Genomic DNA, 144179 nt, shown 5'->3' with positions numbered 1-144179 from the left:
TGCTAAAGTCAGATCAGTGAGTGCTAAGTGCTAAAGTCATATCAGTGAGTGCTAAGTGCTAAAGTCAGATCAGTGAGTGCTAAGTGCTAAAGTCAGATTAGTGAGTGCTAAGTGCTAAAGTAAGATTTCCCAAAGACAAGACAGTCCATTTTTACCCTTTTTTCATGAGCATGTACTATGTATATCAGAGAATACCTCAGCACATTAATCGGGTAGTTACGTTCTTTGAGTGGATGTATTGGAATATTATGTCTGGAGCAGCGATTTTTCTGTTGCTTTTTTGTCGGAAAGGATCTGCCAAGTGTTGTAAAAAATAAACTCAGCTTTTCAATAAGTATTTTAGTTTTAAACACAAAAATGTTTTGACGAAAATTATTCTTTACTTTTTTTTTTTCAAAATACTGTCTTTCGCTTTGTGCTTGGGAAAAACCCGCTTAATACATCGCATTTATTTTTACACAAAAAAAACTATATTTAAAAAAAATATTGTTAGTTATGGTAATGATGCAATGACGATTAGTCATAAGAACTTATTAAAACATAATTATGTTGTCTGATATATTAACAATATAAGCATATATCGGGATAGTCTACGAAATGGAATTTATATAGAAAACATACTTTTACTAGTGTACCCCCCTCCTCCCGGAAAAAGTCCGCCTCGGAGAAAAAAGTCAGGAAGAAACACGGTAGTCTACTCTCTCATAACACACTGTGAATAACACACATAACGTCAAGAATTTAACGAACACATTTTTAAAGTGAGAAATTTTTGTTTCTTGTGTATTTTGTCTGCAAATTACCCACACAAAAAAACGACATGAAATATCTTAACTGGCGTGATGGACAACATTGTCTCGCTGTTATTTGACAACACAGCCGTGTAAATAATAAAACTCAGCCGTCCACCGCTTATGACAGTTCCCTCCCTGTACAGAACCCCTACACAAATAAATAACACTCCGCGATAGCGTGAAGGGTAGAGAAGAATCACACATTTTTTTACCTCACTTGTAGAAGATTCACTGACCCAGGTATCACCCGAGCTGGAACCCCCGACCCCCCTAATCTCTGTGATCAGTGTCCCCTGTCAGAAGCGGGGGTCCTTATCACCCCCACGTGATGCCGCCCGCGGGGAGCGTGCTGGAAATTCCCGGAAAGGACAGATAGCATACATAATATTGTAAACAGAGAGGACTGAGAGGGGTGGGAGGGGAGGGGGTGGGGGAAGCTGGGTGTGTACGATGGTCATGTTACGTCATCAAACTTTCGTTTTGGGACCGGTCCGGTTCAAGTAGTGGTCATATTACGTCATTGTTCAAACTTGTAGTGATGGGACGGTGTGGTTGAATAGTAGAGCATACGGTTGCTAACCCAAAAGTTTCCATTTCGAATCCGGTTCAAGTTCGTACAACGTGCTAGAGTCCACCCAGTTCTGATGGGTACCTTATGAAAAGAAAAGGCGGATGGGTATAGTGATGACATTCAAGTGCTGAGGTCACGGAAAGAGGTGAACTCTACTTCACTTGTTCCATAGACCTTGACGTTCGAGAACTTTACAAATGTACAGCAAGACCTCACATTTTGGGACCGGCTTGAAGAGGATTCGAACACGCACTTTTGTTTCTAAACTGATCAGATCCTTACCATACAACAGCCTTATGTCCAAAGTTAGTTGCAGCTTCACGTAAGTTCAACACCACCTACCCCCACCCAACCTCCCACCCCCTCTCCCTTAGCAACGTTAGGAAACAAACACGGCTGGGCATAGTGCTGACCACACTATCCCTTCTTATGCCGAGGTCTATGAATCTACTCTACTTCATCTACCCCATGTGTCTTGGGCACTAACGGGATTAAGAATGAGAACTTTAAAAAAATGTTGTCATGCACAAAACTATACTTATTAACCTTCTATAAATCGCAGCAGAAGATCAACTAACCAGAGCCATGCAGACTATCTTTGGAAACTGGTGAGAAAGTTGCCAGAGACTGGCAAAAGTGGAAAATGATTTCTGTGGCGGTCTCGCATGTCTTGGGTATTAGTAGGAAAAGATGAAATTATCGATTAGTTGGTTCACGAGTTTTCTCTGAAATTCACAGACAACGACTTTGAACTTAAAAAAAATAGAAATAAATGAGTATCTTGTCAACAATATTTACGATGTATGTGACCAAGTTATAACTTATGAGAAGGAAAATTCACAGACACCGACTTTGGATAAAAAAAAATAGAAAGAAAGTGTATACTTTCAAGTATATTCACGATGTATGTGACCAAGATATAACTTATGAGAAGGAATATTGGTAGTGGAACGCCCGCATTGGTTGATAGAGGTATTGAAAGGTGAAGCCCTCCCACAGTAATCTTTGCGTGATAGAAAACTTTGCGTGTTACATTGTTGGGTCATCTAGTAAACCCCCACATTGTGAAGGTTAAGTTAAAACACCCCCAGAAAATTGTGTACAGGGGTGGGAGTGCCACGTTAACACCCCCAGAATAGAGATGGCACGTAAACACCCCCAGAAATGAGGTGTAAGGGGTGGAGGCGCTACACATACATCCCAGAAATTGCGAACTAATTAGCAAAAACGCCATCCACTTATGTACACCAAGTTGTGCCGGCCGAAATTTGCCGGTCGAAATTGTGCCGGCAGGAGCCAACTGAAAGTGCCGGTTGCTCTCAAGAGCCGTGAGAAAAAGAAATGTGCTCAGTTGGTCGCAGAACAGGTGGGTGGAACAGGTCGCAGGATTTTTTTTTACCTGGAGAGGTCACGACCCCGTGACCTAAACTGTGTCAACGTCTATGAGACCACGTGACCTAATCTATGTCAACGTCCACGACCGATAGGTCAGTTTGTTGAGAGAGATGTCCATCCGTTCGAAATTATTAACTTTTTTTTTACGATGTGAAAATAAATTGAATAAAAGAATCGCGGTTAGTAGGGGGCCTTCTGAATATTTTAGCGCAGGTTAAAGTTGAAAGTTATGTTAGGGTCAAGGCTGGTTTTAGTTTATTTATGTTGAACTATTTGACTAGGGTTTGGTCATGCGGAAATGTAAGGGAGGTGGGAATGAGGTGGAAGTAACGGCATCAAATTACAGGTAGATTAATATAAATAAAATAAATAAGAAGATGCATGTATAGGACCTTGGTTTGGTTTAGATTTAGAGTTCATTTTTGGTTCGGTATTACGCTGAGGGTTTCCATTAGGGTTAGTTCAAACTTTTAACTTGGCGGTATTGCTGTGATTTTTTTTCAGCTCTCTAACCTCCACCCCCCCCCATGTAACACTTAAATCCGCCCCTCTTTCACAAAATACTTTAACCCCCCCCCCCCCCCTCCCATCCACCCGTCACTACCAAAGCCACATCTAAACACACATCTAGAAACTTCTAGGTTAGGTTTTGCTAAAAACACATGTAGAAACTTCAACATCAAAAATAGTCTCTAGGGTAGGTTTTACGTTAGGCCTATATTGTGGATCAGAACGCATTTTCGTTCAAGATTTTTATAGGAGAAAGAGAGAGATAGAGTGATTTTATTTTTCGTTTTTAGTATTTTGCAACTACACTCGCTCCCACCCAAACTACCAGCCCCCCTCCCCCCCCCCACTTGCTAACAGAGAAGTGAGTAGCCAACAATACTTTGCATCAATTAATTAATTGCGTAATTAAAATTGTTTAGTCCCCTCTTTAATCCTACCGATAACATCACCGCTGCATGACAGCTTTCAACGAACTCAAGTCACGTGACAGCTTTCAGGGGACTTCCGGTCATCCTGTTCCAACAGATGACCTTGAGATGGAACCAGAGCAGTCCTAAGCTGTACCCACTTTACGCCCTGATGGTGCACGATTTGACAACAGACTCACACAACGCTCACTGTACCCACTTTACGCCCTGATGGTGCACGATTTGACAACAGACTCACACAACGCTCACTGTACCCACTTTACGCCCTGATGGTGCACGATTTGACAACAGACTCACACAACGCTCACTGTACCCACTTTACGCCCTGATGGTGCACGACTTGACAACAGACTCACACAACGCTCACTGTACCCACTTTACGCCCTGATGGTGCACGATTTGACAACAGACTCACACAACGCTCACTGTACCCACTTTACGCCCTGATAGTGCACGATTTGACAACAGACTCACACAACGCTCACTGTACCCACTTTACGCCCTGATGGAGCACGATTTGACAACAGACTCACACAACGCTCACTGTACCCACTTTACGCCCTGATGGAGCACGATTTGACAACAGACTCACACAACGCTCACTGTACCCACTTTACGCCCTGATGGAGCACGATTTGACAACAGACTCACACAACGCTCACTGTACCCACTTTACGCCCTGATGGAGCACGATTTGACAACAGACTCACACAACGCTCACTGTACCCACTTTACGCCCTGATGGAGCACGATTTGACAACAGACTCACACAACGCTCACTGTACCCACTTTACGCCCTGATGGAGCACGATTTGACAACAGACTCACACAACGCTCACTGTACCCACTTTACGCCCTGATGGTGCACGATTTGACAACAGACTCACACAACGCTCACTGTACCCACTTTACGCCCTGATGGTGCACGATTTGACAACAGACTCACACAACGCTCACTGTACCCACTTTACGCCCTGATGGAGCACGACTTGACAACAGACTCACACAACGCTCACTGTACCCACTTTACGCCCTGATGGAGCACGATTTGACAACAGACTCACACAACGCTCACTGTACCCACTTTACGCCCTGATGGTGCACGATTTGACAACAGACTCACACAACGCTCACTGTACCCACTTTACGCCCTGATGGTGCACGATTTGACAACAGACTCACACAACGCTCACTGTACCCACTTTACGCCCTGATGGAGCACGACTTGACAACAGACTCACACAACGCTCACTGTACCCACTTTACGCCCTGATGGAGCACGACTTGACAACAGACTCACACAACGCTCACTGTACCCACTTTACGCCCTGATGGAGCACGATTTGACAACAGACTCACACAACGCTCACTGTACCCACTTTACGCCCTGATGGTGCACGATTTGACAACAGACTCACACAACGCTCACTGTACCCACTTTACGCCCTGATGGAGCACGATTTGACAACAGACTCACACAACGCTCACTGTACCCACTTTACGCCCTGATGGAGCACGACTTGACAACAGACTCACACAACGCTCACTGTACCCACTTTACGCCCTGATGGAGCACGATTTGACAACAGACTCACACAACGCTCACTGTACCCACTTTACGCCCTGATGGAGCACGATTTGACAACAGACTCACACAACGCTCACTGTACCCACTTTACGCCCTGATGGAGCACGATTTGACAACAGACTCGCACAACGCTCACTGTACCCACTTTACGCCCTGATGGAGCACGATTTGACAACAGACTCACACAACGCTCACTGTACCCACTTTACGCCCTGATGGAGCACGACTTGACAACAGACTCACACAACGCTCACTGTACCCACTTTACGCCCTGATGGAGCACGATTTGACAACAGACTCACACAACGCTCACTGTACCCACTTTACGCCCTGATGGAGCACGATTTGACAACAGACTCACACAACGCTCACTGTACCCACTTTACGCCCTGATGGAGCACGACTTGACAACAGACTCACACAACGCTCACTGTACCCACTTTACGCCCTGATGGAGCACGATTTGACAACAGACTCACACAACGCTCACTGTACCCACTTTACGCCCTGATGGAGCACGATTTGACAACAGACTCACACAACGCTCACTGTACCCACTTTACGCCCTGATGGAGCACGATTTGACAACAGACTCGCACAACGCTCACTGTACCCACTTTACGCCCTGATGGAGCACGATTTGACAACAGACTCACACAACGCTCACTGTACCCACTTTACGCCCTGATGGAGCACGACTTGACAACAGACTCACACAACGCTCACTGTACCCACTTTACGCCCTGATGGAGCACGATTTGACAACAGACTCACACAACGCTCACTGTACCCACTTTACGCCCTGATGGAGCACGATTTGACAACAGACTCACACAACGCTCACTGTACCCACTTTACGCCCTGATGGAGCACGATTTGACAACAGACTCACACAACGCTCACTGTACCCACTTTACGCCCTGATGGAGCACGATTTGACAACAGACTCACACAACGCTCACTGTACCCACTTTACGCCCTGATGGAGCACGATTTGACAACAGACTCACACAACGCTCACTGTACCCACTTTACGCCCTGATGGAGCACGATTTGACAACAGACTCACACAACGCTCACTGTACCCACTTTACGCCCTGATGGAGCACGATTTGACAACAGACTCACACAACGCTCACTGTACCCACTTTACGCCCTGATGGAGCACGATTTGACAACAGACTCACACAACGCTCACTGTACCCACTTTACGCCCTGATAGTGCACGATTTGACAACAGACTCACACAACGCTCACTGTACCCACTTTACGCCCTGATGGAGCACGATTTGACAACAGACTCACACAACGCTCACTGTACCCACTTTACGCCCTGATAGTGCACGATTTGACAACAGACTCACACAACGCTCACTGTACCCACTTTACGCCCTGATGGAGCACGATTTGACAACAGACTCACACAACGCTCACTGTACCCACTTTACGCCCTGATGGTGCACGATTTGACAACAGACTCACACAACGCTCACTGTACCCACTTTACGCCCTGATGGTGCACGATTTGACAACAGACTCACACAACGCTCACTGTACCCACTTTACGCCCTGATGGAGCACGACTTGACAACAGACTCACACAACGCTCACTGTACCCACTTTACGCCCTGATGGAGCACGACTTGACAACAGACTCACACAACGCTCACTGTACCCACTTTACGCCCTGATGGAGCACGATTTGACAACAGACTCACACAACGCTCACTGTACCCACTTTACGCCCTGATGGTGCACGATTTGACAACAGACTCACACAACGCTCACTGTACCCACTTTACGCCCTGATGGAGCACGATTTGACAACAGACTCACACAACGCTCACTGTACCCACTTTACGCCCTGATGGAGCACGACTTGACAACAGACTCACACAACGCTCACTGTACCCACTTTACGCCCTGATGGAGCACGATTTGACAACAGACTCACACAACGCTCACTGTACCCACTTTACGCCCTGATGGAGCACGATTTGACAACAGACTCACACAACGCTCACTGTACCCACTTTACGCCCTGATGGAGCACGATTTGACAACAGACTCGCACAACGCTCACTGTACCCACTTTACGCCCTGATGGAGCACGATTTGACAACAGACTCACACAACGCTCACTGTACCCACTTTACGCCCTGATGGAGCACGACTTGACAACAGACTCACACAACGCTCACTGTACCCACTTTACGCCCTGATGGAGCACGATTTGACAACAGACTCACACAACGCTCACTGTACCCACTTTACGCCCTGATGGAGCACGATTTGACAACAGACTCACACAACGCTCACTGTACCCACTTTACGCCCTGATGGAGCACGACTTGACAACAGACTCACACAACGCTCACTGTACCCACTTTACGCCCTGATGGAGCACGATTTGACAACAGACTCACACAACGCTCACTGTACCCACTTTACGCCCTGATGGAGCACGATTTGACAACAGACTCACACAACGCTCACTGTACCCACTTTACGCCCTGATGGAGCACGATTTGACAACAGACTCGCACAACGCTCACTGTACCCACTTTACGCCCTGATGGAGCACGATTTGACAACAGACTCACACAACGCTCACTGTACCCACTTTACGCCCTGATGGAGCACGACTTGACAACAGACTCACACAACGCTCACTGTACCCACTTTACGCCCTGATGGAGCACGATTTGACAACAGACTCACACAACGCTCACTGTACCCACTTTACGCCCTGATGGAGCACGATTTGACAACAGACTCACACAACGCTCACTGTACCCACTTTACGCCCTGATGGAGCACGATTTGACAACAGACTCACACAACGCTCACTGTACCCACTTTACGCCCTGATGGAGCACGATTTGACAACAGACTCACACAACGCTCACTGTACCCACTTTACGCCCTGATGGAGCACGATTTGACAACAGACTCACACAACGCTCACTGTACCCACTTTACGCCCTGATGGAGCACGATTTGACAACAGACTCACACAACGCTCACTGTACCCACTTTACGCCCTGATGGAGCACGATTTGACAACAGACTCACACAACGCTCACTGTACCCACTTTACGCCCTGATAGTGCACGATTTGACAACAGACTCACACAACGCTCACTGTACCCACTTTACGCCCTGATGGAGCACGATTTGACAACAGACTCACACAACGCTCACTGTACCCACTTTACGCCCTGATAGTGCACGATTTGACAACAGACTCACACAACGCTCACTGTACCCACTTTACGCCCTGATGGAGCACGATTTGACAACAGACTCACACAACGCTCACTGTACCCACTTTACGCCCTGATGGAGCACGATTTGACAACAGACTCACACAACGCTCACTGTACCCACTTTACGCCCTGATGGAGCACGATTTGACAACAGACTCACACAACGCTCACTGTACCCACTTTACGCCCTGATGGTGCACGATTTGACAACAGACTCACACAACGCTCACTGTACCCACTTTGCGCCCTGATGGTGCACGATTTGACAACAGACTCACACAACGCTCACTGTGCCCACTTTACGCCCTGATGGTGCACGATTTGACAACAGACTCACACAACGCTCACTGTACCCACTTTACGCCCTGATGGAGCACGATTTGACAACAGACTCACACAACGCTCACGCTGATGCTGATTGTTAAAGTCTAAACACTGGAATTTTTCTAAGTACGTGCTTGTGAACTTGGCACTTGGACCAACATAAAACAGGAAGATGTGGGATATGTGTGGGTGTGTGTGAGTATGTGTGGGTGTGGGTGGAGGAGGGGAGGGGCATATAATAAGTCACAAATTGTGACATTACAAAATATTTTATTTTTATCCTTATCTTCATATTTTTCCCTTTTATGCCGGACATTTTGGGACACATAACTAATGAGGAAAAGTAACCGTGATGATAGTGCTATTTGGGTTCAATCGTTGAGCGTTAATAGACATGAAGCCCACATGTTGCTCAAGATTCTGTTGCTCTTAAGCAGTAGAAAAACTTAGGATGGATGCGAGGTTAGGATATTGGTTAGGGCAGTGTTTCTTCCAGACTTTTTTTTCTCCGGGAAGGCACTTTATATTTTCGTGGGGTGGCGGACTAAAATTTCCGGGGGGCGGACACTGATAAAAGTATATATTTTCTATATAAATTCCATTTCGTTCAGGGGGCGGGGCGGTAGACTTCCTTCTTGGAAGAAACGCTGGGGTTAGGGTCGTACCAACGCGGGTGTGATGATCGAAATAGATTGATCAGGTTAGGACTACAACTGACAAGACCCGAGCGCAGATTTTCTACCAGGCATCTCTTTGGAAAGTCTACCCCCCCCGAACGAAATCGATTTTATATAATAAACATACACCTTTACTCGTGTCCGCCCCCCCCCCACCCCAGAAAATGTTGACCGCCCTCCCCCCCCCCCCCTCCGAAAATTTCAAGTGCGCCCCCCCCCCCCCCCCCAGAGAAAAAAGTCTGGAAGAAACACTGCCCGAGCTATCGTGCGGAACTGTTAGGAAAGTTGGCAGAGACAGGCAAAAGTTGATGGTGATTTCTGTGGCAGGGCATAGTGTGGCGTGGTAAGCCTTGACAGGGCATAGAAAAGGACATTGTAGGGCATGCCAGGGCATAGCGAAGTTGGATACAATATTTCCCCATCTGACTGCATAAAAATATCTCAACAACCCAGACACAGAATCCGACTCCACGCTATAGATCAGCTGGTGTGCTTCTGTTCCTAGTGATATTTTTATTTAAATTTCAGCTCATCCTTTCACACTTCATTTCCTGCGAGTTTCTTTCGTACATGTTGATTAGCCGTACACTGCTAGCATCGGTGATTCTTCATCTCTTAAAGTTACCCGCTGAGCTAGGCTGTACAAGCATGCGGGTACGGCTAATCGATTTAAACACACCGTAGTTTTTCAATGTGTTTTGGATTCCCAGTTGTGATAATTTGTTACCCAGGTCGGCGGCGTAAACAGGGTTTTGTTCGGAGGTTAGCGAGGGTGAACGGGTTAATTAAACCTTAATGAAGCTCCTTCATTATTTTCATGAAATTATTTCTTAAACGCGTTATTTTGCTACAAATATTCTCATTATCTAGTCAGGGGTGGGCTGGCCCGCCTGTCAACCTGGAAAAATTCCGGTGGGCCCGAGGTAATACATTTATGTGGGCCTCAGGTAAATAATCCCTTAAAACTGTGATGTACTAGGCCTTTTAGAGCTTCGATTTTTAAAAAGTTGGTCGCGTGAATTTTCATCAAGCTGAGAATGATTATCAGACTTTAATGAAAAATAATTAATTTAATTCGAAGTTGGGGACCAATTTTAAAATTTCCCGCACCTCATATGCACACAGCCTGTACCTAGTCCTAACCCTAGTCCTAACTCTATAGCTCTAGTCCTAACCCTAGTCCTAACCCTAGTCCTAACTCAAGTCCTAACTTTAGTCCCAGAGGCGTAGTGACCCTTCCCGGCGCCCTGGTACAAACTTTCAATTTGGCGCCCCCCCCCCCCCCGGGAACAAACTGTCTATTTAACACCCCCCACCCCCCGGGAACAAACCCATATATTTTTTTATATTTGTAATGCAAAAATGCAGCTAAAATGTGCTTTTAATCTTTTTTTCAACACCCCCCCCCCCCGCTACGCCTGTGTCTAGTCCTAACTAGTCTTAACACTACGCATAGTTCTCAGAGAAAACAAGTCACCTATAACAGTAACAGCTTTATAATAGTTTCGTGAAAATAGCACATATTGTTTTCGTGACCATCAAGTTTTTCATAATAAAACTACCTTTAAAATAGCACTTTTAAGACACAGAAATAGCCACAGGACACCTAAGAGCACAAGACATTGTGTAAAATAAGTCAGTCTTAAGATTTACCAAACACGAATATAAAATTTTCCTGTTACGAATATTAAAAAAAAAAAGTTAAAAAGTTAACCCTAACATTGACCAACCAAAAAATATTTACAGATAAAGTACTCACGGTGGCGTGGTTAGCCGTACCTATAATTAGCCGGCTACTTATTGGGGGAGGGCAAGGTTCAAGTGAGATGCACACCATGGCTATAGGCTTCAAGTGCGGCTATTTGGGGTGCGTTATGTTAAACACGTAAACTCTACTCCTTGTGTGAGCATGTGTGGGGTGGGTTTGTGTGTGCGTGTGTGTGTGTGTGTGTTAGAGTGAAAACTTGATTACTCGACAATGTACTTTTCCGTTATGAGGGACCTAACTCTGCACATTTGGATCGACGTGGACTAGGCCAAATTGATCAAATATAGGCAGTGTTATTTTAGGAATTTGTTTTTTCCGGGCAGGGAGGGGGGGGGGGGGGGGGGGAAGGGGGGAGGGGCGTACTTAAATTTCCGGTGAAGGGGGTGGGGGCGGACCATGGTTGAAGTATATATTTTGTATCTAAACTCAATTTCGTTGCGGAAAGATACCAGAAAGAAACAGAAACTCTGGAAATAGGTAGGAATCGTTTGGTTTTGGGTGACGTCAAAATTTTGGTTTAACGATAGTGGTGGCATATCAAAGACTTGAACTGAATATATGAGATTCAGGTAGTTTTGTGGCATATCACTTACTTGAACTTATTATATAATATATGAGATTCAGGTAGTTTGGTGGCACATCACTTACTTGAACTGAATATATGAGATTCGGGTAGTTTGACTCGTGAAAACTACAAATTAACAATCACGTAATTAGCCGTATTGTATAATAGAAACCACTTCAATCGCCTGAGAATAAATTGTTACCACTTGATTTATACCTAATTGACATTAATTTTAAAATTGAGGGAGAAAGATGGACGAGGATTTGTCGGGGGGGGGGGGGTAAAATTCTGATTATTTTTTAGTTAAAGTATCGCTTTCGCCGACATTATGGAATCGATTATAAAGTCTATATATGGGTACGGCTATTGGGTGAAATAGCCAGCATGAAATTTGATGATCAAGTCACCCCCACTATAAAAAAAAACAACTTGATCTAAGATTCTATTTTTAATCTCATCACGCACGCCTCGCCAATTTGTTGAAAACATTTGAGTCACCAACACAAGTGAGTGATAGTTATTGTTATTTTATTTTTTAAATACATGGTTTGACCAAAGGAAATAATTGCTCACCAGGAATAACCCTAGTTTCATATGACCCCCTCCAGTGGCGTAGGCAGGGGGGGGTTAGGGGGGGTCATAACCCCCCCATAGACCCCTCGGTATATATAAAAAGTATGAGGGGGGTGCAAATCGAAAGTTTGAGGGGGGGGGTGCAAATCGAAAGTTTGTCCCCGGGTAAAAATTGGAACCCCCCCCTTGAGACGATCCTGGCTACGCCACTGACCCCCTCAGTCCTACCCGAACCCCGCCCGAACCTTCCTTCGATTTTAAAACCACGTCTCAATCCACTACGTCAATGTCCATCCCACAATCCGCCACCCATCGTCAGCTCGCGCGCCATCAAACGCTATCGACAAGCTCATCTTCCGTCTGACCAATCCCGTGCGCGCGTAAGCCGAAGTAGGCGTGGCCTATCACGCCACCGCCAGTAGCGTAAATCTATTATCACAACCCCCCACTTTTTTTTTTAAACTCCCGCCTGCCGTTATATTTGACATTGCAACTCAGAGTTCGATCCCCCCTCCCTACTTTTATTTTGTTTTTCCTTCTCCAGCGAATGAAAGTACTCTACACAAGCTGTTGAAGGAGGCTGTTCGAATCAGGGGAGGGCATCCGTCGCGTCTTATTTAAGCCACGGCCTGAGCGAGTCCACTGTTTTGATTACCCCGATACAACACGGAAAAAGACCGGTTTTGTGAACGAAGACAGCGACTTGTATGAAGTGTGGTGTTGTGGTGGTTTTTTTGTTCGCTGTTTCTACACATAGATTTAACTTGTTGCTGTTGAGACAAGAAGCCATTGACGCCATCATCGAAGGTAGAAAGTTCTTCCATTGTTTGAATTCCTAATGGATTATTGTTGAGGTGAGTGGGGTTTTTTTTTTTTTTGGTGATCAATGGTCAGGTGCCTGTTGAATCATGGGAATACGGGTGTTACTTCACAGTAAGATATTTTATAATAAGAATAAGATTGACTCTGGGAATACGATTGTTACTTTATACTTTGCAGTAAGAGATTTTATTAGATTGACTTCACGAATACGGTTGTTAATTTATACTTAGCAGTAAGAAATTGTTTGTGATTGATTTTGAGTGACTTAATTTTTACCCAATATTTACCAAGTATTATTAGACTTAATTCTACTCAATAGCATTACAGCATGTAGGTTTAGTCTATAGTCTATAATATAGACCGATAATGCTATTGCGTGATGGTAGTTCTTATAGTGAGTTAAAATATAACATCCCTACTTGTGAGTGTTATGACACTGCTTAATTAGAGCTAGAGTTGACTGAAGCTAGTTATACTGCTCTATTAGAGCTAGACAGAGGCGTAGCGAAGGGGGAGGCAGGGGGTACATACGTCCCCGGGCGCCGACCTTAGGGGGCGCCAAAATGGGTTGAAAAAACAAATTAAAATCTCATTTTAGGTGCAGTTTGTCATTATAAATATAAAAAAAAATATATTGGGGGGGGGGGTGCAAATGGAAAGTTTGGGGGAGGGGTGCAAATGGAAAGTTTGAGGGGGGTGCAAATGGAAAGTTTGAGCTTGACTTGGATTATGTAAAGTCATGTAAAGTGTGAAGTCAAGTTAGATGATGTTTTGACTTTAGATTTTTGTCTTCTCTAAGAATTTGGTCAGTCAAAAGACTTGTTAATTGTTGAATGAAGTGTAAAAACTATTCATAATGGGACTAAGACTTATAAAATATGACTTTAAGATGACTTAAAGACTACTATAAGAAGGTGACTGGTATGAAATAAGATGACACAATGGCTCTTAACTTTGTGAAATATTAGTATTCTTAGACAACTATTTAATAACTTGTAGATTTTGTCTTTTGAATCTAGACACATAATATTTCAAATTATTAAATGTATTCCAATAAGTAATGTAGAAAATGTATTAGTTGACCCATGACAAATAATTTTAAACACTGACGTTATTATTCAAAAGTCTTCGGCTTGATAATCTCTATCGTGGTTCCTTTATGTTTACAATGTGTATCAAGGTTGATGCTTGGGTAAGGATTAAGTTCATAATTAATTAAAGTTAATTAAGGCTAAAGGTTAGGGTTACGATCACTTGGGTTAAGGCTAGTGTTAAACCAGTGCTACTAACCACCCTTTAACCTCAAGTATGACATGCCGACGTTTCATCTACTAAGCCTACAACATATTAAAGTCCTTGAACCTAGCTTGAACCCCGGCTCATTAGGTCAGCGTTTCTTTGAAATCGCCTCACTTAAATTAACGCCGGTAGCATTACGTCACAACGACTCACGAGAGCCATCAGAGAACGTGCAGTTTGACGTCATCAAGGAGTGTGGGTCTGGGAACTGCATCACCCATTCAAGTCTGGGCTTATGTGCAGGGTAGGGTAGGGTGGGGTGGGGTGGGGGGGGGGGTGTACGTGAGCACATCTTCAGCACGTTGTTGACGCCACTTGATGTGCGTCCCGTCCCCTTCAGTCCGCGTTAAAATGGAAACACTTCACTCGAACAACGCGCTACTTGACGTCGTCGCATCCATCCTACACGTTCTGTCGCCCGGTGGAGTTATCCATCCCTAGTTGCCGCCGATCCACCGGCCTGTGTACCGTACATATTTAATCCACCGACCTCCATCCCATAGTATCAGTCAATCCACGGGCCTTCATCCGATAGTATCCATCAATCCACTGACCTCCATCCAATCCAGCGGCCTTTATCCCATAGTATCCGCCAATCCACCGGCCACATTAGGCCTACCTATTTAACAAATCCATCGGCCTCCGTCCCTTACCTCCATCAATCTTCCGGTGACGTCAACAGTCCCTTAGAGGTTACCTGTGTCAGTCAAGCATGGCCGAACTGTACTTCTCCCCAAACCCCACCCATACATCAACCAACTAATTAAATAGACGCTCGGGTAGACGGTAAAATAATCAAACAAGTTAATCAAATACTAAAAAAATCGACCAAATAGTCAGTCATCTAGTCGACCAGTAAACAGTCAATCAACAAGTTAATTGAATAATCAAATAGTCGACCAATTAGCCAGCAAAAAGACAATCAATGAGTCAGTCAATTAATTAATAAAGTACTCCATCAACTAGTCCATCAATTATACTTAGGTACAAGACAAGTAAAAATCCCCTAAAGTCATCTAAAAAACGACACTTCTTTGTGGCCAATCGCTTCCACTTTTAGTTAATTTATACATAAATCTTCCACAGCCAAATGACATGCAAGGAATGGGGATGGTGGTGGGAGGGGGAGGGGGGGAGTAAAAAAGAAGCTGCGCGCTGAAAGTTTAAAGTTCAATACATATTACTAAAACAATTTTAGGGAGAATAAACTCATAAAATTTGTCTCGGTGTAGTTTCTACAGTTTAAAACAAACCAGACCGACGTGTCCATTTCGGCGCGACTCCGTGAGTTATATTTAGCACACATCTTAACCAGAGTTTCTTCCAGGCATCTCTTCGGGGGGGCGAAGCCCCCCCGAAAATTTTTTACCGCCCCCCCCGAACGAAATGAAATTTATATAATTTATATAGAAAATATAAACTTTTAACAGTGTCCGCCCCCCCCGAAGAAAGTTTACCGCCCCCCCGAAGATTTCAAGTGCCCCCCCCCCCCCCGGAGAAAAAAGTCTGGAAGAAACACTGATCTTAACATCTGCATTACCCTACCAAAGTGCTTGTTTCGTTTATGACAAACGATATGGATCGCGCACGCTTTATTCCACTCACTCTCCTAGACCCCGCCTCCCTCCTCGTGTTCTGTCCCCCCCCCCCGTCCCCACCCTCCCGTCAAAGGACACCACCCTTCAATGTAGAAACATAATAAAACACAAAGTTAAATGCTTTATCGTTGGAATAACACCAACGTGCGCGACCCTCTCCCCCCCCCCCCCCCCACCACCACCACTTGCACTTGGGCCGCTAACATCTATCTTATCGTGGCTCCATGGGAGCAGACGTAGCAGGGGGGAGAGGAAAAGGTCGGGGTGGGGGGGGGTGTGGTAAGAGGGGGGGGGTATGGGTTGATGGAATGGCAGCCATGGAGATAGCTAATCAGCCAAAACCTAGGGTAGTATTTAGTCCGGTATTAGATCCAAATAGTAGGTCAGTTTGGTGGAGTATTTAGACCCCAATAGTAGGTAGATGGTCAGTTTGATGGAGTAGGTTGGTCAGTTTGATGGAGTAGGTTGGTCAGTTTGATGGAGTAGGTTGGTCAGTTTGATGGAGTAGGTTGGTCTAGGTTGGTCAGTTTGATGGAGTAGGTTGGTCAGTTTGATGGAGTAGGTTGGTCAGTTTGATGGAGTAGGTTGGTCAGTTTGATGGAGTAGGTTGGTCAGTTTGATGGAGTAGGTTGGTCAGTTTAATGGCGTATTAGAAGCCCCAATAGTAGGTACATGGTAAATGATAGAATATTAGAACCCCCCCCCCCCCCCCTCTCCCCCAATAGTAGGTAGCTGGTCAGCATTAGAACCCCCAATAATGGGAAGATGCACAGCCGCCTTTATTTCCCTATCGCGCGTTAGGTACACATCAGAGCTGATTTGAAACCGGATTCGAACTCGAGACCGCTATACCACGCTGTTTCCTATCATAGGTTTATAGAATTTTTTTTTTTTTCTGTTGGTCATCACCTTACCCCTGGAGAAATAATCGAACCAGGTTTGAATATCGTTCAGAAACATGCCATTGCATAGCTCTGTACATCCCTATTCGCCTGGTCCTATGCAAGCCTATATGTTAGAGGCTGAAAAAAATAGCTGTAAAAATTACAATAGAATCCCATGTTAAAATTGTTTAAAAATAAAATTATAAGTGGGAAATAAGTTTCCCCAGGTAAAATAAAAACGCAATAAAATTTAGTTAAGAAAAAACACGTGTATGCTGAGTACGTAAACAGGCGTGTACAGAAAATTACATCGCCCCGCCCAGCTAATGTAAGTGTAGTGGGATGTAATGTAAGTGTAGTGGCATGTAATGTAAGTGTAGTGAGATGTAATTACGCGTGTCGTCATGCCCGTGAGTGCCGATCAAAGCAAGCCCGCGGGGACCTTTTAGTGTCGAGAACCCGGTCCTTTTTAACCAGGCCCTTCATAAAGATAACCAAAATTCTTGCCAGCCTCCACCCGATTGGCTCAACATCCGGGAAGTCCCTGCAACACCGGAAGACGCCTGGAAATAAAATTTAATAAAAAAGCACAATGCTGCAAGGTGCTTACACGCAATAAACGAAACAAAATTTCATTAATCGCAATTTTTTAACATTCCGAAAAGCTGGTATTTTTAATTTTATAAATTGGTTAATCTAGTGTTGATAGAGATGAGAAGAGAGGGGAGGGTAAAATTCTTCATTCCTTCTTACGCCCCCCCCCCCCCCCATTCTCCCCCTGACCCCCAGATAATGCCGCTGAGAAAGTTCAGTAGCGTTGAAAAAAAAATTCCCCACCCCTCAAAATTTTTTTTTGGGTTTCTCTCTCTTCCCCCCCCCCCCCCCCCCCCACGTGGCAGCGAATTGTTATCAGACTACCAACCGGTTCTCACAAGACTTGGCATAATTATCAAGTACGTGCAGATTAATTTGCATAAATCGTGAAAAAAAAAAAAAAAACCCGTCCAGATTTTAATTAATTAAACCTGCCGCTTTGGAGCATTGGGAGTTAAAATGTTGAGTTTAATTTACGACTTTAACATTCGGGTAGGAACTATAAAAGTTTAAAAAAAAAATTTAGCAGACGTAACGGCTGAAACATTGAGCTTCGCAGGAAGCAGAATTTAAAAAAAAAGTGCGGTATAGTTTCAGCTAATCTGGAGTTAATTGTTTATTTAAAAAGATAACGGAAACTTTTTAAACGCTGTTCCGGTGCGGGTTGGGGCGGAACCCCGGACCCTGAGCCTGTGAACCAGTCGCCGGGTTGACAAATGGACTTATCTCACCAGGTGCTGAGATAGTGAGGTTTATCTCTCTCTTGTATCTGACGAGTTATCACCGTTCGCGTCATCACCAAATTATGTCTGTAAAAAAATCTACCTGATGTTTCGACATGTGGCCGTCGTCTGTAACCTCGCTAGTTGGCCAGATTTTGATGGCCAACATCTGTAACCTCGCTAGTTGGCCAAGTTCAGACATTGGAGACGTTGATGGCCAACATTTGTAACCTCGCCAGTTGGCCAAGTTCAGACATTGGAGACGTTAATTGCCAACATCTGTAACCACACCAGTTGGCCAAGTTTTCATGGCCAACATCTGTAACCTCACCAGTTGGCCAAGTTCAGACATTGGAGACGTTGATGGCCAACATTTGTAACCTCGCCAGTTGGCCAAGTTCAGACATTGGAGACGTTGATGGCCAACATATGTAACCTCGCTAGTTGGCCAAGTTCAGACATTGGAGACGTTGATGGCCAACATATGTAACCTCGCCAGTTGGCCAAGTTCAGACATTGGAGACGTTGATGGCCAACATATGTAACCTCGCTAGTTGGCCAAGTTCAGACATTGGAGACGTTGATGGCCCTTGCCAGCTGAAGCATACGTCAACTCGTGGCTTTGTTCTGATACCTCAGACACATACCCAAACAAAAGGCGGCTCACTGATAAGATGTTTCTAGAGTGTTGGGTCTCACGCCGGCTGCTGGCCGTATTGTGTACATGTTTTTATACCAGTGACTAGACTAGTCAGCAACGAGTCGTACACTGGGTACACGCCATTTCTGTACACACCATGACTCCAGTTTTAACACCAGCAACTTGACGCCTTGATTGTGTACCTAGAGTCGTACACTAGTGGTACACACTATTTGTGTACACGCCATGACTCCAGATTTTACACCAACAACTTGACGCCTTGACGGTGTGTCTAGAGTCGTACACTGGGTACACACCATTTGTGTACACACCATGACTCCAGTTTTTACACCAGCAGCTAGACGCCTTGATTGTGTACCTAGAGTCGTACACTTGGTGCACGCCATTTGTGTACACAGCAACTCGACTCCACACATCAGCACCATCTTGTTTATCTGAATTGATTAAACAAAAACTACAACTGCCATTTTTTTTTCATTTAACTCTAGAACTTATTTCCGTCACTGATTACATTTTTGAAAAGCTTTTCAAAACGTACGTTGTAGACAATTGTAAGCATTATTTAGAAGAAGTCTGGGTAAGACAGTAAAATAAATTTTATTCATCGCCAAGATATGGGAAGACGTGGTCGGAGGGGGACGTTTAAGATCACTATCAAAAGTTTATGAACTACAATACAAAAACATATTTACTGAGCTCAGAGAGTGAGCTAAAGTCGCTGGATACCGAGGTGGGATGCGAGATTCTATTAGAAGCAACGTTTAACCTTCCAGTAAAGTAATCATTCATAAGGTCACCATGATTAGGTCATCTTTGGGTCACTGTGTTCCAAATGTCCAGGTATTTAAATCACCGTGGTTGGAGAGAGAGAGAGAGAGAGAGAGAGAGAGAGAGAGGGGGGAGAGTTGGATAACCCCCCCGATACATAACGACAACCTTGACTAGCTCAAGCTGACCGGCCCAATGACCTAATCCCCCGTGTCCACTTCACTGACCAACGCCTCATTGATTTACACGACAAGTTTGGGGGGGGGGGGGGGGGGGGGGAGGGAGCAGTAAAAAATACATCAAGATCAGAATACAGAGTTGAAAGTGACGGTTGGGGGAGGGGAAGAGGAGGGGGTGAATGGGATGTTTATCATACTGATATAACAGAAAGAATTATTAGCATGCTTAAGATTATTGTTTAATTCAAGTTACAAGTAGGTAATCCGATTTTTCTTCAAAGTCTCATGTTTGCACAGACCAAGTCGAAGTATTACCCATCATCCAATCTGGTATTAATTTACTCTCCCCTTCCCATATACGTATACCACGTGCGACCTTCACCTTTGAACCTTTTGAAAAACTCAGTATGGCGAGCCGGGCAACGGTGTTGTGTATACAAATAAAATAACACGACGGCATTGTGTAGACAACAACGGTAAACATGGGACAACAGGCTACATCACGCGGCAAAAAGTTTTTATACAAGCCTCTACTGAGGTCACTAGGTCTGTATGTGGGTGGGTTTTTGTGTGGTCAGAGGCGTAGCGACCCTTCCCGGCGCCCGGGGACAAACTTTCGATTTGCACCCCCTCAAACTTTTCATTTGCACCCCTCTCAAACTTTTGATTTGCACCCCCCTCGAACTTTTCATTTACACCCCCCCCTTCAAACTTTCAATTTTGCTCCCCCCCCCCCTAAGGTCAGCGCCCAGGGACATATGTCCCCCGCCCCCCCCCCCCCCTCGCTACGCCTCTGTGTGTGGTCAAATCTCGTAACTCAAATTTGACCAATTTCTTGTAAAAACTAAATAAATAAATAAATTTCCGATGACAACTCAAGAATATATAATTTTCATTTCTAATTAGATATTGAATTAGTCAATAAATTAATTTTAAATATTACTGTATTCAAGAACAAAAGTGGAGACAATATAATTAAGTGACAGTAATTACCCAATCGGCTGGGTGACGAGGTGAGCTGTTCTTCACGCATGAGTTCATACAAGAGAGACAACCACGGGCGTCAATATTGCGCAGATAATTGACGTTTAGAGTAAATATAGCAAGGCGCGGATAACGTTTTTAAGTAAATATATTCAGTCGTCTGCACTGTTGATTTCATTTAGAACAAACATATACAAGTATTATATACAGTACTGGAGTCTATATTAAAAAAAATAATTATATATCGACATAATATTTGAAAAAAAAATTCTTAGATATAAACAAGTAGAAAGTAAAATATGTATAAATATATTTATAACAAAAAGCTAAAAAACTATTTAAAACTAAGAAATTACAATAAATTCTTTATTATATCTTTAGGTACGATAATCAAGATATTGATGGCAAAATATGATCATTAGATTCTTTATGATTTATCAACAACCTTTAATTGTTATTTCGTTTTTTTTTGGGTGCATTTATAACATGTTATAAATAAAGATGTTATACTGATGTAAAATCAAAATCTCAGTGTAAACTCCCATCGCCATAATCAACACGTCACTAACGATGTCAGTGTATCAGAGGCAGAGAACTACATACCTACTAAAATGTGTGTACCTGCATTCGTTTTTTTATGCTTCACTTCACTTCAACTGGCATTTACTGTAGGGAAACCTATTCGGTCTGTTTATACTGACGGCTAATAGGTCTTTGACAGCCAATATGTCCCCGATAGCCAATAGTCTATTACAGAGAGTAGGTCCCCGACGGCGAATAGGTCTTCAACAGTCAATGTCACCGACAGTTAATAGGTCTTCAAACCGAAAGTCAATATGCACCCGATAGCCAATAGGTCCCCGATAGCCAATAGGTCCCCGATAGCCAATAGGTCCCCGATAGCCAATAGGTCCCCGATAGCCAATAGGTCCCCGATAGCCAATAGGTCCCCGATAGCCAATAGGTCCCCGATAGCCAATAGGTCCCCGATAGCCAATAGGTCCCCGATAGCCAATAGGTCCCCGATAGCCAATAGGTCCCTTACGAAGAGTGGGTCCCTGACGGCGAATAGACCCCTATGATGGTGGTCTTTATGGTCGTTCACTAGCCGGGTTGTTGGTGTTTACAAGACTAACGAGCCGGGTTGTTGGTGTTTACAAGACTAACGAGCCGGGTTGTTGGTGTTTACAAGACTAACGAGCCGGGGTTGTTAGTGTTTACAAGACTAACGAGCCGGGTTGTTGGTGTTTACAAGACTGGCGAGCCGGGTTGTTGGTGTTTACAAGACTGGCGAGGTGGGGTTGTTGGTGTTTACAAGACTAACGAGCCGGGTTGTTGGTGTTTACAAGACTGGCGAGGTGGGTTGTTGGTGTTTACAAGACTAACGAGCCATGGTTGTTGGTGTTTACAAGACTAACGAGCCGGGGTTGTTGGTGTTTACAAGACTAACGAGCCATGGTTGCTGGTGTTTACAAGACTAACGAGCCGGGTTGTTGGTGTTTACAAGACTGGCGAGGTGGGTTGTTGGTGTTTACAAGACTAACGAGCCATGGTTGTTGGTGTTTACAAGACTAACGAGCCGGGGTTGTTGGTGTTTACAAGACTAACGAGCCATGGTTGCTGGTGTTTACAAGACTAACGAGCCGGGTTGTTGGTGTTTACAAGACTGGCGAGGTGGGTTGTTGGTGTTTACAAGACTAACGAGCCATGGTTGTTGGTGTTTACAAGACTAACGAGCCGGGTTGTTGGTGTTTACAAGACTAACGAGCCGGGTTGTTGGTGTTTACAAGACTGGCGAGGTGGGTTGTTGGTGTTTACAAGACTAACGAGCCATGGTTGTTGGTGTTTACAAGACTAACGAGCCATGGTTGCTGGTGTTTACAAGACTAACTTTATCCTGGGTCTCCATACTGTGTTACTGGTTTAGTGAAGTAAAATCCCACCCCCGAGTGTTCACGTTAAGGTTAGTTAGCGTAGGTTACGGTTAGTGTTGTTAGACTAAGGGTATTGAGTTAGATTAGTATTAGCTTAGGTTACGGTTAGTGTGGTTAGATTGAGGGTATTGAGTTAGATTAGTATTAGCTTAGGTTACGGTTAGTGTTGTTAGACTAAGGGTATTGAGTTAGATTAGTATTAGCTTAGGTCACAGCTAGTATTGTTAGATTGGGGCTAGTTTTTTAAGATTAGTATGTTTATGACAGGTTTAATTTTATTTGGTTGCGTCAGTGTCCTTAGACGATGCTTTTCATTTCTATAGTGCTACGGTTAGTGTGATGAAGTTAAGTTTTCCTAGGTTAAGGTTAGTGTGATGGTTAAGTTTGCCTAGGTTAAGGTTAGTGTGATGGTTAAGTTTGCCTAGGTTAAGGTTAGCCTGTCTAAGCCAGTATGTTGATAAGTTAAGTTTGCCTAGGTTAAGGTTAGTGTGATGGTTAAGTTTGCCTAGGTTAAGGTTAGCCTGTCTAAGCCAGTATGTTGATAAGTTAAGTTTGCCTAGGTTAAGGTTAGTGTGATGGTTAAGTTTGCCTAGGTTAAGGTTAGTGTGATGGTTAAGTTTGCCTAGGTTAAGGTTAGCCTGTCTAGGCTAGTATGTTGACTCATCAGCCCTTGACTCATATACGTTTTGATATGCAATTAAAATTGACAGGACACGTCACTTTTAATAATGCACAAAAATCCACTCCCACCCCACCCCCACCCCACTCTCGCATGGTCTAATGACAACAACCAAAAGATTACCACTCATCCGAGGATGAAGAATTATCCCACCTTTATCTCTCCCACCCTTAAACCACAATAGCTGAATATTTTATACGTCCCCAACCATTTTTCAAAAACCACTTCAGTTGTTTTTGTATTGATAAAACTTATAATGCTTGTAAAAAAAAAACCTTCGTAAAAACCCGCAAGTCTTCTTGTAGAGGGTAAAGAAATTCAACAAGTCAGGAGATACAATATGGCGGGTAAAAATCCCACAAAAATAAATTAAATTATAAACGTTAATAACGCTCGATAATAGATATAATCGTGTTCTAACTGCTATTGTATCTCGTGCCGGGGGTATCTAAAGCCGGGTCCACCGGCCGCAGGGGTATCAAAAGCCAGGGCCACGTCCCATGCTGGTTGGCCCCCGCTGCGAGATGAAGACCCGCTAAAGTAGATAATGACAGAGTGGGACCGTTGGACAATGGCGCTAAAATCCTTCAGCGAGTAACTGGTGATTTATTTATCTCGCGAAAATTAAAAAACTCATTAGGGAGCTGCGAGTGTTTAGGGAAATTCGCCGTGACGATTTTTCGTATTTTTATACAACTCTTTGCTAAAATTTTGATTCATATTTTTTATTTAACTTTAAAAAAAATCATAAATATATTGACGAAGGAACTGTAACTCCAATTAAAAGAAAATGTCCTTTATCTTCTGTGCGACGGGAGATATTAATTATCAAATGTAAAATGTAATGATGTAAGAACTACATTGCCACATCGGTCGTCCTGTTGTGTCTTCTGTCTTTCTGGAAGTCTGGGGCCCGAGGGGGGGGGGGGGCGTCTGAGAGAACTGTTGTCTGAAGACAACTGTTGGGATGTGGGGCGCCTCATTCTGGAGTATAACCCAACTGTTGGGATGTGGGGGACGCCTCGTTAAGGGGTATAATACAACTGTTGGTATGTGGGGACGCCTCGTTCTGGGGTATAACACAACTGTTGGTATGTGGGGACGCCTCGTTCTGGGGTATGACACAACTGTTGGGATGTGGGGACGCCTCGTTCTGGGGTATAACACAACTGGATACGGGGAGTGTTGGGGAGCCGCCTTCAATGGGTCTGTTAGACAAATATATGGGGTGGGGACGCCTCGTTCTGGAGTACTCGCAGAGTACTGTGGTTGGGTTGGTCTAAAAAGTACTTTTAAAAAATAGGGTGGAGGCGTGAGGGTGTGGGGGGTAAGGGTGGGGGTGGGGGTGGGAAGGGGGGGGGGGTGGGGTTGTAAGACTTTAATACAACCTGTGTGATGATGTAATGACGTGTGCGATTGTGTGTGTGTGTGTGTGTGATGTCATGTGAAGTATGATATTCTTTGTGTAATGGCGTGATTATGTGTGTGATGGTGTGTGTGTGTGAGTGATGTGTATGATGATGTATGAGGTTGTGTTGTGTGATGGTGTGTGAATTTGTGTGTGTGTGTGTGATGGCGTGTGAATGGTATAATGGTAGGGCTGAGTTAAATTAAAAAAACGCAAACAGCTGGTGCAAACGGTTAGAAAAAAAAAAATACTTTGGTCGTTAAAGAAACAAACATTCTGAAATTTTCCTTGTACTACTCGTGTAAAGACTGAATTAAAAAATCGACCATCCTACCAGTACTAAACAGATATAAACTAAAACCACATTATGACATCTACTTCAAGATTCCAACAATAAAAGAAATACTCGCATGATATTTCTGTATCCGCATGACGTCATCTTCCGCCATTTTACATAAACCACATGATTGATTTTTCTTTCCCCAGACCACGTGACCTGACCAGGCTATCGATATCCCAACCACCCAGACGACACTCGTCCTCTGAAACAAAGGCTTACAAAAATCGAACTCGATTGATTGTTTTCTTTAAGATACAACATAAACCTGCCTCGCGCTCAAACCTGTATGGTGCACCACAATGATAAGATCGGAAATCGCCGGCTGACGTTTCTTTGAACTGTTTGGAAGAGTTCCAGCGCTTGAGAATATTCTAGAGACTTTTGAGTTTGGATCGACGAGAATGAATGACCGAGACAGAAGCCGCTCCCCCCGCCCTGGGAGTTCAACCTCCCCCCGAGCAACATCCTCCCACCTCTCCCCTCCCTACATCAGGGAACCCACAGAAGGGAAGCTGACTATCGAGATACCTTGCACTATGCCGCCTCAGGGCGCGGCTCAAAACGGCGCCCTGGGAAAGACGAATCTCTTCAACCCCGCCATCGGGGCGGACGACCCCCGGTTCTCTCAGCAGATTCAGGAGGCGGTGTCTCACGTGCTGGAGGGGTACGACTGGTCCCTGGTGACCACCCCGGCCAGGAATCAGAATGGGGAGAAGAGAAAGCCGCACATCAAGCGCCCCATGAACGCCTTTATGGTGTGGGCGCAGGCGGCCAGGAGGAAGCTGGCGGACCAGTACCCACATCTGCACAACGCTGAGCTGAGCAAGACATTGGGGAAACTGTGGAGGTGAGTGTCTTGATTCATGTTGGGATGGGTTTCTTGCATCATGTTGGTGTTAGGGTTAGGATTGGGCAAGTTGTGGAGGTGAGTGTCTTGATTCGTGTTGGGGTTAGGTCTGGGCAAGTTGTGGGGGGTGGGTTTCTTCATTCATGTTGGGGTTGGGGGTTAGGGTTTCGGGTTAGGGTAAAGGTTAGGTTTTGGTCTGGGCAAGTTGTGGGGGGTGGGTTTCTTGCATCATGTTGGGGTTAGGGTTAGGTCTGCGCAAGCTATGTATATGATTTCTTGTTGGGTTGAGGGTTAGGTTTTGGTTTGGGTAAGCTTTGAAGGTGGGTTTCTTCCCTTCACATTGGGGTTAGGGTTAGGATTAGGTCTGTGTAATTGGGTTAGAGAAAGGATCAGGTTTTTGATTTAGCAAGAACTAATGGAAATCAGTTTTATTGCCAGATTGTAAGTTTTATTTATAGACACGTTTCAATCTAATTAATTTTGGGGGTTAAATTTAGGTGTTGGATCATAAAAAATATGTTTAAGATGATTGGTACATCTCACCAATTGGAGTTTTAAATTTTTTCTATTTATTCACGATATCAGTTTTTCGCCCATGTTTTACAATATAATGCTGTTAAAAAAATAGTTTGTTAACAATTCTGGCTTCTATTTTAATATTACTAACTAAATAAAGATAAATAGAATTATAATTATTTGATAATTGTAAAGTTAATATATACATTTACATCTGCTTATCCAATTTATTTTTATTTTTAATTCTAATTAATTATTTTCCAACTGAAAATCCCCCAGTGATATCTACCATTTGTAAAAAAAATCGTTTTTCCATCAACTTTTTATTTCTCAACTAGTTCTTAACAACCGTTTTGTTTGATTACCCATCAAGAAACACCCTGGTACCATCCCTCCCCCACCATACCAGTGCAAAATTCTTACCCTTGGGCATGTTTGAGATAACATTTTCTAAATACCACGTGATTAATTTACCGCTGCTCTTCATTTTCGTCAACTTTTGTTGTCTTTGATTTAAACTACACGACGCTTTAAGCTAATTACAACCCCACTAATTATTATTTTAGCAACCTTTCTGTACTAGTTCGCACTACCGTTTGATTTTTAGCGAGACACCAGCGGAATAAACCACTGAACAATTTTCTAATTAAAATAAAATGCTTTAAGTTGTGGGCGCCCCGTGATTTTATTAGAGGAAAGTGTGGGTCGGGGTGGTACATTTTATACAGGCCAACAGAGAGGTTGGTTTAGGGTGGCAGTAGGTCGAGCTACGGGATCTAATTGTATTAAGGTCGGGGTGGGGGGGGGGGGGGTGGGGGGGAGATGGGGTGTTGTTGGTAATAGTTTAGCATAGCGGTCAATAGTTTAGTGGTCTATAGTTTAGCCAGTGGTGAATAGTTTAGCATAACGATGAGTAGTTATGCGTAGTGTTAAATAATTTAGTTTGGCAAGATTTTAGGGGTCAACAGTTTAGCTTAGTAGTCAACTGTTTTAAATGGGCATATGCCATTTAGTATATTTTTAACAGTGCGCAGCGTTAACTATAAAATAGGCTGGAGGTCTACTCCCGATGGTTAAAAATGTGGGTTAATTAATGAATGACAAATGAACGGCCAACCCACCCCAGGCGACATGTCCTCTGTGATCTACTTAAGTGGTCAAACCTTCCTCTCGGCCATAAACTGACCATTGACGGATGTATCTCCCCCCCCCCCCCCACCCTCGCTGTATGACAATTGGTCAGTCCAGTGTCGTACGTCAGGGTTTAAGCCGTGTGTGTGTGTGAGGGGGGGGATCGGGTTCAACACATCCAGGTCCGTGTTGAGGGAAAACCCGATACAACCTGACCTGTCACAGATGGTGCTTGTCACAGGTCAATAGTTGACCGGATGTTGACCGTCAGGTTTGCAGTGACTGTTGCTCGGTGTTGGGGGGGGGGGGGAGGCATAGGACCGCGGTTAATTAAGATTCAGAATTTATTACAGATAGATCTAACACCCAGACTCCATATAAAATTATTAAATAAAAATATTTTTCGATTTAAATTTATTAAACATCGTTACTAGCGCCTACATTATGTAATTAAGCACTTTATTAAAACAAGAACACACTTTTACAACAGTTTTACATACAGTTATAAAATATTCCTGGTGATACAGGTGAACTTATTCCAGGTGAACATTCAATATCATCGTAATTAATGTATCTTTTGATTATTTAGATTGTTCAAAATATATAAACAACATGTGATGAATGTCTCTGTTAAGACGACACAAAAACGACACAACAATCCAATACAACCCGACACAACAACCCGACACAACAACCCGCCACAACAACCCGACACAACAACCCGCCACACCACAACATGTCGGCACACTGACATCGATTACGATGTTGAACCCAGCGGGAAGCAGGCTGCAGAAATCAATCAATCTCTCGTCTGCTGGTGGCCAGCTGGTCCAGTCCTCGAGACGTCTGCTGCCATTGGTTCATCTTAGCTGGTGGCATTGACAGGTGCCATGGCGCAGGTTGGAATGTCATGGCATTGACAGATGTCATGGCGCAGGTTGGAATGTCATGACATTCAAAATGTCTGCTACGCATTGACTTAGAATATTTTAATACACTGACGCGCTAACACAACTACACACTACCACAATGACACAGAACAGCAACAACACATCTCACGTAGCAACACAATAACACACCACCACAATTACACAGAACATCAACACACTGACGTACACACCACCAGATTGACACGACGTTGTCGCAAGGAATCGTACTAAACCTATAAAGAGAATTTTTCAATTTTGGCGTTTAAACATTTATATTGATCCACAAAAACAAAACGGATCATATTTTAAATGAACTTGGCTACTGCGTACAAACACTTTATTAGCTGCCACCCGTAACCACACACACAGACACCACACAACCACGTGATTCCATATATCCCACACACCACATCCCATCCAGTCGCAAAAAAAAAAAACAACTTGTCGGGATAAAAAAAAACAACACGAAAGAAAGAAAAACAAGCACCGCGTTACGAGTGTAAGTTTATTAATAGTTTATTGGATAACCTTTGACCCAGCATCATCACAGACCACCCAGATAAAGAGAAGTGAAATTAATGACAAACCACCGGCACAGCCAACATTTTACCCCCCCCCCTCCTAATGACAAACCACCGGCACAGCCAACATTTTACCCCCCCCCCCCCCACCTAATGTTTTGTGTTTCAAGCCCCTGTATGTTGTTATTAAAATTTAGTTAATTAGACGTGTTTGTCATGTAGAGCACGAGTGGGGGGGGGGGGGGGGGGGGAAGCGTGGGAGGTCGTGGTCTCTACTGTCTGGTTTGGTCTCATATTTGGGGAAACTATGAAGAGACAGATTGTGAATGAGTGTAGGAATTGGGGGGGGGGGGGGGTGAAACTAGGGTTAGGGTTAGGGTTTGGACAGATTTAAAGAGATAAAACAACTGGAATAGGACGGCTATTGTTAGTGTTGGAATTAGGATCAGGGTTATACTAATTGCTGAGTCCTTAGAATGCTAAGAAATATGATTAGGTATAGGGTGTGTGTGTTTGTGGGGGGGGGGGGGGGTGAATTAAGAAATAGTGTTAAGCTGGAAGTTTGGATTAGGATTAATGCTGTAACTAGGTTTATGGTTAGTGCTAGACTATATGGATTTATACATGGTAAGTGCGAGTGTTAGGGCTAATTTTTTTTAAGACAGGGAGTTCCGTTTTAATTATAGAAGCATAACATAACAAGTATATACCAAAACCTGGAGACATACCACAACACACTACAAATACAACGACACACTCAACATACTACAACACTCTACAAAAAGCATAACACACTACAAATACCACAACACACTAGAAATAAAGTTTAGAGCCTTATTCATACTGTTCTGAGGCATTTACGCTTTTCATAATTCAACACACCTTACAAAACTTTGAGACATACGACAATCATAAAGCTTCACATACACACCTAAACCTTTAATACACACCACCAGCGTTATTTCTCATATAAAAAAACATAAACGAACACCTCTCAAACATACAAGACATACACCACAAATCACACCTAACCAACCTTCCTAGACATACACCAAAACACCACCCAATCCCACACAAACCCTAACCCACATCCACCGTCACTCTATCTAACCTATTGTCAAGCAACAGTACCTAACCCCATACATCTCAAATCTAGCCACTAGCCACAATAGACCCGAGTTTTCCCCATTCACCCACTGAATAAAAAAAAACAACTTGCGTTCCTCTAACTTACAATAGCCTCAAACCCCCTTCAACATGTTGGGCGCCTTGTAATGAATAGACTCCATTTCTCTCTCCCCGCTTACGACACGGACTGATACATAGCCTCCAAACAAAACCCTCACCCCGCGGGGGTAACCCCCGACCTGTTCATTAAAACCTTAACTCGAATATATTTGTTAGCCGGGGTCCCGGTGAATGGGGGGCGCTCTTAAGGCGTCTTCGTACGTCCTGGAAGGCATTACGATCTGCGGAAAAACCTCTTGAGAAACTTTTACCTTGGAGCTTTACTATCGTTACATCCGTCTTCACGGCAACTTCATTAATAGCAAATTTAGTCATAAAGTAGACAGACTTCATATATATATATATATATATATATATATATATATATATATATATATATATATATATATATATATATATATATATATATATATATAGTGGTCCGCCTCGGCCAATGGTACGACGAATAACATGCCTCATGACACCGTGACTCAGTCCAATTAAAGATAATAATAAATAAACCTTTGCGGATCTTTACAAATAAACACAAACAAGAATCATGTGCTATGTTGTGGTCTGATGTTTGTATAGGAAGACTTCGGCCTCTGTCTACCACTAGTTACCGCCACTGATTCCAAAGAAAACAGTATCAGCTTATTACAGATAGATTGCAAGGGGCGATCACTGTCTCATTACTTCCCTTTGTTCTGCATCTAGCAGGTCAATATCCTACCGTTGTAGAGATGCTGGTTGTGGGGTGGTGTTGGCCCATTACATCGATACCAGTTGTGTGTGTCTTGTTTCAGTTGGAACTAAGATAATATACGAGAGCGAGGGGGCGAGGTTTCAAATCCCAAGTAGGAGATAGAGCAGTAGAGTTTAGTTGAGCATTGTAATGAATTCTCTTTAGATGTAGCCATCCATTGGACAGATGAAGTAGAGTTCATATGTTTTTTGACCTCGGTATATGAACGGATAGGTGGGTCAGAACTGGTGGACTCAGGGACCTACTGACTTTGACCAGGATTCGAACTCTAGACTTAGGCCACGTCGTCCCATGTTGAGCACTGCGCTGGCCAGATATTACTTTTGATATGCCAAATTGGCTGGTGCAAGGTGAATCCAGTTTGATGTTCAACATGTGATGTTCACATTTAGGTGCGTCAGTAAGCTTTTGTATCGTTACCTCAGAATGAACTTTCCTTTATACCATTCTTTTTATACCTTAATAACTGTATGGATAAAAAAAAACTAAGTTCACTATCTAAATTAAAAAAAAAACCGACGTTCTTAAAATTTTCCCGCAATAACGACGTCATTAGTATTTTAGCGCCGACGCTGAGTCCGCTCTATAATCGCACACCGCGCTTACGTCTTCGTTTGATGAAATTACCGTCGCACCCATTACCACAGCACAAATTACGCCGGCAATCAACGTTTTCAACGAACTTAACATCAGCCACCTATTTGGGCAGACGACCGAGAAACTGTCCCTCCCCACACAATGTGTGGATTGTGAGGGAGCGGGACCAGGTCTGTTTGAATCTCTGTGTACTCACCAATACATTGCTCGCTAATGCACGTAATCGCTCGAACATCGTTTTTCCAATTGCTTTTTTTTTTCTAATTTACTATTTTAATTTTCGATCAAGTTCTCCAAATGTCATAACAATTACGACTTTTTAGATAAAAGAAATAAAAAAAAATTGAGATCAACATTACCTGCAAAAGTCACAGCAATTTAGCTCCCCTCCCCCTTAAAGCAGCTTTCCCCCCCCCACTCCTTTTTCCCGCTAAAACAGCTTTTAAAACATAAAAATAAAAAAACTATTTTAAATTACCCCTTTAAAATTTATCTGGCAAGAAATGCCATCTACAATGGTAGCCAGATAAAAATCAAACAGGCCGCTGAATGAAGCTGAGTATCAAGCGCACAACGTCGCGTTATTTACCTGTAATTAACTGTCAACTGTTTACCTGTAATTAAAGCCACGATAACCAAGCCACGCTCCCCCATGAACGCCACGGTTCATTGATCTTCCCCAATAGACCGAACCCACCCTAACGACTCCCCTCAAATGGGGCGCGCGCACGTGTCAAAACGTCACTGGTCCCTCATAATCTTCATGGTTTCCCATAATCCTTTTCCTTTCTCAACTCCTGAGCAGAAGATTATTGTTGTAGATTATTCCCCTTTCAATAAATTAACCTAGTTTTCTCCCCATAACATCCCCCCGGCAACCCTTAGGGTACATTATCTTTTAATTTCGCTGCCTCCACGCTATCTTGTAGATTCTAATTCAGCTTTAACGAGGCTGCCGGGAACCACGTGATCTGATCTATTTCTGACAAGACTCGACGCTAGAGACTCCAGCTGTATAACAATGGGGTGGGTAAGACGATAGCTGCCCCAAGGCACCGACAGTAGATCTATCTTTCTAATCTTAATCCGCCGGTCCCCCCCCTCAAAGTGTGCCTTAATCCAGTCGTGACAAGTTCTTCTTATCCATTTTCTCTCGACCATACTTGCACCAATTTTCGCCATACGTTTCCAACTTATATTTCCAGCGTTCATTTCAGCATCTATTTTCACAATTTATATTCTTTGTCTAATTTTTTCATCCAATATTTTTTTTAATCTTCTAATTATTTAAAAAAAAATACTTGTATACATTTATATGTAAATTTTTACATTCATTATTCGCATCCATTTCTTTATTCCTTTCATATTCTTTTCCTTACCTCTTTCAACGCAAGTTTCGACTTTAATTTCCTTTACATTTCTATATTCATCTTTTATCAATTTCATCGATATTTTCTGCATGGATTCAAATAGATAATTTTAAAATAATAATTCTGATGTATTCATCTAACGAATTTTCATTTTCAGTATTCGATTTTAAGCCAATTTTATTCCAGTGTCACTGAAATAAAATAAATTGACTTATTTTTTTCTGTTTATTGTAGGTTGTAAACCAAAATGCACCCAAATCTATGTATAAGAAAATAAAACCTCTAAAACCGATCACACCAAACTTCTACAAAGCTAGCAATAAATTGTCGACACATTTCAACCGTCGAAAGAAACCCTCATGTTCTGAATAACGTTGATGAAGACCGAACAATGGGTCGTTTGTTGGTTTGATGGTCTGTCGTGACTCTAGTTTCACTGATGATAATTAATTTAACCTTTCCCCTCATTTAATGAACCCAGAAACATGATATAAAAATGGTTACGTTTTATTTATAATTCAAAAGTGCACGCGTGGACACTTAAACCTAATTGGTTTAATCTGTTAATTAATTAATTACATGTTATTTTTATATTACGGGCCAATATATATATATATATATATATATATATATATATATATATATATATATATATATATATATATATATATATATATATATATATATATATATATCGATGTAATATCGAAACAAAAAGTTACTTAATTATTTAAGTGTAATTAAGCTTATTAAATTGTATTTAAATTTCCGAAAAAAAAAACAAAACCAAAGTAGAAAACTTGTTGCACATTGGCCGAACATTTTAGTAAACAGCAACTCGCATCGACGCCTCCCTCCCCCCTACCCACACACCACCACCACCCACACTAAGCCGCCATCTTAACTAATGACTAGTCTCCCCGCGAGAAGAGCGAAGAGCCCGTTTCGTTGTTTTATAATTACTCATATCATAATTGTTTTCAAATGTACAACCAAGAACCGCCAATTGAACTGCGCCGCCGAATATAATTAATTGACTGGATCTTACCATAACCACGCCGACACCACCAACTATGAAAACAAAAATTCTTTACGACAACAATAAACACAATAATTAAATAATTTTTTTTCCGCTTCTGATTTTCCCCCGCCGGTGGTGCTAATTCTAGACTTGACGCGTGTCGTCTGTTCTTTAGCTAGGCTTGGGCTCTGGGGTAAATTACTGGCATTGCTCGTCTGCTACTTTACAATTAACGGACACCGATAGCCCAACCTGGTAATGACAGCGTCCTGTTTGTTAGCGCGGGGAGATCGACTCGACGCTAGGCTTGGTGTTGTTTTTTTTTTTTTGTGGCTTTGTTTCCGGTCGCTTTGGTTTGTCATCTCGATAAACACGGACACACACACACACACGCGGTTACACACACACACACACGCACACACACACACGCGCACACACACATACACACACACGCACACACACATACACAAATACACACACATACACACACGGGGACACACACACGCACACATACGCACACACGGACACACACACACACAGACACACGGTCACACGGCCACACACGCACGCACACACATTTACGCACGCACACACACTCGTGCACACAGCCACTTAATACATACACACCCAAAAGAAACACACGCATACGTACTCACCCACATGCACGTACACACCCATCTCTAGCGTGTAGAAACACACCCACCCACACCTACACGCGCACACAGTATGGGTACGTTGAAGATTTATCATAAATACAATTAAATTTTTAATAAAAACTGCTTATTAATTTAAAAATATTAAATTAGGTTACTCACACAAGTAGGGAAACAACAAAACTCAAAAAAAACAACAACAAACAAACAACAAATTAAGTATATTAAAAAATAAAATTCAGAACCATTTGTTAATTTTAAATACAAATTAAAAAGCGAAACAAAAAAAATTCCAAGATTGTTACCTAATTACTTTAATTTGACACTCATCAAAAGTTAATTAGACAATTTAAAAAAGCAGCAAATGAACATCAATTAGACAATAACAGAACAGTGTATCACATGACCAATAGGAAACACGACAGGAAACTCGGCAATGTTTTGGAGGGCCTCCATCAGTCGATTACTCGAGACCCCCCTCCCCTCCCCCTCCCCCAGGCAAGTGTCCCTAAGTAGCCTATCAAGTGGGTACATGGGTCATCTACTTTGGAAATTCCACTTTATTTTAAAAACAGAAACTGGGTAAGACTTAATTAGGGCAGCGATTGTTTAATTGGACGGCGGAGTCTGGAAAATATGCCTAGTAAAAATAATAATAATAATAATAAAAATTCAACACCAGTTTAAATGTAATCACGTGATACCTAGACTGGTTTTGTGTTATAAAATAACAATAATGTATCATCAATGTATCCCCAATTCCTTAGGCTCATAAACTGTTTGTTAATACAACAACCTGGATTTAATAAGTGACTAGACAAAAAAATCAATGTTGTTAAGTTAACAACCTTGTCTCATCCTTATCCTTAATCCTTAATCCCTAAACTCACAAACTGTAAATAAAACAACCACCAGGATCAATGTTCTCTCGTAGGTGCGCGGTCCCCTGGCCGATCAGTTGTTTTCAAGCTACCGCGCAGTGATTTGGGAAAAAAAAACAACATATATCCTTTTATTAGACTTTTAGAGCACCGCGCACATAAAATACGAGTTACATTCTAGTTTTTTTCCCCGTTAGAGGCAACGGTAACCAGGATTTCACTTGATTTAACCGAAACTGATTGTCGAAACTCTTGGAGTTTTTAAGTACTGTCTAAGAAACTTGGCAGCTGTCTCGGGACCTCAATCTTTCAGGGGCGTCAAATTAAACTTTTTTTTTCGCAAAAAGTTCTGGTGTTTGAAAATAAATTAATATATAGAATCTGACTCGGTTATTGACTAGCCATTGTTTTATGTTCTCTATAAAGGTTAAGAACCACTGAGCTATACCCTCCTAAAAATGTGTATGACTACACTAGATTTTTGGTTGTTGTGACAAACTTGGTTAAGTCGATGTGACTTTTTAAAAATGTTCATTCTAATCATCTGATTCGATTGAATATTGAACCCAATTTTTTAATTATGATATTCGGAAAAAAATTGTATAAGAATTGAAAGGAATATTTTCAAACTTCCTGGATTTAAAGTTGTATGTACGCAAGGTGATGTCTTTCAGTAGTTGGGTCGGTCAAGAGAGTTAAGTCCCTTAGATGTTGCCGGAAATTGTGATCCTTGTTTTGAGTCGACCCAAATTATAAATCAAGTGAGAAAAATATTTGGGACTAATGCTGGGGTGCGGGGTGTGTGGGGGTGGGGGTAAGAATTTCGCGGCGGTGGGTCACACGTGCCGGACACGGGGCCGGGCGCTAATCGGAGAAACAACAACGGCACGATAAAAGCGCCGGTCCCTTAAGTCCTCGGCACACGACCCCCGGGCCTAGCTACACCGACCCACAGTCCTAGGTACCACGCTCGGTCAGCATTCGACGTGCGGACGACAGGTGATGTTTGAAAACACGGCGTACACCAGACGACATTTGACCAACGTTTATCGTCTGCTTGATGAGAAGGAAGTGACGGAAGGGACTAAATTGGAAGGGGGGGGGGATTAAAACATAAGGTCGCAACGGAAACGAAACGAAACCACAACAAACGAAAACAACGGGAGGGGGGGATTGTTTGTGACTAATTGATGTCACAAATGTGAGTTGTGTTTGCGCGTTAATTCATTAAGAGTTATAATTTCATTTTGCGTTTCCTCTCGCACGTGTAAACAAGGGAAGCTACTCCAGAACACTTCCGTTCGATCCAGCGATTGTGTCGCCTTGTGGCAGGTGCATGTCATAAAACTTCACACTCCGTTTGTATGGGGGGGGGGGGGGGGGAGATGTGTTCGAGTAGATGTGGCGTGTGCTTGTTGATGTGCTGTGTTAGATATGTGTGTGAGTGTTGATGTGCGTGTATGTTGATGTGTGTGTGTGTGTGTGTGTGTGATGTGTTCGAGTAGATGTGGTGTGTGCATGTTGATGTGCTGTGTTGGAGTATATGTGTGTGAGTGTTGATGTGCGTGTATGTTGATGTGTGTGTGTGTGTGCGATGTGTTCGAGTAGATGTGGTGTGCGCTTGTTGATGTGCTGTGTTAGATATGTGTGTGAGTGTTGATGTGTGTGTGTGTGATGTGTTCGAGTAGATGTGCTGTGTGCCTGTTGATGTGCTGTGTTGGAGGATATGTGTGTGAGTGTTGATGTGTGTGGGTGTTGAAGAGATGGAATTATTAAAGGGTTGGGGTGGGGTCGTTGTTTCTTGAATATTATTATTTCGTCGCCTACATACTGAGGTGGTATTTTTGAGTCGCAGAAGAAAACATAAACATTGATGTAGTAACTTATAGATAACAACAACTGATTGTTTTTACAAGCTTTTTTTTTACTTAGAACACAATGTCCGTTTGTTTGTTTGTGGGTTTATGGGAACAATCTTGTAACTCAATTTTGATCCACTTAAAATGCACCAATTTCGTTGAAACTTTCCAGATACTTTCTTTTTCGATGATAATCCACGAATACCAATTTTTAAATTTTTATTATTGATATGACTACTGACGATTTTTAGAAAAAGTCTGAGTTAATATAATGAGATAGCGACACCACAATGTCATGCCCTAAAAGCTTAAGCTATTTCCAAGATTATATTTGATTCAGTTGACTGAAGCTATTGGATATTTTTAGTTTAATATTACTAGTGTCTAGGTCTTCCACTAAAATTTTCTGTCAAATTAGGAGGACAACTGTCCTGTATATTCAAGGAAAAATTTCCAAATGAGAACCGTCGGATTAAAAAGAATAAGAAAATCTACTTAAAAGTCTCAAGTATTGCACATCTCATTACAAGCATTTTAAAGTGGGACAATTTCCTTTTAAAGTTGTCTAGATGGTATCTTGGTTTAACGAGAAATGCTCCCCTTCCCCCGTCAGTCATCCCCCCACCTCCCACACATATACACACACATACATACACACACACACACATCAGCAGCCCACGTCTGACTCCCGGATATGACGTGAGGTCTCGTCTGAAGTGAAATGTACCAGACGATTAGCATGACCTGGTGGTAGGTCTGACCTGATGATAAGTCTGACCTAATGAAGACTGAACTAATGATAAGTCTGACCTGATGATATGTCTGACCTAATGATAAGTCTGACCTGATGATAAGTCTGAACAAATGAAGACTTAACTAATGATAAGTCTGAAGTGTGACCTGATATATCTACAGGATAAGTCTCTTATGATAAGTCTAACATAGTGATATCTTTGATCATGTCATAGTCCTGACCTCATCATTCTCAAAATATAATACCTTGATCGTAGCATTTTAAATGGTGTTAAAATAGCATTTCGCTACAATAAATCACACGTTGTAATTATAACTTTAAATAACGCTTGGTCGGAGCGCGAGGTATGGGAAGGGCACATTGTCATAAGTTAACCTCTTCAAAGACCTTTCTTAGAAATTTAATATTAATAATCATAATTAAATTGTAAATTGTATTCGGAAGTGTGTTGTAAAAAAAGATCTGGATTTTTATAAGGAACCTCAGATCTGTAAAATAAAAAATGGCCAAAAAAAAAAAATCAATTCTATAACATACAACGACCACCCCACATAAAATGCCGATAGACGCCCCACACAAACCACGCCCCACACCAAAACCACCCCACATCAAAACCACCCCACACACATACCACCACCCACACACAAACCACCCGACATAAAATGCCGGTAGATACCCCACACAAACCACGCCCCACACCAAAACCACCCCACACCAAAACCACCCCACACACATACCACCACCCACACACAAACCACCCGACATAAAATTCCGATAGACATCCCACAGCGGAAGCAGGATATGAGTCGGTTGACCATGCGCATTAGAATCCTGGGATATGAAGGCGTCTCGAACATTCCAACAGACAGCGCCATGTTTGACGTCCAGTTTGAGGGGACAGCGGGAAAAATCAACACCCCCAGCCAAGGGCAAACAACTCGTGATTTCTGTAGCGCTGTCAGTGTGTCATCGCTATTTGATACACACAAGATGTAGGCTACATACATTACATGTAATTAGGTTTATCTGTAGGTTTATCATTAGGTTTTAAATTTATGTTCATATCTAGGTTAATAATTAACTTTGTAATTAGTAGGATTATGATTTTGTTCATGATTTAGTTTACGTTTATGTTTAGGTTTAAGTTTAGGTTTATGTATAGGTTTATAATTAGGTTTATGATCAGGTTTATGTTCAGGTTTATATCTGGGTTAATAATTACGTTTATGATTAGTAGGTTTATGATTAGGTTTATGATTAGGTTTATATTCAAATTCCAGATAAACTTCATTGATAAAATTTTTCCGGACAACTATAAATACAAGTATGTCTATGAAAAAAAATCAGTGGTTGACGATTCAGTCTATTGATCTCCTCGCTAGGACTTATCAAAGTACATTTATAATAATGTATCTAACCCCAGCCTGACCCCCCCCCCACACACACACCAACACTTTACTCTAGCACTGGTCCTAACAGTGATATCCACAAATCTTGTGACGATTCTAGACCGCATTGTCCTGCCTGTAAACACAAATTTTAGATCTAACATAAGCCTAACCCCAACCGTCACGAAAAATATCAGCTTAGTTTTTAACTCGAAACATTTCTGTCTAGGCATGAAAGTAACAAATATTTATTGATAGGTATGATAGATAATGCGTTATTATTTTTCCTTCTATTTAATACTCTCTAAAAACATGTCGAACGTATAGTTTTTAGCGATATTTCAGTCGCCCTCCCCCACCTCCCCCCTCCCCCAAGTTATCTTGTCATAATCCAACAGCCAGACTGTCTAAACAAACCTTGACTTGACTTGACATTCGCCTACGCTTCTCGGACGTCGGCGCCCCTCAAGTCAAGTTTTTTTTGTACCTCACTGCGCTTGGCCAATTTGTGTGGTTGTATGCCTCCCCCTCACACACACTCCCCCACACATACCACTCACCGCTGTGATGTGTTGACCCTCCTGTGACCAAATTATCACCCGGACTTATAGAACACAACGTCCACATTCCTATGTTATTGTTTTGTTGGTTTATCAGGCGGTGATGAGGTCACTGCATCCTTCCGCTCGACAAAAAAAAAAAATTTTGAAAACTTCGACGCCGCATTGGCGAATCGATACACCGTTACTATTTTTAGACCATTGGCCTACTTATGTTGATACTAGAATAGATAGACGATTAGTACCTTAACTGGAATGTTTCAGTTGTAGGCAAGGGTGAGCCAGCATTGTATTTGTTATGAGAAGTCTCTCTTAGTGTTTCTTTCAGACATATTTCTCCTTGAAAGGGGGGGGGGCACTTGAACTTTTCAAGGAGGGGTAATGGAGGTCGACACTGGTTACAGATTATATTTTCTACATACATTATATTTTGTTCGTAGGGGGGGGGGGGGGGGCAGATGCTTGAAAGAAACTCTGGTCTCGTTCGTATTTGGGTAAGAGCTAGGGCGTTAGTTAAATGTTTAGATAGTGACACTAGCAACATTGATGCGGATATACTTTTTCTTTAAGTCGTGTTGATTTTTACTTTCTCGTAAAGGAAGTATTGTAATCGTGCACAAAAATCACATGAAATTTTGACAGTTTTCATTGTTTTACAGTACTTTAAAATATACGGAGTATAGGGGACTTAAATTAATTCGGGCTAAAATTCTAAATCTAGATTTATAAAAATTTCGGCGTTTTACGCGTAATAGAGTCGGAAAAAGGGGCTTATTTTTTATTTTATTTTGTACCACCTAATCAAATGGGTGCAGGGGGATAGGAAGACAGAACTTTCGATACTGCTACAAAGAAATAAATAAGAAATATCTTAAATACAAAGTGTTTCCGAGTTGTGTCCCTTTCGTTGTTGAGTAGATCTGAAGAATTTTAGTCTTGTGATGTTGGTGTGTTTAGCCTAGGTCAGGTTTAGAGTTATAGTAACTGAGAGCGTTGGGGGTTAGGGTTAGGTTGGTCTTTTAACCAGATCTAAAGTAAGATGATAGTGTTTTGTAGGAGTTTGTTTAGAGATTCGATGATAGGATACACGGATAACGGTACAGTCGGGTTGCAAACGATACATAAGTAAACAAACAATACACGTGTTTTATCTACGTATCACACAGGTATAAAATGGATTTTATTTTCTCTTTCTTGTTGTCAGACCAATGCTACACCAATATAACATTTAAAAAAATTCTTGTAGTCAGACCAATGCTACACCAATATAACATTTGAAGAAATTCTTGTTATCACAATTTTTAATATTGCAATAATATAACATTTAAAAAAAATTCCTTTGTACCAAACTTAGCGGGCCATATAAATATAACAAAATTTTTGTGTATTGGTGCCAGAATTGACGTGAAAGAGTTCTCTTTGCTCCTTCTTCAACATAGCGCCTCAACCATAATCCATAATGTTCGACTTTGTCTGGTTCCATGTTTCTAGAATGAGCGTGCCATATAAATATATTTGTTTTTTTTTGCTTCCTGTTGCTAGATTTTTGCGTGCCACATATACATTTTTTTTTGTTTTAGTTACTGTAATTTAATTATTATTTTTTTTTTTTTTTTTTTTTTTTTTTGTTTTTTTTTTGTTTGCAAAACTTCTGCGACGTAAATCTCTTAACATGTTTTTGTTTTTCTTGTCTCAGACTTCTGAACGAAGGTGAGAAAAAACCTTTTATCGAGGAGGCCGAGCGCCTGAGGCTCCAGCACAAGAAGGACCACCCCGACTACAAGTACCAGCCCCGCCGCAGGAAGGCTCCCAAGGGCGGCAACTCCGCGTCATCAGGGGGACACAACTCCAAGTCCTCGGTCGGCGGACGCGACACGTCGTCGCCTAGCGACGATTGTTCCAGCGAGTGTTCCAGCCAGCAGGGCAATTCCAACGGTCCGCCCACCCCGCCCGTCACACCCAACCAGCACGAGGCGGTCAAGTGCATGTACGACAGACGTGGGCACCGGGGCTACATTATGGGTGAGTACATCACGTGGGCTGGGTACTCACACGCAGGTCTTAGGGGTAGTGTCAGACACACATACAGGTCTTAGGGGTAGTCACACACACACAGGTCTTAGGGGTAGTCTCACACACACACACACATACACACACACACAGAGGTCTAAGGGGTAGTCTCACACACACACACACACAGGTCTTAGGGGTGGTCTAACACACATACATGTCTAAGGGGTAGTCTCACACACATACAAGTCTAAGGGGTGGTCTCACACACACATACAGGTCTAAGGGGTAGTCTCACACACATACAAGTCTAAGGGGTGGTCTCACACACACAGGTCTAAGGGGTAGTCACACACACATACAGGTCTAAGGGGTAGTCACACACACATACAGGTCTAAGGGGTAGTCTCACACACACATGTCTAAGGGGTGGTCTCACACACATACAAGTCTAAGGGGTAGTCTCACACATACAGGTCTAAGGGGTGGTCTCACACACACATACAGGTCTAAGATGTAGTCACACACATACACAGGTCTAAGGGGTAGTCACACACATACACAGGTCTAAGGGGTAGTCTCACACACATACACAGGTCTAAGGGGTAGTCTCACACACACATACAGGTCTAATGGGTAGTCACACACATACAAGTCTAAGGGGTGGTCTCACACACACATACAGGTGTAATGGGTAGTCTCACACACACATACAGGTCTAATGGGTAGTCTCACACACACATGTATAAGGGGTAGTCACACACATGCCTTTCTAAGGGGTAGTCTACCAATAACGGCCATTTTTTTTCCTGATATAATTTCCGCCCCTATATCTAATTCCTTTTTAATACTTAACACATTAGTAAAACAGAGTTACAATAAATCGAATTTATTACTGTTTACAAAATAGTCTTTAAAAACACCGAAATAACTGGTAAAATTGAGGTTTAAAAAAAGTTTTTTTTTTACAGTGTAAGAGGGATCAAACGTTCCCAGCCACCCTACCCCTTCCATCTTTTTATCGTCTCACATCGCCACAGAAATCCCCACCCCCAAGAGTGTAGTCATTCATATACAAATGGGTATCGCCCCGAGATTAAATCAATATTGCAGTGTAATTGTACCAATCACGTCAAGTTAATTTTATCGACTGGCGCAGTGTCTAGGCATAGATGTGTTACTTGTATTAATATTTCAGAAATATATATTTGAAGTCCTTACATATTAGCCAATATCATTTGTAAGTTTGAAAAAAAAAATGTAAACATCAGAATTTGCTAGAAAATACTTTTGATTTTAGACGTTAGGATTTTGCTATCTGTATTGATCGACATTATAATAATTTATTAATCGGATAGTTAAAATATTAATAAGTTAACTTAAAATAAAAAAAAAAAACCTCAGTAAACTTTGACATCGTCCTTGACTTTGTTTTCTGTCTTCTCCTTGCAGGACCTTCCGGTCACCCGATTGACTTTAGCCGCATGGACCTCAGCCCGGAAGTGATCGAACAGTTCGATGACCAGGACCTTGACCAGTACCTCCCGCCGCCGGGCATGGGGCACCACCTCCCCCAGCACAACCCACACCACAGCGACAACAGCTACCCACCCTGCTACATGGGCGCGAGCATGCAGCCCGCCCCCACCGGCTCGCCCGGGTGGTCGTCTCCCTACCGGATGTCCTCCTCGGCCGCCCCCTCCTGCCTCCCTCCCTACCTCCCCCACAGCTCCAGCCACACCACACTCCACACCATGCAGGCACCGTACGACCTCTCCGAGCAAGGTCAATCCTCCACAAGGTCACCTCCGCTCACCTCCTCCAGCGGGACGCTGGGGACCACATCCCAACCCTCGCCCCAGAACCTCGCCACCACAGACAACTTCCTGCACTCCAGCAACCCGGCCGAGTGCAAGTACCGCGGCGACGACAGCTGCTCCGTCAAACTGGAACAGCACCAACAGCAGCAACAGCAATCCCAGGCTCAAGGACTACGATCCCTCTCCATGCAGCCGCAGTTCCGGTGCGACCCCAAATACGACCCCTCCGGCTACCCCAGCAGCCAGCCGACCCCCTCGCGGTACGCCGTCGACTCGACGCAAGCCAGCTACAACCACATGCCCGGGCCGTACGTACCCCAAAACACCAACGGCGTCCTGAGCTCCCCCAGCTACCAGTACAGCATGGGGCTCCACAGGCAGGGGATGTTCAACGCCATCCCCGCCGCGGTACCTTCTGAGCAGACGTGGGAGAGATTTGGATGAGCAGCCGACATTTTGGATGCGTAATCCATAATCCATTCTTAGGCAAATCATTAAAAAAAAACTAATCTCGCCCCGGCTCAAGAAAAACTCAGCAAAAATATTTTCCCAGCCATAAACTCGTTATTAATAACCAGCTTCAAATGTTGTGTCGCCAAACTTTGTAGATAATTATCTACCTGTATGTATAAAAAAAATGCTCCTGTTTTTTTTAAAAAATGAAAGACGTAACAAAAACGTAAATAACACGTTTATGTTTGTGTCGGTCAGTGCAAGATAAACGATGTGTGTCGCACAAGCCAAGAGATGAACTATCAGTGACCATTTGTTGTTCAACCACAGAATATGGTGGTTTTTTTTCTTGGTGGTTTTTAGGTGGTTTTTCTAACAGCTTTCTAATGCTCAATCCTGCAGTTCAATTCACGGTCAGTGCCAAAAACACGAAGTGTGCTGTCTAGTACAACAGCAGACATCGACAGGGCTGTTCAGTACAGCAGACATAAGGCTGTTCACATCGGCAGCGCAAACAAACAATGCTGTCCTATATGACAGCACAAACAATGATGTCCCATAAAACAGCCCAAAACAATGCTGTCCTATAAAATAGCACACAACATTGCTGTTCTATAAAAAAAATAGCACAAAACATTGCTGTTCTGTAAACAGCACAATGCTGACAATCTACAATAATTTACAAGAACCTTAAAAAAATTTAAAATAATAATATTTAGAGTTATAAGCGAATATTAATGTTACATAATACTTTATTTTAAAATCCAGAATGAATACTATTTATATTGTTTGAAACATCGTAGAAAGTAGAGTTTTTAAAATATGTTTTCGCTGTATACATGTTTTATTTTTTTTTTTAAATATATTTTATAATGCTACTGTCGTTGTCATAGTGAGCACTATAGAGAGTGATGTGTGATGTTATGTAATAGATGTACACATTACACGTGTACACGTGTGTTTTTCAAACTTTTTACTACGTGTACTCAAGAGATTAACATAATGTTTAGACGTGTTTCATAGGAATCAGTGTAGAACCTAAGAACGTTCCTTTTGTCAGTTTAAATCAGCTCTGTAGCTGTAGTCAGCTAGAACAGTCTGAAACAGCTGGTTGTTGGCAGTCTAAAATAAGACGTAGAGCTGTTTCTGACGGGCGACTAACATGCCGGTTGTGGGCGTGTTTGTTCTAACACGTCACTTCCTGATGTTGGGTGAGGTCATACACTGACCCGGCGAGTGTATGCGGGTGAGCAGGTCATTGTTTGCTACCTAGTTTTGTGGAGAAGGTGGGGGTTTGTGGGGTTTAAGGGCAGTATGTGTGAGAAAAAATTTCATAGTGTCCGTACATTGTTGTGTGCCATTGTCCCTGGTCACATGACCACAGTTGTATGCCAAAATGAACATCACACAGTACATCCACTCAACAAGATTGTGCTAGCCACATCTTCAAGACATTTTGTAGCCGTGTCTTCAAGACATTTTGTAACCGTGTCTTCAAGACATTTTGTAACCGTGTCTTCAAGATATTTTGTTTTAATGGTATAAATTGCTCTCACAATTTTCTATGTGCTATCTATTGGCCTTCATATTAGCCACCCTATTTCTAAAACATTACTTACAAGACATCGAAATCATCGAAATCATAAATAGTAATTACCAAACATAGCTTCAAACAACCTTTTAAACTCAATCTTTTGGCGAAAGTCTATTTATTTATTAAAGTCTATTTCAAATATTACAATAGAAGAATCGACCAAAGCACAACCAATATACATCTACATTTCTCCACATTGTTTTTTTTTGGTATCATGATACAAACATTAAAATCTTATTCATATCGTTTATCAGTCTCATTAAATAAAACCACCGAGACAAATGTATAAATAAATATAACAGAGAAAAACCCAAGACCCTTTTCTTTTTTTCGTATTCTTGTTGGTAAAACAAATCAAAGTTTGTACTAATCTAGGTATATTACATTTTTAACGTTATATTTTAACCAGTTTTTGATGTTTATATTTCTGAGTGAAACGTTTTTATTAAATCGTAAGACACGCGTCTCCCAAACATTAGACTATAACACACGTGAACCATTTTTGATATGGGATAGCTGCATGTACACAATGTTTGCATAAATTATGTTGGTGTACGAGGTATGTGTACAGCAATACAACACACAATGATCGCCAGACACGATCTTACATATACCCACACATACACCCACATATACACCCACATATATACCCACACATACCCACACATACACATACACCCACACATACATCCACACATACACCCAAACATAAACTTACACATACACCCACACATACACCCACACATACAACCACACATACACATACACCTACACATACGTCAACACAAGCACCCGCACATACACCCACACCCACACCCACACATATACCCACACATACACCAACACATACACATACACCCACACCCACACATACACCCACACATACACCCACACACTCATGCACGCTGCAGAAATTAGATTAAGCACTACTGGGCATTAACGGATATGCACACAAATCAATCCATACATGCTAACTACAAATACCCCCTCGCCTATATCCACATCTACATTCAGACCCACCCACATACACAACACCTCCACACACATATACACAACACTTACACATATAACCACATATACCCTTGTATACACCACCCACACATACACACAAACAACAGCAGCGCCTACACATACAAACACAAACTCACAAACTACACACACACACACCCACACACACATACGTAGACAACACATAAACCCACATACACTTCACATATTACACACATAACCTACACAACCAACACACCTACACTCACACCTACATACACATCACATACACCCACATACACCCACACCACCTGTACGTGTGGACTTATATCAATTGTTTTTAACGGTGCTCCGTAAACAAATATGGTCTAATTAATTGCTGAGACAATCAAAAGATAATGTACTTAATTTGTTCATACACTTTTTTTATGTTCTTACCTGTATTTCTACCTGGATTTTTTTTCTTGTAAATAAATCAAAATACGGAATAAATTATGTTTTATTTTAAAAATTATAATGACATATTTGTGTTAATGTGAATACATATTACGTGAATGAAAATACAGAACACAGACACGTATTTATGTAAAATACTGAATGGATTTATCACACAAGAGACTTAGTGTGTTGGAGTTTATATACGGGAGACATATCTTTACAGAAACTTTAAATATTGATGGTTACATTGTTTACCTGGAAAATTTATTGGTTACCTTATGTAGCAGAAAGTTTACCTTAATCTGGTTAATATTTGGTTTTTTTTTTTGTACTGGTAAACAAAATGTATACAAAATGATACTTGTGTTTTTTTTAAAAATCTGATATTTATGTGAATAATTTGATAATAAAATATTTTATGCATGAAAGCAAATTTAAAGTGTTTTGTTTTTATTAACAAAGTAGAGCCTTTGATATTCTTATACATCAAACAACGATGGTCAGAGCTTTGAAATTATTGGCAGTAGATTCAAACGTTCAAATGCGACGTTATTTTCTAATGCTTGTTAGACGTTTATGTGATGCTGAATGGAACAGTTTCACATACTGTTGTGACAACCTTGCTTTACACACAGACACACACACACATAGAAATAAAACTTTGTAACGGTTCCACCTGGTATACAACTTGATGTTCTCATTGAAAAAAATTATCATCATACAACCCGGTATTCAACTTGAAGTCCTTCTTCATCATAAAATAATCAATTTAATACCGGCGTTTTACTTGATGCCTTCATTGGAAAAATTATCAAATTAATACCGGGTATTGGATTTATCTTAATTCTGATAGTAAAAGAACACAAATTAATCAAAACAATAGCCTATATGTAATTATAGATTTTGTTGTGTTTAGCGTTTAGTCGTTTTGATGTAGGCCTACGTGTTGTAAGGTGTTGTGTGGTTGTGTGGGTTTAACATGTGTTTAGAGAATTTAGGCTGATAGTTAACTTCGTGTTTCGGTACCACGCATACAATCATACGATAAGTACCACGCATACAATTACTGCACACTCAAAACCACGCATACAATAAAACATGCAAAAGCACACATACAATCACACACACAAAACCGCACATACAACCATACTCACAAAACCGCGCACACAATTATACACACAATTAAATACAATTTAAAACAAGTTCCGCAACAAACACAAAAATAATTAATGTGTAAAAAATCCATTTTAAAAATATTCCACCAACTATATCTCCAGCATGGCATGCCTGTCTATTATGAACACGTGTATCTGGCATAAATAAAAGCATGGACAACATCTAAAAATAAACATATTTCTACTTTAAAAAATCACCCCGGCATATTTGGCCTCTATCGACTAAAGAGCTTACCATAATTAGAGTGTAAAAAATTCGACAATTTTAAACCCCAGACACATGTGTTCCATATGCTAATTAGGTCAGTGTAGACGGGTCTAAGCGGGAATATAAACTAGGATTAGCGCTACCCGCTAAGCTGTTCCCTGTCAATCACTAGCAGACGATTACACCCCGACACCCCAGACCAGGTATCCAGTCAGATATGACATTTTTGGGGACATATTTTAGGGGGTGAGAAAAAATACAGTGACGGGGACAATTGAGTGAGAGATATGTGACGTTCACACGGACAAATTTGTGAGAGAAATACGACTTTCACATCAACAAATTTGCGAGAGAAATACGACTTTCACATCAACAAATTTGCGAGAGAAATACGACTTTCACATCAACAAATTTGCGAGAGAAATACGACTTTCACATCAACAAATTTGCGAGAGAAATACAACTTTCACATCAACAAATTTGCGAGAGAAATACGACTTTCACATCAACAAATTTGTGAGAGAAATACGACTTTCACATCAACAAATTTGTGAGAGAAATACGACTTTCACATCAACAAATTTGTGAGAGAAATACGAATTTCACATCAACAAATTTGTGAGAGAAATACGACTTTCACATCAACAAATTTGTGAGAGAAATACGACTTTCACATCAACTAATTTGTGAGAGAAATACGACTTTCACATCAACAAATTTGTGAGAGAAATACGACTTTCACATCAACAAATTTGCGAGAGAAATACGACTTTCACATCAACAAATTTGCGAGAGAAATACGACTTTCACATCAACAAATTTGTGAGAGAAATACGACTTTCACATCGACAAATTTGTGAGAGAAATACGACTTTCACATCGACAAATTTGTGAGAGAAATACGACATTCACAGGGACAAATTTGTGAGAGAAATACGACTTTCACATCAACAAATTTGTGAGAGAAATACGACTTTCACATCGACAAATTTGTGAGAGTAATACGACTTTCACATCGACAAATTTGTGAGAGAAATACGACTTTCACATAGACAAGTACGAGAAAACAAATACAACATTCACAATTCACATCGGCAAATTTGTGAGAGAAAAACGACATTGACTTGACAAATTTAATGAGACAAATATGACAGTCGCTTTAACATTTTATTTGAAGTCGGTAGGTAGTTTAATCATGCGGTAGACTCTCCATCCATGTCGTGACTCCGCTGACCTTCTAACCCATGTCGTGACGCCGCTGACCCATGTCGTGACTCCGCTGACCCATGTCGTGACGCCGCTGACCCTCCACCCATGTCGTGACGCCGCTGACCCATGTCCTGACGCCGCTGACCCATGTCGTGACGCCGCTGACCCATGTCGTGACGCCGCTGACCCATGTCGTGACGCCGCTGACCCATGTCGTGACGCCGCTGACCCATGTCGTGACGCCGCTGACCCATGTCGTGACTCCGCTGACCCATGTCGTGACGCCGCTGACCCATGTCGTGACGCCGCTGACCCTCCACCCATGTCTGTCGTGACGCCGCTGACATTCCACCCATGTAGTGACGCCGCTGACTTTCCACCCATATCGTGACGCCGCTGACCTCACGTGACGCAAGCTGCCTTGGTCTACTCAAGTGTTGACCGCCACGAGAAGAGCAAGCAGACGTGTAGCAGACGACAGCTTGGATAAATCTGGTCGTATTGATTCGGTCACTCGGTCATTTGTCCAGCGCAAGCAACACGGGGAGGTTGGTCATTTTTAGTGACTGGACATTGGCGTTTTAACTAGGTCATTTTTAGTTTTGGCGTTTTAACTGGTCATTTTTAGTGACTGGACAGTAGCATTTTAACTGGTCATTTTTAGTGACCGGACATTGGCGTTTTAACTGGTCATTTTTAGTTTTGGCGTTTTAACTGGTCATTTTTAGTGACTGGACAGTAGCATTTTAACTGGTCATTTTTAGTGACCGGACATTGGCGTTTTAACTGGTCATTTTTAGTTTTGGCGTTTTAACTGGTCATTTTTAGTGACTGGACATTGGTGTTTTAACTGGTCATTTTTAGTGACTGTACATTGGCGTTTTAACTGGTCATTTTTAGTTTTGGCGTTTTAACTGGTCATTTTTAGTGACTGGACAGTAGCATTTTAACTGGTCATTTTTAGTGACCGGACATTGGCGTTTTAACTGGTCATTTTTAGTTTTGGCGTTTTAACTGGTCATTTTTAGTGACTGGACATTGGTGTTTTAACTGGTCATTTTTAGTGACTGTACATTGGCGTTTTAACTGGTCATTTTTAGTGACTGGACATTGGCGTTTTAACTGGTCATTTTTAGTGGCTGGACATTGGCGTTTTAACTGGTCATTTTTAGTGGCTGGACATTGGTGTTTTAACTGGTCATTTTTAGTGGCTGGACATTGGTGTTTTAACTGGTCATTTTTAGTGGCTGGACATTGGCGTTTTAACTGGTCATTTTTAGTGGCTGGACATTGGCGTTTTAACTGGTCAATTTTAATGGCTGCACTTTGACGTTTTAACGATTCGCTAGTGCTACAAACAACAATTGCAAGCCTCACACTATTTCACACACATTTAGACCTCACACGATATTCACATGCTTGCAAATTTCACACTTACACATTTTTGACTGGTAAATTCAAATGGTAACCAAGACAACACAGAAACGCCGTAATTCCTACGAGATTGTTTATTCAGAAATTTCAATCATTGAGCAACACGGAGGACGGGATTGTTGTTTAATATCTGAAGTACATCCCAACAATCATCTTTGTTATATTCAACTTTGACTTTTTAAAATCTCTGAGCTCACTCAGCGTTAATGGGTACCCATCAGAGAGGTCAATTCAGGTAGTTGTTGTACTGTCTAGCCTTGGGGAGCTATGATGTCCAGACATTTAATGTTAACATGCTGAAATAAACTTTAAGAATAATTTAAGATCAACTACATAATTTTAAAAAATTAAAGTTATTTAAAGAAATATATTAAGGGACTGTATAATTAAACATATATTCACTAAATTGCTAAACATATTATCTCTGTATAATCAATGAATAACTATAGATATAGTTATCGAATAACTAAACATCAATGTTCCCTCTAAGGACCAAGACTGTGTGTGCAAAAAATATTTTTTGTGCGCGGTGCTAAAAATGACTTGGGCAAGTTAATATGTATGTTTAGGCTTGCAATTAAGCAGCGTAATGAAGGCATGCATTTTGATAAATTAATAGTATAATGTGTAGGACTAATGAAACGTATGCAATTAAAAGAAAATACGAATCCCATCTAAATAAAATAAAATTCACAACAGAAACTTTTAGAGTTATACTTAGACAACAGGTTATATGGTCGACTTACTATGTTAATGTAATGCAATTATAATGTTAATACTGTTAATACCATAACGGTAATACAAATACAACAGTTTAACATGTAAACCATTTTAAAGAGCTGACTTGAAAACAAAATTAGCTAACCTTTCAGGGGCATTTATTGCAATTTCTCGCGTCTAACCTTGCCTTGCTTGCATACCTTATATGCTTTGTTTAAATCCACATCCTCTCCAGCATTTAGATATAATTTAATTCGCATTCGATTCTCCAAATGTGTGGCTTCAAGTCTATTTCGTGCTTGTATTTTAATGCTTTTCATAAGAATAAAACCTCGCTCGCAATCAGCGCTGGATGCTTGAAATGTAAAGCATTATGTCAATTAACTTTGCCAATGAGCTAAATTGTTCATCATTTAAAGCAACTCCTGCGATTTCAGTTAGTGAATTTACTGAACCTGATTTGAGTTTTTCACTGATCTGAAATTTGAAGTTATTGTATTGCGTGATAATTGACTCTTCATTTGTTGTTTGTAACACGTCTTTGTACTTTATGCACAGTTCTTTGATCTCTTTGACGTCAAACTCAAATGCACAATTTTTTTAAACCAGTATGATCAAAAGCTGACGAAAACTGCAGTTCATCTCCTGGAAACCTTACATTTAAATGTGTGATTTGTCTTGTGTCGATTCCTACGTTTTCATTCAAAATTTTCTTGGCTTTATCATTCCAATAAACATCTTCACTCAGGAATTGTGCTTCTAATTTGCGTATTTTAGAAATGCAAAATTGATGTGCTTCGATAGATGATAATTTATTTCGCTGCAACAACATTGATAGTTTAGCTAATTCAGTTAATACATCATTAACGGCATAAAGCGCAATTTGATACAGGTGATCTTTTAATGATTTCAACACATAACAACAAACAGGATCATTGCAGTCTTGGACTAGTTCTTCACAGTAAGCAGCTATGGCATCAAGATTTCTAACAAAAGCACTGACAGCAAAGTGACGTGACAACCAACGAACTTCATAAATTGGTCGAAAAGAAATTATATCCATATCATGCACCTTGGCCAATTCTTCAAGTGCGCCCTTTTTAACTAAAGATCGAACTCAGTGCTGTTCAACAAGATGGGGGACCTTAGCCTTCAGTAAAGCAGCTAATCCCTTTCTACGGCCTAACATAACCGATGCCCCGTCTGATGTTATCATTACCATGCGGTTCATTTCAAGTTGATGTTCAGTGTAGTACTATGTTATGGCTGCCTCCAGAGCTGAGGCATCACATGCGGTAAGCTGAATTATTCCACCAAAAACGGTTTTGTAGAATAAAGAATTGACTGGACGAAATTTAAAATAAAGGATTAGCATTTTATATATTGTTATGTCAGTACTTTCATCAACTATAAGCTTGTGGAACGATGCTACTCGAAGTTCTGTCAGTGTGTTCTTTACAACCACCTCGTTGATTGCTTCAACAAACTCAAAGGCGTAAATCTTACTTCGCCAACTGTCCGGTATAGAAACATACTTCACCATGTGGTTATGAATCAGTTGTACCGACAGCATCGAGGCGTGTATCCTCAGAGCCGGCGTTAGGGGGTGGCAAACGGGGCGGCCGCCCTAGGCCCCGCGCCTGAAGGGGCCCCGCGCTTCAGCACTGTCATTGTTATCTGAATTAGTTCGTAAACTTAAAAAAATTGTTGCTAAATTCAATTGGGAAAAACTAAATGGTCGAATGCCGACGTTGTTGATTGTTATGACTGAGGCCACAGTTGATGTTGGTGAGTTATCACCCACCTGAACTGGGAAAGGCCGTAATTCGATACAAAACAGTGTCACACCTCCCCTTTGTGTAGGGTACGGTCGCCTGGCATTTGACCTGAGCTGACTGGAGATTGTTGGATGCGAATCAGCCCCCGACCTGACATGGGATGTAAATATGGGAAACAGGTAAAAAGATACTCTATTGTATGCGGACCGAAGAAGACGTCCTTTTAGTGAGCGGACGGGATGCCTATAGTAGACGACAGTTAGTGACCTGATGAACGCTAGTCCTGACTTTCATGTTGTAGATGTCGTATATGTATGCCTACTTGTCTTGGTATAACAAAATTAACATTCAGTTGCGTGCAGAGGGGTGGGAAGAGGGTGATGAGGGAGGTATATATGTTTGTATATGCTTTGCTATTTTTTGCCTTGGTGTCACCCCCCCCCCCCCTAAATGGTGTCACCCGGTGCGGTCCGCACCCCCCCCCCCTCGCTACGCCCATGCTTTTATATTAACAATTAGTCATCAACAAACAATTTAAACAACTTTATTTTCCTAATTATTTGGCACGTGATTGAATTTTCTTAAGTGATTTGGTATGAATAACGTATCTGTCAAAAGTTATTAAATATCTTAGCAAGAAAAAAAAACACTAAGAACATTGGGTTAAAACGTGGGAGAGGTAAACATCTGTTATTAAAGTCTTATAGACCCCAAAACATTTATGTGTTATTATGTGTGTAGTGTGTATGCATATTATATAGGACTATACACACACACACACACATAATATATATAAATATATATATATATATATATATATATATATATATATATATATATATATATATATAATGGAAAAAAGCAGGCCCCGCGCGGATGGTTGGCCCTAGGCCCCGCGTATTCCTAACGCCGGCTCTGTGTATCCTAATGGCGAGAAGAACATTATCCATTAGGATTAGTGTAGAACTTGATCCTTGTTTGACCGCTGGCGCTCATTTTGTTCAACTCGTTCTTCTCGCTCAGTGTTAGTTTCAAGTACTAGCAGCACAGAACTTACACTTCAGGTGCTTTCTAATTCAACTGAAACATTCTTAGAATATGGCGTTTCGGTTCTCACTTTAACTTTGAGCCATTCCAGTTTAAACGAATCTCTCGGTCTTTTTTTTTTTTTGCTGCATTGTTTTACCGCTTGGTACACACATTTTTCTTTTCAACATGTTCAAATAGCACAGAGTAGTAAACTTTTATTCCTTATTTATTAAACCAGTCTGTGAATACTGAAACAGTTTGATCCAGGTGCATGTAATAATCCCAAGAATTGGATATACAGTCAGTAGCGTACGCAGGGGGGGAGCAGGGGGAGCGGCCGCTCCCCCTCTGGCCATTTTCAGCAATGTGGCGCCTTTTTGGAAACTTTTTAAACACAAAGTTTTAAACAATGATATTTGTTAAAAAAATAATTTTGGTCGGCACATCTATGTAAATCACAAGATTTGTTTTCATGCAGCAATTAAGCATTATTGTACTAGTCTAGTAGTGTCTTCGCTTACAACACGTATTAACAGCTGCATCAGTTTGCCATTCTAAAAATAACCATTACTATGCATTGCAATATATAAAAAAACCTCAACGGGTAGTTCCACTTGGAAAAAGGGGTGTTAAGTTTAAGGCAACTGTATAATGTATTTGCTTACGAATAATTGAATTAGAAAATGTTATACATAAAACTTCACACATAATTACTTTATGCATACAGTTTGAATCGTGTGATTAATTAAAAAAAAAATTACAATACAGAAACAAATACAACTGATGTCGCACCTCTATTTAAATTTATTTATGAAGTAGTCGTATTCTTACAGTTTGGGCGATAGTGATTACGATTGCAAATTATATGAAACAGTTACAACCCCCTTCCCCAAGGACCCCTCTGTAAAAAAAATATTGTCATAATAACACTACTACTTATTTAAATCTATTTCTGTAATATATATTTGTGAAATATATATTTGTGTAATATATATGTACGTTTAGAACAGTCATCTAAAAATTGAAGCTATGTTCACTCTGAGTTGGTTATCTCCCCCCCCACACACACACTTCACCACCGCAATTGTGCAGAGCGACATTAATGTCACACCTAGGTATACACTGGGTTGGATAATTGACCTAAAGTGACCGGACAGTGGTGAATGAAGTAGAACCCCCGCTCCCCCAACCCACCCCGAACTGATCTGTTAAGTACATGTAGAAAAACGCGTAATGATGTACCAAAGTACCATGCCGCCAGAAAATTAGCTTTTTAAACGTAAAACTCTGTGAATATTGTTTTTGCAATTATCAGTAAAAATGTGTGTGATCAATACAGTGATCTAACCCATACCTATCATTATGTTAAAAAATGATCTTTGAAGAACACAAAGAAGCAGTAGTTAATTAAAAATATATGATCTGAACTAATAGACAAATATTTAGTTAAATGTAAGCTGTTATACTGTTATACCGTTATACCGATTGTTTTTAAATAAATTGAAAAGCTTGGTTTTAAACCAACTCTGATTTTAAAAACTTTCATTATGCTGTAAGACTTTAGCATTTATGATGACGATATATTAAATTCTGACTATAGACAAAAACATTTTGTAAACACGAATAGTGTTTAACAATTTTATTATATACTAAAGTAATTATTTATTTGTTTTGACATTTATAATTAAATGTGTAGATATTTTACATATTTATATTAAGAGAGTGTTTATTTCCCCTATTTCACTTGTCTTAAATGATTTCTCAGGAATTATTATGTAAGAAATTGTTTTTACAAAAATTACAAAACAGATTGTGTTACGTTCATTGTTTTTGGTTTTAGTGTGTATATATATATATATATATTTTGTTTTTGTTTAGATTGATACAATTTTTGTTTTGTCGGCCTACATTGTGTTTTTTCTTATTTCTTCAGAGTGCTATTTTCAATTTATTTTACATCATAGCGAAGTAATGACATACAGAAAGTAATTATATATATATATATATATATATATATATATATATATATATATATATATATATATATATATATATATATATATATATATATATATATATATATATATATATATATATATATATATATATATATATATATACAATACACGTATATAGAACGTGTTAACAATTCGGCGCCTTTTTTTGCTCTTTCGCTCCCCCTACAACGAAAACCTGGATACGCCTCTGTATACAGTATATAAATCCTTAAACCAAACAGAGCGAAAAAAAAACACATCCACCGTTAGAATAGTAGAATTTGCATCTGACTTGGGTAAATCGTGAAAGTATCAAGGAGGTGGGTGGAGTTGGGAGATGGGGGAGGGCGGTGGCAATAGAAAATAAAACCTTCCATGGTCAGCTACAAGCCGTAATCCCTTTCAGGTATTAGGTGTCAGTGCTGCGGTCAGTTTTGGGGTAAACCATTAAATCAAGCAGAGCGAGTGTCACCCAGACATTAGATCGGAACCCGTCCCGCTCAGTTTAGAGTTGTCATTAACTGGACCTGTGGTATGACAACCGAGGTCACCCCATCCCCCCAGTCAATGATACCTGTGGTTTATGTCCCAAAACACAAAGACTGTTCGTTTAAAAAACAGGTACTAAAATGTCGCTTCATTCAAGCCACTGGCTACAATTGTTTTTTAGTGCATTAGGCTTGCCCGACGTTCTGATAATCTGTGCGCGGCATCAGAAAATGTCTGCGCGGCACATTTGAAAGTACTGCGCGGCCGCGCAGCCGCGCAGCTTAGAGGGAACACTGCTAAACATACTGTCGCCGAATAGCTTTATATTTAGCCACGGAGTAACTGAACATATATTCACCTAATAAAATACTTAAAAAAAACTTTTTAAAAAACCACGTTTTTCTTGTGGACTAAAAAGTAGATAATAAATTTTCATACATTTGATGACAAAAAACGTGGGTACGTTCACCATCAAATTTCCCGACCCATCTGTCCGACCCACGTTTTTTGTCATCAAATGTATGAAAATTTATTTTCTACTTTTTAGTCCACAAGAAAAACGTGGTTTTTTAAAAAGTTTTTTTTAAGTATTTTATTTTCTCCATTTTAGTCCGTTGCTACTCATGAAAAACGTGGTTTTTAAAAAGTTTTTTATATAGTTTATTTTCTACTTTATCTAATCACTTGATTAAGTATGACTTGACTAAGTGTTTTTAAATACACGAACTAAAACAATCTTGAGCGACCGATACGCTTTAAACAGAGAAAGGGTGTAATTTACGTTGCTGGCGTGGAGATCTACTCACGAATCACGTGATCAAATCTCCCATAAACAAACAAATAAACGCGAAGCTGAGTTAAGGAAAAACGTGTTTATGTGTATTTTAGCATGCCCAGCGTACCAACCGTGTCACCGTTAACAATGTGTTATCGTGTCCGTTCTCCTTTTTAGTCCGTTGCTACACATAAAAAACGTGGTTTTTTAAAAAGTTTTTTTTAAGTATTTTATTTTCTCCTTTTTAGTCCGTTGCTACACATGAAAAACGTGGTTTTTAAAAAAGTGTTTATAAATACACGGACTAAAAATCTTGAGCGACCAGGATTCGAACCTGGGTTGTCGCGGCCACAACGCGAAGTACTAACCACTATAGAGTCCTTGCAAACACGTGACCTAAATCACGTGATACCTACGCCCGCCGCCACAGTGGTGTACATCAGACGTAAACACAATCAGCTGTTCGCCAGCGCTGGACGTGTTCACCAGCGCTGGACGTGTTCACCGTATGTAAAGAATCGCGCCCGCGGAAAAGGAAAAATATGTTAAAAAACTTGAACTCTTAGGAATTGAAGATCCTTATACAGTTATTGACAGTTTCGTGGATAATATAAATATGTGGCCGAAATTTCTAAATAAAAATACTGTTAGTATTACCGTTTGCGTTTAGAGTTTAATTAGACGAAGCTGATCAAATGCAGTAATATATTAGAGGTTATCTACTGTAGCAAACGTGAGACCACTTAACTCCTACAAAACCCACACTACAACGGCTAATATAATCCATGGGTAATAACCAATCTGGGTAGCATGTTATACAATTTAAGACCCTTATAATCCAGCAGGGAAGTAATCAGACACATTAATACTGACGTTCAACCCTCATGATGGCTGCCCCCACCTGTATCTAGCCCACAATAAAACCAAAGAGGAGTCTGCCCTGCCCTCCCCTGAAAATGTCTCACCTCCGTGATACCCAGCCCAACAGAGATAGTATTTCTGATATAATTTTGACCCTCAGGGCCCAGCAGGGAGAACAAAGGGGAAAGTCCCACTGCTCTCCCCTCAACACTTCTCACCTCGGTGTCATGTTATGTCATTTATAGCACACACGGCTTATCAGGGGAAAGCATTAAGGCATTAAGAATCTTAACTCTGGACAGCTACACACTAGTATACTAGCTACACACTAGGTGCCTACTGTAAACTACTAGACTGTAGGCCCTATGTAGACCTGCAATTGTATCAATTGTAGACTGGGTCCATTGTTATTATTCTAAACCAACTCACTTATAATGTTTCTAGCTTGATTTGTTTCTTTTATAAACAGTGGATTTAAAAAAAAATTTAGCCAAATCATTAACCAAATAATAATAATGTGGTTATTTGTTGTTGGCTGGTATGATCTAGATTGTACTACTAGGCTACAAAAACTTAGTAGACCAATTACTAGATATGAATTTGAATTTAATTAAACTCAGTCCAGTATCAGATACATATTGCTGTAAAAAGACAACAAAGTAGGTAGGCCTTAGTAATTTATTAAAGCCTTCTACTTCAATAATATCAACTACATGCTTGTATAAAGTTTTTACAATTTAATTTAAGTAGCAGATTCTAGATCTAAGTCTAGTCATATAATCTATTTCAATTTCAGAAAATTTCGTTTGCTAAAAAAATGATTAGATAATAGAGCGAGATTTTAGATCTTAGAGACAATTAAATGCTTTATTAGGCCTATTATGACTACTTTTGATTTATTATGGGTGTATTTTGAATCGAATGTAGATCTAAAGTAATTAAATTTAAGTAAAGAAGTAGATTCTAGATTCTATGTCTACCCAGCGGAGCCAGGTATTAGGCCTACTATTAGATCTTATTATTCTTATTAGCCTATTACTTTTGACTTTGTCTTTTACTATTAGTATTTGTGAAGGTCGAGCATATTTGTTTTATTAATAGTTATCTTTTATAATTAAAATGAAGTTTATTATTTTACATGAAACAAAGTATCGAGAACTGCATTTGATCAGATTCGGCTACTTTAACTCTAAACGCAAACAGTATTACTAACAGTATTTTTATTTAGAAATTTTGTCCACATATTTATTTATACGAAACTGTCAATAACAGTATAAGGATCTTCAATTCCTAAGAGTTCAAGTTTTTTAACGTATTTTTCCTTTTCCGCGGGTGCGGTTCTTTACATACAGTGAACGCGTCCAGCGCTGGTGAACACGTCCAGCGCTGGCGAACAGCTGATTGTGTTTACGTCTTGTGTACACCACTGTGGCGGCGGGCGTAGGTATCACGAACGGACGTGACGTCATATGAAAGGACTCTATACGATCACGGCCAGCGCGCTCACATCGATTGGGGCCGAAGTAACTGTGTCAATAGGCCTCAAGTCTTGTCGGTATCTTTAGAAATCATGTCCTCAATTTTATGGTCCTTGGGGCGTAATTAAATTAAGCTAATTACGGTCACTAATTGCTAGTTTTTATGATTGCATCTGAAATTGTTAGGCGAAAGTAGCATGCATGCCAAATTTCAGGTCTCTAGAGCAATCAGAAGTGGGCTAATTTTCGATGTCAATTTTAACAACAAACATCCAAACAACCAAACAACCAAACAAACAAACGCGAAGCTGAGTTAAGAAAAACGTGTTAATAACTAAACATAATTATAATAACATAATAACGAGATATAGGCACTATATAGCTAAACATATAGTCACTGAATAACTAAACATAAATGTATATAAATAACTAAACATATAGTCACTGAAAAACTAAACACATAGTCACTAACTAAAGATTTAGCCAATGACTAATTAAAGATTTAGTCATTGACTAACTAAAGGTTTAGTCAATGAAAAACTAAACACATAGTCACTGACTAACTAAAGATTTAGTCACTGACTAACTAAAGATTTAGTCACTGACTAACTAAAGATTTAGTCACTGACTAACTACATATTTAGTCACTGACTAACTACATATTTAGTCACTGACTAACTAAAGATTTAGTCACTGACTAACTAAAGATTTAGTCACTGACTAACTAAAGATTTAGTCACTGACTAACTAAAGATTTAGTCACACAAACCAAACAGGTCCTGACGTAGACACTGACCTCAACTTCCGGTTGACGTGAGCCGGCTATGAGCCACACGGGCCAGGGTTCGGCGCCGAGCTGAGCCAAGGTGTCAAGAGTGCAGCTTAAAGGTACAAAATCAGTTTTCACAATGATCTCAGAAGTTCAAATATATCTGCCAAACCAATGTGAAAACCAGTTTCGTGAGGCAGGTCAGCCATCTTGGATGTTCTCTCTCTCTCTCTCTCTGATGTTCAGTGTCATCCCATGTCAACATTGTTGTCACGTTGGTGTCTAATGTTTTACTGTGTCATGTGTTGATGATGTCCAATGGTGTATGATGTTTATGATGTGCTTTGTTGATGATGTCCAATGGTGTGTGATGTTTATGATGTGCTTTGTTGATGATGTCCAATGGTGTGTGATGTTTATGATGTGCTTTGTTGATGATGTCCAATGGTGTGTGATGTTTATGATGTGCTTTGTTGATGATGTCCAATGGTGTGTGATGTTTATGATGTGCTTTGTTGATGATGTCCAATGGTGTGTGATGTTTATGATGTGTTTTGTTGATGATGTCCAATGGTGTGTGAAGTTTATGATGTGTTTTGTTGATAATGTGCCGTGTATATGATATGGGAGGTTACTGATGTATTTTTGTGATGTATGTTAGTTTGAAACACAACATTTACATAAGACAGCTTCAAATACAAAATGTACGTTAGACTACTTGCTTTAAACATGTACAGAAAACAAACTTAAAATACAAAATTAACTTAATACAACACGGAATAAAACATTTACATAATACAACATAAAATTCGACATTTGCGACGACTTAAAATAACATGCTTATATCAGACAACTTGAAATTACGACATTGACAATTTAAAACAAGACTTCCTGATATAAGATATTTAAGACAACTTTTACACAATACAACCAATTAAACATCGATGACAATTGACAAACAGATATACACAAATATCGTGGCGCGACAATTCAGTAAATGTCGCCAGCGAGCCATAACTCTGTTCCGGTATTCTTTCCTTGCAGGCGTTCCCTCCCTTTCATACGTACAGTCCCTCTATATCAGCATGTGGTATCATCGGTTCTCAGCGGTCGACCTGTGTATAACAGCAAGATCAGCCATGTGTGACCCCCCCCCCAGACCCCCCTCACATGAGTCACACGTCACTGAGTCTTAATTATAACCTTGATTCCAATCTTACCTAATCAGGTGTTATTAAAATCTTCTTAAAAAACCACATCGAGTCTTAGACAGCGTCTTTTTAAAACCACGAAATTATTTCTTGACATCACACATTTATTCGGTATTAATAATTATCAAATGATATAATTGTTTTTTTTATTAAACATCTTTGCAGATATATAAAAAAAATCTACTTGACCTGTCTCGCCCCCCCCCCCCACCCCCCCCGCCCCCCATCCCCTGTCATAGTCAATGGTGGAGATACCGGCTCCATCCGTTTTGATGCTCAATTATCTGCCCCTGTTGAGTTACTGCTCCCTGACTTAAAGACCGTTGTATCACAATGGAGGCATTGATTATGTCCCCTATCTACTAGAGACGATTCACTTTTCGAGGTGTTTTTATAACAGTCTAGCCTCCCCTTCCGTGTCTGATTCAGGGCAATGTTTTGTTTGTGGTTTGTCTCCCCTTATCTGGGGTTATCTCCCGTCTCATGGACCTGTCCAATTCTGTCCATTCTCTATCAGGGTTAGAAAGAAATCCATGAGCATATATATATATATATATATATATATATATATATATATATATATATATATATATATATATATATATATATATATATATATATATATATATATATATATACAATATACACAGTAAAGAAAGTGTTACTTTTTTTGAAACAAACATGTAAAAAGGAAATATCAGAACTACACCTAATAGAAATAGAATAATAAACTATATAAAAAACTTTTTAAAAAACCACGTTTTTCTTGTGGACTAAAAAGTAGAAAATAAATTTTTCTTTTGTGCTTCCTCGAGCTGTGCAGGTTCTTGTGATTACTGACAAAAAACGTGGGTCGGGCAGATGGGTCGGGAAATTTGATGGTGAACGTACCCACGTTTTTTGTCAGTCATCACAAGAACCTGCACAGCTCGAGGAAGCACAAAAGAAAAATTTATTTTCTACTTTTTAGTCCACAAGAAAAACGTGGTTTTTTAAAAAGTTTTTTTTAAGTATTTTATTAGATGGTGTCCATGTTTTCATTCATGCCAGATACACGTGCTTATAAATAATAGACAGGCATGCCATGCTGGAATATTTTTATGATGGATTTTTAACACATTAATTATGGTTGACACGTTAGGTTTAGGAAATTATGATTGACACATTACCTTTGAAACATTATGCTTACCCCATTATTTTTAACACATTAGGTTTAGAACATTATGTTTAGCACATTATGTTCCGCACATTATGTTTAGCACATTTTGTTTAGCACATTATGTTCCGCACATTATGTTTAGCACATTATGTTTAGCACATTATGTTTAGCACATTAGGTTTAGCACATTAGGTTTAGCACATTATGTTCCGCACATTATGTTCAGCACATTAGGTTTAGCATATGGGGTTTAGCACATTAGGTTTAGCACATTAGGTTTAGCACATTAGGAAAATTCTAGACACGCCCATGGTGTATCATGATACGATACTTTTGTTTGGGATGAGATACGAGCTTCTAGATACATCAATTCATTAGACACAAACGTACAGCTACAAGTTTACTAATTGTTTGTGGTGAGACGCGAGACTATAGATATACACTAATTCATTAGACACAAACCTACAGCTACAAGTTTACTAATTATACTCAAGATACAACAAAAACTTTTTTTAAAAGCGATAGCATTTAATTTAGTCAAATAATTTTAATTTTATCTAATGAATTTCTCTACGTCAGTTCAGTTCAATGCTTTATACATCTGCCAATACAGTGAGAACAGATTGATACATTCTCCAATTGCTTGAGTATTAACTAATCTTTAGAGTAAAACAGGCAGTGTATATTTATGTACGGGTACATCTGCAAATGTGCGTGGTGTTGTGTGTGCTTGTTATTGTGTATGTGGTATTATGTGTGTATTATTATGCGTGGTGTTTTGTTTGTGTGATTATATGCGTGGTTTTATGCGTATGATTATATGCGTAGTTTGGTGTGTGTGAACGTATGTATGACTGTATGCGTGGTACCAAAACACGAAATTAACTACAGCATAAAACCGCTAAACACATACTACACACACACACACACACACAACACCTAACAACAGGTACATCAAAATATTAAACACATAAACAAATACAATTACATAGACTAATATTTTGTTTTATTTTTATTTTATTTATTTACTTGTGTTATTTTTATTTTATTTATTTATTTATTTATTTTTTTAGTTATTTAGATTAGTATTAAGATAAGTCGAATACCAGTATTAAGTTGATTTTTTTTTCCAATGACAACATCAAATTGCAGAGGCGTAGCGAGGGGGGGGGGCGGGGGGGGGACATATGTCCCCGGGCGCCGACCTTAGGGGGGCGCCAAATTGAAAGTTTGAGGGGGGGGGGGGGGTGCAAATGAAAAGTTCGAGGGGGGTGCAAATCGAAAGTTTGAGGGGGGGTGCAAATGAAAAGTTCGAGGGGGGGGGGGGTTGCAAATCGAAAATTTGCTCCCGAGGGGGGCGCCAAATTGAAAGTATGTCCCCGGGCGCCGGGAAGGGTCTCTACGCCTCTGTCAAGTTGAATACCGAGTGGTATGTTGATATTTTTTTCCAATGACAACATCAAGTTGAATACCGAGTGGTATGTTGATATTTTTTTCCAATGACAACATCAAGTTGAATACCGAGTGGTATGTTGATATTTTTTTCCAATGACAACATCAAGTTGAATACCGAGTGGTATGTTGATATTTTTTTCCAATGACAACATCAAGTTGAATACCTAATGGTACGTTGATATTTTTTTCCAATGACAACATCGAGTTGAATACCGAGTGGTATGTTGATATTTTTTTCCAATGAGAACATCAAGTTGAATACCGAGTGGTATGTTGATATTTTGTTCCAATGAGAACATCAAGTTGAATACCGAGTGGTATGTTGATATTTTTTTCCAATGAGAACATTAAGTTGAATACCGGGTTGTATGTTGATATTTTTTTCCAATGAGAACATTAAGTTGAATACCGAGTGGTACCGTTACAAAGTTTTATTTCTATGTGTGTGCCTGTGTGTATGCGTATGTGTGTAAGCATGGTTCTCACACCAGTATGTGATATTGTTCCATCCAAAATCACATAAACGGCTAACAAGGATTTTAAAATAAAGCCGCATTTGAACGTTTGAATCTACTCCCAATAACTTCAAACCTCTGACCATCGTTGATTGATGTATAAGAATATATAAAATACTTAAAAAAAACTTTTTAAAAAAAAACACGTTTTTCTTGTAGACTAAAAAGTAGAAAATAAATTTTTCTTTTCTACTTCCTCGAGCTGTGCAGATTCTTGTGATGACTGACAAAAAACGTGGGTACGTTCACCATCAAATTTCCCGACCCATCTGCCCGACCCACGTTTTTTGTCAGTCATCACAAGAATCTGCACAGCTCGAGGAAGTAGAAAAGAAAAATTTATTTTCTACTTTTTAGTCTACAAGAAAAACGTGTTTTTTTTTTTAAAGTTTTTTTTAAGTATTTTATTTTCTCCTTTTTAGTCCGTTGCTACACATGAAAAACGTGTTTTTTAAAAAAGTTTTTTATATAGTTTATTTTCTACTTTATCTAATGACTTGATTAAGTATGAATTGACTAAGTGTTTATAAATACACGGACTAAAAAAATCTTGAGCGACCAGGATTCGAACCTGGGTTGTCGCGGCCACAACGCGAAGTACTAACCACTATACGATCACGGCCAGCGCGCTCACATCGATTGTGGCCGAAGTAACTGTGTCAACAAGCCTCCAGTCTTGTCGGTATCTTTAGAAATCATGTCCTCAATTTTATGGTCCTTTGGGCGTAATTAAATTAAGCTAATGACGGTCTCTAATTGCTAGTTTTTATGATTGCATCTGAAATTGTTAGGCGAAAGTAACCTGCATGCCAAATTTCAGATCTATAGAGCAATCAGAAGTGGGCTAATTTTCGATGTCAATTTTAACAACAAACACATCCACGCGAAGCTGAGTTAATAAAAACGTGTTAAAATAAGTTTAAAGAATAACATACAAGAAATAAATAAAATTACGATCAAATAGTAAATCAGACATATAAAACCCATGATCAAGAGATCAATAAGCAAAACGTAGAATTTATCGAATGTAGTGATCTTTATTGGATTATATTATATGTATATATATAAATAAATAAATAAATAAATATATATATATATATATATATATATATATATAATATATATATATATATATATATATATATATATATATATATATATATATATATATATATATATATATATATATATATATGTATATGTATATATATATTTACACACACACACACCAATGACAGCCCACATAGGCTGACCGCTATGTCCCACACAAGTCAAGGACCGTGAGAAACGACCCCTATGACACCACGTGATGCCAGTGTAAACAGCCGGGGGTCGAGGGAAGGCGTGAACTTCCTGTTGAATCTTCCTACCTACGCGCCAGTCACCATGTAGTTATGTCCCCTGACTGGTTAAACATCTAAAAGAGTAGTTTCCCCTATTTTTAAAAGTTTCAGTTATGTAGACATTATGATTCAGCATGAAGTGGTGGCGCACTTAGTCTCATCAGTGTAAATTGTCCCGACAAAGACAAGGATTGATTAGAATGTGTGACGTGATGACTCCAAGAGTGCAAGTAAGAAAGGACAAGAGAAAGGACCAGTCTAAAACACGTCCGGTTTTTTTTGTCTCGCGACTAGCTTCACGTGCATTGTGAGTAAGTCAAGGTCAAACCTAACCGGATGTCGCGGCGACAGACGTACAGGACTCTAAACTAAAATAAACTGTTTATTAATTTTTTAAATTGTAGTTCAAGAGCATTTTGTGAAGGACAAATGTAAATTTAGAAATATAATTGCAAAAAAAAAAAAAAACAACAAAAAGAAATAAATTTAAACTTTTTTTTTATTTACGAGATATATCCCAGTATTCTCATAGGGAGGGTAGGAGGGGGGCGCAGAGACAATGTCTTACGTTAAGGCATGTTTTGTGAGAGATCAAGATTTACAAGTCAAATTGTGCATCGAACATTCTTACACATTCTTACACATTCAGTTACACACTAGACGACGCAGCCCTAACAAATAATTCGCTAATCTCCCCGCGAGATTTGTGTAATAAAAAAAAATAATTTGCTAATCTCTCCGCGAGATTTGTGTAATAAAATAAATAATTTGCTAATCTCTCCGGTAGATTTGTGTAATAATTACAGGATGTCGTCGGTCTATTCAGTGCCGTATTAAAAAGTTTTCTACCCTATTTTCTTTCATCAATTCGTGCCGCGTCTAGTAATTGCTGATTTCTCAAACTTTAGTTTTTTCTTAAACTCCCCGCAATGTACATGGAAAAAGGGGGGGGGGGCGTAAAGCAGGGTGTCGTAGAACGGAGAAGCGTAGAGCGAAGAGGCGTAGAACGGTGAGGCGGAGAGCGGAGAGGCGTACCCGCGATCTTTTAACTTCTCCTAAAATTACCTGCAGTAAGGGACAGGTGACAATGCCCGGCCCCCTAACCTATCATTTCACCACCCTCCCGGGAAGCGCCGGCCTGAACAGCTTACCCTAATATCTATCGGACTGTAGGACTTTGTCTAATGTCTATCATTTTCCAGCGTTCGTTGGCGGGGTACATACAAGGGGAAAATAATCAAATCAGTATGGGGTTACGCGATTATTGGATTGATGTGTTGGCCGGTCAATGGGTTGGAGATTTTAATTTTATTTAATTTAGGAAGTTACAGTTATAGTTGAAGTACTTGTTTTGAAAAGTCTGGATTGGTATTAAATAATTAACTAAACAAGCTGTAAACGAATTGAATTTTTATTAATTTAATACATTTTTATAAAGTTATAAAGTTATATATTTTTTATTAATCTGATACATTTTTATAAAGTTATACATTTTTATTAATCTAATACATTTTCTTAAAGGTATAAAATAATTTTTATTAATGAACATCTACGCTGTTAAAGTGTTGCCATTAAGTAATCAAAAACTAAACATTTTTTAATTAGTCAGTCAAAACACCATACATAATTCAACTGTTGCAAGTGGTTAAAGCATACTTAGCCGTTTAGGCTAACCTTTTAGCCAAGTGTACATGCCTGAGCAGGAAGATCAATTATTAAAATTAATTATTGATTTTGTTTTAATTGATTATCGATTAAAAAAAAAATGTGTACAATCAAGAAACATTTTAAAAGATTGCCAAACTTTGTAAACTGCAACAGACAGCAGGGTTTCTTTCAATAATTTTTTTTATATTTCGGGAGGCGGTGGACGTGCTTCAGGGGTACAGAACCACCTACCACTTAAAGAGATAGATACAAGAGACACTACCTGCAATAGCCAGATAATGGGACCGGTACATTCAACAACTATATTGACATACATTTATGACGTCCACGCGAATAGGGCGCTGGGGGTAGGGGGTAGCATTGTACTGTATTGGCTGACAAGTGGGGGGGGGGGGGGGCACACACTGATTTGCTTACATGCATTAAAGTTTAAAGACTTGTGTCCCACATGCACAATGTATACATCAAGGCAGCAGTTTATACAGTAGATAAAACAACCCCAAGGGTAACTAACTCAGTATATTTTATAAAGTTAACGGTTTGTAGAATCTTATAATATATGTATTAAATATAAAAATAAATAGAAAACTCTTTTTAGATACTCAGTGACACTTAATTTCATTGCGCTACCTTAAATACATGCGATATATAACAAAGTTATATTTTTGGGTCGTCATCAACGTATAGCCTCAAAGCTAGAATCAATGTAAAAAGCCAAAACAATCTTGTTGTAAGTCCATAGGTTCTTATGTGTCCAAAACCAGGCCAGTTCATCAGTAGCGGTAACAGAGCTGACCTTAGCTGTAGTGTGGGTGCCTCGTATATCCGTGTCTTACTTACAAGAATGTCATTGGCTAGAGTCGTTGAATAGACAGTTATTGACTAGACAGGCAGTAAGTAGACAGTCAGTGAGTAGACAAGCCAGTTTTTGTTCTGGGAATTTCGCCCAAGGACAATGGTGGGGTCGTTTATGGCACGTGCTAAGTGCGTAGGTACATCCGTGAGTAAAATAGTGAGGTCATCTGTCTTTAGTTCATTGGTTGTTGTACGGTCACGTGGTTAGATTTTATGGGTCGTAGTGGATATTTTTAACCGTTTGGCTGTTTGGGTTAAGGTTAAAGTTACCGAGAGTGCTATAAATTGGGTTAGTTGGTCGTAACTTAAGAAAACGCAGCCTATATGCGATACTGGTTGCGAAAAAATTTGATGCGTTATAGAAGGAAATCCAAAAGTTGAACTCTAAAACCAGTGGTTGTTAGCCTGGGTTCGATCAAACCCCAGGGGTTCGGTGAGTCAGTCTCAGGGGTTGGGCGGAGGTCAGACACACACCCGACTCATATGATTCACAATTGGGGTTTGTCAGTGCGGACAATATAAGGGTTCGGCGGTTGGGCATATAAAACTGATGGGGTTTGATAACCCCAAAAAGGTTACAAACCACGGCTCTAAAAATAACATAAACGCTTTTTGTTTGAGAAATGCTGTTTTTAGAAATGCTGAATGACCTATCAGATATAATAAATGTTGTGTTTAGCAATCCTGAATGACCTAATAAATGCTGTGTTTAGAAATGCCGAATGACCTTATCAGAAATAAATGCTGCGTTTAGAAATGCTGAATGACCTAATAAATGTTGTGTTTAGAAATGTTGAATGACCTAATAAATGCTGTGTTTAGAAATGTTGAATGACCTAAATAATGCTGTGTTTAGAAATGTTGAATGGCCTATCAGAAATAAATGCTTTGTTTAGAAATGCCTATCAGATGTAACTGTTTCCATTGTTTTGGTTTAAAAGATAAGGTGTGTGTTGATGTGGCGGGCGGGGGTTGAGAGGGTGGGGGCTATCAAAACCTGACGAACAACCTGTTGCATCGTAACTTCTGGAAGCTGGTACCCCGCATCAAGCAGACACGTCAGGAACCTGTCGTCTGGATCGAATTACCCGCCCAAATAGCGCAGTCCAGTGGTGTAGTTTCACATAGCAGTGGCATCATTAGCCGTCTGCTAGGGTGGTTAAGGGAGGGAAGAATAATGTAAGGGAGAGAATAATATAAGGGAAAGAAGAATAATGTAAGGGAAGAATAATGTAAGGGAGGGAAGAATAGTGTAAGGGGGAGAATAATGTAAGGGATAGAAGAATAATGTAAGGGAGATAAGAATAATATAAGGGAGATAAGAATAATGTAAGGGAGATAAGAATAATGTAAGGGAGAGAATACTAATGTAAGGGAGAGAAGAATAGTGTAAGGGAGAGAATAATAATGTAAGAGAGTGCAGAATAAAATACAAGTAGCTGGATAACGTAAGAGAAGAAGAATCTACGCGAGTTGTCACCCTTCATGTCTCGAATAACGACTCTGGGAGAAAACGACCATTTGGTGAATTCGCCCGCTTCACCCGATATCCGGTCTTTAAATTGTCACCCGCGGAAGTGGCGCAGTGGTAAGAATTATCACCCCCTTTTATTGTGTTTAACATTCTACAAACTCATTTAAATCAAGGGGGACAAGCCTGGGATTTTTTTTTTTTTTTTTTTTTTGTGTAATACATTCCTCTCCTCGAGCAATAGTCTCAATTTCCACCCGATTCCGACATCTCGACAAATCTCACCATTTCACGACTTCAGCGAGACTTGGACGAGAAGCGGGTCGGTAGAGCGATTTGCTGAAACCTTAAGCCATAAGTACGAATGGCTTACACCACAACAATTGTATGAAAATGCAAACGGGTTCACCATAAACTTAACCCCGGGGGTAGTGAAAGCGGCCCCCGGGTGCTATTGTAGAAGTCCCTGGCTTTTCTTAACCGCTGCCTGTTTTTTTTTTTTTTCGTTTTGTTTTGTTTTGTTTAGCATAAGACGTACGGCATGGATTCAGCTTATCACAGCAAGGGGAACAACTGCGTTAGAAAGTAGCGGATAATCACACATTCCCTGTGAACGATTTCCCATTCCAAGGGGAGTCATAAAAGCCCAAGAGAAAGTGCATTACAAAATAAGCTGAATATAATAAAGGAAAATACATTACAAAATAAGCTGAATATAATTTAAATAATGCGTAACAGAATAAGCTGAATATAACAAAACGGTGACGAGGAATTTTTTTTAACAATGAATTTGGCTGGGGTAGATGTAGTAGAACTTACAGATCAATACAGATTTTTTTAAAATACGGAAAAAAAAAATATTCCAGCATGGAAAGTTGGAATTCAATTGCAGGGCAATAATTTAAAGTCGTTTTTTTTTAAATAGATTAAAACATATTGTTACTGCCAAAGGCCTACGTCAGCAAAATAGTAAAAGATTTAAAAAAAAATATTTCAAGTAATACATTGAGTAATAGAACACGTAATAGATCAAGTTGGAATGATTATGCTTAATAAGTCGGCGTTGAGTTGGGTGGTGTGATCTAAAGTATAGATGGATTAGGATGACGTTAGGTGAAGTAGACAAAAGTTTATCCAGTACAGGGGTCAGCTAACGTGACACAAAGGGGTCGGCTAACGTGACACAAAGGGGTCGGCTAACGTGACACACAGGGGTCGGCTAACGTGACACACAGGGGTCGTTATCTTTTTACACGTGACTCTTGGGTCGATACAATACATTTTTTGTCAACAATTATAAATTATTGTTGTGAGGTGTTGTGAGTTATTGATAGCTGAAAGCTACTGCAGCAAGTTATTCCCGTAAGTTAATAATGTAAATTTTTGCTATACATTTTTGCTGTAAATTTTTGCTGTACATTTTTGCTGTAAATTATTGCTGTAAATTAGTGATGTAAATTAGTGATGTCAAAACGTTCAACGGACAGGATGGAGATTTTATTAATTCACCATTCTCTTCAAAAATTGGCCTGGGCATTGAACATACAGACTAGATAAGTAACCCATACATGTGTCGCTATACTTGTTTAAGTAGCTCATACAAATTGCTATAGTGGACCATTTAAACGGTTAGAGAATGCCGTACATGTAACTATAAAAAAGTCCTCTATTGGGCAATGAAAGTAGTTAGTTTGTTTCTTGACCTCGGCATATTAAGCGAGGGTGTGGTCAGCACTTTGCCCCGCTGCCATGAGTTATATATCCCGGATTCGAACTCGATGCTTTCTGGTTAGCAGCCTAGCGCTCTACCGGTTAGGCCAGGACGTCCCATATATGCAACTGTAGTGGGTTATAAATAGTATTATATTGAACCAAACAGGTTATTTTTTTGGGGGCCATACAAACAATTACATTGGGCCATACAAACAATGACATTGGGCCAACACTTCTATCGTGAGAAATCAGCGACCGAGCTTGCTTAGAATTTCAAAATTCGACACCTTATCTTTAAATATTAAACTCGCCCAATAGATTTGTTTTCTCTCGCCCGTTCTGTTTTCTCTCTCGTGCTCCTTGGGCGCACACAATATTGTCGAAATGTGTTCCTAATCATACACGGGGATCGAATCCCACCGGCGCATCAATGTCCCCAATTGTACTCTCCATCCTCCGTGTTGATCTCCGCATGCCAGATATGATTTGTCTAGTTCGTGTTACAATATTAGATATCGATAAAACCCTCGTAGAAATTATTCCACACCGGAGTATGTTTTTATTTGTAAATTTTTATTCGGGGCGAACATTTTTCCCCGTAAATAAATAACCCCCCTCCCTCCCCCCGTGCCCTTCCCGGCATGTTGGTGTCACCGAAGAGGAGACCGGACAATGCCGGCCATTATCCCGGGAGGAACCGGCTACAAACAAAGTTGATATTTTTGTGTGCGGAGAGTTGTCTCGCTTGGAGGGATCAGTGGAAAAACAAACGCAGGACCGTAACTGAGGATTCTCGTGTTTGCTTCCCCTATCAGCCTGCCCTTGACAGAACGCAACAAGGGCCGCAACCCGCAGCGGCAAGTTTTGCTTGCTAACGCTCTATTTGAGGGGGCAATGATGGAGTAAATATGGCGGGATGCCGGTTTTGGTCGCGAGGCGCGGGATTTGGCTTGGAATTTTTGATCCAACTCGGCAACTTTTTGGGGTAGTGGATTCTTTTAGTAGTGCGACGTTTTTTGTTTTTAGTGCTATTGTTTTGTGAGTGTGTGTGTGTGTGTGTATGCAGTGTTTGGTTTCTTGTGGTAAGCCAACTTAATGCAATGTTAAAATACTTGTGTTAGTGCTACATTTAATGCTTGTATTAGTGCTACATTTATTTTTTTGTATTAGTGCTACATTTATATTTTTGTAATAGTGCTACACTTATATTATTACATTTGTGATACAATTTGGTTTATTATTTGAAAAACAACATCTCAGTTTGGTAATAATTTTACGTCTTATTACTTACACACAAACACACGTACAAACACGTACACACATAAACACATTTAAAATTTATCCCTATATATGTATCTCTGTCTCTTTATCTATAAATGTACAAAAATATGTATATATATATATATATATATATATATATATATATATATATATATATATATATATATATATATATATATATATATATATATATATATATATATATATATATATATATATATATATATACATATATATATATATATATATATATATATATATATATATATATATATATATATATATATATATATATATATATATATATTATACACTTATAAATTTTTTAAAGTAAAATACTAACAGACGCGTATTTCATAACGCAACAAGTTACACGTCATCATTGCAAACAGCAACAAGTTACACGTCATCATTGCAAACAGCAACAAGTTACACGTCATCATTGCAAACAGCAACAAGTTACACGTCATCATTGCAAACAGCAACAAGTTACACGTCATCATTGCAAACAGCAACAAGTTACACGTCATCATTGCAAACAGCAACAAGTTACACGTCATCATTGCAAACAGCAACAAGTTACACGTCATCATTGCAAACAGCAACAAGTTACACGTCATCATTGCAAACAGCAACAAGTTACACGTCATCATTGCAAACAGCAACAAGTTACACGTCATCATTGCAAACAGCAACAAGTTACACGTCATCATTGCAAACAGCAACAAGTTACACGTCATCATTGCAAACAGCAACAAGTTACACGTCATCATTGCAAACAGCAACAAGTTACACGTCATCATTGCAAACAGCAACAAGTTACACGTCATCATTGCAAACAGCAACAAGTTACACGTCATCATTGCAAACAGCAACAAGTTACACGTCATCATTGCAAACAGCAACAAGTTACACGTCATCATTGCAAACAGCAACAAGTTACACGTCATCATTGCAAACAGCAACAAGTTACACGTCATCATTGCAAACAGCAACAAGTTACACGTCATCATTGCAAACAGCAACAAGTTGCCTGTCATTGTTGCAGCTTGCAACAAGTGACACCCCAATGTCACCCCCCCCCCCTCCCCCACGGTGCCACCAATGATCAGCCACTGCCCTGATACTGGACAACGTTTGCTGACCAAACACACGCCACCAACACGAGAGAAAACAGCGGCTTTAGGTGGAAGAAGAAAAAAAAAAACTACCTCCCACCCTCGGCGGGTTGAAAGAATGGATCGCCCCCGTGTATTGGGCTATGGATTAACGGCCTGACGACAACAAAGGACGCGAGAAGCCACGGGCCGCGAGATCATTATTTCACGTGTGGTTGGCCGACCGGCATTGATCCGGCACTAGCCGGCATTATCCTATACTGTGATACGTGATCGAAATCTCCACCACGACGGCCATCCTAACCCTAACCCGACCCAATCAATACCAAACTTAAAGAATTGCAAAAGATAATTCCATATTTCACAAACCAGCGAATAGGAAATTATTAACATTGTTTTCCCACTTAATGAATTCGTCTGAAGATAATGCTTTTGTATATGCAGTTACGCATTCAAGTGCAGTTTCTTTTCAACGGTTAGATTCTAATCTCTGGCGCACAAAAACCTTACAGGATTAACTTAATCCCATGCACTCGCTTAGATAATCCGCTGCTAATCAAGATAAACAAAAAACATCATGAGAATGTGTCAAAGTAGAGTAGATTCCACCTATACACTATCATATATCACACGGGCAAGTTTTAAGTATTTAAAAAAAAAAATCAAAATATCTTTAGTCCTGGTTTGAAGTTAAAAAAATAATCTGTACCCCCTGCTAGTAAAGTCACAACGTGAGGTATTGGGAAAAATAAGTTCAACCTGTGATTTACCATACCCCGGGGATCTTGCCGTCTCTAGCTCCGTGAGATAATTAACGCAGGTCTGTAATTAGTACCTGCCGACTGGGTCATTAAAAACAAAAACAAATGACCGGGCTTAAAATGAAACCGCTATTTGTATGATCACAGGTGATGATGTGGTCGAGGGCGAGTTGCTTCAATTGGAAGCTGTGGGGTGTCGGATCGCAGCTGGTGCCAACAATGGGTCTGGGACTGGGGGGGGGGGGATAGAGGACGGTGGGGTCGGGATGAGTCGTGAGGGTGGGGACAGGATGAGTTGTGGGGGGAGGGTCGAGTGGTGAGGGGAGGGTTAACATGAAGTCGCTGAAGTATCATTGATCAACAATATCAGATGTAATTACACAAACAAAATTGCGGTTCAAAGTATTCTCAAAACATGAGAACTTTTTTGACATGTTCTCTTGAGTGCCTCGATAATGCTATTTATAGAAACTCTTTTAAATGATTAAGGACGCAATAAAAAATAGTAGCTTTTATAGTAGTCCATACTCGTTTATAACATTTTTTAGGGGGTTTGAAATTTTTTTTATTCGGTCCCTGGCAACTTGGTGTAACACACCCGTACACAATTTTGAATGGAAAGGATAGTTATACCTTATAATGGCTTATAAACATTTGTTTGTTGCTATTTGGTTGTTAGGCTATTGTAATTGCCATTCTTTTGAAAATATTGCCGCCGTCCGTTAAAAATGTTGCCGCCGTACGTTTAAAAATATTGCCGCCGTCCGTTAAAAATGTTGCCGCCGTGCGTTTAAAATGTTGTTGCCTTTCTTTTCAAAATATTGCCGCCGTCCGTTAAAAATGTTGCCGCCGTCCGTTAAAAATGTTGTTGCCTTTCTTTTCAAAATATTGCCGCCGTCCGTTAAAAATGTTGCCGCCGTACGTTTAAAATGTTGTTGCCTTTCTTTTCAAAATATTTCCGCCGTCCGTTAAAAATGTTGCCGCCGTCCGTTAAAAATGTTGCCGCCGTACGTTTAAAAATGTTGCCGCACAGCTTTACCATGTAGACGAAAGGACGACCCACGACATATTAAAAACACTACCGTATACTGGCCACCATTTTCTCCAATGTCCCCGCGTGTCCCGTGGGGGTAGGGTCCTACATGCGGCACCCCGTGAGAAAATTCCCCACATGCTAGACAAGTCTCCCCCCCCCATACCGACAGGCCTACAGTTTATACAAGTCCCCCACACCCCCTAACATAATCCAACCCTTATTGCTGTTGAATCACCTGATTGTATTGTATTGATCGCATCGCGTTTTGTGTCGTTAAAATTGTTATGATTTCGACCTGCCGTTCAGCATAATGAATTTTAATACCAAAATATAGACCTAAAATAAATGTTCTCACAAATCAATTAGGCTAAATTAAGTATTAATTTGTTGAGAAAATTTGAAGATTATTAAAAGCCGTTAATTATATTTAGGCCTATAGTGTTCTTTTAAACTCAACAAAACTCATAGTTTTGTGATTAAACACAAAAAAAACCTGTTACCAGATACGATTCAGATGGCGTTTTATCTAAATTATGTAAACTAGTTACAACAATAATCATTAAACATTTCACCAATCACTCGTTGAATAAATGAAATAAAAACAATCGATATAAAAATACAAGTATTAGAAAATAAAATTAATTACCAAGTTTAAATCTGCTAAATATAGATTACTTTTATTTCCCTCGAGTAAATCATCTTATAAAATCTTAGCCTTATAAACTAAAACTTGTCTTTTAGGACTGTTAACTTATAATCTTGACTTGCTTTATGTAATAATCCTAGACTAACTTCTCTTATAATCCGCGAGTTAAAATACGACAGAAAAAAACAACTCACCGCCATCTTTTAACCAATCACATGAGTTACCTCGCCTTATTTCTTCTTCTTCTTTGTCTCTCGTGGCTCTAGCCATTTTTTTCTACGATAACAGTGACAGCCCCTGGCTGCAGAGAGAGACGGATTGTTATTCTGATCAGTCCAGATAGCTTTAACTGCGTGGAGCGTCCCATTCTTACACGCGACAGTCTAGTTTCATCCCCGAACCCCCCACCCCACCCCACCCCACCCATCAACTCACTCACACACAACCTCATCCTATTTCTTATCTCAACTTTCTAAACTTTCTTAAAGAAACACCGAATCGGGAAAACCCGACTGCTTTAAAGACTGAAGCAAACGTTTTTTTTTGCTCACCACCCCCACCCCCACTCCTCACCCATACCTCCACGTGTCTCAATTGTGTGTGTACTCACGTCGATACGACCACCTGTCTGTGTTTACACCTGGTCGATGTGTTGGTACTCATTGTCTTACACAACTGCACACACGCATTTACGGCGTGGAGTGGTTGGTGTGGTTGGTGTGGTTAGTGTGGTTAGTGTGGTTGGTGTGGTTGGGTTGGGTTGGTGTGGTTGGGTTGGTGTGGTTGGGTTGGTGTGGTTGGGTTGGTGTGGTTGGTGTGTGATTGGTGTGGTTAAGTTGGTGTGGTTGGGTTGGTGTGGTTGGGTTGGTGTGGTTGGTGTGGTTGATGTGTCTTGATACTTTTTTGACAGACCAGAAATAGTCCCGATAGACCAAACACTGAATAAAATCTGACCAGACTACACTTAGCTAAACTCCGGCTAGCAAATACGACCAGTCCGGCAAAAAAACTCTCGTTAGCAACATTTCAAATGATGAGACCAGCCACGTCTTGATGAGACCAGCCACGGCTTGATGAGACCAGTTGATGAGACCAGCTGACGAGACCAGCCACGTCTTGATGAGACCAGCTGATGAGACCAGCTGATGAGACCAGCTGATGAGACCAGCTGATGAGACCAGCTGATGAGACCAGCACGTCTTGATGAGACCAGCTGATGAGACCAGCTGATGAGACCAGCACGTCTTGATGAGACCAGCTGACGAGACCAGCCACGTCTTGATGAGACCAGCCACGTCTTTATGAGACCAGCTGATGAGACCAGCTGATGAGACCAGCCACGTCTTGATGAGACCAGCTGATGAGACCAGCCACGTCTTGATGAGACCAGCCACGTCTTGATGAGACCAGCTACGTATTGATGAGACCAGCACGTCTTGATGAGACCAGCTGATGAGACCAGCTGATGAGACCAGCACGTCTTGATGAGACCAGCTGACGAGACCAGCCACGTCTTGATGAGACCAGCTGACGAGACCAGCCACGTCTTGATGAGACCAGCCACGTCTTAATGAGACCAGCCACGTCTTGATGAGACCAGCTGATGAGACCAGCTGATGAGACCAGCCACGTCTTGATGAGACCAGCCACGTCTTGATGAGACCAGCTACGTCTTGATGAGACCAGCTGATGAGACCAGCACGTCTTGATGAGACCAGCACGTCTTAATGAGACCAGCCACGTCTTGATGAGACCAGCTGATGAGACCAGCACGTCTTGATGAGACCAGCGGATGAGACCAGCACGTCTTGATGAGACCAGCTGATGAGACCAGCCACGTCTTGATGAGACCAGCTGATGAGACCAGCACGTCTTGATGAGACCAGCCACGTCTTGATGAGACCAGCTGATGAGACCAGCACGTCTTGATGAGACCAGCCACGTCTTGATGAGACCAGCTGATGAGACCAGCACGTCTTGATGAGACCAGCCACGTCTTGATGAGACCAGCTGATGAGACCAGCACGTCTTGATGAGACCAGCGGATGAGACCAGCACGTCTTGATGAGACCAGCCACGTCTTGATGAGACCAGCTGATGAGACCAGCCACGTCTTGATGAGACCAGCCACGTCTTAATGAGACCAGCCACGTCTTGATGAGACCAGCTGATGAGACCAGCACGTCTTGATGAGACCAGCGGATGAGACCAGCACGTCTTGATGAGACCAGCTGATGAGACCAGCACGTCTTGATGAGACCAGCCACGTCTTGATGAGACCAGCTGATGAGACCAGCACGTCTTGATGAGACCAGCGGATGAGACCAGCACGTCTTGATGAGACCAGCTGATGAGACCAGCACGTCTTGATGAGACCAGTCACGTCTTGATGAGACCTGCTACGTCTCTATCAGCCTGTTTACCCGACCGATACGGAAATCTCAATGGCACCTTATCGCAGTGACGCCAGCACACTCGAGAGGGTGGGGCGGGGGGGGGGGGGGCGATTTACTCACGCATCAAGAGGTGTGAGTGAGGTGGGGGGGTGAGGTGGCTCAAGGTAAACAAATTTAAAATAATATAAATCAGGATTTTCCAGCCATGGAATATATTTGATGTATTTTTTTTTTAACCCGTGAAGAACACGGCCATTAAAACCACCCAAAATGTTTTTAGGAACACAGATCTAATACAGTTGTTGGAAATTTAGTAATGTAACTTTACTGTATTAGACTACTCTCTAAATGTAATACGAAAACCATTTGATTAGTTTTAAAACTAAAATTTAAGAATTTAAACCCGAACATTAATGGTAATGATTGCACCGAAATAATACCTCGAGGACACAATTCGAGACCTTATCTAAAAAAAAATTCTATCAAGACTAGGCTTTTTCTTGTCAGTGTGTGCCTGCGTGTGTGTGTGTGTGTGTGCGTGTGAGTGCGTGTGTGCGCGAGTGTGTTTGTTTGTGAAGGTACTAGAGATGTCACAGCTTTCTACCAAGAGTAGACATGTTGGGGGTAAAAATAAAGCAAAGTATTCTTAAGATCTGCAGGGCAGGTGAAGTAGAGTGCAACTGGTTCGGTAACCTCTGCAACTGAAGGGGTAGTGTGGGAATCCGAACTCGAGAATTTCGGGTTAGCAGTTGAACGCTCTACCGTTCGACCACACCGTACATCTTTGACATGCGCTGATATTTTCTAGTTCATTACTCTGAGCTACGCATTCTAAATTATTAAGTTCCGCTCAGGGTAGGCCTACGTCATAAAGTTCAAGTGAGTTATGTTATCTCTATTTACGTAAACCCCACATAAATAATGCGGACTTATTGCGTCATTAGTTTAGCCACACTGCCACGCCTATGTAGGTTAAAATAATTGTCATACCACCGTATTTACACAATAAATAACGCGGCGGTGTGAAACTTAAAACAATTGAAGAAATTATCACCCGTGTTAAAATAAAACTGTCTGAAGTTGCCAGGGAATTCCCAAGCATCAGGTCAAACAATCCCCCAAATCACAATCCTCCCCTGAAGATGTTCCCACGACCCAGGAGCCCGACCACCCCCCACCCCTCCCCATCTTTGGCTTACATCTGTAACTTTTCCCTGGCCAAGTAACCGTCAACACGGCCGGTTTCAAATGGCGGACAGGAAATCAACAGATATATTCATAATTTCTGTTTTCGTTCAAGGTAAACTGACCTAATTTCAACACATTAAAATAACATCGACCCCAGTCGTGATATTTGAAGATAATTTTTACACCCAGATTACACATAAAAAAAAATATTTATTATTTAAAAAAAATTAATATTAAAAATTTTAAACTTCGTTTCACATTCCATAATTTTCTCATCTAATTTGTTTTTAAATTACAATTTTCCCTCGACTTTGAAACACTTTAAGTAACGATAACTCATGAAATCAAGAACATTAACTCTGGATAACTTTGTGTACCTGAAAGTCACGTACACCAGCCTAGCATATTTTTTGTATATTTGACAGTGATGTCCCCTTTTGCCCCGCGCACGTCCCGGGGGTGGCTGAGACCTCTCTATAACACGACTCCCATTACCGCTGACGCCAGAGATCTCGCTGTCTCGACTCTCAATACTGACGCCAGGCGAGACCGAGTCAACGACAACAAAAACACGAACAGTTTCAACACGACTCCGGTCACTGATCTGTTTACCCGGTAAAATTTATTGAACGGTTGACGTGAAAACTGACCCTTCCGTTATAAAAAAGTATATTTTTTTATATTTTAAAAGCAAAGCGCTGTATAGTAAAATAAAAACGTTAGCAGTATTTGATAAAAATAAAACAAATAACTGTTTTTATAATAAATAAAATATATACATTGTAAAAATGATTATACTTTGTAAGGGGGGGGGGGGGGGTCGTAATTTTGCGATGATGTGTGATGAGGGAAGAGGGGGGTCAGATAGTGTGACGTCAACCTTTTACATTTAAAAAAAGTAATGTTAGAAATTGAATATTTGCCGTTATTTCGCATTTAAGAAGACTGTTTTAGTAATAGTAATGTAGTAGAACTTGATTAAATTACTTCAGTCAATATCTAAGAAATTAAAAAAAATAATAATTCCAAATGCAATCGGGGGGGGGGGGGGGGTGTAGGCTCAATGTGACGTAAATTTAGTGGGTGTCTGGCTTTTTGTGACGATGTGAGGGGACGGACGGACGGACGGGGGATTGTAGAAGGCCATCAAGCCTTCATATTGTTTTGGTTATTTATCTATCTAGTCTAATTACTTTGTTGTATTATACTGCTGAATAAAATAAAAAAAAACAGTTAAAAAAATAAATATCCAATTATCAAATTAGCAGGGCTACAAAAAAGACCACTCCCATCCTATGTTTAAAGCCCCCAATCCCATGGTAGTTATTACACAACAACCTGACAAATATCTGCTCAAAGTCAAGACTTTAGGGGCCGTCTACAGATCTTTTTACCGAGGGTGGTGGTGGTGTGGGGGGGGGGGGGTGGGGTGGGGGGGTGGATGGTTTGGTTGAGCAAATTATCCTCATAGAAAAAATATTGTTAAAACTTATTTTAAAAATTATTTTCGGAACATTATAAAATAAATTCATTATCGATGAATCTAGTAAAATGGATTTAATCAGTTAAATTTTTTATTGACACACGTTTGTATATATTTTCAATATAAAATAGTGATCATAGATATTTTTGACTAAGTGTACAAAAAAAGTAAAAAAAAAATTATTTCTTGCAAAGGGAACAAACTCAATTAATACGGTTGATACCGAAAGCAAAGCATGGTTATTTCCCCTTGTTAAAAAAAGGTAAGGTGTTTCTCAGTGTTAATTTAAAAATTTCGATTAAGAAATAGTAAAATGATGGTTCAAATAATGCCCTATAAATTTTTACAGATTTAAACGATAGGCTTGTATAGATTAATACGTCCCCTATATAAATTTTAATAGTAATAGATCTAAGTATTAATTTATTTACTTTAAAAATAAAATACAAATAATTTCAAAATAAATAATTTATAATTATAATTATTTTGACGCATTGAATGACTATAAACAAGTAAAAAAAAATTTTGTAAGAAAAAACAGATTGATCATGAAGTTACCAAACACTTTTGTAAAGTAAATAAAATTCTATAGAGTAAGGGCAGTAACCAGTAATATAGAAACAATTTAGAAGGATTTTACGATTACTTCCCCTGATGAAACACCATCCCGTGTTTTGGTCTTAAAACATGTATGTTCACTATTAGACAGTTTTGAGCTTAAGTTAACTCCGTAATATTTACCTTCATGACTCTTCCAACTTCTGCAAAATACCACTGCTTGGGCACCAGTAGTTTGTATTCCACGTGGAAAATCGTCTTTAAAAACTGGATTTTCATCTGGAAAGAAAATATTTTCACAAATATAATCTAGATATGTGTGAAATAATTTCTTTGTTAAATATTCTGCAGATTGTCTATCGTGGTTACGCACATTGTTGTTTTATTGTACTTCCAAATTATATAACAAATATTTGTTCTTAAGCTCTTATTTGAGTGCGGCATCATATAATTGTATATATTGTATATATATATAATATATATAATATATATATATATATATATATATATATATATATATATATATATATATATATATATATATATATATATATATATATATGTCTGTGTTATCTATTCTTCTTTAGAATAAACAAACACCATCTGAACACAAACAAAAGTAACAATATTGTGACAAAAGGGGAATCAACTGTGCAAAAAAAATGTAGGGTTGTTTAACTGGATTATTTCCCTTCGCTCGGTTTTTCTTTTCCTTCTTAATTTTGTTATTTTTTTTAAACAGAACGGTTCATAAAATTTAGTTTTTAATTGTCAAACTTGACTTTAAAATATTTAGTGGATTGGTTGGAATCAATTATATTTATTTTTCAAGTTACTGACTTGAGTCTGTTAAGACTCTTTTTAGGGTATTTGAACAAAAATTAGTATTTGAACAAAAACTACGTTGTTTATTCTAAATTAACAGTCAATTGTCCCCCACAAAGTAATTGAAACCAATTTACCACTTATAACATTATTTACGCCATGCAACGCCAATTTACACCATGTAACGACAATTTACACCAAGTAACGCCAATTTAAACCATGTAGCGACAATTTACACCATGTAACGACAATTTACACCAATGTGTGTGTGTCAGCAGTTCGTGCTAGTGTATGTATGCACCGGTTATAAGCCTGGAGGTCATTGAACCCGTCAAGGATTAGACTTCTGGCATTATGCCCTGAGTGTAGCTGGCATCCGCTGTGGGATTCCGCAGACAATTTAAAGCTCACACAAAACGGCTGGGAGAGTTATCGTCGCGTCTAGTCATTTCCTAGTACACGGGGTCGTCCCTGATCTAGTCAGACTTCTAGGGCGTGTGGGTTTGGATGTTGTCTATGTGAGGGCTGAATTCGTGTAGACTTGGACATAGGCGTATAAGCGGAGTAGGGGTCAGGCTTGGACATAGGCGTATAAGGGGAGTAGGGGTCAGGCTTGGACATAGGCGTATAAGGGGAGTAGGGGTGAGGCTTAGACATAGGCGTATAAGGGGGGTAGGGGTGAGGCTTAGACATAGGCATATAAGGGGAGTAGGGGTGAGGCTTGGACATAGGCGTATAAGGGGAGTAGGGGTGAGGCTTAGACATAGGCGTATAAGGGGAGTAGGGGTGAGGCTTGGACATAGGCGTATAAGGGGAGTAGGGCTGAGGCTTGGACAGGCGTATAAGGGGAGTAGGGCTGAGGCTTAGATATAGGCGTATAAGGGGAGTAGGGGTGAGGCTTAGACATAGGCGTATAAGGGGAGTAGGGGTGAGGCTTGGACATAGGCGTATAAGGGGAGTAGGGGTGAGGCTTGGACATAGGCGTATAAGGGGAGTAGGGGTGAGGCTTGGACATAGGCGTATAAGGGGAGTAGGGGTGAGGCTTAGACATAGGCGTATAAGGGGAGTAGGGGTGAGGCTTGGACATAGGCGTATAAGGGGAGTAGGGGTGAGGCTTGGACATAGGCGTATAAGGGGAGTAGGGGTGAGGCTTGGAGATAGGCGTATAAGGGGAGTAGGGGTGAGGCTTGGACATAGGTGTATAAGGGGAGTAGGGGTGAGGCTTGGACATAGGCGTATAAGGGGAGTAGGGGTGAGGCTTGGAGATAGGCGTATAAGGGGAGTAGGGGTGAGGCTTGGACATAGGCGTATAAGGGGAGTAGGGGTGAGGCTTGGACATAGGCGTATAAGGGGAGTAGGGGTGAGGCTTAGACATAGGCGTATAAGGGGAGTAGGGGTGAGGCTTGGACATAGGCGTATAAGGGGAGTAGGGGTGAGGCTTGGACATAGGCGTATAAGGGGAGTAGGGGTGAGGCTTGGAGATAGGCGTATAAGGGGAGTAGGGGTGAGGCTTGGACATAGGTGTATAAGGGGAGTAGGGGTGAGGCTTGGACATAGGCGTATAAGGGGAGTAGGGGTGAGGCTTGGAGATAGGCGTATAAGGGGAGTAGGGGTGAGGCTTGGACATAGGCGTATAAGGGGAGTAGGGGTGAGGCTTGGACATAGGCGTATAAGCGGAGTAGGGGTGAGGCTTAGACATAGGCGTATAAGGGGAGTAGGGGTGAGGCTTGGACATAGGCGTATACGGGGAGTAGGGGTGAGGCTTGGACATAGGCGTATAAAGGGAGTAGGGTTGAGGTGTAGAGGAGGGAGACTGGGGCGCTTTTCATACCAGGGTAGGTGGATCTAGGTGGTGTTTTGTCGCGAGACGTACAGGTGGGGTTTAACGATTAGTTGTTACAGAGGTGGGGTTTAACAGGTAAAAGTTACAGAGGTGGGGTTTAACATTTAAAAGTTACAGAGGTGGGGTTTAACATTTAAAAGTTACAGAGGTGGGGTTTAACATTTAAAAGTTACAGAGGTGGGGTTTAACAGGTAAAAGTTACAGAGGTGGGGTTTAACAGGTAAAAGTTACAGAGGTTGGGTTTAACAGTTAAAAGTTACAGAGGTGGGGTTTAACATTGAAGAGTTACAGAGGTAGAGTTTAACAATATTTACAGAGTTAAAGAACCAGCGCTACAAGCTCACACTGCCTACACTGAATCAACGTTTAGACAATGGCGTGCTTGACATAGTTTCGGATTAGCGGACACCTCATGTTTCATGGGATTAGCTGTGGGGACAGATAATCTCCCTAGTGTTCTAATGGGTCGGGATGTACCCGTGTCATAGCCACAGTAGGGGTCAAAAGCTACCTGGGTCATTTAGGGTCACTATTAAACCGTGTCATATTGAGTACTACCTGGGTTATGGGTCTTACGTGCAACAATGGTAAAGACCCTTGTTACTCGGGTCCTGCTATATATTAGGTCACATCTACCGGGGTCGTAATACGGGTCATTGCTACCTGGGTCAGGCAATGTGTGACGTCGAGCCCGGGGGTCCTTATGTCGCCCCCCCCCCCCCCGGACACCTGCCCAGGACGAGATCCTGAGAATATTTTTATTGTCCCAGAAGACACCCCATAAAAGCCAGCTGTGTGACGTATATCCGGTCCCAGATTGGCTTACAGCCGTGTCAAGAGAAACTTTATGACTTTAATCTGCAACCCCCCCCCCCCCCACCCCCACTCTAAGACTCACCCCCCCTACACTACACAAACCACCTCTCCCTCCCCCACCACTCAACACGACTATGCCATTATCTGAGATAAGGGAAACAGATTCAACATTTGAAAATGTGTTCGTGTTAGTGTGTGTGTGTGTATCGTGTTCGGGTTGTGTGTGTATCGTGTTCGGGTTGTGTGTGTATCGTGTTGGGGTTGTGTGTGTATCGTGTCAGGTTAGTGTGTGTATCGTGTCAGGTTAGTGTGTGTATCGCACCACTTTCAACTACACAGTCAAGGCAGAGGCAGTTAATGCAAGTAGTAGGCAAGTAGAGTTGGGCTGTAGAGTCGTAAAGTAGAGTCGTAAAGTAGTGTTGGGAAGATTGACAAGTAGAATTAAAAGGTTGATAAAAAATATTGTCAAGCTTGCCACATAAACCTACACAAATCTGGCCAGTTTTGTAAGTAAAATCTGGAACTACACGTAAGTCTAACCCCTAATTTTTGTGAGTATAAAATTAGCGAAACATGACCGTTACACCTAATTACATCAACCTTCGCAGTCCTGTTCCCCCCATCCAGCTCCCCCCCCCCCCCTATCCCCCCCACCATCCAACCAAAAATGTTTTTACCCCACCGTTCCCCGACCAGTACTGACCCTGCAGGCTTTGAAAAATTACGCTGGGATGAGGAGGGGGTGGGGTGGGGGAGAATATTAATGAAGGGAGGGGGTGCGGAAATGTTGCATAGAGAAGTGGTGAGTCAGACCGTGACCTTAAGGGGGGGAGGGGGGGGGGGGTCTTTCAACGTGGCAGAGTATCCCCCCCCCCTCTCCCCGCGGTCACGTCATTAGCCCGTCTGTTACATACTACCTTTCACTTCTAATTAAGAAATTAAAATGTTCTGGCTCGCAACATTTGCTGCACAAAAATGGCGTCGCAAGTTTCCATCACGCGTTCATCACCATTACATCAGGACTTTACAAATAACATAGAGCTGAGGTTGTATTTCTTATTATGTACAAGGGTAAACATTTGGGTTTTTGTAAGGATTTGGATTATGGTTTAAGCTTTTTTTATAACATAATCCATTTTAGTCCAGCTATCTAATTCAGACATTTTTCTTTTGATAAAATTTTATCATAAAAACTTCAAAATTCTTACAAAGTTGATTCCCTTGGTTATTTAAAACAAAAAAAAAAAATGATTGCCTCCCTTCCTGGTTAATATATACAATATTATCTCCCTTACCGATATTAGCAAATTTATTTATTGCCCGATTGTTGTCTCCCTTGCTAAACTGGAAAATATTCTTACAACCCTTGCTGATTCTCACAGTAAAATATTCTTACAACCCTTGCTGATTCTCACAGTAAAATATTACCCCCCTTTCTGACTACGAAAAGAATGTGACAGATAAAAATGTGTGGGATCTAAAAATAGCCGTGACCTACTGGCACCTGACAACTGGGACAGCTAAACCTGGGGTGAAAGTTAGAAGCCGTGGACATCGGTCACTCAGCAGGGGAGGTGGGGAGGGGGGGATGTCTGGGGAGGTGGGGAATGATGTGGAGGGTTTGTCGACATCAGGGTGAGGGTCTGCGTCAACACTGGGTGCAGGTGAAACAGAGTGGGGCCACAGTCATTTAACTTAAAAACATTCACACCACATAAATAGATCAACTTCTGTCAAATTATGGACTGCTGTGTTGGATAAGTGTAGATCAAATGGTGGCGTGGTTCGTATCCCCCTGTCCTGCATACGCCAGAAGTGGACAGTACCTTCGCTCACCCAGTACTGGACCTTACCTCCGACCCCTACCCTACCTTGTGCTGGACAGTACCTACATCAATAAAGTTTCTGACAATGGACCGTCAACCAATTACAACAACCCCCACCCACCCCACACCACTCACATAAATCATGACAGCGATCAGTTAGCTTACATCATTACTTATCGGCAGTATGAGAGGAGGCGGAGTGTGGTTGGGTGGGGGAGGTTGAGGGGGGGGGGGGGCAATGACGTTAACGTCATATTGTGAAGAGAGGGGTAGCAGTAATTGTAGGTCTTTGACTTTCTAGAGATTATCACAAGCTCAAGTTTAATTGCCAGAATTAGCTAATAATAGCTCGAAAATCTGGTCAGTGGTAAACTGGGTCAGGTCGTTTACGCCAGAGAAGTGGGTCAAATCCGGACTAGGATTAGTGGGTCAAATATGGCGAGAAGGTGATCAAACCGCTATCACAGCAGAAGTGGGCCAAACCGTTACCAGCACAGAAGTGGGCCAAACCGTTACCAGCACAAAAGTGGGTCGAACCGTTACCACCCTAGAACTGGGTCAAATTCCGGTTAAATGTGGATTTTTACCACGTAAGTATGTAGGTTAAAGACGGCAAGAGAAATCTGGTCAGCGTTGAAACCATTGTATTCAACTTTAAAAATTTGCCAGTTAGGGTGAGGCAGTTATTCTACCCGTGTGATGGGTCACCCACACCTCCACACAAGCGTCAACCCACACATCCACACTACCTTCCACCCACACATCCACACTACCTTCCACCCACACATCCACACAAGGGTCAGCCCACACATCCACACAACTGTCCACCCACACCCCCACAACACCTTCCATCCCCGCTCCCATTACTCTCCGACATCAGCAGTTTTCGAACCTCGACCTTCTTGTATGTCTCTGTCCGTTACACCCTTTGAGCCACAGACGTCACATACGTATTCTAGGGACCTCCCCGCCACAATCACGTCTCAAACCTTCGACACCCGGCATCGAATCCAAATCAGACAGAAATGTGGAAAATAAAAATAAAATAAATTCCAACCTAATGGACCGAACCAGCACTTGTACACGTCCCACCATCTACCACAAGGCCACACCATCTACCACAGTGCCACACCATCTACCACAAGGCCACACCATCTACCACACCATCTACCACACCATCTACCATAAGGCCACACCATCTACCATAAGGCCACACCATCTACCACAGTGCCACACCATCTACCACAAGGCCACACCATCTACCACAGTGCCACACCATCTACCACAAGGCCACACCATCTACCACACCATCTACCACACCATCTACCATAAGGCCACACCATCTACCATAAGGCCACACCATCTACCACAGTGCCACACCATCTACCACAAGGCCACACCATCTACCACACCATCTACCACACCATCTACCATAAGGCCACACCATCTACCATAAGGCCACACCATCTACCACAGTACCACAACATCTACCACAGTGCCACACCATCTACCACAAGGCCACACCATCTACCACACCATCTACCACACCATCTACCATAAGGCCACACCATCTACCATAAGGCCACACCATCTACCACAGTGCCACACCATCTACCATAAGGCCACACCATCTACCATAAGGCCACACCATCTACCACAGTGCCACACCATCTACCACAGTGCCACACCATCTACCACAGTGCCACACCATCTACCACAGTGCCACACTATCTACCACAGTGCCACACCATCTACCACAGTACCACACCATCTACCACACCATCTACCACACCATCTACCATAAGGCCACAACATCTACCACAGTACCACAACATCTACCACAGTACCACAACATCTACCACAGTGCCACACCATCTACCACAGTGCCACACCATCTACCACAGTACCACACCATCTACCACACCATCTACCACACCATCTACCATAAGGCCACAACATCTACCACAGTACCACAACATCTACCACAGTACCACAACATCTACCACAGTGCCACACCATCTACCACAGTGCCACACCATCTACCACACCATCTACCACAGTACCACACCATCTACCACAGTACCACACCATCTACCACAAGGCCACACCATCTACCACACCATCTACCACACCATCTACCACACCATCTACCACACCATCTACCACACCATCTACCACACCATCTACCACACCATCTACCACACCATCTACCACACCATCTACCACACCATCTACCACACCATCTACCACACCATCTACCACACCATCTACCACAGTGCCACACCATCTACCACACCATCTACCACACCATCTACCACACCATCTACCACAGTGCCACACCATCTACCACAGTACCACACCATCTACCACACCATCTACCACACCATCTACCATAAGGCCACAACATCTACCACAGTGCCACACCATCTACCACAGTGCCACACCATCTACCACACCATCTACCACACCATCTACCATAAGGCCACACCATCTACCACAGTACCACACCATCTACCACAGTACCACACCATCTACCACACCATCTACCACACCATCTACCACACCATCTACCACAGTGCCACACCATCTACCACACCATCTACCACACCATCTACCACACCATCTACCACACCATCTACCACAAGGCCACACCATCTACCACACCATCTACCACACCATCTACCACACCATCTACCACACCATCTACCACAAGGCCACACCATCTACCACACCATCTACCACACCATCTACCACACCATCTACCACACCATCTACCACACCATCTACCACACCATCTACCACACCATCTACCACACCATCTACCACACCATCTACCACACCATCTACCACAGTACCAAACAAACAAAACTGGGAGAGGTTACAAAAATACCCCAAACATTTAAACCAAAAATGCTGTAGATATAAAAAAAACAATTTGACATGAATGTCGGCCATTGTGGACCCGCGCACACTGTCGCTTATTGTATACCAAGGTTTATCCCGGGGGAGAGGGGGGGGGAGGAAGGAATTAGATGCTTCACTTCCTGTCACATGATACCCCACTTCCGCCGACTCCAGATTTTTTTCTGCTTACAATCCGTTTTCATTTTCAATTTTTAAGAAAACATTCTTAAAATATATGACCGTCTTTATTCATTTTTGTTCGCTGTCTGTACTAAATCTAGAGATAAGGGGGAAATTCAGATTTTTTTTTCGTTTCTTAAAATACATTCTGATTTTTTATTACGTTAATAGAGAATTAAATTAAACCATAAAGCAATAGCTTCGTGATCATAAGATTTATAAAGATCAGATTATGACTAGAAACAAATCTATAGAATAGAATTCTTTCCAAAAATTGTAATAAAAAAAATAAAAAATAAATAAAAAACTTCGCCCAAAGAAAATACTGCAAGACTCGATACCGCCCAATCGCAGTAATGCGGGTGTTCACACCAGCAAAAAAGTTTGCGTAGGAGTCGATATACGATTTACAGCAAAAAGAATAATACAATATTCCAAGCATTTAAACTACTTCATGGAGTCGATACCAGTCATTTATAATAGCACGAGAGTCGATACCAGTTAACACAAATAACAAAAGAATCGATACCAGCTATTCACCCAACTTCAAATAGTTAATACCAGCCAAGAATAATGTCGGAGAGTCGATACCAACCGACAATAATGGCACAAAGTTCGATATCAGCCAAGAATAATGGCACAAAAGTCGATACCAGCCAAGGACAATGGCAAAGATTCGATAGCAGCCAAGAATAATGGCACTAAAGTCGATACCAGCCAAATATAATGGCAAAGATTCGATAATAGCCAAGAATAATGGCACAAAATTCGATACCAGCCAAGGATAATGGCAAAGAGTCGATACCAGCCAAGGATAATGGCAAAGAGTCGATACCAGCCACGGATAATGGCAAAGAGTCGATACCAGCCACCCAGACTGCCACAAGCTGTGCCCTTGTGGAACAGCAGGCCCGGCCAATTTTATGGCCGTCCCGAGGAACTTGATACCGCAGCCGGCAGCTCGCGATAGCGTTGTGTAAATCAGGGGCGTCACCCGCCCCACCTTGCGGGCCCCACACCCCAAGTCACTTTTTTTAGTCGTTTCACAACCTAAGGCGACACCTCTAACATGCTGTACAGTACTGCACAAGTTATACAGAGTTTATGTACTGTATCGAACTTCTCTTGTGTAGGATACGAGGCGGTATTAGACGAATCCATCTTGTACCTCTGGCCGGCAGGTTAGTTTATGAGGAGACGCCTTTGGGAATGTTGAAGCAGGAAGAGACAGAAAAAAAAACAGGACTGGGGTGGACTTGTTAATTCAGTTGATTGTGGAATAATCGCACGTGCGCCCGCGTGCGTGTATGTGTGTGTGTGTGCATGTGTGTGTGTGTGGTTGATAAGAGTAGAAGAAACACACGGAGGAGGATACGTTGAATAAATGGAGGCGATGACCTCGCCAGTAATTAGCATCGGGTCACCTTACTCAGCACTGCTAGGAACGCCTTACATTTAGGCGGAGCTTGAACCTTGGGAATAATTAGCGGACATACTAACCGTCGGAACTAGTACATACAAACAGTCGGAACTAGTAGATACAAACAGTCGGAACTAGTACATAGAATCAGCCGGAACTAGTACATACAAACATCCGGAACTAGTACATACAAACAGCCGGAACTAGTACATACAAACAGCCGGAACTAGTACATAGAATCAGCCGGAACTAGTACATACAAATAGTCGGAACTAGTACATACAAACAGCCACAAACAATACATACAAACAGCCGCAAACAGTACAGAGCCGACAACCCCAGATTTAAGTTTTTATTGTGCATTTCTTGCTCCATCAAAGCCTGAATTGCACACCTTGGATTTGAAGGAATAGAAATTGTAATTGTAAAAAATACTTACTAAATATTTTTAAAAAAATCAAAACACTAATAGGACTTTTACAGTATCACTCATGGGGGGGGGGGGGGGAGGGAGACACCGACATATGTTCTTGGGGCACATCGGGAATTTCCCGGTAAACCAGCGAGCCCGTCAAACCCTGACTACAACATGAAAACAGATACAGCTAGTACCTTCAAAATGACCTTACATGACCTCAGCGAACACAGCCTTAAACAGTACCTGGAACACGTCACTCTTAGTCCCGTGTGTCCTCTAGGTCTCCTCCCCCCCACCCCCCTCCTTCTCCCCTCTTAACTATGATAAGACCGTGTCCGGTGAAGACGGTAAATGTATGCCGTGAAAAAAATATCCTTCGTGATTGTTGTCCGCTTGCACATAAAGCATGCTGGAATTTACAGGCGGCTGAGGTAGCTCACGGTGATATGCGTCAGTCACAAGTCACATCTATATAAGTGACAAGTTACATTTACATAAGTCACTAGACTCGCCTCAACAGTCGCAAGTCCCATCAATATCAAAGCGATATCTTCTATTTAAATCACAAGTCTGATACTTTAAACCTAATAACTCAAACCCTATAACTTAAAACCCAACCCAGAACATCCAAAAACCCATGACAGAACACACAAGAACACCACAAAAAGCACCTAAAACACATTTTAAAAGTAGTTAGCCGATTAAAAGGTGTGTTTAATATTGTAATTGAAAGAGAACTCTCTCCACCACGGTTTCAAGACGATAGAAAAGCAAATTGTAAATCAATGTTAAAAAAATAAATTTGTTGATCACGGTTTAAAGATAATACTTTGAGGGGGGGGGGGGGAGAAGTCATGGGTTATAAGCTATAGCTAGTTTAACTTCTACGTAAACACTGAGCATAACCCGGAGCACCCCTAGCCCACATTAGATACATGCATCACGCCCAAACACACCATTAAAACAACCCGAAGCATACCACTAAAACCGCGCCAATTATACCGACCATTCAAAACCAATCCAGCACACCATTTAAAACCAACCCAGCACACCATTTAAAAGCACCCATACACAACAATTATATCCACCCCACCCCAACACACCTCTTAAATCCACCCCAACACACCACACCGAACACACAATTTAAACCACCCCTAGAACACCATTGAAAACCACCCCTAGAACACCATTTAAAACCACCCCTAGAACACTATTTAAAACCACCTCTAGAATACCATTTAAAACCACCTCTAGAACACTATTTAAAACCACCTCTAGAACACCATTTAAAACCACCTCTAGAACACCATTTAAAACCACCTCTAGAACACCATTTGAAACCACCTCTAGAACACCATTTAAAACCACCCTAGAACACCATTTAAAACCACCTCTAGAACACCATATAAAACCACCCCTAGAACACCATATAAAACCACCCCTAGAACACCATTTAAAACCACCCTAGAACACCATTTAAAACCATGCCCCCCGCCCCACCCAACACACTCTGCATGTTGATACTGCGCGTATCAAGCATCTAAGGGAAATAATCTGCCAGTCAGCCGACTCTAAACCTCCAGGTTTCATGGAATCAGCATTTTACACGGTGAAAAAAAAAAGATTACGAAGCAGGCATTTAAAACATGCCTATTTATTTGAAAATAATCATATAGGGTACGTAAATCTTAGAGCTGGAATATTCTGAATCGCCTCCCTTTAATCAAGTTCAATCACTCTAGCGTTCAATATAAAAAAAAAATTGTAGATACAATTTTACTTCATTTTTTTAAAAATCGAAATAAAACAATGAACCAATATATGTTTAAACTAAATATATTGTATATTAAATTAAAGATTAAAAAAAATTAAACTTATGCTTTATAATTAGCTAAAATATTTTAAAATTCGTATAGTCTGTCACTTTAAAAAGCAACATTACTTTTATTTATTTAAAACACAAATTACCTTAACATATACTTTCTCTTTCATTCGTAACGTCATTCTTCTTTCTTCTAAGTTTATCATGCCGTCAATTTAAACATTTGCCTAATCACGTTCTTCAGTAGTCCACAGCACAATCTAAAAATAAAGAGAAAATAAAAACCCACTTAGCCTTGCATCTAACAAAAGCTACATAAAGCAGAATAATAATAAGAAGAATGATAATAAGAATAGTAATAATAATAATAATAATATAGTTAAAATAAAAATTATGATAATGATGATAATTTAATAATAATAATAACAATAACAATAAAAATAATAATAAAAATAATGATAATAAAAAGGATAATATAATAATAATAATAATAATAATAATAATAATAATAATAATAATAATAATATAGTTAAAATAAAAATTATGATAATGAGGATAATAAAATAATAATAATAATAATAATAATAATAATAATAATCATAATAATAATAATAATAACAATTATTATAACTAAAATAAAATAATTATGTAAGATCATGTAATTTATATTGTTATAATTTTCAACAATCATAATAATAATAATAATAATAACAATTATTATAACTAAAATAAAATAATTATGTAAGATCATGTAATTTATATTGTTATAATCTTCAACAAACATCAGGTCCAGTATTACAACCTCCTGTACAGCATTGTTAATATTTAACATCTACATTGATTAATTGCATAATTACCATGTCCCATACAAAAGTAAACAACGACACTTTTAGCGTGAAATCTGTCGTTATAAAAGTAAACAGCGACACTTTTAGCGTGAAATCCGTCGTTATGTTAGTAAAACACGACAATTTTAGCGTGAAATCCGTCGTTATAAAAGTAAACAACGACACTGGTTTAGTATCCAACATCACTTTTAGCGTGATATCCGTCGTTATTAAAGTAAACAACGACACTTTTAGCGTGAAATCCGTCGTTATTAAAATAAACAACGACACTTTTAGCGTGAAATCCGTCGTTATGTTAGTAAAACACGACAATTTTAGCGTGAAATCCGTCGTTATAAAAGTAAACAACGACACCGGTTTAGTATCCAACATCACTTTTAGCGTGAAATCCGTCGTTATAAAAGTAAACAGCGACACTTTTAGCGTAAATTGTCTGTCGTTATAAAAGAAAAACAACGACACTTTAAGCGTGAAATCCGTCGTTATTAAAGTAAACAACGGCTTTTAGCGTGAAATCCGTCGTTATTAAAGTAAACAACGACAATTTTAGCGTGAAATCCGTCGTTATTAAAGTAAACAACGACACTTTTAGCGTGAAGTCCGTCGTTATTAAAGTAAACAACGACACTGTTTTAGAATAACGTCGCCAGCAGACGACGCAGCCAGGAGATGTGTTACGACCTTGACCCCAGCCTATGTCGGTCAATGATTTGTGCGTGCTAACACGCTACTGTTGACGGCAGCTTGGTTCACGCTAACAGGATGTGCACACACACACACAAACACACACACTTGCTTTACTGTGTACACGACACAACTATCTGCACAACATCACCGTCTGCACAACATCACCGTCTGCACAGTATTACAACCCGCACAACTTTACTTACAAATAAGTAAAAGCAATACAAATGCAGAATAAAATCTAGAAATCTGTAATACAAAGTCCACAACTAGTTTGCGATGAATGTTGTTAGATTCTAAATCCCGCTGCATTTAAATGTATATTATACAACACCCAGTTTTTTTTTAATCCGGCTCGACACAGATACAGGTAGGCCAATCTTACAGGTGAAGAAACGACTAAAATTTAACCAGCGATCTTAGCTATCTTCTCGCTCGATCAGAGAAACTAGACAGGGGCGTCCGTAGTGGGCATTGGGGGTGTAGGGAGTGGGGGTGTAGGGAGTGGGGGTGTAGGGAGTGGGGGTGTAGGGAGTGGGGGTATAGGTAGTGGGGGTGTAGGGAATAGGGGCGTAGGCAGTGGGGGTGTAGGGAGTGGGGGTGTAGGGAGCAGGGGCGTAGGCAGTGGGGGTGTAGGGAGTGGGGGTGTAGGCAGTGGGGGTGTAGGGAGTGGGGTATAGGCAGTGGGGGTGTGGGGAGTAGGGGAGTAGGGGCGTAGGCAGTGGGGGTGTAGGGAGTAGGGGCGTAGGCAGTGGGGGTGTAGGGAGTGGGGGTATAGGGAGTGGGGGTGTAGGGAGTGGGGGTGTAGACATTAAGGGTGCATGCAGTGGGGTATAACAAGTAGGAGTTTGGGAGAAAAAAATTATATATATATATATATATATATATATATATATATATATATATATATATATATATATATATATATATATATATATATATCTGCGTATGTATTCCCTAGTCGAGAGTGGCGGTGCTGGAGTGCTACACTTATCACTAGATAGAATCAACATTTGCTGGGGGACCTCTCGATGTTTCCGGGCCCAGGGGCAACATTCCAGCACTGACCTCTTGAACTTTCAAGCGGGATACATGAGGGGGAGGGGGAGGGGGGGGGAAATGTTGACTGTAAGTGGACCAGTTTTAGTCAATGTTTGATGCGGTGGGCCGCGCGTGTCTACTGTGGGGCTTGACTCGACACGTCACAATACAACGCATCATAACACAATACATCACAATACAGCACATCACAACACAAGACATCACAGAACAACACAGCATAACACAATATAACACAACACATCACATCACATCACAACGCAAAACATCACAATACAACGCAGCATAACACATCACATCACAATACAACATAGCATAACATAATACAACACAACACATCACAACACATCACAATACATCACAGCAAAACACAATACAACACATTCATAGAAAACATATACCCTTAACTAACATAACACAGATCGACCTGTTAAATAAATAACATCTCCAATTAGCTTTTAAAACATCGCATACACCTCATTATGTAACAAAAAGCATCACTTGAAGTCACCCATTACTTTTCTACACAAACATCGCAGCACCATGTAAAACACCGTAAACACATATAAGAACTTGTACACTGTGAAAGTGAGAGTCCACGAATTTTACGAGTTTAATTAATTTCTATACATTAATCAAATAACAACACACTCGGGTACTTCAATTACACATTCTTTGTATGTTACACAATAGAGATCGTGAAACCTACACACTGCCCGCCCCCCATATATTACCCCATATACCTGACATAATCATTTTATAACAAATCGTCGCATCTAGAAAAAAAAAACCTTGCGAAAATAAATAGACAGAAAGATATAGAACATATTGATGACCTTTCAACTTCAACCCCTCGCTCGTCGCATAGACTCCATGCATAACATTTATGTAACACGTTTTACGGGGGAAGGGGTGGGTGGTGGGGGCTGATTTCCATAAAGACAATGCCCGGCAAAAGGGCGCCAACGGAAGATCGTCTGGCACAATACCAGGGCAGATAACTGTTTGACAGGCTGAGCAGAGTTACGGCATCCCGTCATGTCAGAAGTAGGAGTTGTCTCTCTTGTTTGTAAACCATTAGAGGACACGAAGGTGTAGTGACAGGACATGTGAGGATAGGGACAGGACATGTGACGGTAGTGACAGGACATGTGACGGTAGTGACAGGACATGTGACGGTAGGACATGTGACGGTAGTGACAGGACATGTGACGGTAGGACATGTGACGGTAGTAACAGGACATGTGACGATTGTGACAGGACATGTGAGGATAGGGACAGGACATGTGAGGATAGGGACAGGACATGTGAGGATAGGGACAGGACATGTGAGGATAGGGACAGGACATGTGAGGATAGGGACAGGACATGTGAGGATAGGGACAGGACATGTGAGGATAGGGACAGGACATGTGAGGATAGGGACAGGACATGTGAGGATAGGGACAGGACATGTGAGGATAGGGACATGACATGTGAGGATAGGGACAGGACATGTGAGGATAGAGACAGGACATGTGAGGGTAGGGACAGGACATGTGAGGATAGGGACAGGACATGTGACGGTAGCGACAGGACATGTGACGATAGTGACAGGACATGTGAGGATAGTGACAGGACATGTGAGGATAGTGACAGGACATGTGAGGATAGTGACAGGACATGTGACGGTAGTAACAGGACATGTGAGGATAGTGACAGGACATGTGAGGATAGTGACAGGACATGTGAGGATAGGGACAGGACATGTGAGGATAGGGACAGGACATGTGACGGTAGTGACAGGACATGTGAGGATAGGGACAGGACATGTGAGGATAGGGACAGGACATGTGAGGATAGAGACAGGACATGTGAGGATAGGGACAGGACATGTGACGGTAGTGACAGGACATTTGAGGATAGGGACAGGACATGTGACGGTAGTGACAGGACATGTGAGGATAGAGACAGGACGTGACGGTAGTGACAGGACATTTGAGGATAGGGACAGGACATGTGACGGTAGTGACAGGACATGTGAGGATAGAGACAGGACATGTGACGGTAGTGACAGGACATGTGAGGATAGGGACAGGACATGTGACGGTAGGACATGTGACGATAGTTACAGGACATGTGACGATAGGGACAGGACATGTGAGGATAGGGACAGGACATGTGAGGATAGGGACAGGACATGTGACGGTAGGACATGTGACGATAGTGACAGGACATGTGACGGTAGTGACAGGACATGTGAGGATAGGGACAGGACATGTGACGGTAGTGATAGGACTTGTGAGGATAGGGACAGGACATGTGAGGATAGGGACAGGACATGTGATGGTAGGGACAGGACATGTGACGGTAGTGACAGGACATGTGAGGATAGGGACAGGACATGTGACGGTAGGACATGTGACGATAGTTACAGGACATGTGACGATAGGGACAGGACATGTGAGGATAGGGACAGGACATGTGAGGATAGGGACAGGACATGTGACGGTAGGACATGTGACGATAGTTACAGGACATGTGACGGTAGTGACAGGACATGTGAGGATAGGGACAGGACATGTGAGGATAGGGACAGGACGTGTGAGGATAGGGACAGGACATGTGACGGTAATGACAGGACATGTGACGGTAGTGACAGGACATGTGAGGATAGGGACAGGACATGTGAGGATAGGGACATGACATGTGAGAATAGGGACAGGACATGTGACGGTAGTGACAGGACATGTGAGGATAGTGACAGGACATGTGACGGTAATGACAGGACATGTGACGGTAGTGACAGGACATGTGAGGATAGGGACAGGACGTGTGAGGATAGGGACAGGACATGTGACGGTAGTGACAGGACATGTGACGGTAGTGACAGGACATGTGAGGATAGGGACAGGACATGTGACGGTAATGACAGGACATGTGACGGTAGTGACAGGACATGTGACGATAGGGACAGGACATGTGAGGATAGGGACAGGACATGTGATGGTAGGGACAGGACATGTGAGGATAGTGACAGGACATGTGAGGATAGTGACAGGACATGTGAGGATAGGGACAGGACATGTGACGGTAGTGATAGGACTTGTGACGGTAGTGACAGGACATGTGAGAATAGTGGCAGGACATGTGACGGTAGTGATAGGACATGTGAGGATAGTGACAGGACATGTGACGGTAGTGATAGGACATGTGACGGTAGTGACAGGACATGTGACGATAGGACATGTGACGGTAGTGACAGGACATGTGACAGGACATGTGACGATAGTGACAGGACATGTGACGGTAGTGATAGGACATGTGAAGGTAGTGATAGGACATGTGACGATAGTGACAGGACATGTGACGATAGTGAGAGGACATGTGACGATAGGACATGTGACGAAAGTGACAGGACATGTGAGGATAGTGGCAGGACATGTGACGGTAGTGACAGGACATGTGACGGTAGTGATAGGACATGTGACGATAGTGAGAGGACATGTGACGATAGTGAGAGGACATGTGACGATAGTGAGAGGACATGTGACGATAGTGACAGGACATGTGAGGATAGGGACAGGACATGTGAGGATAGGGACAGGACATGTGAGGATAGGGACAGGACATGTGAGGATAGGAGCAGGACATGTGATGGTAGGGACAGGACATGTGACGGTAGTGACAGGACATGTGAGGATAGGGACAGGACATGTGAGGATAGGGACAGGACATGTGAGGATAGTGACAGGACATGTGAGGATAGTGACAGGACATGTGAGGATAGTGACAGGACATGTGAGGATAGTGACAGGACATGTGAGGATAGTGACAGGACATGTGAGGATAGTGACAGGACATGTGAGGATAGTGACAGGACATGTGACGGTAGTGACAGGACATGTGAGGATAGTGACAGGACATGTGAGGATAGGGACAGGACATGTGAGGATAGGGACAGGACATGTGAGGATAGGGACAGGACATGTGACGGTAGGACATGTGACGGTAGGGACAGGACATGTGACGGTAGTGACAGGACATAAAGGTGTTGTGACAATAGTGATGAACGGTGCTATATGCAGTGTGTGTTTTATGTTGAGTGCGTTGTTTATCATATTAGTCTAGTATCAAACTCCTACGTCACAGGTGTCTCGTCTGTCAATGTGTGTGTCTTACACGCGGGTCTACGACGAAGTACCGAAGGACATTTGCCCGAAGGCCGTTTTCCCGAATAGATACTAGCCGGTATGCGTTTTTCGAATTCGGGCAAGTGTCCATTCGGGTATTTGTCGCATTCGGGCAAGTGCCCATTCGGGCATTTGTCGCATTTGGGCAAGTGTCCATTCGGTTATTTGTCGCATTCGGGCAAGTGTCAATTCGGGTATTTGTCGCATTCGGGCAAGTGTCCATTCGGGAAAACGTCCGGCTCCCGTTACAAATCTTGTCAAACCTGTCTAAGATAACATGGGCGGTGTTTGTGTGTGTGTGTGTGTGTGTGTGTGTGTGCGTACGTGTGACGTGTTTTGACCTCGGCAGTCTGTCTATAACGAAAACTCACCCCTTCAAATCAACACTAGTTAGACCATTACAGAATGATACTTGTCTTTCAAGTTTTATATCTTACGTTAGACAATTTAAAAAAAAAATAGTTCTTACATTACTTCAACAATACTAGGAGAGCATAACACTGTTTTACTATCAGCATTCGTTGTTTTGTAGATCAAGTATACTAACACGAGAGCGCTGGGTTCGAATCCTGGTCAAGTTGAGAAAGGACATGCTGATGGCTTGTAAAAGAGTGGCTAGACTTGGTGTTCTAGATTACAATCAGCTGACGTCACAAATAGACATTAATTTTACTTCGTACGGTGGGATGACCATTGGTATTCAGAGCAGATTTCACACAATTGTGTCGCTAACATTTAAAGCACATTTCACAACAATTGTGTCGCTAACATTTAGAACACATTTTACAACAATGGTGTCGTTATCTACTCTTCTCACACAGCACAACAGAATCGAAACCAGACCGGAAGTCTAAGATCCGCCATTGGTCTAGTAACACAACTGCACCCGGCGATTGTGTCGCTGTATAACAAGTAGTTCCCAAGAAGTAGTTCCCAAAAAAATAGTTCTCTCCGCAGATTGCAGAGTTTATATTCTATGTTTATGTAAACAGGGAGTAGCGCACTAAAGATGTCTGCATAATAATAGGGATAGCTTGCTGAAGGGGGGGGGGGGGGGATAATAGGAGTTTGGGGGTAATCTAGGTGATGTCTTTACAGACTCGGATTTTGTTTGGTAGATGATGAGGGGGTGACAGAGGGGCATGAGTGACGTGGTAGGTTTGTTTAGATCAAAGTTCGTCAAAACATAAGTTAAGGGTAGCTCCTCGATTCTAATCGGCTCGTCGTTAATCCTACACTTCCACTAATCCTACATGTCCACTAATCCTACATGTCCACTAATCTTACATGTCCATTAATCCTACACGTCCACTAATCCTATACGTCCACTAATCCTACACGTTCACTAATCCTACACGTCCACTAATCCTACACGTCCACTAATCCTACACGTCCACTAATCATATACGTCCACTAATACTACACGTCCAATACACGTCCATCAATCCTACACTTTACAGTTTAGATTAAAAACTGTTGGCTGTAAAACAGAGCAGACACAAAACATATAGCTCTACCCCCCTACCCTGCCCCTTTTGTACACCCCTCACCCCCCCCCCCCTCCCGCAACACACCACTCGGTGAGTGGCGGCTAACATTTAGACGACCCCCGTGTGCTGGGTAACCTTACAAGTTCACACACCCTGATATATTTTATTCGGCTTCGTCCATACTCCCCACCCTCCACCCTAACCCCCCCCCCCCCCCTCCCTACAAACACACACATGTGAAAACAAAAATGATGAATAATTGAATAAGCGCTGTGTTGACACGGCTCTGAACAATTCTGGCATTAACCGTGACTTCTGGCAGAGACGGATTCGTTAGGGGGAGAGGGGGGGGGGGGAAATCCGTTGACAATATAAATTATATTTAATAGAAGAACTCATCAATCTAACGAGCATGATGTAATCCATAGGGTCACTTCGGGAATCTCCAAAATGTCCATCGTGTCAAGATATATATATATATATATATATATATATATATATATATATATATATATATATATATATATATATATATATATATATATATATATATATATATATATATATATATATATATATATATATATATATATATATATGGATGATTATATGGAAAAAATGCTTTGAAAATTTTTTAAAGAAAAGGGAAATTAATAATTTTTGACTCAAATGACTTAGAAATGAGTATAAGCCAAATATAATAATAGTGTTAAATTAATTTATAAAAAAATAATTGGCGAATAATTCGTACTAAAAAAATAATGACATTAAAATCTGATAAAACCTAAACCTGGTGCGATTGTGCTACTAGAGCAATGGCGGATCTTAGACTTCCGGTCTGGTTTAAATTCTGTTGTGATGTACTAAAAAAAATAATGACCTTAAAATCTGCTAAAACCTAAAAAAAAATATAGGATATCTCACACAATAGCTGATGTTGACGTGAGATTTTGTTTTTAATTAAAACACCAAATTAATCAAGTAGGGATTTATCGGTAGGGTTTGCTCTCAACGCAAACTTTTAGTAGCGCAGCTTTTCATTGGCGTAACTTTCTCTTGGCGCAATCTTTTGGTAGCGCAGCTTTTTCTTAGCGCAATATTTTGGTAGCGCAGCTTTTTCTTAGCGCAATATTTTGGTAGCGCAGCTTTTTCTTAGCGCAATATTTTGGTAGCGCAGCTTTTCGTTGGCGTAACTTTCTCTTGGCGCAATCTTTTGGTAGCGCAGCTTTTTCTTAGCGCAATATTTTGGTAGCGCAGCTTTTTCTTAGCGCAATATTTTGGTAGCGCAGCTTTTTCTTAGCGCAATATTTTGGTAGCGCAGCTTTTCGTTGGCGTAACTTTCTCTTGGCGCAATCTTTTGGTAGCGCAGCTTTTTCTTAGCGCAATATTTTGGTAGCGCAGCTTTTCGTTGGCGTAACTTTCTCTTGGCGCAATCTTTTGGTAGCGCAGCTTTTTCTTAGCGCAATATTTTGGTAGCGCAGCTTTTCGTTGGCGTAACTTTCTCTTGGCGCAATCTTTTGGTAGCGCAGCTTTTTCTTAGCGCAATATTTTGGTAGCGCAGCTTTTCGTTGGCGTAACTTTCTCTTGGCGCAATCTTTTGGTAGCGCAGCTTTTTCTTAGCGCAATATTTTGGTAGCGCAGCTTTTCGTTGGCGTAACTTTCTCTTGGCGCAATCTTTTGGTAGCGCAGCTTTTTCTTAGCGCAATATTTTGGTAGCGCAGCTTTTCGTTGGCGTAACTTTCTCTTGGCGCAATCTTTTGGTAGCGCAGCTTTTTCTTAGCGCAATATTTTGGTAGCGCAGCTTTTCGTTGGCGTAACTTTCTCTTGGCGCAATCTTTTGGTAGCGCAGCTTTTTCTTAGCGCAATATTTTGGTAGCGCAGCTTTTCGTTGGCGTAACTTTCTCTTGGCGCAATCTTTTGGTAGCGCAGCTTTTTCTTAGCGCAATATTTTGGTAGCGCAGCTTTTCGTTGGCGTAACTTTCTCTTGGCGCAATCTTTTGGTAGCGCAGCTTTTTCTTAGCGCAATATTTTGGTAGCGCAGCTTTTCGTTGGCGTAACTTTCTCTTGGCGCAATCTTTTGGTAGCGCAGCTTTTTCTTAGCGCAATATTTTGGTAGCGCAGCTTTTCGTTGGCGTAACTTTCTCTTGGCGCAATCTTTTGGTAGCGCAGCTTTTTCTTAGCGCAATATTTTGGTAGCGCAGCTTTTCGTTGGCGTAACTTTCTCTTGGCGCAATCTTTTGGTAGCGCAGCTTTTTCTTAGCGCAATATTTTGGTAGCGCAGCTTTTTCTTAGCGCAATATTTTGGTAGCGCAGCTTTTCGTTGGCGTAACTTTCTCTTGGCGCAATCTTTTGGTAGCGCAGCTTTTTCTTAGCGCAATATTTTGGTAGCGCAGCTTTTCGTTGGCGTAACTTTCTCTTGGCGCAATCTTTTGGTAGCGCAGCTTTTTCTTAGCGCAATATTTTGGTAGCGCAGCTTTTCGTTGGCGTAACTTTCTCTTGGCGCAATCTTTTGGTAGCGCAGCTTTTTCTTAGCGCAATATTTTGGTAGCGCAGCTTATCGCTGGTGCAGAGAGCTGTTAACACATTTTTTAATTGTAATCACTCAATATGCTAGCGATCTTATTGCGAATATACGTTAATCTAACGATCCGTCGCTAAGCCGAAATACACACGTATTACTTATGTGTACTAGTATGAAAAAAAGCGTACATTACGTGGATGCGGATTGAAAAGTCCATTTCATGTACACAAGTCCACATGTATTTACACAAACTCCAATTCATGTACACATTTGTTCACTAGACGAACACACCTGCACGACACACCACCGTGTACACACGTCACTACACATGTCACGTGATGCTGAGTCGGCTACACGGGTTGCCACCCCGACACTGACCTTGGCCTAGATATCCCACCGAGTGAGCAGTCTACTCCCAAGGTCACGTGGTATAAACACGGAGCACACAACACCTTGGTTTAATTAGTCTTGTTTTTTTTTTTTAATCAAACAAAAAGTAAAACAGTGTTCAAGGATCGTTTGTTTGCAGCTTTTAAGGCAGAGATGCTGGAATAAGAGGAGTGATCTACACACTGAACAGTGAAGCATACAGTTAGATCAGTTGATGAAATTATAACATTCCCAGTGTGACTCCACGGGACTGAGTTCTGTAAGGCAAATACAGCCCCGCATGTAATGGGATATGTAATGGGATATGGGTTATATGGTATTAGGGTAGATACACGGTGCAAACTTGTGTCCTATCCGCTCACTCTACCCAAGGCATCCAGTAATCTAAAAAAAATATCCCATTATTCCTAAACAACCGCTAATCCTTAACAACAATTTATCCGACCATTGCACTTATACCAATTCTTATACTAATCCTACTCATCCGTTAATCCAGCACTACCACTAACATGGTATCATTAAGATAAGATGACAGTGATGGTGATGTATTTTTCTATATTATTGTGATATTATGGTGACGTGTTGACATCTAAGTATTATAAAGCTTCCATTAATTCAATCATTCCACCAGAGGCGTAGCGACCCTTCCCGCGCCCGGGGACAAACTTTTCAATTAGCACCCCTCCACTTCAAGATTTCGATTTGCACCCCCCCCTCAAACGATTTTTCCAACCCATTTTGGCGCCCCCTAAGGTTGGCGCCCGGGGATATTTGCCCCCCCCCCCCTCACTACGCTACTGCATTCCACTTATCCTACAAATTACCTCATCCGACCCTTTCACTAATTCGTCCGTAATTCTAATCCAATGCACCGACTACGCTGACCCTTCTACTAAATCCAGCCCTAATACGAATCCTTCTCGTGCACTAATCAGACCCATCCACTAATCCGACCAGGCGACTAATCCCGACTAATCCGAAACGACGACTAAGTGATTTAAAAAACCCACCCGTGCGCTCTACTACAATTCTGTGTGAGTACCAGAACACGTGCTTTGGTCATTGTAACAAGCACAGAGGTCAGCTCTGGTGTAGCATAGGTCAACTTAACAATTGCTATAGGACAGGTCAACTTAACAAGTGCTGTAGGACAGGTCAACTTAACAAGTGCTATAGCACAGGTCAAATTAACAAGTGCTATAGGACAGGTCAACTTAACAAGTGCTATAGGACAGGTCAAATTAACAAGTGCTATAAGACAGGTCAACTTAACAAGTGCTATAGGACAGGTCAACTTAACAAGTGCTATAGGACAGGTCAACTTAACAAGTGCTATAGGACAGGTCAAATTAGCAAGTGCTATAGGACAGGTCAACTTATAATTTAATATAGCAGCGGTTAATTTTACATAGCAGAGGTCAACTTACTGACATGTTAGAAGGTCACAAAATGTCAACTTAACAAGAGTTTTACTTAACCATTGAAGCGGTAAACTTTACCATTGAAGAGGTAAACTTAACCATTGAAGAGGTAAACTTAACCATTGAAGAGGTAAACTTAACCATTGAAGAGGTAAACTTAATCATCGAAGAGTTTAAGTTGATGATTGAAGAGGTAATCACAACGATAGCATGACACCTGATTTTATAAAAAAATAATTGTACGTTTGCTTGTATGTAGGTAGACGTTAATGTAATTACATGCAAGTGTGTCTGTGTTTGTACGTGGAAGGGGGGAGGAAAATAGGACAAAATGGGAGAGGGTGTGTGAGAGAGCACGAGCAGTGTGGAAGAGAGAGATAGAGGGGATGAACAGAGAGTGGGACAGAGAGTGGGAGAGGGTGTGGGGGAGGGTGTGTGAGAATATAAGGGAAACAGTGTGGTAGAGAGAGGGGGAAGAGTGAAATAGGGGGAATGAGGGGGAGGGAGAGTTGGAGAGACATGTAGAGAGCGAGAGAGAAACCCAGATAAGAGAGTCTGAGACAGAGTTCTCTATCAGACTTTTTACAGACTTTAGACACACCCCATGACCGATAATTTGAAAACTGCTGACGTTGCAGTATTTTGTAAGCTTCAGACTATTCCACTGTATGGTGTAAGGTGTAGTGAGTTGTAAGCTGTATGGTGTATGGTGTAGTGAGTTGTAGGGTGTGTGGTGTAAGGTGTAGTGAGTTGTAAGGTGTATGGTGTAAGGTGTAGTGAGTTGTAAGCTGTATGGTATATGGTGTAGTGAGTTGTAGGGTGTGTGGTGTAAGGTGTAGTGAGTTGTAAGATGTGTGGTGTAAGGTGTAAGGTGTAGTGAGTTGTAGGGTGTGTGGTGTGTGGTGTAGTGAGTTGTAAGGTGTGTGGTGTAAGGTGTAGTGAGTTGTAGGGTGTGTGGTGTAAGATGTAATGAGTTGTAGGGTGTGTGGTGTAAGGTGTAGTGAGTTGTAAGCTGTGTGGTGTAAGGTGTAGTGAGTTGTAAGCTGTGTGGTGTAAGGTGTAGGGAGTTGTAAGCTGTGTGGTGTAAGGTGTAAGGTGTAGTGAGTTGTAAGCTGTGTGGTGTAAGGTGTAGTGAGTTGTAAGCTGTGTGGTGTAAGGTGTAGTGAGTTGTAAGGTGTAAGGTGTAGTGAGTTGTAAGCTGTGTGGTGTAAGGTGTAGTGAGTTGTAGGGTGTGTGGTGTAAGGTGTAGTGAGTTGTAAGATGTGTGGTGTAAGGTGTAAGGTGTAGTGAGTTGTAGGGTGTGTGGTGTGTGGTGTAGTGAGTTGTAAGGTGTGTGGTGTAAGGTGTAGTGAGTTGTAGGGTGTGTGGTGTAAGATGTAATGAGTTGTAGGGTGTGTGGTGTAAGGTGTAGTGAGTTGTAAGCTGTGTGGTGTAAGGTGTAGGGAGTTGTAAGCTGTGTGGTGTAAGGTGTAAGGTGTAGTGAGTTGTAAGCTGTGTGGTGTAAGGTGTAGTGAGTTGTAAGCTGTGTGGTGTAAGGTGTAGTGAGTTGTAAGCTGTGTGGTGTAAGGTGTAGTGAGTTGTAAGCTGTGTGGTGTAAGGTGTAATGAGTTGTAAGGTGTGTGGTGTAGTATTTGATATAAAAGGTGAAACAATAAAAAAAGAACTTCTACAACACCGCACAGACACCACTCGTGACACCATTTTGCAGACACCACCAAGTGTCACCATGTTACAAACGTCACCTTACACCGTAGCAATATGCAAATTGAAAGGCTAGATAGCACGTTAGGGGGATGCTAATTAGTGCGGTACATAATCAGAGACGGGTGTCACGTGGGGGGGGGGATTGACAGGGGATTATAGGAGAGGGGGTGGGAATGGTGGTGGAGGAGAGGTCATGATTTATCCTGTACGAGGGGGGGGGGGGGGGGCAGGGAGTATCTCGCAAGCTGGTCCATTATGATCAATTTGCGCGCAGTCCTCCTGACGCCAAAGATTTATATTCTATTGTGGGAAGGGGGGGGGGGGTTAGGGTGGGGGGGGGGGGAGGAGGAGGAAACAAGTATCACGTGGTGTATAACCAAAGGAACGGCCTCAGTGGTTATCGGGGTTAAAGGTTACAGTGTGGTTTAACCACATGTGGGAGTGGTAATGGTGGTGGTGGGGGGGGGGGGGTGGGGGGTGAGTTATATTTAGGACAGTACCAACGAGGCAGACAGGCGCATGAATGGAATATTATTTGATATCAGACATGAATGAGCAGATCTGTGCTCACCCCTCGGCACCCAGGGGCGGGGAGCGTCATGCGCCAAACTCGCGTGCGGCTATAAATACTCACCGGCAAGCCCGAAACCACGCGCACATACCACGTGACGGTTACGTGCAGTGACGATTGACCGAGTGAGTTGCGAGATAAGGAGGGTGCTCAGCGGGAGGGAGGGGGAGGGGGGGGGGAGGGAGGGGAAGGGGGGAGGGATGAGATAAAGATATCAAGCTCCGAATAGAGTGGGAAATATAGAGAGCGATGACGTGACAAAAAAATAGAATAACTGACAATTTTTTGTTGTTGTTGCGAATATCAAGCTCAATACAACATTACACAGTGTCTGCCACTACTGCAGAACACACTGACAGCTCCATAACACACCGCACACCCCCCCCCCCCTCCTGCCGCATCAATCAACAATACAACGCCCCTCTCCAACAATAAACATCTCCCCCATTCCAACAAGACACTCCTTATCGCTTCCCCCATAAATTCCCTCCCCCCTCTCACAACACACCGCCCCCTCCCTCAACACATAGGTATAACCCCCTCCCACAACACATTGCCATAGCCTCCCCCCCTCCCTCAACACATAGGTATAACCCCCTCCCCCTCTCACAACACACCGCCATCACCCCTCCCCCTCCCTCAACACATAGGTATAACCCCCTCCCACCACACATTGCCATACCCCTCCCCTCCCTCAACACATAGCTATAACCCCTCCCCCTCCCACAACAACCCCTGTGATAACCCCTATTACACTCTCTAATAACACACGTCCCCCCCCCTTCCCCCACAACACGTCGCCATAACCCCTACTCCCTCCATAACACACAACCCTACTCCCCCTCCACAACACACTGCTATCTCCCCCCCCCCTGGTCACACCCCCTCCCCCCACCCCTTCACCGCATTCTGCGACCAAGCCCCTGGACTCGCCATCTATCGAGACAGTTTTATGCCCGCCCCACACGAGCGGCTTAATAATTTCTGCCAGATATCTAAGGCCAGGCCAGGAGTCGAGATTTGCGTCACAGCTGGACTCAAGATTAGAGTCACGGCAGGAGTCAGATTAGAGTCAGTGGTCGCAACCTGTTCCAGTCGAGTCTTAGAGCTAGAGTGTGTTATCTTTAGAGCTAAAGTATGTTCTTTTTAGAGCTAAAGTATGTTCTCTTTAGAGCTAAAGTATGTTCTTTTTAGAGCTAAAGTATGTTCTGTTTACTAGGTCGTAGAGGTTAGTGCTTTGACTGGGAGTACGGATATTATGGTACCTAGTGGTGACATTGTGGTGACATTATGGTGACATTATAGTGACATTATGGTGACATTATGTTGACATTATGTTGACCTTATGAGGACATTATGGTGACATTATTGTGACTTTTTGGGGACATTGTGGTGACATTACGGGGACATTATGGTGTCATTATTGTGACATCATGATGACGTTGTGGTGACATTATAGTAACACTATGGTGACAATAAGGAGGTATTATGGTGACATTGTGGTGACATGGGGACATTGAGGGGGTATTATGGTGATGGAGTGGATTTATCGGGGAAAGGGGACCTGATGATAGATTATTGTGACATTTTGATAAAATAATATTTTGATCGTAGGACTATATTATGTCATTATGGTAACGTTGAGGTCCCATTGTAAAATTATGATGATCCTTACAATAATGCTGTATTGTTCTATACTATTCTATATCATCGCGATATTTTAATGACATCGTGTTGGCATCATTAAGCGTTTAGATATTGTCATGACATTATGTTGCTGCATAAAAATAACACTCAGTTAATGTTACTTTTTATATTCAGTAACAACGCCTGCTTCCAACCTTTCTTATAAACTTTAAAACTTATTTATTAAAGCTCATAAGAAAGGTTGGAAGCAGGCGTTGTTACTGAATATAAAAAGTAACATTAACTGAGTGTTATTTTAGCCTGCGTCTACCCTTGGCGTTGAAAAAACACTCAGTTTATATTGTTTAAAACACCATAACAAACTAAACGTGAAAAGTACTGTATCATGTTTAAGGGCGTTCGGTAGTTTTAAAATTTCTAACTGCGACTAATACAAAGTTATCCGAGACTCAATGTAACTGCAATAGTTAGCCGGCTTCCCCGGAGTAAGCCGTTTTTAGTTAGCACAGGTTAATAGCCCCCCCCCCTACACAACAGGGACATTAGACAACCCCACCAAACGCCAGCGATACCCCCCCCCCCCCCTTCCATACATCAGCGACAACCACTATACGCCAGCACCACACACCATCAACTACAACAACAAACTTATATCGTATAGATTGTCCAACAGATTTCAATATGTAAAAGTATGTATATAAGTTTATATAGACCTATATTTTGGGTGTATATAAAGACCTTTATACATAGACCTATTATATATATATATATATATATATATATATATATATATATATATATATATATATATATATATATATATATATATATATATATATATATATATGGGCCTACTTATCTAATACACAATACATAGCTTTTCAATACATTTTCTTGCGTGTCTCCCTATTCTTTAAAAAAATAATAGAGAAGAGAAATGAATGAACTTAATTACAGGTGAAACAGCGAAGTTAGACTCACCTGTGCGGGGACGTGCTGTCAGGTAATCTCCATTGTTAGAAGTGATCCTGAGCCCCCACCAGCCCAGGCCTGATCCCCGTCACACCGTGTAGGACTACTTGAATACAGCGCCCGTCTGCCTGTACGGGAGAACAATGCTAAAAGTAGTGACGGCCCTAAGGAAACACGGTTTATGGGTCGCAGAATTCTAGCCGTCCAACATTCAAGACAATCGTAATTTATGCAAGGGGGTGGGGTTTAAGGGCTTACGGCCGTCTAAAAGGTTATTTTTGTGCTGTGCTGTATCGCAGTTGGCCGTCCATATGGCGGGCCTGACACTGCGGAGTGTAAGGTTGTTTTAGGTTTTTTTTTCCTGCTTCTCTTGCTGGGGTTTGTCTGGTGAAGCGTTACCACGCCAGAACCACACCACATCACATCTACATTACAGCTAACTACCGCCACAAATGTCTGCACAACATTTACACTACAACCACATCACGTCTACAACATAGCCAAACCACAGCCACACCAAAGCTACACCACTGCCATACCAGAGCCACACCACAGCCATACCAGAGCCACACCAAAGCTACAACACAGCCATACCAGAGCCAAACCAAAGCTACACCACAGCTACAATACAGCTACAACACAGCCATACCAGAGTCACACCAAAGCTACAACACAGCCATACCAAAGCTACAACACAGCTACAATACAGCTACAACACGGCCATACCAGAGCCACACCAAAGCTACAACACAGCCATACCAGAGCCAAACCAAAGCTACAACACAGCTACAATACAGCTACAACACGGCCATACCAGAGCCACAACAAAGCTACAACACAGCCATACCAAAGCTACAACACAGCTACAATACAGCTACAACACAGCCATACCAGAGCCACACCAAAGCTACAACACAGCCATACCAGAGCCAAACCAAAGCTACACCACAGCTACAACACAGCCATACCAGAGCCACACCAAAGCTACATCACACCAACGTCACAGTCATACCACAACCACACCTTCTTTACACCGGTCATACCACAACCACACCTTCTTTACACCAGTCATACCATAGCCACACCATGTCTACACCTCAGCCACTACACAGCGGTACCACTTATACACCACACCATCTATTACACGTCAGAGTTCTTCAAGAATGTTGTTGTGTCCATAGCGTCAGTAACCATTGTACACTGTGTTGTATACACGCTTAACCCTTCTAACCCTCACACCATCATTCTCTACCTTTAAACTAAACTATCATACTGACACCCGGACAATGAAGGTTTAAACAACAACACCATCCCACCACTTGAAGCACCACAACACCCGGCGAGGTGTACAATGCATGGCTATTAGCCCTTTTATTCTCCTCAAGACCCTCCCAGTTAGCCCTTTTGTTATACGAGTGTCTAGTCATCTGCCCTTTTGTTATACGAGTGTCTAGTCATCTGCCCTTTTATTCAGTGAAAGTCCTCCCATCAAAACTTTAAACTGTCCTGCTATTTTCTTTTCTTGTTCTTTGAATTTTCGCAGATTATTTTGTAGTAGTGATCTCCCTTTCGCCCCTTTATTATGAGTATTGTAAATTATTCTTTGAGAGTGCCCTCCATTTACCCTTATTGTTAGAATTTTAAGTAATTTGCCCTTTAGTTCATGTTTTGATTTTTACTTAGGTTTGATAGTAAAAATCGACTCAGTGTATCAGTATGAAGTCACCTCTTTGCCAAGCCTACAGTCATGTCGTATCATCCTGGTTGTTTCTGTATTCACCACATTGCCGCGCCTACAGTCGTCTCGTATCATCCTGAAATGTTATCCCCAGAATGTGCTTCAAAGATTTCTTTGAAAAGGCGAGGTTTCACTTTCTCATTGACACCCGTTTCACAGTTTTAAAAACACAACTTTTTTTTTATAAAGGCATTAACAAGAAACGCTGAGGGATAGGTGAGGCTAATACATACCACAGTATAGCTTTACAAACGTGATAGGTGGATAGTTAAATACATACCACTGTATAGCTTTACAAACGTGATAGGTGGATAGTTAAATACATACCACAGTATAGCTTTACAAACGTGATAGGTGGATAGTTAAATACATACCACAGTATAGCCTTACAAACGTGATAGGTGGATAGTTAAATACATACCACAGTATAGCTTTACAAACGTGATAGGTGGATAGTTAAATACATACCACAGTATAGCTTTACAAACGTGATAGGTGGATAGTTAAATACATAACACAGTATAGCTTTACAAACGTGATAGGTGGATAGTTAAATACATACCATAGTATAGCTTTACAAACGTGATAGGTGGATAGTTAAATACATACCATAGTATAGCTTTACAAACTTGATTGGTGGATAGTTAAATACATACCACAGTATAGCTTTACAAACGTGATAGGTGGATAGTTAAATACATACCACAGTATAGCTTTACAAACGTGATAGGTGGATAGTTAAATACATACCACAGTATAGCTTTACAAACGTGATAGGTGGATAGTTAAATACATACCATAGTATAGCTTTACAAACGTGATAGGTGGATAGTTAAATACATACCACAGTATAGCTTTACAAACGTGATAGGTGGATAGTTAAATACATACCACAGTATAGCTTTACAAACGTGATAGGTGGATAGTTAAATACATACCACAGTATAGCCTTACAAACGTGATAGGTGGATAGTTAAATACATACCACAGGATAGCTTTACAAACGTGATATGTGGATAGTTAAATACATACCACAGGATAGCTTTACAAACGTGATAGGTGGATAGTTAAATACATACCACAGTATAGCTTTACAAACGTAATATGTGGATAGTTAAATACATACCAGAGTATAGCTTTACAAACGTGATAGGTGGATAGTTAAATACATACCACAGTATAGCTTTACAAACGTGATATGTGGATAGTTAAATACATAACACAGGATAACCTTACAAACGTGTTTAGTTAGATAGTTAACATACAGATAAGGAAGGTGGGACAATGTGTAGGGAGGAGAAGGAGGGTGGGGGGAGAGATTATAATACAATAAAAGAAAGGTAGAGGGTGACTTGCAGAAGAACGGGTTGGGTTGGGGCATGGGGGCCAATAAACACCAACATATTTTAAAGATGTTCTTATATATATGTATATGTATATGTATATGTATATATATATATATATATATATATATATATATATATATATATATATATATATATATATATATATATATATATATATATATATATATATATATATACATATATATACATATATATACATATATTACACAACATAAATAAATAAAAATGTATATATATATATATATATATATATAAATATATATATATATATATATATATATTTATATATATATATATATATATATTTATTTATTTATGTTGTGTAAACACAGAAAGGGAGTGGCGCCCTCATGCAGGCGAATGTTTTGATGGAAACCGCACAGACCAGAGATAAATTAATTAGCTTCTACTGTTTTCTAAACAAGCCTACTTCCTACAGTCATGCTGTTTACCCTTTGAAGCTTGTTGCTTTAGACATTTCTTTCTTTACATTTAAAACGTTAGGGGATGATTTACAGAATTAATGTGCATTTACCGTACGTTTAGTACAGCATACAAGTCAAGAAATGTTATAGCGCAGTGCATGTTTAACAAAAAAATTAGTAGACATATAGCGTCAATACAAAGCAAATGGAATGAGACGTGTATAATTAGAACATAAAGTTCCTTTATTTTCAGGTAAGTGGGCATTGGTGGACAGTCAGCTTACAATCACAGCAGCGTCGTTTGTACACATTTAGGCCTACACGCAATACTGTATGCACCCATCATCATCATACGGTTATACACGTGTACACACAATACTGTGTAACCCATCATCATCATACGTTTATACACGTGTACACACAATACTGTGTACACGTGTACACACAATACTGTATACACCCATCATCATCATCATACGTTATACACGTGTACACACAATACTGTGTACACCCATCATCATACGTTTATACACGTGTACACACAATACTGTGTACACCCATCATCATACGTTATACATGTGTACACACAATACTGTGTACACCCATCATCATACGTTATACATGTGTACACACAATACTGTGTACACCCATCATCATCGTATGCCGTTATCGTCGAGCCCAAGACACACAGGGCAGAAGAAAGTAAAAGTTTCCCTTTCAAACCTGACGGTCTATGGGGCAAATGAAGTAGAGTTCACTTGTTTCTGTGACCTCGGCATATGAAGAGATAGAAGAGGCAGGGCTTTAATGACCTCGGAATACGTGGGAATAGAGTGGTCAGCACTATGTACAGTTGTCTTAGTTTCCCCTAGCGTGAGCCATGCATCCTACCCATCAGAACTGGGTGGATTCAAAGACATTTTATAGACTCGATCCTGGGATCCGAACTTGAGATTTTTGAGTAAGCCGTATATGAAATGAATATACTTAAATGAATATAAATAATACATTTTGCGACTTGTGAAAGTTAAATATTATAATTGTTATAAGGCCTGTAGATTTGGTAGATGTAAAAAGCACAGACAGAATCACCACAATGACGGTAGGACGTTCAACAGTGACTAATTGTAAACTCTTATGTCACATCACGTTTTCCTTCAATTGTAGTTCTTCATCTTTTGGCTACGATAAAAAATATATTTAAAATATATGCTTACGTCAGCTGGTTTTGTACTCTTTGACTTTCATTGTTTATCTCCATGTGGAAACTACCCCCAATGTCATAACACTGTATGCTACCTAGTAGCCAAAGGATTTTTTTAACATATCCATTTGATGGGGTGAATATTTTCTGGAGATTTACAATGCTAGATATTACTTAAAGCGGTCACGTGAGAAGAATCGGTTTAGTTACAGGTGTGAGGGAGGATACAAATATGTACGCTGGGTACCCATTTGAGCTGAGTAATCCTGAAGACAACATGAAGATTTAACAAAAGAATTGAAGGTTGAGCAGGGACTGAAGCGAGGTGTGTCAAGGTAGCGGCCACTAAACTACATGACGATTAAACCCCCTCCCCTCCCCCCATTGATATTGAGTCGTCCCCACATTAACTAATATTGGCGTGTATAGAATATCTTTACACCAATGGTATAGACTCCATAAAATATCTTTACATTAATGGTGTATTGTAGCCTGTATAGAATATCTGCATAGAATATCTTTACACCATTGGTATAGCCTGCATAGAATATCTGCATAGAATATCTGCATAAAGTATCTGTACACCATTGATATAGCCTGTCCAGAATATCTGCATAGAATATCTTTACACCATTGGTATAGCCTGCATAGAATATCTGCATAGAATATCTGCATAAAGTATCTGTACACCATTGGTATAGCCTGCTTAGAATATCTGCATAGAATATCAGCATATAGTATCTTTACACCATTGGTATATCCTGCATAGAATATCTGCATAAAATATCTGCATAGAATATCTGCATAAAGTATCTGTACACCATTGACATAGCCTGTCTAGAATATCTGCATAGAATATCTTTACACCATTGGTACAGCCTGCATATAATATCTGCATAGAATATCTTTCCACCATTGGTATAGCCAGCATAGAATAGCTTTAAGCAGTTGTGTAGCACGCCACTGACAAAGGGACCGTAGACAACACGGCCGTCGATGTTAGCTAATGACGGATGAAACCCACTCATTTAATCACCGTTTAGCTGAACCGTGGTATTGATTGGCCAACAATGTTACGCTACTTTATTCTCTCTTCTTGTCAACTGTTATTTTCTTACATTGTGGATGGTTAGTTTTTCATTGTAAATGGTCAAATTTTTACAATCTGAATTTGTTTCTTTCATTTTCTTTAATTGAGAATTTTTATTTTCTTAAATTGTTAACTATTTTCTTTCACTGTGTTGTGTTATTTTGTATAAATTATGAAACGTTATATTATTTCATTGATAACCGATTTTTTTTAATCATTGTGAATTGTTTTCTTTATTTGTGAATAATTTTTCCCCCTTACATTGTAAACAGTTAATATCTTACATTGTGAATTCCTTTCTTTAACTATGAATTGTTTTCTCTGAATTTGAATCATTAATCTATGTCATTTTTCAATTGTTATTTTATTTCATGGCGAATTCGTATAAATTGTTATTTTCTTTTCATTGTGAATCTTTCTTTTTTGTTTTTACACTATGAACTGTTATTCTCTTTTACTGTAAATTATTTTCTCCAATTGTGAACTATTAATCTATTTCATTTCTAATAATTTTCATTCATTCATTTATTTGATTGTGAATTGGTAAAGAAGTATGAGTCTCTGTTTTCGAAATATATTTTTTTTTCTATAATCAGAAGTACCGCATTCTACAACCCGATATAATATTAATATGTTAGTCTATTTTACAGTAACCAGTACTTAATGTCACAGTACCAAGTAGTGTATTTTAATAGTAACCAGCACCGTATTTTAAACAGTACCGTATCTGAAAGAGATAAGCGAACTGAATGTAGCATTGAGCAGGGCTACTGTGTAGCAGGGGTAGCGTGTACTACCGTATCAGATCAAGGGGACACCACTAACATTGTTCTATTACAATGCTGAACGTGCCAGATTTACATGACGGGACTTTTTTTTTTAATCCGCGGGAAGGGAAAAGTGGGTGGGTGGGGGAGGGGGGGGAGAGGTTAAAAGTAGGGGAGGTAATGTTAGAGTTCACGCACAGTGGTAGTGGTTGGTGGTTAGCGTATGGTACAACATATGGTATCACAGTTGGTGGTTAGATTATGGTGCAACATACAGCACCACAGTTGGTGGTTAGTTTATGGTACAACATACAGCACCACAGTTGGTGGTTATCTTATGGTACAACATACAGTACCACACTGGTGTTTGGTGGTTAGCTTATGGTAGAACATACAGTCCCATATTTTGTGGTTGGTGGTTAGCTTATGGTAGAACATACAGTACCACAGTTGTTGGTTAGTATATGGTACAACATACACCATCACAGTTAATGGTTAGCTTATGGTACAACATACACCATCACAGTTGGTGGTTAGCTTATGGTACAAAATACACCATCACAGTTGGTGATTAGCTTATGGTACAACACACAGTACGATAGTTGGTGGTTGGTGGTTAGCTTATGGTACAAGGGGGTTAGCTATTGGTGCAAAATACAGTACCACAGTTGGTGGTTAGCTTATGGTGCAACATAAAGCACTAGAGTTGGGGGGGGGGTATCTTATGGTACAACATACAGCACCACAGTTGGTGGTTAGCTTATAGTACAAAGTACAGCACCACAGTTGGTGGTTAGTTTATGGTGCAACACACAGTACCACAAATGGTGGTTAGCTTATGGTACAACACACAGTACCACAAATGGTGGTAATTGATTCACTTTTGAAGATAGGACACTGACATTATCTATTGACATTATACATACATCTTGCATTATCAATATTATAATGTTTCACTATCAACATTATTCGTTAATTTTTCACAATCAATATTATACAATAAAACATTAATACTATCCACGTTTGTAGCCTTTCTACTATCAACATTATACGCTAGACTACTTTGATAAAATCACTATTGTGGTTACGTTGATACTATCAACATTCAAGATTAGATACCAGTTCACTATCAACAATACATCGACACTATCAACTCACAACTACAGAAATCAATAACACATGTAACGTATAACAATAGCTAACACTCATTAATACACTGAAGGATCATAAATCAATCGTATCCATGTAATGCAAGGATCAACATTAATGTATATTGATACGCATGGAGTCTACAAACTATACATCAATAAACAGAAACGAAACTGGTATTGAAAGTTTGGGAACTCCCGTTTGAACAAAAATAGCTTGCCAACGTAAACAAACCCTCCATTTTGATTTCGGGCTTTAGGACATTCACAACACACACACACAGATACACAATTGAAATAAATAAAAATTGACTTACCCGAGCTTTAAACAATCAGTAGAATGGTGCTACGTCTTGCTCAATAGTTGTAGGTGTAAGGATTCAATCCACCACGCCGTCGGTGACTTATGGTCTGGGTCCGACCTTTACTACCCGCCCCGTCCCCACGGGGACGAGTGCTGTCGACGTAAAGGTTCCGGGGATTCCCAATTTTTTTCTTCTCTCCTCTCTCTCTCCCTCTCTCTCTCTCGTCGCCTCGGCTGGTCACAAGTCTGGAAATAAACAATGGTCCGGTGGTCAAGCGGCGGAAGTGTTGGGCCCGTAGGGGGGTCGGGCGGAGTGACCGGCGCGGGGGTCGGGCGGAGTGACCGGCGCTCAGCGGAGATGAACCTTTAATCAAGGTGGGGGGGGGGGGGGGGTGATGTAATGACCACTGATGGAGTGGACGGTTGGTTGAGAAGCGTGGCGTAAAGCGGGATTGTGTGAATCAGGACTGAATTGTGCGGTTTGGAGAAGGTAAGAGGGGAGGGGGGGGGGGGTGTCAATGTACATAACGTCACATGCTCACACACTCTTGAGAATTAAACAATAACTAATTAATTACATCAATTAATTAGGGTTATATGTAAACTTTATAAAAGGTTATGCATACGGTTTTATGTGAAGTTATAGAGTCTATTTATGTTTATATTTATAGTTATCATTGTAGTACTATTTATAAATTTATTTTACGTCATATGTTGAGTTATATGTCCGAGTATGTTTTTCATTTTAAAAGGATATACAATGAGATATATATTTAAAGTCTCGGGGTATGTTCCTGGTTTTTATTTAGAATTTTATTTCACAATTTTTGTCCAGGAAATAAATTAGCAATTAAGTAATTAAAAACCCACACACAGACTACATGTAAACTTACTAAAACCACATCAAACGATACAAACCCACACATGCGCACACACACGCACATAAACTCACACAATCACATAGAAAGACACCAACTAAACTAGCAAGCAGAACATTCACGGCCATGTAATATTTTTTTTTTTGCCTATTTGACATTTTCAGTCTCCGCCCAGCACCATTATTTCATTCACAGACTGCTCACCCTGCTATGCGTGCGCGTCTAAAAATAGAACCGAAATCAAGCTTAATTAAACACCAATCAAGCTCCACTTCCCTCCCCTCTTTTAGCCATACAGCAGAGTGGGTTTAATTACCACCCGTGGTATCCAACGTGTTCGTCGAAACACATACACGCATACTGGCAGACACAGCTGCAGACACACGTACACACATACACACGTACATACACATGCTTAAACACGTGTATACACATGTGTATTCTTGCGTGCATATACACTTACACACGCACGACATGCACATACACGTCCATATACACATACATATATATACACACATACATGTCCACGCATATTCAGACGTATTCATATATATCAGGGGTCTCCAAACTACGGCCCGCGGGCCGGATGCGGCCCGCGATGTCCTCTCATCCGGCCCGCGGAGATCTTTTTGTCAACGGAAAAAACGCTCGTTGGTGATGGCTGAGAAACTTTGCCCAGAGAAATAAAAGACATGCCTGAAAGAAACTGGCCCCCGAACTGAAATTTGATAGTTAATGCGGCCCTCGGACTGAAAAGTTTGGAGACCCCTGATATATATTAACATCTTCATACACACGTACAAAACACGCATATGAAGACGTACATTTACACGTACATACAGAAGTGCACACCTACATATACATACAGACGTACACATATACACACATGTACATCACACGCACACATACATACAGACATACAGACGCACATTTATACTTACTAACACATGTGTATACACCGTCGCAAACAGGCTCTCAAATACGCTCTGACACACCCTCATACTAAGGGATACACACGTACATCACACGCACATACACGCGCACATATAGACGTATGTACACACACCGTCTCAAAGAGGCTCTCATATACTCAGTGACACACATTCACACAAACTGATACACACATATTTACCATCACATACACATATACTCACACGAACATATTAAAAAAAAACACGCGTTTTCGTATATCCACCCACACACACAAACACATACACACCAAAACGCATTCTTTTATGCTCTCTCACTGACACCCCCCCCCCCCCCCCCCCACACACACAATCGTGCACACGTCCGCATAGCCTATTAAATTCAACATCAAAGGGAGATAACACAGTGATTATCCGATGATGAAAGTTTTCTTTTTTTTTTTCTACAACAGTTAAATTTATTAATTAAAAAAAAGATAAGTTAATTAATACTCTTGGTATGTTTTAGAGAAATAAAACAAACATGCTTTTAAAGGAGAAAAAACAATCAGAGATCCAAGATACAACATAACCTTTTTTCCCCTCTTCTACTGAGATTGTAGAGTGATATTGACTCAATAATTCAATTGTAAGTTTTCAAGTCAAACAACACAAAATTACTGACTGCGCGGACTTCAAGGAAGTTACAGATTTTTTCTGGAACTTTCCCAATTTTTCAATGTGAACAACTGTACCTGGAACTTAACGGACCGTTTGATCACGTGATAAGAGAGTCCGTTGATCGTCTGGACTTGCTTAAATCTTCCCGCCAAAAGTAGCAGGCGGGATTCCGGTCTTGATTTATCGTCCAATGAACTCATTTTGACATAGAAAATTCGCACAGAAAGGAATTAAGAAGTCACACAAAAAAGTTATTTATATAGAAATCTCTATGAAGTTAGGCTAGTTTGGAAAGAATCAACTAAACAAGCTTAGAACTAGACACGATGTTTTGATACATTTGGAATGGTTTTTTTTTCAAAACTTCAAATCAACTTCAATATAATATTAGAAATTCCAAATCAATTTTAATATAATATTGGGAAAACAAAATTCTAAATCAGCTTAAATGTAACAGTGGAAGATAGGAAAATAAAAACAAACTAACTTAATGTTAGAAGCACGCGAAATTTTAAATCCACTTTAAGATAATATCAGAAGCACAGTAACTTCAAAATAAAATTTAATACAATATTAGAAGCACATGCAAATTAAAATACACTTTTAAAGATAATGTTAGAAGCATAAGAAGCTCCAAATCAACTCTAAGATAATATTTGACGCACATGAAATTTCAATTCACTTCAAGAAAAAAAAAAATTCTGTATCAATTTTAAGATAAGAGGATTGTGAGCACATATATAAACACATCTCGGAAGAATGTGGGTTATATACATTTGTCCACCGCTACACATCAAGGAAGAATGTAGGCTAGCTACTCTCGAACCCAGGCTAAATATAAACTTTACAGTTTTGCCCGGGGCAGCCATCGCGACTCTCTGCTGTATCTGAATCACAATCAACAGATGAATGTGTGAATGGCATATTTTGAATTGTATTTTTAGCCCCCGTGTTTCCTTTTTTAGAGTACTTTCGTTTCCCACGATTGGAGACAGTGTGAGTGGGTCAGCCGATTGGGCAGCGTTGTGGTGAGTGGTCTAAAAATAGACAGGTTCCAACGTGGAAATATAAGCTCCATGTTTCACGTGATGTCCACGTGATCTGCCAAATAAAATCTAACGCGATCTTAAGCTGATCAAAGGATCAACAAAACAAATGTAAAAATCAACTTTGAAATCATGTAATTGTATGATATTGCTGTTTTAAAATCATACTTTTGCAATAATAAAAAGAATACATAATGAGATATATAGTCTTATATAACAAAACTGCATGTGGAAATGGATAGAAAGTGTATGGTGACTTTAAACTGATAAAAGAATAAATTTTAAAAAAGTAAAAGCGATTCAATAAATATATAATTTCGAAAAATAAAATGCTGCGGTAAATTTTTTTTTAAAGAAAATAATGTTGCAGTAAAACTTATAGACCAAATTACCTACCCCCACTTTCTCTTGCTAGACACTATATGTAGACGTTGTAATTCCTAAAAACTGAATCATCAGGCGGTGTAGTACAATAACAGTACATCAACAAAAGGTCAACAATCCCCACCCTCCCCCCAGCACATATACACACAAGGGAATAATACCATATCAGGTAGTCCTGCCCTCACAAGATAACAACCACGGCCCATAGCGGCCCCGGGCTAGGCCATAAACTTGTCAGAGGTAACTCCATACAGCACATCTCTTTATAGCACATCTTGTTATAGCACATCTTGTTATAGCACATCTTGTTATAGCACATCTTGTTATAGCACATCTAGTTATAACACATCTTGTTATAGCACGTTTGTTATAGCACGTTTGTTATAGCACAGCTTGTTATAGCACTTCTTGTTACAACATATCTTGTTATAGCACATCTTGTTATAGCACATCTTGTTATAGCATATCTCTTTATAGCACATCTTGTTATAGCACATCTTGTTATAGCACAGCTTGTTATAGCACTTCTTGTTATAGCACATCTTGTTATAGCACATCTTGTTATAGCATATCTCTTTATAGCACATCTCCTTATAGCACATCTTGTTATAGCATATCTCTTTATAGCACATCTTGTTATAGCACAGTTTGTTATAACACATCTTGTTATAGCTCATCTTGTTATAGCACATTTTGTTATATCACGTTTGTTATAGCACATTTTGTTACAGCATTTCTTTATAGCACATCTTTTTAAAGCACATTTAGTTACACGCACATCTCTTTATAGCACATCTTGTTATAGCACATTTTGTTACAGCACATCTTGTTACAAATACATCTCGTTATAGCAAATTTCGTTATAGCACATCGTGTTATATCACATCTTGTTATAGAACACCTTATAGCACATCTCCTTATAGCACATCTTATAGCACATCTCCTTATAGAACACCTTCTTATAGCACATCTTGTTACACTACATGAGTTAGGTAACAGCAATGTTTTGGGGCTGTCACAGGATTTTAGCTTTGCGATGGCTCCTGTCAACGTTTCATAATTGTAGCTCAATGATGTAGACGATATTATATACGAAGACCTACAGGGTACATTAAGCAATACTATATATATATATATATATATATATATATATATATATATATATATATATATATATATATATATATATATATATATATGACCATTCTAGTTCTTGTACAATTCAACATTCACACATGCCTGAAATTATACCTCCAAAATATATGACAGACATATAATTATATCTCATGAAAGTAATAAAATCTTGTAAGTAAATGCCTGAAATGTAAAGTAGACCTCGAGTTATCGCTGTTGTTTTTACGACAGCGTTATATTTATATCGCTGGTATGTAATAGAGATCCCTAGCAATATCTGACGTTATGCGAATAGATTTTAATATGGTCGGGGATAAATGTGGTCTCAACAAATAATACCGCCTTGTCTTACCAGACACACCATGTCTCACCACCCACACCCTGCCTCACTACACACCACCCTGTCTCACCACACACCACCCTGTCTTATCACCCTGTCTCACCCCACACCACCATGTCTCCCCCCACACCACCCTGTCTCACCACACACCACCCTGTCTCATCACACACCACCATGTCTCACCCACACCACCATGTATCACCACACACCATCATGTATCACCACACACAACCCTGTCTCACCACACATCATCCTGTCTCACCCCACACCACCCTGTCTCACCACACACCACCCTGTCTCACCACACACCACCCTGTCTCACCACACACCACCCTGTCTCACCACACACCACCCTGTCTCACCACCCACCACCCTGTCTCACCACCCACCACCTTGTCTCACCACCCTGTCTCACCACCCACCACCTTGTCTCACCACCATGTCTCACCACCCACCACCATGTCTTACCACCCTGTCTCACCACCCACCACCCTGTCTCACCACCCACCACCTTGTCTTCCACCTTGTCTCACCACCCACCAACCTGTCTCACCACCCACCAACCTGTCTCACCACCCACCACCTAGTCTCACCACCCACCAACCTGTCTCACCACCCACCACCCTGTCTCACCACCCACCACCCTGTCTCACCACCCACAACCCACCACCCTGTCTCACCACACACCACTCAGGTCACACCACCCTTAACCATTTCACCACACACCACCCTTCATCACCACACACCACCCTGTCTCACCACCCTGTCTCACCACCCACCACCCTGTCTTACCACCCACCACCTTGTCTCACCACCATGTCTCACCACCCACCATACTGTCTCACCACCCACTACCCTGTCTCACCACCCACCACCCTGTCTTACCACCCACCACCTTGTCTCACCACCATGTCTCACCACCCACCATACTGTCTCACCCCACACCACCATGTCTCACCACCTACCAACCTGCCTCACCACCTACCACTTTGTCTCACCACCCACCACCCTGTCTCACCACCCACCACCCTGTCTCACCACCCACCACCCCGTCTCACCACACACCACCATGTCTCACCATCTCACCACCCACCACCCTGTCTCACCACCCACCACCCTGTCTCACCACCCACCACCTTGTCTCACCACCCACCACCCTGTCTCACCACTCATAAATCAGCCACAGCTCTCAAGTTCCGCCAAAGCTGCAGCAGCAGACTCTAAACCCCGCTCTAAGACAGGATGTGGGCAGGGCACAACGTAACCCTAACCCAGACCCTAACCATAATTCACCTATAACGAGTCTGTGATACCGTGGTCTACAGGCGGCTACGGTTTCCCCTGTGAGGTGGGGGGGGGGGGGAGGGGGGGGGAATAATACCCGAGGAGGGGGTGGCAGCGGGTGGAATGTTAGAAGGAAAGTCATCCTAAAATGGAACATACCCCCGGTTTGATAAACAAAATTTTAAGAGAATTTTTTTCCGAGGCAAAAATATTTAATATTATCATAAACAGCGTGCAAGGTCTCTTTCAGCACCTAGGCTGTGGCCGGGGGGTGCTCCAATCTTAACATCCCACATCTGATGGGGTGGGGGAGGGAAGGGGGGTGTGCAGGTTAGGGTAATGTTTGAGTACAGGTTGGTGGGAAGGTAAGGGGGCTGGTGGGTTGTAAGGTGAGGTTGGTTGGTGGGATTGTTGGAAGTTGAGGTGTGGTTGGTGAGCTGGATGGATGGTGTGTGGGTGGATGGTAGTTGGGTGGATGGTGATTGGGTAGATGGTAGTTGGGTGGATGGTAGTTGGGTGGATGGTAGTTGGGTGGATGGTTGTTAGTTTGATGTATGGTAGTTGGGTTATGGTAGTTGGATGGAAGGTAGTTGGGTGGATGGTAGTTGGGTGGATGGTAGTTGGGTGGATGGTAGTTGGGTGGATGGTAGTTGGGTGGATGATAGTTGGGTGGATGGGGCTTTGTGTGGATGGTAGTTAGTTGGGTGGATTGTAGTTGGGTTATGGTAGTTGGGTTTTGGTGGTTGAGTGGATGGTAGTTGGGTGGATGGTAGTTGGGTGGATGGTAGTTGGGTGGATGGTAGTTGGGTGGATGGTAGTTGGGTGGATGGTAATTAGGGTGGATGGTAGTTGGGTGGATGGTAATTAGGGTGGATGGTAATTAGGGTGGATGGTAATTAGGGTGGATGGTAATTAGGGTGGATGGTAATTAGGGTGGATGGTAGTTGGATTGATAGTAGTTACACAGATGATTGCTGACTGGATGGAAAACACGTGGTGTGAATTTAAGTACACAAGCCCTCACGATAATACACACAATGCACAAGTTAAAACTGTACAAGTTTATATCATAAAGTTGCATAAGATAAAAATAAAAAACTTTGCAAGAGCTAAAGTCATCAAATTCTACCAAGTCTAATCATGCTCGCGATGGAACCATTATGGCTGACCTACAACTCATTTTGTCTGTATCCCAGATAACCCCCTCAACCCCCAAACCCACTAATAAATTACCGACCCCCCCCCCCCCACCCCCACCTCAGCACACCTCTAATGGTGAAAATGAACGTAACGTATCGCTGGCGAGGGGGCCAGTGGCAGGTGTCAACAATGTAAACACAATATATAAGGCAATGTGCGGCCCGGGGAGGGGCCAGTCATGGCAAGATGGCCGACTGGCATGGTGGAACTGACGGACTTGAAACATCCGGGCTTTTGGTGCGGGATTTGTTAGCTTTGGCAAGTCCAGCAGAAAATTATCGTTTTTATTCGGTAATTTAGAAAACATGCATTTGGTGGTTGTGGTGGTTATGTGGTTGTGGTGGTTATGTGGTTGTTATAGTTACGTGATTGATGTGGTCAAATGGTTGTGGTCGTTAGGTTGATGTTGTAGTAATGTGGTTGTGGTGTTAACGTAGCTGTGGCGGTTAAATGGTTGCGGTGGTTAAATGTTGGCGGTGGTTAAATGGTTGCGGTGGTTAATTGGTTACGGTGGTTAAATGGTTATGATGGTCAAGCGTCTAATTCCCTTCTCACAAGTCTCAGATTCGCGTACTATTCATACAGGGATGTCTAATGTATATCCTACTTGTAAAAATCCGTTACACTTAGATCTAAATATCACTTTGATCTATATGTTGTTACCATAGAAATACAAAGACCCTGTTCGACCTAATAACGGCATGTTCCTAAGTATGATTGCCCAATTGGTACTGAACCGATTTATTGCCATGCTTCATTCCAAAAAAAAAATAAAAAAAAAAAAAAATCCCAGCCTGCAAAATAATAATTGCCGTATAATATTGTCTGAACAGAAATACTTGATTCGAAGGGGCATAACTACCGTAAATCAAACAAACACAACACAAAAATCAGAAAGATTATCAACCTCAAGGCAACAACCACAGAACCCAATCTGTTATGTGGCTACTGATTCATTTTTTTTAAAACGTTTACGGTAATTACAAATGGCCGTTGCATAGCAACACACCAACACAAAGAACCGAAAACCCCGGCAAAGGATTTTTACGACATTTCAAATTACAGACGACGAAACAGTGTCAGACGTATAAACGTCCACGTCCCACATGTGCTAAAATAAACGTCTGCGCTAAACGTCCGACTCGGTGGTTTTTTAAAGGCTGCTCGATTTATTTACATAACTTAGGGAAAACAATTAAAAGTGCAAAGCTTTATAATTTATGGGGTGTTTGCAAGTATGAAAACTACCCTCTGCTCCGTCACAAACACGCCCCCTCCTCCTCCACCATCCGCTAACAGCGACACCCACACTGCCTTTGCCGAAAGAGTACAGAAATGAAAGCTGTAAGCATAATTGTAAATGTGCGATTCCAGCAGTAATGGAAACAAACGGTAGGCAAAGATTCTGTCAGGGCATATATCGCGGGCGTCAAGTTTAATAGTTCAAGACAGCAAAGAGGTGCAAGGAGATATAGGTAGAAACGTCGTGGTCTTAGGCACGTCTTAGGCATGTTTGGTGGTCTTAGGCATGTTTGGTGGTCTTAGGCATGTTTGGTGGTCTTAGGCATGTTTGGTGGTCTTAGGCATGTTTGTTGGTCTTAGGCATGTTTGTTGGTCTTAGGCATGTTTGGTGGTCTTAGGCATGTTTGTTGGTCTTAGGCATGTTTGGTGGTCTTAGGCATGTTTGTTGGTCTTAGGCATGTTTGTTGGTCTTAGGCATGTTTGTTGGTCTTAGGCATGTTTGTTGGTCTTAGGCATGTTTGGTGGTCTTAGGCATGTTTGTTGGTCTTAGGCATGTTTGTTGGTCTTAGGCATGTTTGGTGGTCTTAGGCATGTTTGTTGGTCTTAGGCATGTTTGTTGGTCTTAGGCATGTTTGGTGGTCTTAGGCCTGTTTGGTGGTCTTAGGCATGTTTGTTGGTCTTAGGCATGTTTGTTGGTCTTAGGCATGTTTGGTGGTCTTAGGCATGTTTGGTGGTCTTAGGCATGTTTGGTGGTCTTAGGCAGAGGCGTTTGATGGGGGGGGTGCAAATCGAAAGTTCGAGGGGGGGGGTGCAAATCGAAAATTGAAAATGTGTCCCTGGGAAGAGTCGCTACGCCTCTGAGTGGGTGACACCATTAAGTGCCGCACCGGGTGACACCCGACCTCGCTACGCCACTGCTCTTAGGCATGTTAGATGGTTCTAGGCCTTTCTTAGCTTTTAGCCCTATTTTATGGCCTAAGGCATGTCGGGTGCATGTGTGATGGTCTTAGGTCTTTCTGGAGATCTTAGATCCTATCTTTAGGTGATGGTCTTACGCTTTGTCTTTTACAACTAGGTCCTACTTATGCCCTACAAACATCGTATTGTCCTCTTTAACATGTCCAACATACAGATGTCTTATCCACAACGTTTCAGGGGTCATACACAAGTCCTACACCTGTTGAAAAAGCCATATTTTATGAACAGATATAAACACACACGCAAACTTTCACCCGAAAAAAAATTTAATGTCTTAGCACTGAGTACAAGCCGTGTTACAACGACATTAATTAACCTAATAGGATCATCTATTCTTGCGGCAAAAAATGTCCTTAATCTTCGCTGTATGGAACAAACCAACATGTTTATCTGTACTAGAAATTGCCGGCGCCTCGATTCAGTGTTGTTGTTGCAGGAGAATGCCAGACTTAACGAGATTCGCCGCGGCTGATTAGGTCGTGGTGCTCTGTACGGGGTTTTCTTGTTTAAATATGTCGTCCGGGGCGATCACCCCCTCGCACCCCGTCTTGTTACGCCAGTATATATATATATATATATATATATATATATATATATATATATATATATATATATATGGACTCTGTTATATACAAAGAGGTATTATTTTTTTAAACAAATTTCACATTACATTTTTTATAAAAAATCGAACTTACTTGAAATATTAATAAAGCGAATTTAGTATTAGAAAACAATTGTAAGCTTCCAATTTTATAAATAGTTGGGATCGCTTTGTAAAAGAATGCGGATTTCATTAAGCAATATTAATGCTTAGGATTCAGCTTATAATAAACTGTACTTATGCAAGCACAAGTATACATTCGCTATGGTAAAGCGGATGCGCATTTATTTTTATTATCTTGACGTGTCAACTACATTTAAAACAATTCCCAAAGCTGCACCCCTTTTCAGAATGCACACTTTACATACAATGTTGGAGATGATAGACAAAGTAACTTATTCGTAGATTTTCGTATCATTGTGGTCCGGGGTTGATTAATTTAGACCAATTAATTTCAGCCACTGAGAGCAATTAGGGTATATCTACCGCCAAAATAAACTTCAAAGCGAATTCATCAACGCCACCCTAATTAATAACTTGGGTTTGCCTACGAATGGGGCTAATCTCTTCTCTCTGTTTCCCCCCCCCCCCCCCACACACACACACAACACGGGCTTATCGGTAATACAAGACGCCAGATAGTCTGTGCGTGTTTGTTGGGGGGTGGGGGAGAGTGTGGGGTGAGTGTGTGTGGGGAGATTGTGTGTGGGGAAATTGTGTGTGGAGCGATTGTGTCGACTGGGGAGAACAGATTGATAACACGGGACAAACACTAATTCTATTCACTCACCCACCCACCCACTCACTCACTCACACACTCACTGTGTGCTTCAACATTACGTGTAAGCCCGCATGCACGGAGAAGTAGTCCCCCCCCCACCCTACCCCACCCCACACACACAATCTTTATCCCTCCAGGCCCTCCCATTAATTACCCCATTTCGACTAGTTTTACGTGGTTTCATTGTATTGCCACAAAAGCACCAGTCAAGTCTCCTAACACAACCTACAAAAATCCTACAGACTCAAAATCCTGCACTCGCTGCTAACGTTAAAAATCGGTCCTAACAATGCTCATTTAGTCATTTAGTTTTAAAAATTTAAGATGAAAAAATATTTTCGTTACCTAAAATATTTATAGACTTTTTATAAATATAAAAAGAGGAGTCATGTTTTTAAACTAGATCCACAAACACCAGCAGTCACCTTTTCCATCAAAACCAACATTCAAAGAATCATATTCTTATCAAAACACAAAAAATCATATTCTTATCAAGACACCAGCAATCATATTCAATATTCTTATCAAAACACCAGCAATCATATTCAATATTCTTATCAAAACATCAACATTCATATTCTTATCAAAACACTCATATTATTATCAAAACACCAGCAATCATATTCTTATCAAAACACCAACATTCATATTCTTATCAAAACACTCATATTATTATCAAAACACCAGCAATCATATTCTTATCAAAACACCAGCAATCATATTCTTATCAAAACACCAACAATCATATTCTTATCAAAACACCAACATTCATATTCTTATCAAAAAATCAACATTCATATTCTTATCAAAAAATCAACATTCATATTCTTATCAAAACACCAACATTCATATTCTTATCAAAACACCAACATTCATATTCTTATCAAAACACCAGCAATCATGTTCTTATCAAAACACCAGCAATCATATTCAATATTCTTATCAAAACACCAACATTCATATTCTTATCAAAAAATCAACATTCATATTCTTATCAAGATACCAGCAATCATATTCTTATCAAAACACCAACATTCATATCCTCATCAAAACACCAGCAATCATATTCTTATCAAAACACAAGTCCTTTTGTTATCTGAACAAGATATGAGTAGAATATCAGAATATAGGAATCAACTTGTACCCCAAACTTAACTGTGTGGGGTGAGGTCAATATACGCACTCAGCATTACGCTGGAGCTCATTCAGCCTTATCCAGTACCCTGCAAGCGCCCTAATGCACCCCTGGTCGTCAGGCAATGTTAACCTTATATAACTGCATTAGCTATTTTCTTTCTACACTACTGCGGGAGATGTAGTTATAGTCGTAAGGCTGGTCCTCCAACAGGAGGGGACATGCGAAGGACTTGAGGGGTCAAGTGAAGGACATAAAAAGGGGTCATGCGGGGGGACTTAAGCAGGGGTCTAGCGGGGGACATAAAGAGGGGTCAAGGGGGGACTTAAAGAGGGGTCATAAGAGGGGGGGGGGGAGAGTTAGAGTCACGTGGTTCCGATGACACCTTCAGCTTCAAACCTCCACGGCGCGCGCGCCAGAAATGTCAAATGACCAATCATCAGAGAGGCCGAGCAGTGACCGGTCTGGCCCGGCATGCCCTTGATCTTCTAGAACCAGGAGAAACATGCGGAACCGGAAGCCGGCCCAGTAGGCTTGGCCCCCAGCCGGCGATAATTATTCACCATGGAATGAAAAGGGAAGCTTCGCATAGCGCGGTGATTGTTTCAATTTGGGAATTCCCGAAGGTTAAAAATGGACGTCGAAGAAATGCCGGTCACACAAAACGTCATTTGTATGCAAGAAAACTTTTGACCTGCTCCGTTCCTTTCACGTATTTATCATGTTAAAAGCTCGTTTTGTTTGCTGTTTTTTTTTTTTAGAATGATGACGGCAACAATTCATCAACTTTAAAAAAAAATATGATATACTTTATTTAGAAAGTAATGAATGCGGACACGTAGATAATATTTAATTTGTACAAGTCACAGTCTAATGAAATTAATGTAAAAATATGCATGACTTTTTAAAAGTGTTTTGAATAAACGTGTTTGTAAAAATAAACACGAAGGCGTTGGGGTGAAATAAAATATAACACAACAGCAGGTGTTTCAGATTTGAGATTTTTTTTTTAATGAAAATTTTCCTAAAAAAAAATTAAATATAATTTATGGACCAGATGTAACTTGTTTAGTTTTTTTAGAATATAATTATGATGTTTATTTATAAAAGCTTAACACACAACAACGTTAATGTTTTTACAACAATTTATGTTTGGTTGTATAGTACGCTGTTAATTCCAACGAAGACCTAATGTCGAAACATAGTTCAAGTGGAAACTGCTGAGGCAGCAGAATAAATTGTACACGTGTCCAAATAATTTTGGCGTTTTTACACAGCACGTAAGGTGATTTTAAAACACACGGCGCAACGAAATTAATTGCTTTAATTAATTACAGTGATTTATCCATTACAATTTTTTTATTTTAAAAATATTGTTTTAATTATTTTTTTCTGAGTGAAACATTTTTTTTTAATTTAAAAAATAGTTTTAAAACGCATCTTTTTTTCCTGAATAAATAATTAGCTTTCGCAAACAATAATTGATCTGATCAATATTTTCTTCCCAAAAAATCTTGACAAATAATTAATACTAGGATCATTACTAACACGAGCCGTCAAACAATTCATGGCGGCCTTACGAATTGTCAACAATAAACAGAGTTAGGGCTTATATAAACTATATGTATTTTCAATTTAATACTTTGCTAAAAATAAGTCTAGATGATTTACATTGTTTTCGAATAGATTATCTGGGTCTTAAAAGAATGTGTAGTTTATCAGTTTTTCATAAAGGTATATTTTCGGAAACTACGGAAAGAACCAAACAAAAAGCAGTATAAGAAAAATATGTTCAAAATGTTGAGTAGACAATACACCCCAGTAAATCAACCAAAAGAATAGACCAATTAGAAAGACGAGACAATTGTATTTTTTAAATGATGCTTTTTGTTTTTTGTTATATGTTCCTAAAACAAAAACAAAATTTACTATCGAAATTAATTGGTGTTTTATTGAAAGTGAAATATTTTTTCTACTAATCATATCTATACAGAATACAGTCTGTAGAAAAAACAACTTCTATGTTGGGTTTGTTAGTTTGCATTTCTTAGGTAACTTTTAACTAGTATCAAGTAGTCTATACATTACAAAGAAAGATAACTGTAATTAACCAAATATTGAAATTAAGTTTAATTTACTATAGGCCCTATTCATATATATATATATATATATATATATATATATATATATATATATATATATATATATATATATATATATATATATATATATATATAATTTATATATGCATACATACATACAATAAAGTAAGATTAGGTTTACTATTATTTAAGCAACTTGTAAATAAATACATTACTGTAATCAAACGGACAATTAAAACTACGACACTTAAGTAGTTGACTAGCAGCGACAATAGCCAAGTAACATACTAGATCTAGATCTAGATCTGTGGTAGACTAGCAGGAAGAAAAAAAAATGTTCACACACCCTCCGAACAGATCGGTGTAGATGAGGCACTTTTAAAAATAAAAACCGGGAAATACTTGTAGTACTAAGCTGTTGAGACCAGACTAGCTAAAGTGGTCTGAAGTGCACACAAAATTAACCACTTTTTGGATGAAAGAGTTAATTCCCTTGGAGTAAAAAAAAAACAACAAAAAACATTTAAACTACGATTCGCTAAAAAAAAAAAAACTTGCCCTTCTCAAAAGCTTCTCTTTGCCGCGCGCACGCAAAACGACTGATTCAATTAAAGAAGGGATTTTCTGCCTGAAATGTACTTTTTATTTTTTTAAATTCGTGAAATAAAATAAATGAAAACCATACCTGTAATTATTCCTGTTTTTGTCGCCGAGAGAGAAAAAGTAAGACATGTTTTTGTACATCCCCTAATACAAATGTTTGTGTGTTCCCCGAGCATTTGGTGTGGTGTGCCCTAGCAGGAGAGCGCGAGAGAGGAGGCCTCTTCTTCTTGCTCAGCGAATGGCCCGCTCTGCAGAATCGTAATTGAAACAAACGGGGGAATTACAAGAGTCTAGCCTGTAAGGGGGGGGGGGGTGGGGGGAGGGGGGGCGGGGGATGAGAGGGAACAGGGGCGAAAATACACCTATTTAAGAATAAACAGGGGGGAGGGGAGGGGTTAGTGGCTAAGCTGAGGATAAAACAAATTAGACTGGTCCTTAAGGGGGCGGGGGTGAGGAGGGGGTGGGGTAGGGATAGACTTGACAATTAGGGGAGGGGGTGTGTTTTTACGGGGGGGGGGGGGAGATGGGGCTAGGTAATGCTCTTGCTCCCCTGACGGCATACCTGGAATATTTTATAAGCAGGAGGTCAAACGGGGCTAGATAGGTGGCGGTCCAGGTGTAGTATGGCGGTCCAGGTATAATATGGACATTAAGGTATAGTATTGCGGTCCAGGTATAGTATGGTGGTCCAGGTATAGTATGGCGGTCCAGGTATAATGTGGTCGTTAATGTATAGTATGGCGGTCCATGTATAGTATGGTGGTCCAGGTATAGTATGGCGGTCCAGGTATAATGTGGTCGTTAATGTATAGTATGGCGGTCCATGTATAGTATGGTGGTCCAGGTATAGTATGGCGGTCCAGGTATAATGTGGTCGTTAATGTATAGTATGGCGGTCCAGGTATAGTATGGCGGTCCAGGTGTAGAATGGCGGTCCAGGTATAATGTGGTCGTTAATGTATAGTATGGCGGTCCAGGTATAGTATGGCGGTCCAGGTATAGTATGGCGGTCCAGGTATAGTATGGTCGTTAAGGTATAGTATGGCGGTCCATGTATAGTATGGTGGTCCAGGTATAGTATGGCGGTCCAGGTATAATATGGCGGTCCAGGTGTAGAATGGCGGTCCAGGTATAATGTGGTCGTTAAGGTATAGTATGGCGGTCCATGTATAGTATGGTGGTCCAGGTATAGTATGGTCGTTAAGGTAAAGTATGGCGGTCCAGGTGTAGTATGGCGGACCAGGTATAGTATGGTGTTCTATGTATAGCACAGGGGTCCATGAATAGTATAGGGGGTCCATGTATAGTATGGGGTCCATGTATAGTATGGGGTCCATGTATAGTACAGGGTCCATTTATATATAGTAAGGGGGTCTATGTGTAGTACAGAGGGAGTAAGTTTTGTACTGGGTAAAACAGAGGTAAAAATATTAAGGAGGTTGGGTAAAAAAAGGTAAAATGTTAGGGAGGTTGAAAAAAAAGTAAAATATTACGGAGGTTGGGTAAAAAGAGAGGTAAAAATATTGATAGGTTAGGTAAAACATAAATAAAAATATTATGAACGTTGGTAAAACATAGGTAAAAATATTTGGGAGGTTGGGTAAAAAAGGTAAAAAAAAACTTTACTAAAATGGAAGATCAGCATTTTTTTAAAGATGATAATATGTGTGATGATTAGGTTTTATTTTCACGGGGGAGGAGAAAAAAAAAGAAATTAAATTAAAATCTTAATAGGTGGAAATGTGAGGATAGAGGGAGGAACCCAATGGGGGGGGGGGGAGGGGGGGGGCGCTGCAGGCGAAATGGCTGGGCGGGAAGGGCGAAATAAAGTGGGGCAGGAAATGCTAGAAGAACGAACAGACCGCCAGACAGAATTTTCAGATAGTGCGATAAACTCACAAGCGACAAGTGGTAGGTCAGGGGGGGAGGGGGAGGCAGGGAGGAGAAATCTCGTTTGGCTCCACGAGAACTGTAACTGAGAGGGGAAACTAAAACCTATGAATGGGGCAGGCTGTTGTAGGTGGGGAGGGGGGGGGGAGGTCATGGGAGAATGGTGCAGTGAGGGTGGGAGGGAAGGGGGATTACACGCATAGGGGGAGGTATTGGTGTAACAATGGTGAGGTTTTAACAATTGCTGTTTACGGTGAGAGTTTTTATTTGGGGGCCAGTTACTTCCCTTGGTTAGATTTCAATAAGTTTTAAAAACAATTACGCCGAGCCGGATGAAACAAAATGGGGAAAAAATGTAAACAACAGAAGAGGGAGTGGCTTGTGGTAGGGGTGGGGGGTGGGGGTGAAGGGTCAGGGAGGGAGCAATGAATGCCAACGTAAATCTCTGGAATAATGGTAACACCACTTCCTGTCTGCATCTGGCCGGCTAATTGTTGCCTTAATAGGACATTTTGGTGTACAAGTGTAGGACATTTTGGTTTAGTTAGGACATTTTGGTATACACGGATAGGACATTTTGGTATACATGTGTTGGACATTTTTGTACAAAGATGTAGGACATTTTGGTATACAGGTGTTGGCTAAGGTTCATTGGACATTTTAGTATACACGTCCACACAAAGATCTATACTACGGTCTGTCTATTAAAACAATGCCTGTCTATTAACCCATTGTATATATCTGTCTATTAATACTTTGCTTGCCTACTAAACAATTGTCTGTCTATAACCCAGTGTATAGATCTGTCTATTAATACTTTGCTTGCCTACTAAACAATTTTCTGTCTATAACCCATTGTATAGATCTGTCTATTAATACTTTGCTTGCCTACTAAACAATTGTCTGTCTATAACCCAGTGTATAGATCTGTCTATTAATACTTTGCTTGCCTACTAAACAATTTTCTGTCTATAACCCATTGTATAGATCTGTCTATTAATACTTTGCTAGCCTACTAAACCATTGTCTGTCTATAACCCAGTGTATAGATCTGTCTATTAATACTTTGCTAGCCTACTAAACCATTGTCTGTCTATAACCCAGTGTATAGATCTGTCTATTAATACTTTGCTTGCCTACTAAACAATTTTCTGTCTATAACCCATTGTATAGATCTGTCTATTAATACTTGCCTGCCTACAAAACCATTGTCTGTCAATAAATTAAACCATTGTCTCTTTATTACACCACTGCCAGACTACTATACTCTAATACCTCAAGGTCACTACTGTCACATGATCAACTTTCTGCTAGCCAGTGCCTGAACGCAGGGACCCTGCAGAACCTGCCAAAATCAACTTTCTATCAACTTCCTGCCACCCCACGCCGGAGACCCTGCACTATCTGCAGTGGTGCATGTGCACATTCTGCAGTGGTGCATGTGCACATTCTGCAGTGGTGCATGTATTCCTGGAGAAGAAATTAATTACATCGCATTGTGATGTTGATAAGTTCGCGGCGACTCGCCCATTCAGTAATCATATCCAAATATTTATGTTGCGTCGTTAGGGGGTGGGGGTGGGGATTGGGGGTGGGGAGAAATAACAAAGGTAAGTTCCAGAGGTCGGTGTAGTGCAGGTGTGTGTTGTTCAAACAGGTGTTCAGTCATATTGTGTGTTCATATGTGTGTTCAGTTGTGTGTTCAGTTCTATGTCCATATATGTGTTCAGCTGTGTGTTCATATATGTGTCAGTTGTGTGTTGAAATATTTTTTCAGTTCTGTGTTCATATATGTGTTCAATTGTGTGTTCAGTTGTGTGTTCAAATCTGTATTTATATTTATGTCCATTTTTTATGAGTTATGTATTATTTATGTATTTAGTTGTATTTCTATTTTAATCTATTTATCAGTTAGTTCAGTGTGAAGCGTGATTTATGTCATTTAGTCAGTACTTTAAGATTGTGTTGTGTGTCCACTGTCATTAGTACTTCACTTAAGAAAATTTTTAAATACAATACTTTCATAAAAGGTAGAATTAAAAGTAAACGTTTCATAATTTTGCAGTTTTATAGTTTCATATTTAAATTTATTGACTTCCGTACCGTCCGCAATAAAGGATGTCTCAAATCTTAATCGTCTAAATTGTATCCAGTGGCGTAGGCAGGGGGGGTCATAACCCCCCCCCCCCATAGACCCCTCAGTATATATATATATATAAAGTTTGAGGGGGGGGGGTGCAAATCGAAAGTTTGAGAGGGGGGGGTGCAAATCGAAAGTTTGTCCCCGGGTAAAAATTGGAATCCCCCCCCTTGAGACGATCCTGGCTACGCCACTGATTGTATCTAAACATTTTATCCAACCAATCGCCACACACGTTAACATACTACCAACAGCTAAGTATTCAATTACACTTGCTTACATTCGATATGTAATGTCCTTACAGACCCCTCACTGGAAGTGTCTATCACCCTCCTCCCTCACCCCCCGGGGGTGTTTATTCAACCCATGCCTTATTTTAACTTATTAAATCTACATGCTATTTATTAACAAACCATATAGGCCTCCGTTCTTTATTTGTCAACATTACATCCTATTTATTATTCAACCATATAGGCCTACGTTCTTTATTTGTCAAGATTACATCCTATTTATTATTCAACCATATAGGCCTACGTTCTTTATTTGTCAAGATTACATCCTATTTATTATTCAACCATATAGGCCTGCGTTCTTTATTTGTCAAGATTACATCCTATTTATTATTCAACCATATAGGCCTACGTTCTTTATTTGTCAACATTACATCCTATTTATTATTCAACCATATAGGCCTACGTTCTTTATTTGTCAAGATTACATCCTATTTATTCTTCAACCAAATACGTAAATCTGTATCAAATCTCAGCTATATTTGTTGACAATATCCCGCAAATAAACAGGACATTAACTGGGGATAAAACAACAAGAGTAGAACCAAAGCACATCTCTACCATATTTACATCGTATCCCTCTTAAATGGGAAACAACTGTAGGAAAAACGGGTTGTACAAAAACAGGTTTCAGCAACCTGCTGCTGAAATCGGACCGGAAATGAGAATCCGATTTCCCAACCTCCCCCTCACCCACAATCCACAATGCCTAAAAAAAAAAAAAAAAAAAAAATAGGCCCACACCTATTTCCTACTCACCTGTACAGCTCTTATGTCTGAGGTTGGTTTAGAAAATAAATGTGCTCGCGTTTAATTAGATTTGATCCACGAATTGAAAACACATCTTCTGTTTTGACTTAGGGAGATGAAGTTACACCGTACACAGCCAGCTATTCTTGTAACCCCTAAAACATGTAGTCCTACATTCAACAATTACAGTCTCCTTCTAAAGAGGCCAAGTTAAATTGTATAGTCGTATAATTATATTATTCAATTAGAATGTCTTAGAGAGGGCACATTAAAATTACATAGTCTTATGGACGGCAAACTAAATTATATTACCTTATAAAGGGCTTATTAAATTCTGTTGTCGCCAAATTATTTATTCTTATAGAGGGGAAAGTAAATTATATTTAAAGCAAATTAGATTATATAATCTTATAGATGGAAAATTAAATTATATAATCATATAGAGGGTAAATTAAATTATATAGTCTTATACAGAGCAAGTTAAATTCTATACTTTTATAAATGGCAAATTAAATTACATTGTCGTATAGAGGGCAAATTAAATTATAATTAAATTATAAGTCTTCAATTGGGCAAGTAGAAAGTCTTAAATAGGGCGTTACACTATATAATCTTAAAGAGGGTGTTAATCTCTATATAAAGTGTAAGTAAACATTGGTCTTAAAGTTGATAAGTTGAGTACTGCGGTCTAACAGATGTCTTAGAGTCCATAATCTTCGAGAGGGAAAAATGAAAACAACAGCGCTGGCTAAAGTGGGGTGGGGGAGGGCAGGTCTTCCATACGTCACACTGGTCAAGCTGACCAGCAAGCCAGCCCCCACCTGCAAGTACCAGACCTGCTGCAACCCAGGCCTTATCTACCTGACTTGTGCTAGACACGGTCCCAGGCACCGCTGACCTTTATCTCGACAAGATTTATGGGCCCTGGCGTGCTAAAGCGGTTATCACGTGACCTCGTGTGTGCTGTGTGGAGTAAAGTATCGGCTGTTGGCTGGGGACCATGGCTGGGATAGTGGGACCATGGCTGGGATAGTGGGACCATGGCTGGGATAGTGGGACCATGGCTGGGATAGTGGGACCATGGCTGGGATAGTGGGACCATGGCTGGGATAGTGGGACCATGGCTGGGATAGTGGGACCATGGCTTGGATAGTGGGACCATGGCTGGGATAGTGGGACCATGGCTGGGATAGTGGGACCATGGCTGGGATAGTGGGACCATGGCTGGGATAGTGGGACCATGGCTGGGATAGTGGGACCATAGCTGGGATAGTGGGACCATAGCTGAGATAGTGGGACCATGGCTGGGATATTGGGACCATGGCTGGGATAGTGGGACCATGGCTGGGATAGTGGGGCCATGGCTGGGATAGTGGGACCATGGCTGGGATAGTGGGACCATGGCTGGGATAGTGGGACCATGGCTGAGATAGTGGGACCATGGCTGGGATAGTGGGACCATGGCTGGGATAGTGGGACCATGGCTGGGATAGTGGGGCCATGGCTGGGATAGTGGGACCATGGCTGGGATAGTTGGACCATGGCTGGGATAGTGGGACCATGGCTGGGATAGTGGGACCATGGCTGGGATAGTGGGACCATGGCTGTTGGCTGGGGACCATGGCTGTTGGCTGGGGATCATGGCTGGGATAGTGGGACCATGGCTGGGGTAGTGGGACCATGGCTGGGATAGTGGGACCATGGCTGGGATAGTGGGACCATGGCTGGGATAGTGGGACCATGGCTGGGATAGTGGGACCATGGCTGGGATAGTGGGACCATGGCTTGGATAGTGGGACCTTGGCTGGGATAGTGGGACCATGGCTGGGATAGTGGAACCATGGCTGGGATAGTGGGACCATGGCTGGGATGGTGGGACCATGGCTGGGATAGTGGGACCATAGCTGGGATAGTGGGACCATAGCTGTTGGCTGGGGACCATGGCTGGGATAGTGGGACCATTGCTGGGATAGTGGGACCATAGCTGAGATAGTGGGACCATGACTGTTAGCTGGGGACCATGGCTGGGATAGTGGGACCATAGCTGGGATAGTGGGACCATGGCTGGGATAGTGTGACCATGGCTGTTGGCTGGGGACCATGGCTGTTGGCTGGGGATCATGGCTGGGATAGTGGGACCATGGCTGGGATAGTGGGACCATGACTGTTAGCTGGGGACCATGGCTGGGATGGTGGGACCATGGCTGTTGGCTGGGGACCATGGCTGTTAGCTGGGGACCATGGCTGGGATGGTGGGACCATGACTGGGATAGTGGGACCATGACTGGGATAGTGGGGCCATGGCTGTTGGCTGGGGACCATGGCTGGGATGGTGGGACCATGGCTGTAAGCTAGTGAAAACATGGCTTTAGCTCGTGTGGCTGTTAGCTAGAAATTAAATTTAGTCTATGACTGTTGTATACCTGATCTAACTAGTCTATGGCTGTATTCTATGGCTGTTAGATACCTGAGCTAGCTAGTTTATGGCTATGAGATACCTGAGCTAGCTAGTCTATGGCTGTAGCCTATGGTTGTTAGATACCTGAGCTAGCTAGTCTATGGCTGTTAGATACCTGCACTCGCTAATCTATGGCTTTTAGATATCTGAGCTAGCTAGTCTATGGCTATAGCCTATGGCTTTTAGATATCTGAGCTAGCTAGTCTATGGCTGTTAGATATCTGAGCTAGCTAGTCTATGGCTTTTAGATATCTGAGCTAGCTAGTCTATGGCTATAGTCTATGGCTTTTAGATATCTGAGCTAGCTAGTCTATGGCTGTTAGATATCTGAGCTAGCTAGTCT

The 144179-nt window shown here is 41.0% G+C and overlaps 1 protein-coding gene and 1 long non-coding RNA gene across 2 annotated transcripts; one reads left to right on the top strand and one right to left on the bottom strand.

Moving 5' to 3' along the window:
• The first annotated feature begins 13017 nt into the window (after window positions 1-13017).
• On the top strand, window positions 13018-48079 carry LOC131938751 (transcription factor Sox-10). Its single transcript, XM_059296896.1, has 4 exons — window positions 13018-13316; window positions 25481-26181; window positions 42051-42376; window positions 43817-48079. Exons 2-4 carry the CDS (start codon window positions 25736-25738, stop codon window positions 44626-44628), a joined length of 1584 nt encoding a protein of 527 aa, XP_059152879.1. The 5' UTR covers window positions 13018-13316; window positions 25481-25735; the 3' UTR covers window positions 44629-48079.
• Window positions 48080-83549: 35470 nt separating this feature from the next.
• LOC131938713 (uncharacterized) lies at window positions 83550-121197 on the bottom strand. Its single transcript, XR_009386341.1, has 4 exons — window positions 121025-121197; window positions 112978-113096; window positions 95636-95749; window positions 83550-83714 (listed from the first exon to the last, which is right to left on the bottom strand). It is a non-coding gene; the product is annotated as an uncharacterized LOC131938713 (long non-coding RNA).
• Between the last annotated feature and the right edge of the window lie 22982 nt (window positions 121198-144179).

Source organism: Physella acuta, unplaced genomic scaffold, assembly GCF_028476545.2.
Source record: "Physella acuta isolate Inbredline_101_S28 unplaced genomic scaffold, ASM2847654v3 ptg000256l, whole genome shotgun sequence".
In the NCBI taxonomy this organism is placed as follows: domain Eukaryota; kingdom Metazoa; phylum Mollusca; class Gastropoda; family Physidae; genus Physella; species Physella acuta.
Note: the sequence above shows the minus strand (reverse complement) of the source record. Positions and strands in the feature narration are given on the sequence as shown.

What these genes read in the sequence shown, in the direction of transcription:
- LOC131938751 (XM_059296896.1), top strand. Translation starts at nt 25,736, where the DNA reads ATGAATGACCGAGACAGAAGCCGCTCCCCCCGCCCTGGGAGTTCAACC. An exon ending in ACATTGGGGAAACTGTGGAG is followed by an intron (nt 26,182 to 42,050) that starts GTGAGTGTCTTG and finishes TTCTTGTCTCAG; the next exon opens with ACTTCTGAACGAAGGTGAGA. An exon ending in GCACCGGGGCTACATTATGG is followed by an intron (nt 42,377 to 43,816) that starts GTGAGTACATCA and finishes TTCTCCTTGCAG; the next exon opens with GACCTTCCGGTCACCCGATT.